Genomic DNA, 142,383 nt, shown 5'->3' on the forward strand with positions numbered 1-142,383 from the left:
TGGGTTGTCTCCCAGACAATTCTGATTTACTATAACGTTATGAGGCATCCAGACCCATGATATCATCCACAAAAGGTTTACTCGGCGTTGCCAGAATCGAGACCAAGCACAGTGAAGCAGCGTTCGGTTTCTATGCTCCCAGCCTGTGGAACAAGCTTCCTGAAGACCTGAGGTCTGCTAACACTGTCAGCTCATTTAAATCAGGGCTTAAAACGTTACTGTTTGCTGCAGCTTTTCAAGAGATTAAATCAGTTTAGTCATGCACTGTCACTACAGTGTAACTTCTTTTCAGTTAACTACTTGTTTGACTTTTTAAAATTATTTATTTATTTTGACTTTTAAATGTGGATTTTAATGTATTTTATTTAAATGTGTTCTTGTAACTTTGTAAAACGCTTTGAATCGCCTTGTGTCTGAATTGTGTTGTATAAATAAACTTGCCTTGCCTTCCTGCACCTACAGCCCCTGGGATAGGCTCCGGACCCCACTCTCCCTGCAACCCTGCATAGGACAAGTGGGCACAGAAAATGGATGGAAATACGTATTTACTGTGGATGTTTCAATTAGGACCACGGGTGCAGGAGAGAGCCAAATTAAATATTGGGGAGTACATGTCCCGCATGCTTTCCCCAGCGCTGATGAGGCCCAGAAATAATTATAGGATACATATCAAAACAGTTACTGCTAGGCTTATTGGAAGTGTTAATTCCATCAGAATGTAAAAAATAAAATGCTTGATCTGGTTAATTAATTCTTTTCATATGACAGAAAAATCCCATTTAACTTATTAACTCAACCATCCAGGAATTTAACTGTTCAGAACCGGAGAACTTAATGCAATATTTCATTAGCCAATTTATAAACATTATTTTAGATTTTAAATCATAGACACGAATGTGAAAAAAGAAACAAGTCTGTTTTTAAGCCCTTGTCGGAACAAACACCCTCTCACAAACAATTCAGAAACGTCAAGAGAGCCAGTTCCAGTTCACAATCATAGTTGAATGAGCAGCTCCGCCAAGTCAAATCAGGAAAAAGGTTTGTTAAACACAAAGGCCCGGTCCGTTAGGTTGTGGATCAGAGCCGGGCTGCGGGGGTGTGTGCCGCTCGCGGGGCAGGCACCCTGCCTATAAACACACGCGCGGCTCGGCCGGCTCTGATTGGCCTGCACCGGTACGAGAATCACGTGGTGCACAGACACAAACAGCGTTGTAAGGGGACAGCTCCGGAATAGCAAGCGGGGAGGCTGCCAGTGCATCGCTGCGAGATCGCCAGACGAATGCCATAAAAGCCCACGAGATTCGCCTTTTTCCACGAAACGATGCGCTTCGCTCTGTGGAAACATAATGCATATTAGAGTAAAGAAATAGGTGCGATCCCCCCAAGTTCAGAGGAGCGAAAGCCAGGAATCTACTCCCTTTATTGTAACATCACCTTTATTTTCGGCGCTGTCCTTTCTCTTGCGTTGGATGTGGCACTCTGCATCAGCCGTGCGTTTGTAAAAAATCCCGACAACACCAGCATGGGGTCCAGGCTCAGCAGACAGAGAAGTCTGGACAGCGGGGTGAAATTCCCCAAGCGGAGACGCCAGCGGCATGACAGCTCAGGGGATGCCGAGCGGAGTGGAAGTCGGGCTGCCGGAGACTTTCTGTTCACGTCGCTGATGCTGAGGTCGGACAGGCTGCCGGGGATGCTGCGGAAGACCAACCACAGCCCATACGTGCGGAGAGTGGCGTGGATCCGGGAGATACAGAAGCTGCTGCGCGACTACAAGGTTGAGCAGGCGGTGGACGTGCTCAAATTACTGAGGAAGGTGGGGATTCGCCGCCCGCATTACTCTCAAAGGCGCCGATCAGGCAATTTACGATATAAAAAAGCTGAAATGTGACATGAGCATGCAGAACTGCAAGTGTTTCGCTTCGAAAAACTGGCCTTTCATTTTGACCCTTAACTAGTTTTTGATGAGAGAAATGCCCTCCTGCGTTTGGAAGGGGAGACGTCTACCGCAAATCAGCGTGCATGAACCCAATAAAAATGTGAATCTCGGACAATGGCCACAGGTTGCTTAAACAGAATTAAGAATGGGTCAGAGCTGGGAATAAGTGGCTGAAAGTCTGTTAGATAAACTTAAATAAAGGACATAATCCAAATTTGTATAGTATATACAGTCATGTGTATACACACACACACACACACACACACACATATATATATATATATATATATATAGACACACACACACACACACGGACCTGCGGGCATGGCTTGGTCATCCAGAGCTGGCTGACTGATCACTGTGTTTACAAACAGCATATACACTTGCTGCGGGGAGCATGCAGGCAGGAAGGCTACTCAGAATCAGGGTTGTGCAGATCTGCTTGGATACTGAATAGATGCGCTCCCCCAGACGTACCCTGAAATGCCACCGAAATAACAGACTGAGAAACATAATTGTGGCACTGATTGTCATGCTGTTGTTCACACCAACACAGGAAGGATTCAGCTGTCAGGTTGGTTCCGCCTTCTGGGCTCCCGTGGGCCTCAGCATGGGTTTTGCGTGGAAGGCATGGGCTCTGTGAAGGTGACAGCTGGGCTCCAGATGCCTGTAGCGGTCTGGCTAGCAGGCTAAGCTAACTGAACCAAGCCCACTTCAGCCTAAATTCATCAACCAAAATTCACATGTTGTCTCTGAAATGTGTCTGGGGAACCCAGGTGCTGTTCGCTTTCTTCCTGGGTCCTCTGCCCCCCCCCCCTCCCCCATCCCACTTGGGATTTTACCCGGCCTTGCGGATACTGCCAAAGCACTTTTTTAACGTTAAGCCGATGAGAGTGCGTAGGTGGTTGAGTCCCAGCTCAGAGCTGCGCCGCTTGAAGGCTGAGAGAGAAAAAACACGGAGCAGAAGAAGAAGCCCCATCTGCTGTGTTCCCCCCCCCCCAGGTCCTCGCAGGGGTCCTCTTCTGTGGGCGGGACGACTGCCGGCTCCCAGTCGGGAGTCTCAATACGGCCCCATTTCACTTTTTTTCCTGAGAAACTTCTACTTCAGGGCCTCATGTTTTCATAGCCTGGGTGGTGGGGGTCTGTGTTCAGGTTGCTATGAGGTATTCTCTCTCCCCCCCCCACCCCCGCTAGAGCGCAGTACCAAAGCCCACTGTGCCCACTGCGGCTTTCATCACACCCCCCCCCCCCCCTTGCCACAGATTGGGGGTAAAATAATCAGCACCTTCTCAGAATTAATTTCAGTCTTTCAGTTGTTTTTTGGAATCTGCTCTCGGTTCTGTCTTGAGTCTTCCTCTACTCATCCACCTATGTACCCATCTTTCAGGGCGTCTCTCCTGTCCTCTGATTCTCTTGTTACTCTTTGCCGTCCGGGTTGACTCACGCAGTGCCCAATGGGCCTCGGTCCTGGCATGGCCTGGCTTCGCCTTGGCTGCCGTCCAGCCGACGGAGTGGGGCTTCCACAGCCTGGCAGGCGCTTATGACATCATCCTGGCACAGAGTGCACAAAGGGGCAAGCCCCTGCTTATCCTGACAGGCATCCGGCAGCCTGCCATCACACACTTCCTGCCATCTCAGGGATAACAGCGTGGGCTTCAGTCCCAGCCTTCCCCAAAATGCCCGAGTGTTTCACTGTGTGCTGCTGCAGGGAGGAAATGTACCCCTGCCGTTAGTGTTGTGTGGCGGTGGGTGAATGGATGTGGCTGTAGCCTCAGATGCAGGCCGATAGCGCACTCATTAGCATCTGCCTTGCACCTACGCGATGAACCAAGGATGTGGAAAACGCGACCACTGTGGACAGCATGAATCCAGTGTGCAAATCCAGTGACAGCTAAGGTTAGTCATGGCGGCCAGTGTGAGCCAAGCAAAGGACCCATAATGCTCTGCCATGAGTGAGACGCTCTGTCCGCTCCCTAACTGCGTGGCCCTTTGTACCTCATGCCCCCTTTGCTCAGCATCTGCAGACCTTTGCTTGCCATGGATTTAGAAAACTGAGAACCTTCAAAGAAGTTAACCAAACATAAATACAGTGGACATAAAAAGCGTGCACACCCCTGGTAAAATGCCAGGTTTTTGTGATGTAAAAAACGACACCATGATAAATCTTTTCAAAACTTTTCCCATCTTTAATGTGACCTATAACTTGTACAATTCAACTGAAAAACAAAGAAATTTGTAAAGGGGAAAAATATAAAGAATAAAAAGCGTAAGATACGCTGGCTGCATAAGTGTGCACACCCTTAAACAAATACTTTGTTGAAGCACCTTCTGATTTAATTACAGCATTCATTCTTTTTGGGTGGCAGTCTATCAGCATATGCCACATCTTGACTTGGCAATATTTGCCCACTCCTCCTTGCAAAAGCGCTCCAATCTGTCAGATTGTGAGGGCGTCTCCTGTGCACAGCTCTCTTCAGGTCAGCCCATGGATTTTCAGTTGGATTTAGGTCTGGGCTCTGGGTGCACTATTCCAAAGCTTTAATTTTCTTCAAGTGAAGCCATTCTTTTGTAGATTTGGATGTGTGCTTGGGGTCGTTGTCATTCTGAAAGGTGAAAGTCCTCTTCATCTTCACCTTTCTAGCAGACACCTGAAGGTTTTGGGCCAAAATTGGCTGGTATTTGGAACTCTTCTTAATTCCCTTTCATAATTCGCTTTGACTGAAGCTTTGAAGTTTTGAAATGATTTATCGTGGTCTCATTTTTTTAACATCACAATAACCTGCCATTTTAACAGGGAGGTGTACACTTTTTATATCCACTGTAACTGTTATGAAATAATATCCTAATCTTTCAGACACAAATCCTCTTCCAGCTGTACAAGCAGGTTATGGTGACGCAATCATTTTATTTAAAGTTCTCGTGATTGTGTGTGCAGTGAAGGTCAGCCTTAGGTAAGCGGCTGCCTAGGGCGCTGTCATGCTGTGAGGCTTGCCTAGCATTGCCACATGGGCTTCGACTGGGGTTGTGAGTGTGCCCTGCAATGGACTGGCATCCTGTCCAGGGTGTCCCTCTGCCCTGTGCCCTGCGATGGACTGGCATCCTGTCCAGGGTGTCCCTCTGCCCTGTGCCCTGTGATGGTCTGGCATCCTTTCCAGGGTGTCCCTCTGCCCTGTGCCCTGCGATGGACTGGCATCCTGTCCAGGGTGTCCCTCTGCCCTGTGCCCTGCGATGGACTGGCATCCTGTCCAGGGTGTCCCTCTGCCCTGTGCCCTGTGATGGACTGGCATCCTTTCCAGGGTGTCCCTCTGCCCTGTGCCCTGTGATGGACTGGCATCCTTTCCAGGGTGTCCCTCTGCCCTGTGCCCTGTGATGGTCTGGCATCCTGTCCAGGGTGTCCCTCTGCCCTGTGCCCTGTGATGGTCTGGCATCCTGTCCAGGGTGTCCCTCTGCCCTGTGCCCTGCGATGGACTGGCATCCTTTCCAGGGTGTCCCTCTGCCCTGTGCCCTGCGATGGACTGGCATCCTGTCCAGGGTGTCCCTCTGCCCTGTGCCCTGCGATGGACTGGCATCCTTTCCAGGGTGTCCCTCTGCCCTGTGCCCTGTGATGGTCTGGCATCCTGTCCAGGGTGTCCCTCTGCCCTGTGCCCTGTGATGGACTGGCATCCTGCCCAGGGTGTCCCTCTGCCCTGTGCCCTGTGATGGACTGGCATCCTGCCCAGGGTGTCCCTCTGCCCTGTGCCCTGCGATGGACTGGCATCCTGCCCTGGGTGTCCCTCTGCCCTGTGCCCTGCGATGGACTGGCATCCTGCCCAGGGTGTCCCCTGCCCTGTGCCCTGTGATGGACTGGCATCATGTCCAGAGTGTCCCCTGCCTTGTGCCCTGTGATGGACTGGTATCCAGGCCAGGGTGTCCCTCTGCCCTGTGCTCTATGATGGACTGGCATCCTGCCCAGGGTGTCCCTCTGCCCTGTGCCCTGCGATGGACTGGCATCCTGCCCTGGGTGTCCCTCTGCCCTGTGCCCTGCGATGGACTGGCATCCTGCCCTGGGTGTCCCTCTGCCCTGTGCCCTGCGATGGACTGGCATCCTGCCCAGGGTGTCCCTCTGCCCTGTGCCCTGCGATGGACTGGCATCCTGCCCAGGGTGTCCCTCTGCCCTGTGCCCTGCGATGGACTGGCATCCTTTCCAGGGTGTCCCTCTGCCCTGTGCCCTGCGATGGACTGGCATCCTGTCCAGGGTGTCCCTCTGCCCTGTGCCCTGCGATGGACTGGCATCCTGCCCTGGGTGTCCCTCTGCCCTGTGCCCTGCGATGGACTGGCATCCTGCCCAGGGTGTCCCTCTGCCCTGTGCCCTGCGATGGACTGGCATCCTGCCCTGGGTGTCCCTCTGCCCTGTGCCCTGCGATGGACTGGCATCCTGCCCTGGGTGTCCCTCTGCCCTGTGCCCTGCGATGGACTGGCATCCTTTCCAGGGTGTCCCTCTGCCCTGTGCCCTGCGATGGACTGGCATCCTGCCCAGGGTGTCCCTCTGCCCTGTGCCCTGCGATGGACTGGCATCCTGCCCAGGGTGTCCCTCTGCCCTGTGCCCTGCGATGGACTGGCATCCTTTCCAGGGTGTCCCTCTGCCCTGTGCCCTGCGATGGACTGGCATCTTGTCCAGGGTGTCCCTCTGCCCTGTGCCCTGCGATGGACTGGCATCCTGCCCTGGGTGTCCCTCTGCCCTGTGCCCTGCGATGGACTGGCATCCTGCCCAGGGTGTCCCTCTGCCCTGTGCCCTGCGATGGACTGGCATCCTGTCCAGGGTGTCCCTCTGCCCTGTGCCCTGTGATGGACTGGCATCCTGCCCAGGGTGTCCCTCTGCCCTGTGCCCCCGCTGGACTGGGATCCTGACCTGGGTATCTCTGTACTCCTTGGAAAAGGCTTCATGCTTTCTATAAATTTGGACTGTATACACAGTTAGTGAAGATGCTCATGGGTGACATGGTGACTCACACTTTGGGTTGTGGATTTGATTCCCGCTCTGTACACTGTGGAATGGTAAGGCATGTGTGTGCTGGCGGTAAGACGTAATGAGTATCTACTGACAGTGGCCTCAGGAGGAACGAAGCACAAGCAGGTGGCAGCCTATTGTGGCAGCCAAGTCTTTTCAATGCGTGACCCGAATGAAGGCCTTCCCATATGGTGTGGACCAGCAGAAGGGCGAGTTTAGCACAAACAGCTGATAATTATAATAATGATGGTTACGGGAGTAATGTGTCATGAGCCAGAGTGCATAAGGGGCCATGTAGCGGCTTGGCCAGTCAGAGTGATACTGAGTCCTGTCCTCTGTCAAAGGTGCCTACAGTGAGCATCGAGCTGGACCTTGGATTCATGCAAGAAGATTGCTGTGAAGAATCCTGTGTTCTGTTGCATCATGTCTTATTTAGAATTAGGTGATCAGTGGTTAATGTTGACACACCTCAGCACACAACAATGAAATGTGTCCTCTGCATTTAACCCAAATGTGACATAGCAGGGGGCAGCTAAGTCAGCACCCAGGAAGCAGTGCTTGGGGGCGGTATCTTGCTCAGGGTACCTCAGTGGTGCCTTGCTGGTCGGGGATTCAAACCAGCAATCTTTTAATTACAAGTGCGCTTCCCTAACCATTAAGCCACCACTGCCCACGTCTACCTGCGGAAGAAGTAGCAGCAGGGAGAAGACAAGCTGGAAGTGGGATTGTGAAGCTTTGGGCAATGTTCTACTGGGAAATTCTCGGTCCAGGCATTATGTGGATATTAATTCGGCATGTTCCTACCAAAATTTCGGTTCAGGCTGGGTACATCCCTTCATGGCAGTGGTACGGCTTTATGGAAGTAGCCTCTTTCAGCAAGATAATGTGCCCTGCGACATTGCAATTCTTCGAGAATAGTTTGAGGAACATGTTTCAAGGTTAGTGATGTTTCTCTGGCCTCCAAATTCCCCACATCAGAATCCAGTTGAGCATCTGTGGCAGGACCAATTTGCAGCAGCCCCACCTCACAGCTTACAGGACTTGAAGGATCTGCTGCTAACGTCTTGGTCCCAGATACCACAGGACACCTTCAGAGGTCTTGTGGAGTCCATGCCTCCATGGGTTAGAGCTGTTGTGGCCACAGCACATTACCCAGCTGGTCATACTGTATGTTCTAACTCATGTGTATGTTCAGCAGGTATAATCACACCGTTCAAGCCATAACATGTGCTTTAGCTACTTGAGTCATGTCATATCCATAAATCTACTAAAATGTCCATAAAATGTTTTTTTTTTTTGCTTGGCATGAGAGATATGCATCGGACTCCCTGAGATGCCTTCCTACCACACATCCGGCTCATGAGGCCATGGCGGGTGCTCTATGAGGAGGCCAATGGCAGGGCGCCAGGTCCCCCTTCCCATGGCTTGTCCAAAGGCTCCTCTCTTCTTTGGGTTGCAGGAGCTCTTTTGAGTTATAATGGGGGAGGCTTGACCCAGGGAGGGAGAAATGCTGCAGAAATTTACCCAGAGGGTCCCGATGACACTGCAGGCAGGCAGGTAGCAGGCCACCTCTATCGGAGTCCTTTATGTGAACTCGTTCGCATTTTAAATAACCAGTCAACAGGATCTAGTTATTTGGAATGACTTTACACATCTCCTTAATGCAGCCCTGCTCCCTGTGCCGCCTGTTAGCCTGCCTTGATCTACTCCCAGCCCCTGGCTGATAATAAGCTAATCATTTTACACATCTCCTTAATGCAGCCCTGCTCCCTGTGTTGCCTGTTAGCCTGCTTCACTCCACTCCCTGCCCCTGGCTGATAATAAGCTCATCGCTTTACACATCTCTCCATAATGCAGCCCTGCTCCCTGTGCCGCCTGTTAGCCTGCTTCACTCCACTCCCTGCCCCTGCCTGATAATAGGCTCATCACTTTACACATCTCCGTAATGCAGCCCTGCTCCCTGTGCCACCTGTTAGCCTGCTTCACTCCACTCCCAGCCCCTGGCTGATAATAAGCTCATCACTGTACACATCTCCGTAATGCAGCCCTGCTCCCTGTGCCACCTGTTAGCCTGCTTCACTCCATTCCCTGCCCCTGGCTGATAAGCTAATCACTTTACACATCTCTGTAATGCAGCCCTGCTCCTCGCCTTCACGTCCACTCCTCCCATCTGTGGCATTCTTGCCTTCACATCCGCTCCTCCCATCTGATTCGTCCTCGCCTTAATGTACACTCCTTCCATCTGTAGCATCCTTGCCGTCATCTCTGCTCCTCGTGCTTGCGTCGTCCTTGCCTTCATCCTTCACATCTGCTCTTGCCATCTGCGTCGTCACCGCCTTCATGTACACTTGTCCCAGCTGTACCATCCTCACCTTCACGTCTGCTTCTCCCATCTGATTCGTCCTCATGTCTGCTCCTCCTGCTTGTGTACACTCACTGAGTTGACCATGATGCTGCTCATTTTGACTCTTCTGTCCTGGTTTTGGGAGAGCAAATCGGCCCATGGAGGCTTGCTGACACCCCTAATGAATTAGAGAGCAGAGAGTAGGGGTGCAGCCAGGGCTTTGGGGGGGGGGGGTCACCACATGGATCACCCAGCCATGGTCCTCCTCACAGGGGCGTCACGCCTTTGTGCACTCGCCGGCTGACAGCCTCCCACAGGCACTGCTGCCCCCCCACCCCCCGGGAGGGTCCTCTTCTGTGGAAGAGATCGTGACCAGTCAGCTGGTCTGTGGTAACTGCGAGGACCCCTCTATATCCACTGGTCCAACACTCTTGCAGTGCCCTCCAGCTGATAATGTAGCTCTTTCTATCACCATTGTACTAGATATACTATATCAGTGTGATGGATTATGAACGAATAATAAGATGATTTTGCCTGCATATATTAAAAACCTGCCATACCTCCCCCTGTCTTATAGGATCTGGGCTTAGAAGGGACTTCCCTTAATGACATCCTGTACAAGAATGCTGCTTTCCTGAACCTGGTGGACCCCATCTCCCACGAACTGCTCCTTAGCCTGGCCAGAGACATGCAGTGCCCCAGGAAGGTGAGGGAACAAGTGTTGTATTGCTGGTCCAGTCTCTACGTCTATGGCTTAAACAGGTGTGACATTCAGGGCCCAAGAAGACGGCAGTCAAACCAGCCAGTTGCCTGCTCGTTCAAAAACACTATTAAATTTGGAATTTCTCTTTCAAAACTGGCAGCCTAACATTCTATGCTGGACTTTTTTTATTGTCTTAGCAACCATCTTGGGGATGGATTAATGAAAGAATTTGCAAATCCTGATATTACTGACCTTTTCTTTGTGTCACTGATTTTTTTTTCTGAATCCCAGTATCTAAGTGGCGTAATAGTTACAGTAAGCAAACCTTTTCTCAGAGCTGGAGGACAGATGTGAACTTACAGTTTAATGAGGAGGTTTCGATTGTGCAGCAAAATTAATTTTCAAAAGGTGGGGGATTTTTAGAAGCTTTTGTGATGGACACCCATGTCTGCAGCTCTGGATGGCTTGTCCAATTGGAAAGGAGAAAGGTCACATGACACACAAGCCACCTCAGCGTTATTGCAACAGGTGGTAAATAAAACAGTTTTGTTTTCCAGAACTGTACAATCCAAATCACCTCCAAAACTATGAGTAGGTATTAGGCTGAGGTAGTTTGTTTGTTGGTCAAACTACAAAGAAAGTTTGACCAGTGTTAGGATCATGTAGGATCATGTTCTTTGATTTCTCCAGCGCCTTTAATACTATAAGACCGGCAGTACTGGGGGAGAAACTAAGGATCATGCAAATTGACACTCACATGGTCTCCTGGGTAATGGGCTACCTGACCTGTCGTCCCCAGTATGTCCGGTTACACAGTGAGCTGCAGTACTGGTGCTCCTCAGGGGACTGTTCTGTCTCCATTTCTTTTCACCGTCTATACATCTGATTTTAAATATAATTCGGAATCATGCCACCTACAGAAGTTCTCTGACGACTCTGTGGTGGTGGGATGTATTAAGGACGGTGACATCTCCGAGTACCAGTCTGTGGTGGTGGGATGTATTAAGGACGGTGACATCTCCGAGTACCAGTCTGTGGTGGTGGGATGTATTAAGGACGGTGACATCTCCGAGTACCAGACTGTGGTGGTGGGATGTATTAAGGACGGTGACATCTCCGAGTACCAGTCTGTGGTGGTGGGATGTATTAAGGACGGTGACATCTCCGAGTACCAGTCTGTGGTGGTGGGATGTATTAAGGACGGTGACATCTCCGAGTACCAGTCTGTGGTGGTGGGATGTATTAAGGACGCTGACATCTCCGAGTACCAGTCTGTGGTGGTGGGATGTATTAAGGACGGTGACATCTCCGAGTACCAGACTGTGGTGGTGGGATGTATTAAGGACGGTGACATCTCCGAGTACCAGTCTGTGGTGGATGACTTTGTTTTCTGTTGTGAGCGTAACCATCTACAACTCAACGTCAAGAAAACGAAGGAGCTGGTGGTCGACTTTAGGAAAAGTGGTACCCCTGTGACTCCTATATCTGTCCAGGGTGAGACAGTGGATATGGTCTCTGAGTACAAATACCTGGGAGTGCATTTAGATAACAAACTGGACTGGTCAGTTAACACAATGGCACTCTACAAGAAAGGACAGAGCAGGTTGAGAAGGCTCAGGTCATTCAACATCTGTAAAACCATTCTTCGGATGTTTTACAAATCTGTCTGAGTGTCGTTTTTTTTGCTGTGGTCTGTTGGGGCTGTAACATGAAAGCAGCAGACAGAAACAGACTGGACAAGGTCATTAAAAGGGCCGGATCTTTACTGGGCTTGGATCTAGACTCTGTTGATGTCTTCTCTCCGTCCAGAGGAGCAATTTCAGCCAGAGACTGATTATGACCAGGTGTTCCACAGAGTGCCACAGGAGATCTTTTCTCCCAATGGCCATAAAATTATATAACTCTGCTCTGTAATGTTTTTACTACAGGACAGGAACTATGAGTAGTTCCTGTTCAATATTATTTTATAATACTACTGTTTCTAATTCGAGTTCCAAGTGCAATATCTGCTTACCATACATGTGGGTAATATTTCTTCTTATTTACACTGTATTTCTTGTGCATTATTATGTAACTTAATTGTGTGTCATATCTAATTTTATAATATTTTACTTTTACTGATTGTTATTTTCTTTTTAAATTTTTATTTTTTTATATATAATATAATGTACTTTCTTCTAATTAATTTTTTCTTCCCGGTAAATTAATTAATTTATTATTAATTAGTTAATTAGAGCAACTGTATAACCAGGACAAAGCAATTTCCCTCTGGGATTAATAAAGTTCTTTGAATCTTGAATCTTGAAAAAATATTCAGTTTTTACACGTTGCCATAGTCCCCCCTCCTACTATAATGCCGCTTTTCTACTGCCACCAAGAACCAAGCCGTACTGAGAACTGGCAGATTTCCATTGTAAAGTTTGCAAGCCAAACCCAAGTCATGCTGGAGTCATAACCATGCTGGCACGGCGCTGCTCACGAGCCGGGCGGAAAGCGTGACCAAACCAAGCTGGCTGCATCACCACCATCTAATTGGCTGAAATGCAGGGAGATACTGGTGCTCTGAGCATGGATTATCTGAAAGAAATGCGTATACTCTATATATTATTCATTATTAGTAATATCTCACATTAGGATGTATTTATGCATTCTCCCTAACTTGGAGCGTGAAAATTTCCAACCACCTACTTACTGTAAAAATGTACTATAGAACAGCTGAATGGAATAGACTCGTAATGCAAATTTATGCAAGCTAATGCTAATTCAGCTAGCGTTTGATGCTAACATAACATGGGGATTCTCACAGACGTGCTAGCAGAAAGTAGCACACAGTAAATCATGATGTACGTCGTGTGAAGAGTAAAGAAGCGTCTCTTCGGTTTTACGCACTGTCGCTCTCTAATCCCCAAACCAACCCTTCTGCAGTGGAAAACCGAAGTGACCTAGAACCAAGCTGGAACTAGTCTCTTTTCATGGTATGGCTCAGTTCCTGTATACCAGTGGAAAATCACCATATGATACTGGTCCAGACTGGTGCAAAGCATTGGCTGCAACCCTATACATCTATAAGCCTAATTTTGATGAATCATTACCTGTTCTGTAGGGGACAGTCACATGATCCCATGGTGGGGGAGGGGGCAGAGTGGGAAGCAGGGAGGTGGGCAGTTTGTGCTGATGACCGCTAATTTTTTGGGGTCGGGAACCAATTAATTGGTTTTCCATTATTTCTTATGGGTAAAATTCGATCAGAACTCGAACTTTTTAGGATTTGATCCGGAGTTCTGAATGGATTAAGTTTGAGTTCTGAGGTACCACTGTATTTGCCTTATTGCCTGCTGGAATCCAAAACATAAAAGGTTGCTTTGATCTATTCTTTTTTTTGTATTTTTTATTTGGAGTTCAAGTTGATACTCATTCCCAGCCCAAAACTGCATTCAGATTCTAATCCAGACTGATTACCAGCCTTAAGTAGTTTACGATTTGGATGTTTGGCTTCTTGGATGAATATGAAAGGCAGTGTGGTTGCAGGGATGGAGAGACATAGTCCATGTTAATGCTTTTCATCCTAATACCACAAAAAAAAAAAACAAAGACAACAAAGACAGATTTTTTTTTTTGCCAAATGTCTGGTGTTTCCTCCATCGTGTTGTTTTTTGTACGTTCCACCTACTTAGCTCTGGTTGGCACCAAAAACGATCAGAATCGTGTTTTTGTTTCAGGAGAAGCTGCAGGCAATGGTGCCCTGTAAGTAGGAATGGCAATACTCCAGATAATTTTAAAGCCTTTCTCCCGTTTGTAAAATATGGGGGTAGAAGTCAGGGGTCTTGATAAAGCAAATCATCTCAATTTCTTATGCAAAACAAAGATAGCTGCTCGCCCTGGAGCCAGGAAGCAGGCGTGGAAACGCATTCAGTGGAGTGGCTGCATGTTTACCAAGATGCCAGTGGAGTTGCTGTGAGTTACCAAGATGACATGCAGCACTTTCTCGAGCTCCCGTCTTCGTGAGCTGGGGAGGTGCCAGACCGCATAGGTGTAACTCAGTCTGGGGAGGTGCCAGACCGCATAGGTGCTGAGGGAGTGTTTTTGACATTCTGTACCTGAAGTGTGTTAAAAAGGAACCTCAGAAATCAACTGAATTCTCACCTAGGGCTCTCTCCCAGTGCCCGGGACAGCCTTCTTGTCTTGTTGGTGTACCGTTCCTGCCGGAGCCTGCGTGTCATTTGTCTGTCTGTGGATCCCCTTTGCAGGATGCCGACACCCTGAAGTCCTCTGATAAGATCTGCCGGCAGCTGATCTACCACCTGACCCCGCACTCCAAGTGGTTACGGCAGAGCATGCCCAGGAGGAAATCCCAAGCCTGGTGAGCCAGAGACACCAAATCTGCAGCTGGCCGCAGCCAAGTGCACTGAAATACCCATCAAATTGCAGGAAGAGTCTAACTGGCAATTATAGTTTAGGGATGGGATATGTGACTGTGAGGAGCCCTACATTAGTGTTTTTTATTACTTTAACCAGTGACCTTCTACAGGATGCTCTGCATAGTGCAAACCCAGAGTATGCAGTAAATCATATAAGCAGGTAGCGTATGGCATGGCAGGAAAGACAATCTATGTTAATTCTTCATCATTGGGGTTTTTCCCCTGTAGACAGCTGAAGGGAGGTTTCTCCTGCGACAATGTTCCCTGTAGCTCTGTCACATTCAGACACCAGGAGATCTCTGGGGATTAAAGAGGAACTTAGCCGTCCAGCTGGGTCGTCCGTCCAAACTCCAGCAGTCTCTCCTGAAGCAATGTCCAAAATCTGCTGTCTCCAAGGTCCGAATGGGAGGACCTATCGGACTCATGTGGTTTCATGTACCTGCACGGGACAGTCTAATCTTATGGGCTCAGGGTGGGGGGGTGGGGTGGTGCAGAGGTCTAATGTCCCCTGGCTGAGCTATTGGCAGCCCTGGACCAGAATGGCTGGCCTGTGAATCCCGTCAGAGCACCTGTGCCCCCCCCTTCTGCAGTGATTATAAATCTATGACAAATGAAAGGTCTGAAGAATGAATTCACTGCCTTCATGTAAACAATCCGACCAGGCAACTTGGGGAGGGGACTTCAATGCTGGGGTCGCTCCATGTGGCCCAGAGGTATAACTGACACCCAGTGATGGAGCCTCACGGGCAGCTTTGGTCGGTGGGGGGAGGGGGGGGGGAGTGGTTCATCTCACTCCCTGGACTTCTTATTGAGCCCTCCAGCAGCCTTTGACCTTCCTGGGACGCTGCCTTCTAAAAGAGAATATCATTCCCCATTTCTCTTGGTGTTGTATGAGGAGGTGGTGTTGCAGGGGGGTGGTGGGTGGGTTTAGGAGGAACACTCCGGCTACATCAGTGGTTCTCTTTGATTTGCTGCATCTGTTATTACTTGCCGATGTATGTGTACTTTGGTTGTTCTAGGTGTAAACATTACAAAGTTGTACGGAAGAAGGGCTAGTGGTGGATCTGAACAACAGAGATAACAGTTTAGTTTTTCTGAAGGCCGCTGCCTTATATCTGGTTGGCTGTAGAAAGGCCCATTAGTTCTGTAGGACTTGCTTTAGTGAGCAGGACTGCGTCGCTGAGCATCCCCCCACCCGATGTAATGTGCTCTTGTCTGTGTCACCCCCTGTCCTTCCTCACCCAGGGGGGCCTACTCCATGATGAATGGTGTGAGGCTGCCATTCTCCTGTGAGATAGCAGCAATCGCTAAAGTGCACGAAGCACAGCACGGGGAAATAATGCTGCATTAGCGGCACAGCCACGTGGATTTCCAGTTGCCACTTAGCTCAGAAACAGAGATTAGCTGTGCTAAAAACATGTACTGGCTTCGACGCCAGCGGCTGTGTTGAAGTAAGGCAGCCAGCTCAGGAAAACATTGATGAGAGCCAGACAGTCTCTGGGAGAAAAACGCGGGACAGGGAATGAGTATGTGGGGGCGACAGCATCTCACTGCACTGCTGCAGTCGATTTATCGTTCCCGTCCGTTCAGCCTGACCTCTGAGCAAGGAGATGCCTATCTGTGTTTACTGCTTAGTGAACAGATGCGTGGATGCTCACATCTTCTGGGTCTTTCAGGCACGAATGCAGACTGGCTTCAGCGGAAATCGGATAATCAGATATATATTTGCGCTGTGTGTACCATGTGTGATAGCCAAGCCGCATGCCTTACTAAGGTCTCCTTTGTACTGAGTCATGCGGCAGACCTACTGCTCAGCGGCAGTCTGACACCTTCAGAAGACAAGAGGTGCAGCTCAGATTAGTCACCATACCAGGGACTGCGGGCCCAGCAAACAAACACAGCCAGCTACTGCGCTAGTGCCACATCACTCAAGCGGTATACGGGTCCAACAGATTTACTGACAGGAACCGAAGAGCACATAGTCTTCCAAGCTGTGGCAGTTCTGTGGCCTTAGAGCAAAGGAGGGTTTTTATATCGGCTGATTTACTAAGTATCTCTGTTGCATGCACCTTGAACTGTACGCCACGTCTATTCCTGTTTACAGGAACACTACTGTACTTCCCATGCATTTTGACCCAACACAGCCTGATACTTCACAGAGGCTTCACAGCAAGAACTGATTTACTTGCAGTCATGTACCACTCCTGTAGAACCCACCTGCCTTCATAGTTCCAGATAACTTGTTCTTAACTAGTCTCTGTTGGAATTATATCAGTGTGTTATGGGGGTGTGGCTAGCTGGATTATGGTGCCTGCAGCACCCTCTCCCCAAGCGTGTACAGATGACCATCTCTAACAGCCTAAACCAGAGGCAGGTCGCATTTCCACTGAAGGTTCTGGTTTCTACTCCCACGTACTGTGCCTTTGGAGGCTGGGTAAATTTTTCCAGACCCAGCTCTTTGTCAGTGTATATCTCAGGTTGGACAGTCTGGCCAGGTCTTGCTGGCAAAGGCCTTCAGGAAACTCATGAGAAAACCGCTGTTTTTTTTATTTTTGAACCCGGGTGCTCCCTGGCTTACCCAGAAATCGGCACAGTTATAACAGGAGCTATAAATAGCAGCCGTTTTCCCCCTTTGAAGGTTCTGCCTGCCAGCACCCCGCACTGGGGGAGGGCTTGTTTGTCAGTCGATGTTGTTTAAACAGTCATATCCTTTAGCATCCAAGGCTAGAGAACATACATACTACCCAAAGAACCTACCGTCCACTGAGAACAGCAGAGATTATCCCCTGTAATAAGCAGGAATGCATGGGCGTAAATTATGGGGGGGGATAGGGGGGTTGTTGCCCCCCCCCCCAATAAATCAAAACCAGCTAATACAACCCCCCCAATAATCATGCTTCCCCCGTAATGGGTGGAGACCTCAACCCCCCCAATGTCCCAGCCAAAGTTACGCCCTAGCAGGAATGTGCTGTGGTGTTCAGGCCTGTGGATTCTGGTGCATTCAGGGTTGATCTTTCACACCATAGAGGCTGGATGTCTCTGGGAGGAGTGAGAAAGGTGCTGAGCCGCTTCAGTCACCTGTAGCCCGTCACTAATCATATGAGACAGTCCTCTGTTTGACAGATCAAACCGTGTCTTCAGCTATTATCTCGATTTTGCTCCCTTGCCCCCAGCCTCTTGCCTCTCTGGCTGCCGTACACCCTTGCTATAGCCAAAATGGATGTCCATTGTGGACATAAAACCTCAGAAGTTAAACTTCACAGCTAATTTCACACGAAACTACACCCCCACCCCAAAACAATGGAGGATGAACAAGTTGTTTTATTAGTTATTGGGGGGATCGATTGTGATCAAAATGGGACACAGCCTTTCATTTTTATTTTATTTATACAACCTGCGATGTGTTTATAATTCATTGTTATTGAAATAGATGTTCCATTCTCCACAGATAAAAAAGGATGTAACGTTATTCTGATAATAAGCGCTAACACGCATCAGCGATATCAGACATAAATATATTGGTTAACGATCTAATTTTCAACTGTTCGGCAAAGATTATTGCTATAAACCCAACCCAGTAGTTTGTGTTCTAATTAAAAGTATCTAGTCTGGAGGACTAAAAAAAAAAAGCTTCTGGAACTGCCTCGGATGAACTATAAACCGGTCGAGTTCCTGCGGTGAAAAAAGTTCTGGTGCCTGGAAAAAAGTTCCCGTGGTGGAGAAGCGCCTACAGTTTTCGTTTGGTTCCCCCATCCTCATGTAGCAGCGTCATCCTACACCTTCAGTTGCCTGGGCTCTGGCAGAAGCTTCTCTGGTCTCTCCGATCCCTCGAGCATAGCTTGGGTAAAAGATGGCAGTACGCAGCCTGAACAGCGCTAGTAGGCTTACTGTACCTCACCGCAAAACATGTGCCTCAGAATTTTGGCTTTGTTTCTAGGCAGCTCCAGCAATAATGATTCCAAAAATGTGTATGTAACTCTTCATGAGATCGACTTCATATGTATCCATGAGGAAAATGTAGGAAATTTTCATAAGCCGTGTATATGTCTTTTGAAGGGGGTTTCATCAACACTGATATTTCTTTCAGCACGCAATATAGTATATAGTATACAACAACATAGTAAAAATACTACTGCGCAGTATATTAGGTATATATTGACAACATAGTGTTCAGTACTTTATTGGATACTATGCTGTGTTCAGCACACCCCCTGCTGAATTATACCGTTCGGATACCTGGGGAGGCCTATGGTTCACTTCCCTGACCAGGAATTGACCCGTTGGCTTCATTTTAAACAAGGCCATCTTGCGCCATTGTGGGTGGAGAATGAAGATTCTATCAAATTCAAGAAAAAGAAATTGCATGGAAAATTAGAGCTGGACCATGGAGCAACAGGAAAAGGCGGCCTGTTCACGAGTAACATTGTCTGTTACGGTCGGTGGACGGTCGGGTGCATGTGCATCATTTACTTGGGGAAGAGATGGCAGCAGGATGCACTATGGGAAGGCGGCAAGCCGGCGGAGGCAGTTTGATGCTCTGGGAAATGTGCTGCAGGGAAGCCTTTTGTCCTGGCATTCATGTGGATGTTACTTTGACACGAACCACCTACCTAAACACTGCTGCAGACCTAGCACACTCCTTCATGGCAGTGGTATTCCCCGATGGCAGTGGCCTCTTTCAGCAGGATATTGTCCTCTGTCACACTGCAAAAATTGTTCAGGAATGGTTTGAAGAATGTGACAAAGAATTCAAGGTAAATTCAACTTACAGGACTTAAAGGTTAACTGCTAACCTGAACATGGACCGGGAGTCCAGGCCCCGAGTGGTCAGAGCTGTTTTGGTGGCACGAGGGGAACCCACACAATATAAAGCAGGTGGTTTTATTCTTATGGCTGATCAGTGTGTACTAGATAATCTTGAAAAGGAACCCTCAGTAAAACTGCAAAGCTTCCTAAGTTTTGTTGCCTAGGACAGAGTAAAGATGTTTTAGGGAAAATTATCATGAGGACCCCCCCCCACCAGCACCACTTGGCAAATTCTATCACCAAGTTGCTTTTGAAAATACCATGGTACAATGTCCAGATGGCATGACGGTATGAAGAATTAGATCCAGCTGTCTGTTGCAGTCCATGCAATGTGACAATTGCATGTATGTAACATAAAATGTCAATATTAACATTGTCGAACCTTGACATGTGTACGTTTGTATGCAGATCAGCTCCAGTGGTACATGAGGTACAAAATTACGAGTAAGCGGCGAGTATGAAATGGAGGTTGCACAAAACACACTTCAAAAATTAATTCCATACTTGATGAAAAACTGCATTTATCAGCATGATCTCCTTTATGTCCCAAGTTCCAGGTTAGAAAGGTTCTCGAAGCATGCAGTGTAATTCAGAATAATTTTTCACCCAGAAATTAACTGTGAGCATAAACGTCACAGGTACCTTGCAGATAATGCAACCCACCCCCCAGGATTTGACAGCCATGGCATGAGAAAGCAGCAGAGAGTTGTAACACCCCTGGAGGGGAGGAATCAGTTTTTAAACTCAAAATCATATTTATCTCCATAGTGCATGACTGATGAGAGGGCTGAGAAAATGGGGGTTTTCCTGAAAGACTTGTGCCATCACAATTCTGCAGTAGGACGGGGCCCAGCGTGGGGGTGGACCAGTGGAGTAGGACGGGGCCCAGCGTGGGGGTGGACCAGTGCGGTGGAGCAGATGGGTGGGATGGGGCCCAGCGTGGGGGTGGAGCAGATGGGTGGGATGGGATGGTGAAGGGGTAACCTTCCAGCTGTGACTCTGATCTCATAGGAGAGTGAAGGGGTAACCTTCCAGCTGTGACTCGATTCAGGCAGAAGTTGAAGGGAAACTGTGACTCAGATCTTGTAGGAAGGTGAAGGGAACCTTATACCTGTGATTGTGTGTGTGCATTCAGCATGTTGGGAAGATGCAGATGGCAAGGAAGGTAGTGCCATTGCTTGCAGAGCCTGAAGGATGGGGTAGTATCTGTGGGGTGTGCCTCTCCAATTGTCAATGCTATGCCCCCCCCCCTGTCTGTTCTGGGATTTCTGTGGGTCAGCTGGTCCTCTGGGACACACAGTCGTCCATGTTTTTGCATCCTCCAAGCTCCCTCCTAGACACTCCACATTTTTACTAGGGAGATGGGAGGGAGCAAAAATATGGACTGTCTGTGAGTCCCCGAGGACCGGACTAGGAAAGAGTGGTATAGATGAATAATGCAGGACCTGCTAAAACTTTCATGTCTTTGCAAAAGAACACAGCCTAGCAAAGCAAATGTCTAATCCCAGGAGACGTAGGGGAAACCTGCAAAAGCTCCAGAAAGAAATCAGAGGGTGGGGGGGGGTTCCATATAATTTATTTATGGCGGTCCACGGAGTAACTTAACTATTTACTTTAATAATTTGTAAACAATGTAGAAAATGATATGATGGTGAAAGGTACCGTTGTCATTGCACATCCCCAGGGCCCAAAGCCGTACCCACTTCCCATGGTTATGCTCTACCTTTTTGTATCCTGTAGTCCAGTTTCCTCCAGGTATAATACACTGAGATTGGCTTGACTATGCCCTGTAAACTGTATGGCAACAGAGAAATGTAAGTTCTAATAAAAAGAAGACTATGGACTGATTTGGATGTATAATAATAAACAAAATAAAAATATGGATGAACCAAACAAAAACTGAGCATTAGCCATGGTGATGATGAAATGTGAGCTGGAGTTCTGGTAGTGGCATGGGGAAGAGGTACAGACCCCTGCTCAAGGAACAGTGGGGATGGGACAGGGGGACGGGGTACAGACCCCTGCTCAAGGAACAGTGGGGATGGGACAGGGGGATGGGGTACAGACCCCTGCTCAAGGAACAGTGGGGATGGGACAGGGGGACGGGGTACAGACCCCTGCTCGAGAAGCAGCGGGGATGGGACAGGGGGACGGGGTTCAGACCCCTGCTCAAGGGACGGTGGGGATGGGATATGGGGTCGGGGTACAGACCCCTGCTCGCGAACCTACAAGGATGGGACATGTGGATGGGGTACAGACCCCTGCTCGAGAATCAGCGGGGATGGGACAGGTGGACGGGGTACAGACCCCTGCTCGAGAATCAGCGGGGATGAGACAGGTGGACGGGGTACAGACCCCTGCTCGAGAATCAGCGGGGATGGGACAGGTGGATGGGGTACAGACCCCTGCTCGAGAATCAGCGGGGATGGGACAGGTGGATGGGGTACAGACCCCTGCTCGAGGAACAGCGGGGATGGGACATGTGGATGAGGTACAGACCCCAGCTCGAGACACTGCAAGGATGGGACAGGTGGATGGGGTACAGACCCCTGCTCGAGGAACAGCGGGGATGGGACATGTGGATGAGGTACAGACCCCAGCTCGAGACACTGCAAGGATGGGATATGGGGATGGGGTACAGACCCCAGCTCGAGACACTGCAGGGATGGGATATGGGGACGGGGTACAGACCCCAGCTCGAGACAGTGCAGGGATGGGGTATGGGGATGGGGTACAGACCCTTTCTTAATGTGATAGAAACCTGAATAATGAAACTGTGTAAATGACAGATATCAAGTTCATGCCCTGGGAGGTGATACCACACTGTGCATCCTAAGCCACCTGTGAACGTGATCATTTTCAGTAGATGTCATTCCCATACCACGATGATGATGGTCAGCTACATAAAGGCCTAGATGGGGTAGAGTTTTCTGTTTCAGCCATGGTTTTATTAAAGCCATTCATTTTCTATTAAGGAGAAGTATTCTGATTTAAAAAGCCCTATTTCCCTCTTCTCCACTGCATCACAGACTGTATCAGCCAGACCCTGGCAATCAATACCAGAGTGTTAGCCAAGTAAGGATCTGGCTGCCAACCGAAACAGGTTGGGGAGTGCTGTCAGACTGCCTGCCCAGAGTGCCTGTTTCCACTCTCAATTTGTGGTGTGTGTGTGTTGTTTTTTTACGTGCAGACTGGAGGTGTTTGTGTGGGTCTGTTATGGACAAAGGCATGCCATCAGCTGTGCTTTCAGACATCAGCTGTGCTTTCAGCGATCCTCAACATTGCGCCCAAATCGGCCATTGTTTAATTTGCCAACCCAACTGCTTGGACTGGAAAAAACACATAGTGATCTGTAGACAGGGCAGTACTGAGCATCAGTGTTCAGACTCCTCCAAGCTGTCACGTGACCCACAAAAGTGGGTGAGTTTCAGCCAATCGCAGAGACCCAAACAGTGAGCCTCCTCGTGTCCCCACTGGGCCCAATAGGTGGCCTTCTCTCATTGTGGCATTTTCAGTCACATTCTCTGCCCTTCCAGCTGTCCTCCCAGGTCATTCCACCCCCGGAAGCCCTCAGGAAACACTCATGAGAAGTGTGGACCGCTGGTAGCATACTGGGCATTACGGGATTCAGAGCTGAATCCCAGCACAGGCCATTGCTTTGTGCAAAAACAACTGGGAAGGTACTATAAGAAATAGATAGTATGTTAACTAGCAGAGAGCCTTACTCATAGCCTGTTTTTCAGTCTCCCACCAGGGAGCCAGGAGCTCTTCGTCTCTGACAGGCAAGTTGCCAGTGACACTCCTGGAAGTCACGGTCATTCCCAGGCGGGGCACGGTTACCGGCCCACGGTCCACTGCCTGTCGCTGCGGAGACAGCGTCCTGGAAAACCAGGTGCTCTGTATGGTATCCAGGTGGTGTCGCAGATTTAGGAAGGTGTTGTGAAGCCAATGAGGGTAGGCGTTCGTGGTATGATAGAGCGAGGAATAAAAGTGAAAGAGAAAAGGGACATAGGAAGAAGCAGAGATCTGACTGCGATCCTCTAATATAAAAGGCCTCCCAGCACCTGGGACCAGCTATCTGTTATGGATCCGTGCAACTTTGGCACAATGACGAGGCATAGTGCAAGCAGGAACAAACGTGGACGACCCACTTGCAGCTCATGGGCAGACCAACGGGGATTTATTAACAAACAGAAACAAAACACTACAAATACTTATAAACCAAAAACAGACCATGATGGGTCAAAAACAAAAGGGGATAAACAAACTAATTACAAATGGGTAAGTGAGTGGGTGGGCGGGCGGGCGGGCAGGCAGGCAGGCAGGCCATATAGCAAACAGCAAAACTACAACCAGCATTACGTTACTGACATCCAACAAAACTCAACAAACCACTGGTGAGCTAAACAGAGGCAGGGACTTAAATACAGGAGAGTAACAAGACTAACAAGAGGCAGGTGAGATTAATCAACAAGGTTGGGAAAACAGGTCACAGGTGAAACTAATTAACTCAAAGGAACTAAACAGGGAAACTAAGAACTAACCCAGGAAACAGGGAAACAGACACTAACACTGGGGAATAACAGACAGGTAGAAACACAAGCATGGGCACAAAGAATTTAACCAAAACCAAATACAAATCAGAAGACACAGGAACTAGAAAAACTCATAGAATTAAACACTAGGGAACAAAACACAAAAATAGAAGAGGTGGGATTCAAACACGTGATGAAAGGGATTTGCATGTAGCTGCATGCTCAACATGTTGAGTCATGCGGCTGACAGGAAACAAGGGAAACACAAAGACTGGCAGGAGGGACAGGATGGCCAGCGATGCCTCTGCTGGCCAAACGGGGAAGGGATATAAAAGACTGAGAGAACAGGAGCTGACCCTGACACTATCAGCTTTACATTAGGGAGATAACAGAAGTACAGTTTAGCTCTTTGGCACTTCTGTCACCAGCTGCCTGCACCCTGTCTGTAAATAACAGATTTTCCCAGCTCCAAGCCGCAGCCTTGTGACTCCTGTTAGTGAGCCTGCGAGATCTGCCTCATGGGGAGAGCTTCATTACTTCAGCGAAACACGGACACCCTTGCTGCGTAACTAGCTTCCGGATTGTGACTGATCACACATCCCTCCCCAGGAAAGTGGGGCAAGTGTTGCTTCAGCAGAAATTCATAATGCCTCCATATGAACAGACCAGTTGGATATATGTAATTGTGTAGTATGGATAAATATAGTAACAATGTAATTTAATGGGAGTAATTTGACTGATCCTGGGAAACCCTTGAAGAGTCTGAGACAAAGAGTTGCATGGCCCTCAGTCTAGGCTAGTTTTTAGTCCAGTAACCAGGCTGACAAAAATGGCTGGGAAATATTCACTTTCCGCTGTAATGTAGTGCCAGACTGTTACTGGCACCTTATCTTGATGTTCGTACACCTGCATTACTGCCTGACTAACCCAGTGTCCTCATGGGGTAGCTGTTCTCAGGTCTAAGCAATATCCTTTTCAGGTTAGTCCAATCTGGAAGCAGAAGGGGGTGGCATATAGATCCATGGAATCTGAGAAGCAGATCACATAGGAAATGTGGGCTGCCACTCTGCTTCCTATGCCATGGATCTATAGGGTTAACTGCCACTTTGTTTGATCTCATAAATTATTCCTCTATAACACGTCTGCAGATGGCGGCGTCGGTGACTCTCTCAGTGTTTTTTTTCACCTCCATTTTGGGGAACGCACTGGTCCCCGTGTCCCCAGCTTCACTCACGCCTTCCACCCAGCTCCCCGAATGCGCCGGTGGGTTGTGCTGGCCTGTACCTCTGTCTGCATTGCTGCTTGTGTGCTGATGCACGGCCTGATTGCTTCTGTTGTGAGGCAGAGTCAGCCTCTGCTGCATCGCCCAAACCCTCCCCCCCGCACTGGAGCCGCGTATCAGGGCGAGCGGCATCCATGCTGTCAACGGCCTCTCCTTAATGCCTTCTCATCCCACTAATGCCTTCTGCCAGCGGTGTGTGATCTGTGCCTTCCCATAATTTCACTAGCAGGCAACAGGGTGCCTACAAAAACGTAGTCAGGAGTGCTTTCAGAAAGTTTTTTTTTTTTTTTTGCACCGTCATGGCCTCTTAGAATCGCTATGCGCTTAGTGACGGGTGGCAGAAAGATGCTGCTGTCAATCACCAGTTGCTAAGGCGACTGCAAGCGCAGCCCTCCCCGATTCTGCCAGTAGAGCCACCCTCTGGCTTTCATCACCTCCCGGCCAATCAGATCACTTCAAAGGACCAGAAAGGAAGACAGGTCAACTTGTTCCGTTAAACAAAATGCTGGTGCTGCCCCCCCATGTCTAATGCCCACAGAGAACAGGGCAAACACAAAGCAGTGAGGGGAAAATCATAGAGGAAATGCTCACTAGTCACTTGCAGTATACAAAAAAGTGTAATTTCACCCTTTACCATTCAGCAGAAACCATTATCCCAGATGACAGACAGTACGGCACGCTTTAATTATAATTAGCAGGCAATGCTGAGGGAAATCTCCAACGTGAATTTTTGTTCTAATATAACTTCAGCCATTAATCACAGTTCACGAAGCAGAATCTTCATTAAAGTGGCATCAGTTCGAGGTCACAGCAAGCTTAAGGGGGATAAAAATGACTGTGAAATAACTGAATCTGTGGGCTAGGAATGTGTGACTTATAGAAGAAAGTAAAGCCAATGAAATTAAATGACATGTGATCAGGAAGATATCTGGAAGGAAGGTTTGCAGCCTCATTTGAGCTCTTTCTCGCCCTTCTTAATTTCATATTGTGGTGCTCTAATCTCCATTTGTGATTAGACAGCTTCTACCTCCTGTGAGGCCGTCCCATTAGGCACCACACTTCTGTGATACTGACAGTCCTCCAGAAATCGGACTGCACCAGGTCAGTCAAGTAAAAGGCAAAAAAAATAAAAAAAATTTAACTGACAGGCAGCCAATGGTGAGCCGTCCTTGGTGTCATTAAAATCATATTCCAGCCTTCAGAAAAAAACCAGCTCTGGCAAAATATCAAAGCCCGATACCTTTCACACCCAACAGGAGTGCTCCAGCCTGAAGGACACTCCCCCACTCAGACACGATCAGCAGCTGTATGAGTCAGAGGAGGATTTCTCCTAAAAAGAAAAAGGCAGGACAGCTGACGTCTGCGAGGCCAAAGTACTGGAATGTCGTGGCCCTAAAGTGAGGTGGCCATCTTAATCCCTAAATCATGTAAATGGGATAAAAAGCACTGACCCTACAGCACATGAGGCACTATATTAATTTTCATTAGGTTTACATGACAGCGCCAGCCACGGTGTTCCGTACCAATTACCCATGTAGTAACAGCACATCTCACGTTCCCACACTGCAGATGTGACTGGGAAGTGAATTATGTATATAAGCTGGTAAGTCTGCTCCTGAAACTGGCATGACTCTGCATCCTGAAAGTGAATAGAACTGTCTTCAGCAGCCAGTAGTGACCCACCACTTCCATCCAAACATGTGAGCCGTCCACCCCCCAGCCTACGTCTGTGTCCCCGGCTGCAGATGTGCCAGACAGAGGTGGGTACTGGAGTGTGTGAGAGGAAACAAATCAGCTGCGAGAGACAGGTAGAGGAAGAGAAGGGGGCGGACGAGGAGAGGGATGGTGAGGGAATGAGGGAGGAGGAAGAGAAGGGGGCGAAGGAGGAGAGGGATGGTGAGAGAAAGAGAATGAGGGAGGAGGAAGAGAAGGGGGTTGGAGGAGGAGAAGGATGGTGAGAGAAATAGAGAGAATGGAGGAGGAGGAAGAAAGGGGCGGACGAGGAGAGGGATGGTGAGAGAATGAGGGAGGAGGAAGAGAAGGGGGTGGAGAAGGAGAAGGATGGTGAGAGAAAGATTGAGGGAGGAGGAAGAGAAGGGGGTTGGAGGAGGAGAAGGATGGTGAGAGAAAGATTGAGGGAGGAGGAAGAGAAGGGGGTGGAGAAGGAGAAGGATGGTGAGAAATTGAGAGAATGGAGGAGGAGGAAGAAAAGGGGGCGGACGAGGAGAGGGATGGTGAGAGAAATAGAGAGAATGAAGGAAGAGGAAGAGAAGGGGGTAGAGGAGGAGAGGGATAGTGAGAGAAAGAGAATGACGGAAGAAGGAAAAGGGGGTGGAGGAGTAGAGGGATGTAAGAGAAAGAAAATGAGGGATAAGGAAGAGAAGGAGATGGAGGAGGAGAGGGATGGTGAGAGAAATAGAGAGAATGAAGGAAGAGGAAGAGAAGGGGGTAGAGGAGGAGAGGGATAGTGAGAGAAAGAGAATGACGGAAGAAGGAAAAGGGGGTGGAGGAGTAGAGGGATGTAAGAGAAAGAAAATGAGGGATAAGGAAGAGAAGGAGATGGAGGAGGAGAGGGATGGTGAGAGAAATATAGAGAATGAAGGAGGAGGAAGAGAAGGAGGCGGAGGAGGAGAGGGATAGTGAGAGAAAGAGAATGAGGGAAGAAGGAAAAGGGGGTGGAGGAGTAAAGGGATGGTGAGAGAAAATGAGGGAGGAGGAAGAGAAGGGAGTGGAGGAGGAGAGGGATAGTGAGAGAAAGAGAAAATGAGGGAGGAGGGAAGGTCAGAAGGTACATTCTAGGGCTGCACCCTGAAAGTCCATGACTCAAATATTCAGTCAAAAACTTGGCTGAGTCATTCTTTTTTGTCTCACAGTGTGCATTACAATATTACAAATTACACAATAAAACAGAATGAAGCTAACAAAAGGGATGGCATTTCAAGGAAGGTTCAGGTTAGTGACAAAGTAGTGTTCCGACTACGATATAAATAACTAACACTATGTGCAGGTGGATTTGGGTTATAGGCTCTTTGAATTACGTGCAATAGGCGAGGCTCTGACTGCTAATCCACCTATGTGTCAGCAGGCACACTTTGGATCATTGGGTGCGAGTTAAATAAAGACTTACGGACTAAAGAAAAACCACTGTCAAGCAACTACTCTTTTACTCATTTACTGGAACCATTTAGAATGACGGTCATGTTTTGGCACTAAAGCCGTCTTCAGCGAATTCAGTGCTGGAATGCATCTGTAAATCCAAACAGCCTAAAAGAATTCATTCTTAATTTAGGACATGATTTTTGAGCGTTAATGGAGATAATGGGTCCTGGTGAATAGAAATATGTTTATTATACCTCTTATTCACCATCTGCTAATTCAACCACCAGGCCAGGAGGATATTCACGACCATAGAATCAGGTAGGTCATCACTGTGGTTTTACCAGTCCAGTCTGGTTTTATACCTAAGAAGTTTACCATTGACCGCATCCTGGCACTGAGGATTCTCATCGAGCACAAACAGGAATATTGGCAGAGGTTCTTTGCAGTCTTTGTCGATTTTCGTAAAGCGTTCCACTCAGTTGATCAAGTTGCCCTGTAGGACATCCTGATCCCTCCGAAGTTGCTGGATGTCATGGCTGGCCTGTACACTGGTACTGTGAGTGCTGTGCAGAGTAGATTATTCCCAGTTGATTCTGGGGCAGAGCAGCCCCTCTTCCAAAGTTCTTGTGTTCATTCTGTTTGCCTACATGTTGTTTTCTTTTTCTTGTGAACAAAGCGGTGATTCTTTTCTCTTTATGTCCCAGACATTGCTGACATGTTTTAAGCCCTGACTCACTGCACTACTCTGCTGTCATGCTGGCTGACTACCAGTTGCAAGCCTCATAACATGAAATGACATGAATAGCTTCCTGGGACAATCGGGACAAAAATAAATCCCTCAGTCCAGTCCTCTTCCCTACTCTCCCCCAGCTACATCACACATCCTCACACAGTCACACACAAACCTTCAAACTAGTGTGGAGAAAGAACTTCCATTTTCTGGCCATTTTGCTTCTTCGCTGCTAGTTTAGATGCACGGTAGTTTTAGGTAATATTGCTATTAGAAAAGACTTCCATGGCAGCTGTAGACAGATGAGCATTTCAGGATATGAGTTCAGTCCCTGAACCACTAATCTTTTAGATTCACATCTCCATACTACATGAATTCCTCAGTTCCTAAGGGAAGGAATTTTCCATGTGTTCCAGTGATTGATGATGACTGTGGACCAACCTCGGTTAACATGGGCTAATGGTGGCTAACTCTGGCTTGTGGTACATTCTTTAGGGGACAGCGAATGGGTGAATGCTACCTGTGTAACCGGCACAGAGTGCAAAGACATCACACTGCTCTATTTAGGACGATAGGTAGAAGCATTAGTCTGGGAAGGATGTGCATGATCAGCTCCAAAAAACAGCACCGTGTGTTAATATGAGCATACAAAGAATGCGCAGGCTGATGGGCGTCTTGAACAAACAAAATGAGCCATGAATGAAGTTGATAGGTAGAGAGGTAGAGAGACAGAAAGGAACAATGCCTCCCCAGACAAGGAGCTCATTCTGGTGTTCTACCAGTTCCTGTACACTCCAAAGAGCCATGATAAAAATTGCATGCCCTTTGGGAATTCTTCTAAATTATTCCATTTCTTCCCACAGCCTCAAAACAACACTTCAGAAGAAGCTATTCAATGATACAGTGGACCTGTCAGGAATCCCGCTGTCCACCAGGGACATCCACCGGGTGGCGTATTACCTTCAGAATAATGGCGATGCGGTGGCTTCAGTGGACCTGAGCTTTTCTGAGCTCCACGATGACAACCTGCGTCTCCTGCTGCCATACCTGGGTGCTATGCCCAAGCTGGCCACACTGGCACTCAATGGAAACCGACTCACCTTCGCCATTGTCAAGGACCTCTCAGAGGCCATGAAGGACCCTAAGAGGTTCTCCAGCCTAGCCTGGATCGACCTGGGTAACAACGTGGACATCTTCACTATGCCGCAGCCACTGCTGGTAGCACTGCGTAGGCGATGCAGCCTGAAGAGCAGCCTACCCACCATCTATGAGTACACGGAAGGGCAACCCTACAGCTACCACATGGAGACCTCTATCGAGGAGGCCAGCCACTGTGAAGAGGAAGAGGATGATGAGGAAGATGAGGGTGAGGAGGAGGAACTTGAGGACAAGCTAGAGCTGGAACCCTGGGGCATTGGCCAGAAGAAAGTGTCCCAGAACTTCTCACTGCACTATTGCGAGAGGTGATTCCCTAACTAGCAGTACCTCCCAGACGCTGGGCCTGACTTCAGTACCAAAGGCCTTCCCTTTGTTTCTGTTACCATGACAACAGGCCCCTCCTTTCCTCAAACTTCCACAAATTCCCACACCATGAGTCCAGTACTTATATTGGCAAGTGTGAGTCGTACATACAGAGGATGTCCCATCTTCGGGGTTCCACATTAGCTAGGTAACGCACCTCTGGAAATCCCAACTCTAAGAGTGTGCTGAGCCCTACGCTTGCCACTGACTTACTCTGGTGATTGATGGTGTTCCTGGTAACCAGCTGGGATTTCAATAGGAGCAGGGTGGGAAGAAATTCTGTGTGTTTCTTGAAAGAGCTCCCACCTTACTCGAAGAAGGATGGGTTGCAAGTGGATCCCGAGGTCCTCAACTAGAGCAACTTGGAGATGAGAAGACTGAGAGGCCCACATGGCATTGGCTGTACCTGCCACTGGTACTGAAGCCATAGACCGGACGGTGTTTTCGTCACACGTTTGCTTGTGAATTCCTGTGCATTGTTTGTGGTGAAGAGAATGATGGCACAGCCAAACGGAACTTTCATATTGTCTGGATTCAGTTTGTTGAACTGGGACAAACTGCAACTTCGGTGATTTAGTTAAATTGACTAACGTTGAAATATTTATCGTGTTTTTTGGTTGGTATTTTCAATATTTATCCGAATGTGTTGAACCTAATATTGAATGGCCTGGAAGCCGTAATTAAGGGCACATGTTTAAATAGTTTGTTAGATACTCGTATTCCATTGTGTATTTACAGGAAGGATGTTTGCATAATTAACAAAAATTAACTGATGATAACGTGGAAAGAGATCAAATTTGGCTGTTGATCACAATGGAAGCAAGTCACATATCCTCCTGTACAGGTCATAATACTATGGGCCTGAAGGAGAAAAAACTATCCTCTCTATTAAACAAAAAAATCTTTCAGAAAAATGACTTTGCAGTCTACACTGAACAAAGTCCACCAAAGGGATCACCTCCTGATTGGATGAGGGCATCCCATTAGAAGATCCATTAGCAGTGAGATCGCCAGGCTAGAGGTTGATTGCCTTCCAGTGATTGGGGCTTCAGCAGACATCGCAGAGAGGTTCTTAAAGAGAGAACTACTTCTGCACCACACTTCTTTTATGACAATGTGACTGAGGTCCTGAGAAGAAGAAAACTCAATAACCCCAGTGTCCAAGGCAGGGCCAGAAAGAGTATCGAAGATCCCCTGTCCAAGCCAGACCTCTGACCAAACTGGACTGCCACCCAAAACAGACCAAAACGTTGACAAAACCACTTGCTGGAAAGAGGGCTGCAGCAAAGGGTTTTCTGTTTCTTTGTTCAGCTGTGTAAATCTTAAAGAGACTTGGTTACCATCATTGTAGCTGATTACCAGGCCACCAAAACTCCTGCTTACTGTCACAACGTATGTAGCATCATACCAATATCTTGTACGAACAAAAGGATCAATGGATGTCAATCCTGGCTTCTAACTTCATCCTATTGGGTATAACCGTGTGCTGAAACGTGTCAGTGGCTAACCTGTCAGCTTAAAAGTATCTGCTTCTTTGTTCAGCAAAATAACACATCAGCAAAGTGACTTGACTGTTAAATATCCTCGAGTGGAACCATGTAGCCGACCTGGCTGGTGGAGTGAGGGGGCTGGAAGACGAGCAGTCGGACTGGCATCTTTAAAGCTCCCCGTGTACCGTTCCTAACACCTACCGTACATTTTTAGGAGCAAGTGTGCAAACAGCCCATGAAAGCTGTCCTGGTGCATATCTATCCTTTTAGCATCGTTAGTATTTTCATTTTCAATCAGATTATATTTACAAGTAAAAAAAATACAAATACATCTTACACTGCTGTCCTTATGTATGCTTTACTCACCCTTTGAAGCCACCAAAGTGAGTGTCTTAGATTGAAGAACTGCATCGGTTATGTGATTTTTGGAATCAGCAATGTAGGTGATTTCACTTGTATGATCTTGTATTACGGTCAAATCTTCAGTCATGTCATGTGGTGCTATGTCCTTTGTGTGCGTGTGTTTCTATCAGTCTTTGATCAGAGCTTCGATGGCACTTCGGTGTAAAATGGTGTGCAGCGTCCGGGATCAGATCTGCCATCTGTGTGCATCAGTAAAATCAGCCAAGCAGCTTGTTGTGATGCACGGCGCTGATGTGCTAGAACATTGTGTGATTTCGGTGTCTGGTCCGTTTGAGGTGTTACAAACTAAGCCTCACTTCTGCTGCTACAGTAAGCTAACTTTTTCCAACAAAACACAAACAAAATCTCAAAATATTACAACGTATTGCAAGGTATGTAGAAGACAAAGTTATAAATGCACATATCACAGATGTGAAACCCTTTGCTTACATTCTGATTAAATATTCTGTTACAGATTAGTTGGCTGTAAACTGAAGGTTGCTCTTTCCGGAAATAAATCAAGCTGCAGATGAAGATAAAGCAGCATAGTCTACCTGAACTGGGCCGACGGCCGGGGCGTTTTGGACGCATCTTACGCCCCTTAAATCTGCACATGAGCCAGGCGCTTCCACACACACCTGGTTCACTGCAATCGCAAACGGTGTTTCACAGGTTATTCAATAATAAAGAAAGTGAATCACTACCTTGGTGTTTCTGGTTTGCTTTGGCCATTATATTAAAAAAAAAAAGAATAGAAAAACAAATATGAGAGCTGAGAGTGTCTGCAGAGCGACCTGTAAATATGAGAGCAGCTTGCACTTCCTGCAGTACATTATGTTGTGGGGGTGGACAGTCAGGGAGTGACTGATGAGCCCCCAGTCCTCTGTGCAGGATGGAAAGAAGCCTAACTACCCCCCACACACACACCTTGGCGGTGAACTGGGTTGGGTAGCAAATAGCTGACATCAGTTCCAGGGAAAGCCATGATATTTCTGCATGAGACGTGATTGTATGCAGTAATGCGTTGCATATATGCATCGCTTTTACTTGCTTGCATGTATAGTTACAGCATGTGATACATGGTGTATATTTCTGCATCTAGGACTGAATTATTCTGCGAGGGAGACACATCTGAGGTGAAAACACTCCAAACAAACAAGGGCTCGCATTTCGAGGCATCTAGCTTGGATTCTTTATTCATTGGCATCTCAATGGCAGGAGGCGTCCATCAACAGCAGGGACGGAAGGACACCACTGAGCGCATGTGTGACTGGTATCACTGGGGAACCCGCCAACCAGCTCAGAGGAAACGAGAATACAAAGCTAATTCTGAAGAACACCAGTTGTGAGGATGTATGGTCCATCAAACTGAGGAATTCTCACCCTTCTACACAATGGTACAACTACACCTTTCACCAGATCCTTATATGTCAAGGTCTCTGATATCCATTCTGGGGCCACAGGGTAACACCACATTGACATCGATTAGCTCTGTTTAGCTCAGGTAACAGCTTTTCTGTAGCCCGTGAGCAGACCAGTAAAGTCCAGCTTTAGGTATCATAACTTGCTATATCTACTGCTCTTTCTATAGCCCAGCTTTCACAGACATACCAGTCCTTGTTCATGTATATGTGTGTGTTTGTCAGTCAGTCCATCCTTCCATCTGTGCAGTGTCTCTCCTTTGCTGCTGGATGGTCCGTTGGTGTCACTGCATTCCTGTCAGTCTTTGCCCACACTTCCCACAGTAATGCCTAGATCACTGTACTATATTGGGGGCATAGTGCAGTTCACCTATCCATCCCCTCGGCACCACCCCCCAACATTGCCACAGCCCTCAGGGTTCCCATGGGAAGAGATGGAAATGTGGCATTTCTGTCAGGTGCCAGAGAAAAGGCCACAGTATAATGTCAGCAGTGGCTGGGCTGCCAAACTCCACCCATCAAGCAGCAGGTGACTAGTGGGGGGGGGGGGGGGGGGGGGGGCACAGCAGAAGCCAGCTTTCATCCAGTTCACAGCACTATTCACCTGAAACACTAGTTAATGAGAATTGTACGTTTCGGCCTTGAAGTAAAACAAAACAAAAAAAGACCTCATGCAATACTTATGCTTATAACCAAGTGTCTCATCAGATTATCCAGACCGGTCAGTGGAAAACTGTCTCTATACAAATCAAAAGTCTAACCGCTGTTTATCTGTATTAGCGTCATGCTGCTTTTCCACAGGCATACAGCAGCCTGGGCCGACCGCAGGTGTACTGTGAAAAGAGGGCCATGTCAGCGCAGGAACGGCTTGTATAATTTACAACGGAAAAACATCTCTTCACGGTTTGAGTTGGGTATGGCTCAGTTCTTGGTGGCAATGGAGAAGCGCCATTGGAGCCCCCCAGGCATGACGGACAGGCCAGTGCTCCATTGAGCCTGCTAGCACAGTCATGCCTGAAGCATCCAGTTATGCTTCTCAAAATCCATGGGATCCAGGTTATCTTCCATAGCCACTGGCTCCTCTAGACAGTCAAAAGTCAAAGCCTCACACCACAAGCTTTCCTAAAGAGTAGAAATTGGGGCTTTTGTCCTCACCACCAGGTAAAAATGCAGAAAGTGCAGCCAGGCAGTAAACAGATGGTGGGAGGATTCTGGGCCCCACACTCTGCTGTACTTTATGGGGGAGCGGAGTGCACGGAGTGGGCTGCAGTCTGATAGAGGTGCAATGTTGCTCATCTATGAGATGAAATTGTAGTCTATTGATCCCAGAAGAAAATCAAGAACAGAAACAAAACCTGCAGTGCTAATGTCCGCAGATTCACTTTGCACTTCTAGAACAATTCTATTCCACTCATATTTCTTGGTAGCTCAGATGTGAGTTGAAGCTGCAAATACTGAAAAGAGCAGCAAATACATCACATATATAAACTACTCGGAAGCTGTCCTGTCAGGAATCTCTATTTCAACTACATTTCTGTCAATTTCCATATACTTATATTTTGTAGTTCCTTCATAGGCTTTCCCAGAAGGGGGTTCCATAGGCAACGGACTGGAATTCTCTATGTTAAAGAATTGCACCATCTAGTGGTTTTAGAGAAAAGTGAGAGCCTATGGAAATTGACCATTGTGTGTCCTCTTTGCTATATGTCGCAAAGTAATTATAAATACTTCCGCTTCACAAGATGAACAGAACCAGGATTGTCAAGTGAAAGAGCAGGCTCTGGTTGAAGACAGCTGCAGATTCACAGAGCTGGAACCAACCAACTACCTCACTCACTGAACCATCAAGGTATCCCCCTACGCAGATACATACAATGAAAGACAGCAACGTGTGACCACAAAACAACTGTGTAAAAGCTTAAGCATTCCAGGACTGACTGAAGAACAAAAACAACTGAAATCAACATGGGTTCCCTGCCCTCACTCCCCAGGGGCCCACAGTAAAGCAGTAGTATAGAGGATGCATGGGCGTAAATTACAGGGGGGATGGGGGGGATGTAGCCCCCCAATAAATCAAATCCAGCTAATACAACCCCCCCAATAATCATGTTTCCCCCGTAATGGGTGGAGACCTCAACCCCCCAATGTTCCAGCCAAAGTTATGCCTTGAGAGGATGGGTGGATGGATGGATAGGTGGATGAAAACCAAAATGCTTTTCAATTTTCTATGAAATGGGTAAAGAAGGCTTTTCTTTGCCTGTAGTGTGGGAGCAAATGTGATGAACTGGCATCCTGTGCCGAGAGTTCGCTGCCCTGTGCTGCCTGGGATAGGCTCTAGATCCCATCTATGACACTGGATAATCAGCTGTAAGATGGACAGATAGACCATCGGATTCTGTGAATCCAAATGCTTGAGATGGAAGTTGGTGTGATGTGTATGTGATGAAATACAATAACAACCAAAAATAGCAAGCAATTCTCACATCTTGGTGAACGAGGCATAACCGTGTTTGTAAAATGTGCTTTTTGGCCCCAATATGCTGCTATTTTCACAGACAGTCTGCAAAAACATTAAGCGGCAAGGCACCAGCAGTGTGTAGCTGTTAGAAGACCAACCTCCATCAATACCGCCTTACGTTTGGCAAAGCATGGATTTTGCAGGCCACAGCCCCCTTAAAATCTCTCGAAATGCATTGTGTGTTTATCTCAGCAACATCAAACAACCGAATAGTGCCACACAACTGTTGAAAACTCAGTAACTGGCATATGACACCAAATCATCATTTTTTCACAGCAGATAACATCAGTGTCTCCTGAAGCATAACTCACAGATTTTCCCATACCTCATAATACTGTCAACAAAGTTGTTGTTCCAGTCTAGCCTGCATTACTGTATTTGATGAATTAACATGAGATCAGTATGTAACCAAGACTTAATTTGTGGTTAATTAATAAATAAGTAATAGTATAATACTATATTATTTGTGTCAGTTCAAGTAAAGTGTTACAGAAATGATGTGGGATTCAAGAATAAAACAGGATATAGGCAACATATGATTTTTGCCCATAAATCACACACGTTATAAAAGTAAGTTTTTAACCGAAGTGTTATTCACAGCCTACGTATGACACATATTGTAAACCTTATGCCAACAAAAAGTACAACCAAGCTCCCATGAATCTTTATATATGAGTTTTCCAGACTCATTCAACGGTCTGGGTGTTTTTGATCCTGACATACCATCAACATTCTAGGCAAGTTGTCTTTGGTCTCGTCATTATACCCGTTCATCAAAGAACAAGCAGAAAATGCTTTGACCAGTGGAACCTTTTGTCATAGACCAGGGTGGTTTTGGGGGCGACGGCGTGGCAGGGTGCAGGCTGGGAAGGAGGTGGACGACCCACTTGCGGCTCACCAGACAAAACGGGGTTTATTAACTAAAACAGGAAACACTAGGAACACTACAGAAAACAAAAAGAACCACGGGGGGGCAAAAGCAAAAGGGGACAAACAAAGACTAATTAGAAATGGGTCCGGGCAACAGGGGGGCCAGGCAACATCATACATCATACAAGGAACCACTAAGGGACTGAACTCAGGCAGGGACTTAATTACTAAGGGGTAACAAGACTAGCACAGGGCAGGTGAGACTAATTAACAAGGGTTCGGAAAACAGGCCACAGATTAAACTAATAATTAAATTATCGGACAGGGAGGGGAAAACTAAGACACTGACAGAAACAAGGAAACAAAATCTAACACGGGGGAATAAGAAAGACAGGTAAAACACAACCAAAGCAACCAAAACAGAAAACAAACCACAAAATCACAGTAACTGGAAAACCTGATGAAACCAATGAAACATGAGGGAACAAAATACACAAAACTACAAGCGGTGGGATTCAAACACACAACAAAGGGATTTGGAGGCAACCGCATGCTCAACACATTGAGCCATGCGGCCAACAGGGAGCAGGGAGAAACACAAAGGGTGACAGGAGGGACAGGATGGCCAGCGACACCTACTGGCCAAACGGGGAAGGAACAGACTGGGAACAACAGGAGCTGACCCTGACACCTTCATGCAACCAGAAGTCGGTCGACTGATCTTACAATTACAAGAAACATTGCATACTTTTGTTTGGTCAACCCTGCAGCAGCAAAGAGAGTTATTGTCCCAGATATTAATTAGCGGTGCTTAAAAAATGTCCCTCTTAGAGCAATGATGAACTTTGTCACAAAGATAGTCATTGTGTATCTGAAATGTCGCAGCGCTACGCAAGTTCTGGAAAATGTAATCTTGCAGTTGTGAACAAAGCTTGAACCGGCAACAATATTTTAGAGATTCATTCTTTTAACAGGGGCTGTTGTCACCCGCAGGCGCAACTCATAAAGCTTGTTATACATGCTGCACCAAGCTGAGTTATGAGAGACAGAAAAGCCCGCCAAAATCTCCCTTACATAGCCAGACCTGAAAAATACCAATCATTTCAATGGGGATATTAACTTTATTACTTAACATGTCATTTGGTTGCAGTCTTCTGCACAAGTTCAGCCAATTTTCACAGAAGATCCAGATACCCCCTGACCCCCCCTATGAGGTCAAGGTCCCCCACATACTGCAAATCTCACATGCATGCAAAATAAGATTAAGGTGCCAATATCATGCACATTAGACAAACTCCTGGCCTGTTTTTATCATATCTCTAGTTTTTATGTATCCAATCTCATTATGGTGGCATCCATATCACACAAAGTATTTGGTACTATACCTAAAACAATTTTGAAATATAATATTTTGTAATGTTTGTAGTGAAACTATGTTGTGAGGCATGTATTTAACGGAAAAAACATGCTTTGTAAACTAATGCAGTGCATGATGGGTACTATGGAGGCTAGTTAAATTTCACTATCCGCAGCTGCTGCAACTTTCATTTTAAGTTTTATTTTGAAAACCACAAATTAGCAGCACTATACACTTTAAACATTAAAATAATAACAATGCCGCCAGCAAAATAAAACAATAAGCAAAGGTTTTTTTTTTAAAAACTTTTCACAATCATAATAAACACCGTGTATTCCAAAATCATTGACTCTGGTTTGTTCCTGCCTCTATATTTCAGTCCAGAAACTGGCTATTCTAATACAGTGGAAATCGCTTTTAGCGATCATGTCTGTCTGGGTGAATCTGGTCACTATAAGCGGATGATAATTATAACCGATTTCTTTATGTCTCAGGCAGATTTCCATCTAATTTGCATTTGCATATTTGTTACAAGAATCTAAGTATCGTGGACAGCATCAATATTTACCGAATTTTATTGACTATTTTAAAATACACTAGAGCTATTTAAAATGGTTTTTAAAATACGGCACTGTACAAATTAAATCACTGAATTATATAACTCATATACGCTATAATACAGTACTGTATATAAATGCAGCTTATTGTAGTCTCACTGCTTGTTTTTGTTAGTTTATCATAAGCTTTGATGAGTCTACATTTGTCATTGATCGTGTTTTCTGTGCAGGCAGCATTAGCCTCAGGTAGCCCAGCTAGCCAGTAGGGCAATCAAAGTAAAGTTAAAACAGAATTACCGTCGTTTAATTTTTCCATATGTTGCCATGTACAGAAAACCCCAAAATTAACACTGTAAGCAGACTACTTTACTACTATATGCAAATTAATTTAAACAGTATTCGTACAGGAACGATTCGGTCCCAAGCTTTTTGATCCATATAAGTGGTTGATCACTATAACCATGATCACTATGAGCGGCTTCCCCTCTGAAATAACACGTAGCCCAAAATTATGACTTTATTCTCCCTCAATGTGGCCCTAATACTCCGTCGTAGGAAAATCCATACAGATAAAGGAAATAAACTGGATTCAGTTTCCATTATTGACAAGCTATTACCAAGTTAGTCAGACACACCGTAACATTCTCCCCCATTCTGAAGTCCCTACATCATAAATTGAGCTAAAAGTTAACTTACCTTGCATATCAAATAGAGAGTGGTGGTCATGAAGATGACTTGTATGACTAGATGTGTTGCACCGCTTTGCAGATATTTTCTTTCTGCGTGTTTTGCAATCAGTTTACCTTCTGCAGTCCTATAAATGCCAAAACAGGACCACACCTCTGACCTTGTCCTCAGGATGGCTGAAAATTTTCCCAAGCGCTGTCACCGCCTTCCGCAATGTTTTCAACACAAAACAAAGCGATTAGTATACAGCTGCAGCTACCCTTCTCAGACCCCCGGTTGGGGTTAGACCAGGGGTGGCCAATCTTATCTGCAAAGAGCCGGTGTATATGCAGGTTTTTGGGATAACCTGTAGGTCAGCTGTTCAAACCCAGGTGTGAGGTCTCTTCAGCCAATCAGTCCTCTAATTAGTAATCTAATTAGGGAGTTGCAGCGAAAACCCGCATACACACTAGCCCTTTGCGGATAAGATTGGCCACCCCTGGGTTAGGGTATCAGATAACAGGGCCCTTGATATAAAGCTCTCCTTGGCTCCCGGCTGCAGCAATATATATGCTTACCTGAGAGCGGCGGAGCCTGAGACGGCTGGCTGCAGTCATATATTATTGAACTACGCACCTGCTTCTGGGAGACTTTTGCTAACTTTGGTTAATGCTATATAGTATTTAACGGGCGAGATGGCAGTGTCTATATGACAGATCACAGTAACAGTTCAGGAGGAGGGAAAATTGTAAATAGCCCCTGTTTGTGTTATTGTTAATACTGGTTGTGTTCTTGCGTGAACCCTGCCTGGTCCTCGTGTGTGTCTAGTTATAAACTAGTGATGGACAAACGAAGCTTCATGAACCATCTGCTGTATTTTCTGACCCCACTAGATGGTGCTCTTGGTTTACTTTGGGGTATGCTTTGAGCAATTTTATGAACAGAGAGCACCATCTAGTGGGGTCTGAAATTAAATCAAATGCTTCATTTGGCCATGACTAGTGTGAACTACCCACCATGTTTGTGCCATACAGTCTGGCGTCAGACCTCCCTGCATTTTCCCGTTATGCGTGTACGATGGTTGGTTGATATGTTAGTTCTTCTAAGAGTTTAATAAAATGGCGTATTTTTCTCTAAAAAACAAGTCTCCTATTTTCTTGCCTTGCGTTGCCTCGATCTGCCACACATTACACTAAGTTTTTCAAAGCACGATAATCAACCACAGTGTTAGCTGTGATTGGAATTTGAAACGGTGATACTAATGGTCAGATAAAACAGATTGACCTACAGAAGCACACAATCCATTCAGCAGCCAGAAGAGAACTAGACACTGGCTTCAGCATGCAGGTCACCACCACCAGCGTCGTCCTCCTTCACGTTTCTAATAAACGTTCTTTGCAGAGACAACACAAAACTCATACAAAAATGCCATTGTACAGACACTGCTGATTTTTATTATTTTAGCAGAATGGTCTATTTTGGACTCATAAGCCTGACCTCCAAAACAAACAAATGATCTTAACCACTCGAGTTTACTTTAAATACAAAAATACAGGCATATGGGCTCATCCCCCATTTAAAATGTCTTCCCTAACCCTTGATCAGAGAGCACTCTGTGTAATCCCGAAGGTGATGAGAGGACATATGGATAAAGCCTGCGGTGAAACGATCGTGCAGGAAAAGTGAGACACAGGCGTGCGGCTCTGCAGATGGATGGTGGCTGAAAGGAAGCACTTTCAGGGCGAGGTTTTGGATAGGCAGTCACAGCTGTGTCCACCTCCACGTCCAATGCAGAGCGTTGCTCACTCCATCGCTGCGCGGCCCCCATCAGAGACGTGTGACCGGCTGCGTCCCACCTCCCTGGAGCTCCTGGTCCAGCATGCGAAAGTGCATCGCACATTTGTTGCGCTGCGGGGTGTGGCCCAGCAAGTGATGCAGCCTGGCCTGCAGGTAGTACACTTCCCGCAGGCGCTCCCTGCAGCCCAACCGGGAGAAGTAAGTGGCCGTCTCGTCCAGCGTGTGGACTGCCAGCTCCAGTGCTGGGGAGGGAACAAAGTCACAGAGAGTAATGTGAGGGACACGCATGAACCCCCCACCCCAAGCTCACATCATATAGTGCAGCGTTAGACACCCCCACGTTTTTGCTGGGAGGGAGGGTCACTGAGGACCAGATTCAGAAACTCTGATGCCTGTAGAATCACACTACAGCTACTAAACAACACGGTGACTCACAAATAAAGATAATGTGCTTGGGAATGAGGAGCCAATATGTCAGAGACCGACCCCCAAAGTACAGAGAGCCAAATATTTGCAGGAAAGTTGGTTCCAAGCACAGAACTCAAACATGTGCCCCGAATAGCCCAATCTGCAGCGGCCCTTTGGGATTTTACCAGCGTGGCGGTCGCCCGCCCTGTCGGCCACCGCCATCTGGCACTTAGCCACCAGCAGCAAGGCGCGGCCCTTGTCCAGGAGGGAGCCGTGGGCCAGGACGGGCTCCATGGCCTCCTGCAGGATGTTGAGAGCCTGTTCCGGGACACCGAGCATCAGCTGCAGCCCACCCCGTGTCAGAAACCGGAGACAAACGAGAGAGGGAGAGAAACGTAAGAGGAAGCTTCATGCTCTTGGATTTTTGCCTTGAAACCAACTAATCACATTTGTGTGTACAGTTTTTTGGCCAAAGTGACATAAAAGTGAGGCAGAAGGGTTCTCACACGTTCTGGGAAACCTTAATTTTTTAAATGCACTTTCTAGTCATGGAAAAGTCTTAAAAAATGGAAAAAATGCCCAAGAAAATAAAAATTGTCCTGAGTTTTTACATGCATAATACAATTCTAAAATTCTGTAGCTGGTTGGAACTACTATATTTCTTTGAATAAATGGGGAGGAAATAATTTTTGGGAAGAAAAAAAACAAATTATGGAATTCATCGTTTACCTTAATCAAAACTAGGTAAACATATTAAAACATCTAAAATGTTATTATACAGACATATTCAAGATGCACACCATTGTTGAAAAGCCTGATAATGTCCTATTTTTTTCCTGTTCGCCATGCTTTGTAACAGTGTAAACTGAGTTACATTCTTTCCTGCTGCGCTTTATTCAGCAAGCAGCAACTACAGTATTTTAAAAGTTGTATGAATTGATGATTCGTGAAATTTTTGGAATATAGTGATTCCTCCATTTTAAGGTGACAATTTCAAGAAAAGCCCTGCCTTAGGACAAATACAGGATAATATCAAGTAAAACAATGTTCAACCTGATTAACCGAGGGTCAGAGTAGCCGTCTTGCAGGGGAGTATTAAGCAGCTGTATAGTGCTGGGTGCTGACTTTACATGCTGTATCTGGTCCCCAACAAATACTAACTTGCATGGCATTTAATTGCAACTTATTTAATACTGAACAATCTATGCCTGCATAGGCAGGTTGAATACAACATGTTTTTTTTTGTGTAAGGGTGCATTCTCACGGCACGTGACTAACGCGATTTCTCTGCTTCCCTCATCCATTTCACAATTCCTTACAGTCTTTTGTTGCTTGCCACTGACGAGTTTCAGCAAAATTTCGGATAGTGACTTCTTAAAATAGTGTTTCATTGATATTTCAGATGAAATTATGCTAACAATATTGGTAGAACAGAAATTGCAAAGTTAAATAACAGAACTATTGCTCCACTTGAACAATAGGAAGGAAAAACTACAGTAGAGCTATCAGATACAATCTATTGTCATTTTTATATGCAGAGCAAATATTTCCATTTCATGATCGCTCATCATTTTGTTTCTCAGTGTGTACTCTATACAACTGAATTGTATTCCTTATATTAATAAATCCACTGCATAGTTAGTACATGGAACACAGAAGTGAAGAATCTAAAAGTTTAACACGCCACTGGTGAGGAAGCATTCTATAGACAATGTGTAACTAAACTATTATAGCACTAAATACATGATTGATTGATGGATGGATGGATGGATGGATGACGACGACACTGAAAGCCATTTCAGTAGAGAACAAGGCTCTCAGCACCAGGTACCACCCGCTGAACATCTTGAAGCTGCAAGTCGACAGCCAGCGCAGTCTCGGTTTTCAACAAAAAAAGAGCCTTGAGTATATGGAACAACAACAACAACCTTTCCCTGAATGTCACCAAAATGAAGGAGACCAGACGCCTTGACTCTCCACTTTTCATCAAATAGAAGCTCTGTTAAGACAGTCAGCAGCTTCAGGTTCCTGGACGTCCAGATCAACTCCCTCTCATGATCTCCGAACACCAGCAGCCTCCCCAGGAAGGCTCAGAAGAGACTGTTCTCCCTAAGGAGGCTAAAGATCTTTGGGTTGAGAAGTAAAACTCAGATTAAGGACTGTTTCGGACGGCTTCAAAAGTCATCGGAACAGGTCTTCCACAGTTCAAGTCGATCTACCTTCTCCTGCTGCCAGAAGAGAGTGGAGTCCTTCATCAGGGATGCCATCCACAGTTCACACCCTTTTCTCACTCCCATCCTCGAGAAAGTCCTACTGGTGCATCCCCACAAACACCCCCCTCCCAACAGCTTCTATCCCAGAGTCTTCAGACTGCTACACCAATGACTGACATGTGTCAGTGTCTGGGGAATGTTTTCATTGTTAAAACTCCACCTGCACTTTATCCTTATTTACTCTTCCATACTGTGGTCCGTTTGCCATATTGCTCACACACAGGAGTCCAAGCACATGTGGAACAGTTCCATTCCAGCAAGGATGCCTCCCTGGTAACTCACTCCATAGATTCTTAACAGCAAAATTCCCACAGTTCTAGCGAGGTCATGACTCAGTCACTATGACCTGGCAAAGCACAGAATCGTCATTCAGAGAGAGGTCCCATTTTCTAAAAAAATCCATTTCACCCACAACGGACCTCAGGTGAGTCTTACTGGTTTGACGAGGGTGGGAGCTCACCTGGGAGAAGGCCAGGTGCAGGATGGTCTCAGAGGCCAGCGCCTGTAGGTGGTGCTGTCGCGCCAGAGCCAGCGCCCGCAACAGGAGGGGCAACGCGGTGGTGAAGCTGGAGGATTCCCAGTGCAGCTCGGCTGTGGTCAGCATCACCCTGCGGCACACGGCGGAAAGCGGGGAATGCGGGGGGGGGATACAGTGAGGGAAGTGGGGGCATGCAGGATAATCCACATTGAGTGCTTGCTTGTTTCTAGCTTAGCATGCTAATACTCTGTGGTCAGCGTGCAGCCATCTGGCCGTGCCTCACAGCCCTGCTCACCGGACGGCCATCTCGGTGCTCCGGCCGTCCTCGGAGAGCGCCTGCAGCCGCTGCAGCACGCCGTACGCCTCGCCACTCCGGTTCTGTGCCTTCAGCACCAGCGCCTTCCTGAGGAGCGCACATCAGCCATGAGCGTGCAAGGGGGTGTGACCCCAGGACCAAACTGAGCCCCATCTGTGAGTATAACCGTGACCAGTTTAAACCACACCCTACTGGTTACCTTACCGATCTCATTGGGTTAAACCGACCAGTGACTGACAGCGATTGTCCACTGTGGGCTGTGTAGCCTCAGGAGTCCCGCCTTAAAGAAACCCTCTTCACCTTTTAAAAGATGCTGGGTCTCACAGGGCTGTCCGAGCTGCGTTTAGCTGTGACGCACCATGACTCTGATCGCCGTGTGTGTTCCCTTATAGTCATGCCAGCGTATCACCCAGTTACAACGCCGGCTTCTGGGAGCCCCCACCTGTACAGCCCCTCCGTCTCACTGAGGGCGGCTATGGCGGTGACCTGGGCCTCTGCCTGGTGGTACTTCCCGTCGTTCATGGCTCGCTCAAACTGGATCTTCAGATCACACAGCATCCACAGCTGGGGGTGCATGTCGGGGGGGGGAGGCAGGGGGGTGAGTGGGGGCACACACTGTACACAGCCTCTTTCTTTAAATCACTTAATCAGTCTAACCTTTCAGCCGACGGCTGACGTTTAATAACCTGCACTCACTGTCGCCACGGAAATATTAAACTAGCAGAAACACAGACTGAACTTTTACCTTTTATTTATTATTCCTGACAGTACTGACACTTTACTGGCAGTCCCTCATAAATCAGTGCAGGACGTCTTTAAGTCACACAGTGCTTTTGAGGTGCCAGTCTCTACATAAAGGTAAAAGGGGGAAGAGAGGCCATGTGGAAAAGCTAGCGAGAGGCGCAGAGAGCAGCCCAAGCCCTTGGCTAGCACGCTAACATGCTAACGGGACTGCACCCGCACGCCAGTGGAGGCGGGCATGAGGACGACACTGGTGCCAGCCCACCTTGGCATGCTGCGTGTGGGGGGGAAACTGCTGCTTCAGGTGTGTCAGGATCTCAGACGCGGCGCCAAAGAGACCCTGAACAAGGGAGGGCTAGATTAAAGATGGGGAAGACAAAGAGACGCACCACATACAAAATAAAACTGCGCCGCTTTCATCCTAAGAATGAGGCTCTTCACACGTGACAGCTGCTAGGTAAGGGGGCGGCTGACCTGTTGGGCGTGCAGCTCGGCCAGGTGGCACAGCACCACGGCAAAGGGCTCCGTGTTGTTCTGCTGCACCCCATAGTTGACCTGCTCCAGGCTGTTCATGTTGAGGAGAAGCTGGGCCTGCTGCTGTGCCATGGTGCTGCAGGATGGGCCACCAGCAAGGGGCGCACAGGTTACTGAGCAACATACAGCTGGGAGGCACAGAGAACTCACCCTGTGCTTGAATAAGAACTATAGGGGTCGGCCGGGTAGGGAGGTGCTAACCTCTTGCCATACATCCTCCATAAGGATGTGGTCTGTGCCAGACTGATGTCGATTAGCTCTGATAGGCTGTGTTTCCAGTGCAAAATGTCTGTGTCCTTCAGAGCATCCATCAGCTTGTTGGCAGTCTTTCCCCCTGTTGCCCCCTGCTGGACGAGGGACTGAATGCCCAGGGAGGCCAAGTACTGAAAAAAGAGCAGGAGGCAGGAGGACCTTAGCATGCCGCAGCGAGTCATCAGGGAGGCGGCGCCCGGCTCTGGGCCTGACCCAGGCAGCATGTCGCTACACCATACCGGCAGACAGAAGTGGGCGGCCATTTTTACAGAGTCTTCCGTCAGCACCGAGCTGTCTGACCCCTTCATGTGCTCCAGCGTGTAGAGCCAGCTCTGGAACACAGAGGCATGCAGAGGAATCAGCCTAAGGCTGGGAGATATCAAGTCGATATTATATCACGCGTGTGCAATAATCACCAGGGCTTCAGATGACAGGCGCTGCATTTGGCCAAGCATCAGCTTATCAGTGCTAAACGGACATTTACGCCCACAATTTGTTAAGCAGCTTAGTAGTATGGGTAAAATATTCATGAGGCTTTGTATGACGTCCAAAAGTCATTATTAGTATAAATACGGCCTATCCTTATGTTTAATAAATGTGTCAGACTTTGATCTGCAAAAAGTTCCACCATACTGTCGACGTCTTTTTACGTTGTTTATCCACAAGATCTCCTCTTTTAAAAGATGTCGTGGCTGCTCTTCATCACCATGATTTCAGTGCATATTGCAGAGGCATACAAACCGTAGTATACCAAACCGTAGTATACCAAAACCATATTATGTGGGGTGCTCCGCTAATTGAATTTAAGAATAAGAAAAAATTGTTTATACAGATTACTAACTTTTGGGTACCACAAAACGCATCTCATTAATATTTAAGCCATACTACTAATCTTCTTACCACATTATGGGCGTAAATAAATAAATAAATAAATATCCGTATAGCACTGAAAAGCTGGCATCCGGCCAAATGCTTCGTCTGTCATCTGAATCCCTGGTGATTACTGTGCATGCGCGATATAATATTGACATGATATCGCCCAGCCCTAAATCAGCCCGAGGGTACAGAGCACCTCAGCCTGTATGGGCATGCACTTACCAGGCAGTGCTGCAGACACACGTGGTCGCTGGACTCCTGCGCGATGCGGATGGCCTCCTGCAGCGCCAGCTCCGCCTGCTGGCTGCAGGGAGAATGAGGCCTCAGTGACGGCGCTGCAGGGAATGCGCAACGCTTTCCTGCCGCACATATGATCACGCCAACCCCTGGACACTCACTAGTGCGCGAAGCGGCAGTGCAGCGCAGCCAGGTTGAGGGCGGCGTAGCGCAGGCTGCGGCCGTAACCCTCGTCCCCATTGCTCTTGCCGTCGCTGCCGGTGAGGATGAGCCGGTCGAAGTAGTGCAGCAGGCTGTGGGTGGAGGTGTAGATGTCCTGCACGCGCATGCTATTCAGGTAGGTGACATAGTGCTGCAGGGGACAGGGACACGCTGGGTTGAGGGTCGCGGGGGGCAGCCGGGCCCTTGGGGGCCGAGGGATTAGAGCAGAACCATCCCAATCCTTCATCCTCAGGAATAAGTCACTGAGCCACAGATCAATAAGTATCGTCTTTCAATCCAGAAACAAATTGGCATGAATAATATATGTGATTAAATGGATTTATTACCACTTAACAGCCAGGAGGTCAGAAGAGCAGGATGAAGCCGGTCACAAGCTGAGCACCCGGCTAACCCTAAAGCTTAACCCTAACCGTAACCCTTAACCCCCTGCTGTGTGAGTTGACGATTCATAATGGATGCAGCTACATGAAGAGCCTACAGAGCACACAGGAGGTCTCTGAGCTGCAGGGTAATGCGAGTTGCCAGATTCATGTTCCTTTATAGAAGCCAGACCACAGGGTCAGTGCTGCTGCTAATACAGTGGTACCTCAGTACTCAACCTCATTAGAAGTCAGATTTCTTAAAAGTTGAACCAACCAGTTCGAAAAAAAAAAAGACCTAGAACTCAATCTGAATCTCAGAAGTCGAACCGTGAACACCGACCTAAGATAACTTGTACGCGCGGGGAAATGAGTCATGCAGCACGTCTCTCAGCGGAAACAAAGGGTAACGCTTCAGTCTCAGCCTCACATTCGCTGTGATAGCATCGTGCATGTTTACACTAGCTGAATACATATATTTAGACAGTAAAAATACATTTAGACAATGATAGACAGTAACAGTAATTATTATTATATAATAAAATACATTTAAAAATAAAGATTTCTTATTAATTATTTTAATATCATTAATCATATCATTAATATCATTATTATCATTAATTATAATAATATTGTCGTGCCAAGCGGGGACGGAACAGAGACAAAGGCGCAGAAGTCAGGGTATCGGGGAATACAGGGTTTAATTACAGGTAAGGCAGGCAAAACGCAGATGGACAATACAATGACCGGACTGGGGAAACAAACTGAAACGTGGACTAAATACATAGGACAGCAACCAGAAACAGCTGATCACACGGGGATTCAACAGGGGGTTAACGAGGGGGCGTGACACACGGAAGGAGTGGACGATCGGGGCAGGACACATTGTTTGGATACATTTATTTTCTTACTTTACAAATTACTGTTTTGATAAATGTGCTTAGATGTGTTTAGTACAGTATATGCTCTTCTTGTTAATCCTGTTCATTTTGTGTTTAAATGCTTTAAAAAAAAAAAAAAAAAAAAAAAAAAAAACATATTTAGGTGTAATTTTTTGGGGCCGGGAACCAATTCATTGGATTTCCATTATTTCTTATGAGGAAAATTCGATCAGAGGTACCACTGTACTAATAAAAATTCATAAAATATACTAGATCACTTGTTAGAAAAGCTAACCTAAGAGACACAGCTTGCTAAAACTGCACTGCATTAACAGCTGGATGTTTTCAATGAGCCTTACATGACCTTGCTGTAGTGTTCATCTTCATTCATATTTAAGCTTTGCGACGCAAACGAAGCGGTGTGGTTCCTTACCGCTTCAGCAAAGTCTGGGTTGAACTTCAGCATGTTGTTGAGCTCCTCCTGCAGGGCGGCAGCCTTCAGGGCTTTGTTCTCGTCAGTCTTCAGGAGATACGCCTAGGGGGGACAGCGTTACTACAAGGGAACTCCCACAGGAACAAAGGGCTCTGTCAGACACTCACCTGCCGCACCAGGAAGTACTCGGCCTGCTTCTGGGACAGCGGGCACCTCCTCTGCGACTCATCACTGTGAAGAATCAATGGCAGGTGATAAGAGCGGAGCAGAATTCAATGGGCCACGTAGGAGCCGGCTGGCTGGGGGGCCTACATGAGCTCCGCCTCCTGCATTGGGCCTGTGTCCAGTTCCTCCTTCTCTGCCTTCGCCCCCGCGGTATCCTCAACGCCAGTCAGCTCCATCTCATTCAGGTCCATGTCAACATCAGCTGTGGACCTCCAGGTGCCCCCCCCGGTACCAGCCACATAGTAATGCTGCAGGGCGATGTAGAGCTTGTAAACTTGGCTGAAGGAGAGCTTGTTGTAGGCCAACAGCATGTGCCTCATGAATAGTCCTGGGAGGGGAGAAGCATCAGCCAGTGATCAGTGTGGGTCCACCATGCTGACACTGCCATGGGGAACGGGGAACGGGGGGTGGGCTTAGGGGCCAAACCAGGCCGGTGAGGGGCCCCAGAGCTCAAACCACTCCTATGTTGGAGCACTTATCTACAAACACATCGACTGAAACGGAGAAATAGTTCACCTTGAAGCAAACAGAGAACATTCCATAAAGCTATGAAAAAAGCTCATAAGGGGGGCATTGAGTGGCCAGGTTTGTGGGAAGACCACGCAGCATGACACCTGAAAACCAACATCTGTATCAGGAAAATAAAACCTATAAAGCCACAAGCAGCGAGCAGGTGCAGGCTCACCGACAACGCTGGTCTTGCTGGCCTCTGACTCCGACTCACTGAAGGGGTTCGGAAGGGTATCAAAGAAGGACTCCATGTCCCTGAGGTTCCCAGCAACCATGTCACGCAACCTTCAAGGAGATACGTGCGGATTACAAAGCATCACCAATCTGAAGCAGAATGAAGACACAACAGGGAAGAGCTGCCCCTCACAGGCAAACCAGTTTCACTTATTCTGGGTATCTATTTCATTTGGGTAATAGTTGATCATCTGTGGAATTCAACAAATGCAGGCAGGTAGGCAGGCAGATGGCCAAGCCCCCCCCCCCGCCTAAGACCTCACTGCCAACCACGCAAGTACAGGTTGAAGCAGAGCTGCAGATACAAAGCAGGTTTCTAGTGAGGCTGCCTTGCTGCTTCGACAGGTCAGAACTGGCCTTCTCAAGTGTAGAGAGATGTAGAGCAGAGGGTCCCAGGGCAACATATCCCAGAGCCCAAGGTGTCTGCGGTCTATAGCATGCTGGGGGGAGGGTTACTACTTGTTTTTGGAACACAAAAAAAGAATAAATTCTAAACTGCTGTCTTTTATTACACAAAACAAAGTATCATTTACAATAGATAAATCAAAACTGCTGATGAATTTCACAAAGGGCAGCACTCTGGGAGGCCATCACCAGCCTGGGACTAAAACGCGGGGGGAGCAAGGGGTTGTGCAGGGAACAGAGACCCAAAGACGACTTTAACAGTGAGCCTGACAGAGGGAGAGCAGCTGGAGGGTGGCATGAATACTTGATTTTGAGTGTGGCAGCCATCTTCGGGGCGCACTCCTCCACAGTCTTCAGCAGCTGGCTGAGCGTCAGGTCGGGACCCTGCCGACAGAAACACCACGGGTGTGAGAATCCCAACTCAGGCATTCTATGGCCAACAGCCTTTGCATGTGACTCGCTGCTGTGGCGACGGAGCATGGCAGGGGCTCTGCAGGCAAACAACCGTGACAGAAGCCTCATCCAATTGCACCTCGCGACATGCTGCCTATCCAATCACAGCTCATGATACTGTCAGGAGACGCCATTACATACATCCTAAATATCCTGTGTAAGCTGTAAATGTGAGGATGCAGGAGGCAGGGTATACTCCTCATGGGAGGAGAAGCCACCCAAACTCACAGATTCACACTAGCTGATTGTAGCACCTGACCAGGTAATGGAAAAAGGTTTCCTCGGTGCTCTAGGGGGCGCTACTGGGGCGCTCTTGTGTCAGCCGCTGTCGGACTGAAACACCTGTGCCTCCATCACTACCGCATCTTCCCCGTTCCCAGCCAAAAGAAGAGACACTGAACAACACTGAGCACTGACAACACTGCAATGCATTCATACGTCTGTGTAGCCTAATTATTTATTCGTCAGCCTTATCAGGTCAGGGATTTTCACATCTACACCTTCTGTACCTTTCTCTCTTCTGGCCCTGGTCGCTTTTCTTTCATCTCCTAATTGCACAAATGGATGTTTCGTGTTGCTGCGGTTTGCACCTTAATTTAACTGAGAAGAAACAGCCTAAAGTTTTGCATCAGCCCCGTGACGAAATACTGCAAACAACCAGACACTGAAACAGGCAGGCAGTATCGAGCACGCAGGTCTGAGACAAAAATCAAAATCCACATTTCTGGAGACACTGCACCTACATCTATAAAATATCCACACGGGCACCTCAATCTGCAGGAGTAGTGTACTATTAAGGGACATTTTAATGCATATCTGACGTAAGGGAGTAAGGCAGAGCCTAACCTGCTGCAGCGGGAGGATGAGTTTGTTGAGGCGCCTCCTCTCGATGAGGGCCATGCGCTTGGACTTGACCATCTCGACCAGTAGCACCAGCACAGAGATCTTGTAGGGGGTCACCCAGTCCTTTATGCCAAAAACGTTAGCGTGGACCACCCCGTTCGTCATCATCGGGTTGAAGTATAAGCTTTCGTGGACGCTCGCCATAGTAACAGAAAAATCCGAAACGCAGAACCTTAATGCAGCCCTAGTTACAATCGCGATAGAAATAACTCAACATTTAACACAATTATAGCTGCATCACACCGCTTTTATGCGGATTACCGCATCTCCCTTCACATCACGACAAAATACCAACGAATTGCAATACAATCCAAGTAGCAACAAACAAATTAGCGTTTTTAGTAACTAACCGGCTTGGAAATAAAACAACGCTGCCGTTTTTTAAAAGTGCGGCACACAGCCTCCATTACAGGAAACAGAAAGCAGCAAGTCCGTATCCCCGCCCCTGCGCCGGGTCACAGTGCGTGCTGCAGAGCTACGAGCAGCCGATTGAGAAGCGCGCAGTCCCGCTGCCCGTGGGTCCACCAAAGCAGTTCATTCTGCCAGAGAAGTCCACATTGATATCAAAGGGGAGAACATGTGCATTGAAAAACATTTACTGATGTGCGTTTGTTTCGAAGGTGCTGGTAGAAAATGGAGAGGGCAGCTCTGAGAAAGCCTGTATATGCAGGGTGTATATTTCCTCCTGACTGCTGAAACTGGCATCCTGCAGAAGCAAAGTTGCAAAGCTGTGGGGATGTGCTAACACAGTCTAAAACAGCACCATTGAACTGGAGGGCCATGATGCTCTGTCAGTAAAGTGGGGATTGGTGAGGGAACATCTGTCCTTAATGAAGAAGTTTACGTATCTTGAGATCATGTTCAGAGTGAAGGCAAAAAGCTAACATGAGATTGACTGGCTCGGTTCAGTGGCTGCAGCTTTGTGGGCACTGAAGAGGTCTGCAGTGGTGAAGACAGATTTAAGCTGAAGAGAAGACCCGCGGTTTACTGGTCAGTCTACATCCCTGTGCTCACTAGTTGTGGCTGATGAGCAAAGAACAAGGTACAAGCTGCTGAAATGAGGTTTCTTGGAAAGGGTGAGGACCTCAAAACAGAACTGCCACTCTTTCAGATGAAGTAGAGTCCGCCGATGTGGTAGTTTTGGTGTCTTAAAAGTAACGGAAAATCAAACAGCCCTCTGATTTCAGGAAATTTGTATATAGATTACTCAGACAAACAATGTGTTGAATATATCCAATTAAGTAAAATAATATATAGGAATTTATATTTTAAATACACACTTATAACGATCAGATACATATATTATTTGATGTTAGCGATAGAACGCTAAGCCACGTGTCAGTCCGTGTAATTCTGTCATTTTCCTGTTTTTACATCAGGTGATGCATACAAGTGCTTTTTAAAAACTATTACATCACATGCCTGTCGTGGGAGTGACGTAAGTGTTACAATACACGACAACATGACTAAACTAGATATCGTTTTCTGAAGGCATGACAGCACCAGCTTACTGTCACAAAGGTAGCTACTTATTTTTCAGTCTGCAATTACGCTGCTCGGTCATGAGTTTATTGCTTAAACAGCACCTACATTCAATGACAAAAAAATTACATGTCATCTGCACAATTATTTTCGTTTATTTACACACATACAGAGAACATGTGCTGTTAGGTTGGTTCCAAAAAGCCCATCAAACAGGCAAATAACCCCAGTCTACAATGATGAACTAATACTGTACTGATATTCCTAAGTCCCCTAAACACAAGTAGGCTTGCATGTCAACTGCTGGTCACATGGGTCACTGGTATAACCTGGACTGCTCCTAGATTAAATTTTAAATGATAAATGTCACATCTATGTATACGAACGATTTATCACGATCCTGATTATAAAGATAAGCGAATACCGACACCAGGCAAAAGACGCCAACCTCTGCGCCACGGTGTACAACTCTTCCTACGCATGGCCATGTGACACCGCGGGCGCCGACGCAAGCGCCCTCGCACTACCATTGGCTGCTATAGATAAGGATGTTCTCAGCCGTGCCCTGATTGGCGGAGCCCGCGTGCATGACGTCATGCCGGCCCTACCCAGAGCCCTTGCGGTGACGGAGGGTGAAGACGTAATGGAGTGAGCGGCTGTTCTCCAGTGATGGTCAGTCTGTCAGTGTGTCTGGCTGGACCGCGCAACCCCGAGCTGCTGCTATGAAGGTATGCCACTCTTACATACGCTCTTCCGATGCGCTTTGCGAGCCAGGCTTTAGCTGATGGGCTGGCGATGGCCGCGATGGTGCCCCCAGCAGCGCCTAGGTGCTGTAGCTACACGGCAGTCAGCATTACTGAACTGAAACGACTGACGAATATGCCAGAACTCTTGACTAACCCAGTCGCTGAATGAGTTTCTTGTGGATAAGGGCTGCTATTTAACCGATTTCGGGGTGACACTGCTATCCAGTGTGCCGGTGACTTCTACTCTGATAGCTGGGCGACCTGTCACCGTTGACAGCTTTATATTTAAACAGCTCCGCGTTTCCCCGCCCTGTAAGTAATAATAACAACGCGGCGTTCTGTAATGCTGATGATCACCATCTGCTAATCTGCCGGACGCCTTTTTTTCGGACAGGGCGGTAATGGCTGCCTTTCGCTTGCATCCATTTCAGCGTCTTCGTTATTAATTGCTTTTGCGAGCTGGGAAGCGGGCTAGCCCTCCCTTATTAGCTGGACCAGTTCCTCTCAGAGGAGATCACAGCTGATCGCTGCAGTCAATGAGCACGAAGCTATTTTTGCCCCCCCACCCCCCCTTTGCCTGACTTACAGCTCTACACCGCAGTGTACACGAACACAGGCGATTGTGATTATTAATAAAGACAGGTCATAAGCACTGCGAGAGGTCGTGACATTGCGCTTTGATGCATGACAAGTCGTGGCCATTATGTCGTGTGGTGATGGGATTCTGTGTGCTCATTTGCTATGCATATCGATATTAAACAAGTGTCCTTTTGTATTATTTGGTAATATACTAATGTTCATATGCAGGAGTGAGGTACTGGAAGATGCCAGGCCCTGGCCAGCTGTTGTCATGGTTAAATGCTAGTCAGCAGTGACCAGAAGTACTCTGGGACACTTTCAGTAGCATAACTTATTAATTATAGAGCTTAATTTTTAACTGACCTTTGTTTAAGAGACCGTAAGCTGTAGGAGCAGCTGCAGCAGGACATGCATGCATTTTGATGTCGGGCCTGACTCGGTGTGGTAGAAGGCAAAGCCAGGCCCTTTACCCTGATCTTGGTGGAGCTGGGGGTCAGGGCAGGGCATGTGCCGAGCTTAAGCACAGTAGGCTCTTTAGAAGACCTTGTTTGCCCCAATAATTATAATTCACAGGGGTCTGGCCCCGGACACGTGATATCAGCCAGAGTTACAGAAGCAGGTTGCTGCCTGAGCTTTCCACTGTGGACTTTGGACGTTGTAGCACAGAGCTGTGGCAAGCCAAAACCGTGTAAGACAACCATAAAACCACCAGCAGGCAAACAGGTCCTCTTCATGACCTCAGCCTGTCGTTATTTCAGTTGTCTAAGGTTCTTTGTCCCACTGAAGCTGGCCAGTATTGCAGAAGGTATCCAGGAAATTAGCCCTTTCCTTGAGCATCTCCTTAGTCTATCACCATTACGCCTCCACGCTGGTGCTCCGTAATGGCACAGATGCTGAATGGGATCCGCTTTCTGTTTTCTCGGGTCCAGCTGAGTGTGGAGGCAGCTTAAACAGTCACCTCATGAAAAGGGTTCATTGAAGATGGTAAAATATCCCAGTTCATGTTCCTTTTGAGGCATATGGATCCGTTATAGAAACATCCCTGTGATATATCTGTGGTGGAATGAAACACCCTTCCAGCTGATTCCGTGCAAGCGCTGCTGTGAAGGGGATATCAGGGGAGCGGATGTGGGCAGAGTGTAAACAGCGCTGCTGGATATGCCTCCTGTCAAAACAGTGTTTTTGTTACTCTAACAAACTGCCATGAATATGCTGTATGTCCTGTTGGAACTATATTAATCAGTTATGTTGATTTTTATGAAGAGGAATGCCGCCCCCCGCAGCTGCCTGTAGGACATGCGGGCCTTCGTCTTCCTGATTGGCCACTATGGAAGTGTGCTAATGCTACTTGACCATAGCACCAAAGCATGCAGCATTTGCTGTAAAATGCAGAGTTATGGGTGTGCACCCGTGGCTCTGTGACCTCCAGGTGTGCCCATGCCCTGGTACCTTGTTCTGCATATTAGTGGTGACCTAGTGGCCAAACGTCGCTTAGCGGGACGGCCGGTGATACACGGCTAGCAGCGTCTCCGCCAACAGGCTGGACTGGGGCATGCGGGTGGAGCCACGAGTGACACCGCAAGCCTCTCACTCTCACCACTGTGTGGGAAAGGCCCTTTCTGGCAACTTCCTTGTGGCTTGATGGTGCCATTTCCCACATACGCGTCACCATTAACAGGAACCAGTTAGTAAATGAAACAGTTCCCTGGTCATTTTTAATAAAGCTGTGTGTTAGAGTGGGGCTTGGAGATGGCCTGGGGTGACTGGGGGAAATGTGGTTATTGCTTATGGTGCAATATGGCTTTGTGGTTGTAACTGGATGCCTGATTGGGTGGGGGTTAGACACCTGTCATCCATCCTTCTGTCAGTTGTCTCAGGTGTTTATTACCTTGTTGTTTATTCTTTTGTCCGATTCCTTCGAACAAATTTGAATTTGTTTCTTCATTTTCTCATATGATCGCTTCTTGTTCGTTGCTTATCTGTTTGTCCACTGCTGCCTGTTCAGTAGCCCTTCCCACAATGGCTTCTGGGAAGGGGCAGGGGAATCCAAGCCCTGAGGAAAACTGCAGCCTCTAGCGGGAATGCGACTGTCCTCGGGTTCAAGCTCAGTCCTCAGCCATTCACATCCTAATGGCCCTGCTTGGCATCAGTCTTATGGATCAGTGCCTCCCCTATTGTTCAGTGAGGTCCATCCAATCAGGATCTGCTCCAGCTGTGCTGCACGAGGATGGCTACAGGTGTAGCGGTGTACAGGTGGCGCTAGATGGAGTGGTGCCACAGGTGGTCCGGCATGCGACGGCTGTGATAGCCAGGGTCACCTCTGTCGGGTGCATGCTGCTGAGTGTCGTTTTAGTCCGTGCTCACACTTGGCCCGGTTGCCTCATACCGTGCCCGAGCACGATTGCCCCCCTCCTCACTCCCCTGCTGGTCTCTGCTCATATTGCACTTAACCATCCTGGCCCAAGCAAGCTTTTGTCATCATTTTGGGATTTTTTTTATGCAGAAGAAAACAGGAAGGAAAGCACTATTGCACAGCAGAATGGAATTCATGGTTAATGTCCATTTTTGTTATTTTGGGAACAATGACACAGAGATTTATCAAGTATACAACACAGCAATTATTACTTATTCATGCTCCACCAATAAGAAGACAGTCCCACATTTTATCAAGCATCTCAGAGTTTGTGCAGACTTGCGTTGGCCAGGGTACCGGTTCCGAAGAGGTGCCGTGGTACCACATTTTAAAAAGCTGTTTGGTATTACAGTTCTTTAATACCGGTACTAATTACACTATTACAGGCATCACTAATGTTATATATCTCTAACCATCGAATCATAACCATGGACTCATTATGTCTGAACCACTGCTGAAACTCAGTTATTCCCTATGTCAGAATTGCATGCATCATGCTATATAGAATAATAAAATTCTCCCAAGCTTCAAGTTGGTGATTTATGTAAGGGATCTTATAATATAGCAAGACCTTATAATATAGCAAACAGGCTACATTACCATTATTAGACTAACATCTGTACCTACAGGTTATTATGCTGCGCTGTGTTTTAAACAGTTAGATAATCAAGCATAATGTGCATACTCAAACAATACCGCTTCAACACTAAATGCAGATAGTTTGCCATATTATCTGAAATGTATGGATACAAATCTATCATTTAATGCTTAGTATCTGATAAAGGGGAAAAAAATATCAGACTGGTATCGGTTTCGGCTGGCGGAGTGACTTTTGAGTGTGTGGCCTCCTCTTGTCCCTTGCCGCTGTCAGGACCTTTGAGGTTTTTACAATGTTCCACAAACCTCTGGGGAAATGGATCTCATTCTCCTGCAGAGTACACTGTGCTGTTTACTTATGATCTTCTCCAGCTTATCACACCAGGGACATGTTTTTTACCATGTTGATACATGCTTGTGTGGAAAGTGACATTCTTTCTGGTTCTGGTCCAGGTTGGTGTTAACCAGGGTGGTAAAGCTGCTATGAGTTTCTGCAGAGAAGGTAGCCTGTGCAATATGCAGCACAGCACACACTCTGATGCAGTCACAGACTGGGGTTTTGTACTATGTCTTGTCAAGTAGGGAATGCCATCATGTGATCACATGCCCTGTGTTGTAGTACACCACTGTCCCATCAGATGGTACAGCAGCTCCTACGCAGCCCTGCGTGGTAAAGCTTCACCTGTGTTAGATGGGCGCCGCCCCTGCTCACCAGCCACCACTCTGTGCCTCGCAGGCTGGGGCCTCCTCCATGTGGGCTTCCTGCTGCGGTCTGCTCCATGAGGTGATGGGCACGGGAGCAGTGCGCGGCCAGCAGCCGGCCTTCGGAGCCGCCGCCGGCCCCTTCCGCTTTGCCCCCAGCGCCGGCTACTCCAGCTATCCATCCAGCGGTTCGGCGAGCCCCAGTCTGGTGTGCAAGGCCTGCGGCCAGGCCTTCTCTGTCTTCAGGAGGAAGGCAAGTATTGCGTCGGCTCAAGCATGGTTCCCTGCTGGCCACCCATTGGGGTGTCTGCATGCCGTGCTGGGGGGGATGCCGGCACAGGCTGATTGGAAGGCTTCTCCTCCTCTTGCCTGCATGTCCCGCACCTCAGGCATGCTTTCCTCAGTCGCTTTCTTACCTCGGGCTTTGGGGGGAGTGGGGCCTCGGGCTTTGGGGGAGTGGGGCCTCGGGCTTTTGGGGAGTGGGGCCTCTGGCTTCTGGGGCCTCAGGCTTTGCGGGATTGGGGCCTCGGGCTTTGGGGGATTGGGGCCTCGGGCTTTGGGGGAGTGAGGCCTCGGGCTTTGGGGGGATTGGGGCCTCGGGCTTTGGGGGATTGGGGCCTCGGGCTTTGGGGGATTGGGGCCTCGGGCTTTGGGGGAGTGAGGCCTCGGGCTTTGGGGGGATTGGGGCCTCGGGCTTTGGGGGAGTGAGGCCTCGGGCTTTGGGAGGATTGGGGCCTCGGGCTTTGGGGGAGAGGCGTCTCAGACTTCTGGGGCCTCGGGCTTTGGGGGCCTCAGACTTCTGGGGCCTCGGGCTTTGGGGGCCTCAGACTTCTGGGGCCTCGGGCTTTGGGGGCCTCAGACTTCTGGGGCCTCGGGCTTTGGGGGAGAGGGGTCTCAGACTTCTGGGGCCTCGGGCTTTGGGGGAGAGGGGTCTCAGACTTCTGGGGCCTCGGGTTTTGGGGGAGAGGGGTCTCAGACTTCTGGGGCCTCGGGCTTTGGGGGAGAGGGGTCTCAGACTTCTGGGGCCTCGGGCTTTGGGGGCCTCAGACTTCTGGGGCCTCGGGCTTTGGCATTGGGGGAGCAGCACTCTCATGCCTCTGTAATCTCTTCCTCACCTGCAGCACATCTGCTGCGACTGCAAGAAGAGCTTCTGCGCCCTGTGCTCAGTGCCACAGGACAGCCTGCGTCGCTGCACCACCTGCCAGCTGTTGCGGGGCACAGCCTTTCAGCGGCCACAATTGATGCGCCTGCGTGTCAAGGACCTGAGGCAGTACCTGATTCTGCGCAACGTTCCCACAGACACTTGCCGTGAGAAGGAAGACCTGGTGGACCTGGTGCTGTGCCACCGGGGAGTGCCTCACAGCCAGGAGGGAGAGAATGAAGGGGAGGAAGAGGAGGGGAACTCAGGTGGGATGCGCTCACGCCCATGTTCCTTATATAGCCCGGCAACCACCACAAACTCCACCTCTCAGGGAGAATTGCTCAGCCAGACTGAATGCTCAGGCACCGCCCACCAGGCAGGGACCGCCCACCCGGCAGGGACCGCCCACACGGCAGGGACCGCCCACCAGTCCGGGACCACCTGCCCAACTGGGACGGCCCACCAGTCAGGGACCACCCGTCCAACTGGGACGGCCAACCAGTCAGGGACCACCCGTCCAACTGGGACGGCCCCCCAGACCGGAACCACCCGCCCAACTGGGACGGCCCACCAGACTGGGACCACCCAGCCAACTGTGACAGCCCACCAGGGTGGGACCACCCACCCAACTGGGAATGCCCACCAGAGCGGGACGACCCGCCCAACTGGGAATGCCCACCAGCCAGCGACAGCTCACCAAGTATGGATGGCCCACCAAACAGGGACGGACCACCAGGCGGGAAACACCCACTCAATAGGGACGACCCATCAGGCAGGAACAGCCTACCCTACAGGAAATGCCCAACCAACAGATACAGTGCATCAGGCATGGATGTCCCACCCAACAATCAACTCCCACCAGGCAAGGACAGCCCACCCACCAGGGAACACTCATCAGACAAGGACAGCCCACCCAACAGGGAACGCCCACCAGACAGGGACAGCCTGCTCACCAGGGAACACAAACCAGACAAGGACATCCCACCCAACAGGGAACGCCCACCAGACAGGGACAGCCTGCTCACCAGGGAACACAAACCAGACAAGGACATCCCACCCAACAGGGAACACCCACCAGACAAGGACAGCCCACCCAACAGGGAACGCCCACCAGACAAGGACAGCCCACCCAACAGGGAACACTCATCAGACAAGGACAGCCCACCCAACAGGGAATGCCCACCAGACAGGGACAGCCTGCTCACCAGGGAACACTCACCAGACAAGGACAGCCCACCCAACAGGGAACGCCCACCAGACAAGGACAGCCCACCCAACAGGGAACGCCCACCAGAGAAAGACGTCCCACCCAACAGGGAACGCTCACCAGACAAAGTCGTCCCACCAGTCAGATACGTCCCACCAGGCAGGGAATACTCACCAGGCAGGCAATGCTCACCAGGCAGGAATAGGCCACCAGGCAGGGACAGCTTATTCAACTGGAAAAGCCCACCCAACAGAGACAGCCTGCCAGGCAGTGAATTCCCACATGACAACAAACTCAACAGGAAATGCCCAGCTAATAGGGATGACAAACCCGATAGGGAATGCCCACCAGGAAGGAAACAACCAACAAGCAGGAACAAGTCACCACATAGGAACCTCCCACCAAGTAGGAAGTGACCACCACACAGTGACCACCCACCAGGAAGGAAACGCCAATCAGGTATGGACTTCAGCACCAGGTACATCTCTGTCCTCCTGTAGCAATAGCCTTTCTCCTAGGCAATATCAGGCATTTTGCGCTTTTCTGAAGCCATTAGTAGTGACTTATTTTTATATATCGGCATATGCTATGGGTATAAAGATGCATCATAATGAATTGATTATCAAGGTGGTGATTTAATGCATCAGTCTGGAAAGTCAGAATCAATTTTTGGGGGTAAAATAAAGATACTCCTGCTTTGTGACTGTGCGCTCTCGCTTTCACGTGCTGCACATTGACCCACGGAGTAGCAGTGCTGCTTCTTGGATTTCTGAAACATAGGGTGGCGGTATAAGGCTCTGTCATATTCATAAGAGAAGCACCACTTGATGATCTTTGCACTACGATGCTTTTGGGAAATGCCTAATTTGCAGCACTTAAGTCATTCTTTTTGCAAGCTATGGCAGTAATGGTCACCCTGAGGTAGCTACCGTGTCCTCTACAGGTATTGACAGCCCTTTTAAAGGTACATGCTATAGGAGACTGAATGCTCTTTTATTGGCACAGGGAGGTTATACAAAAAAATGTACAAAATGACACATCTCTCTAGTTCTTTTTGGCATAATATACTGACTTTGCTGCAGCATAATAGTGGCAGCTGTTAGAGACATGTACAGTCATCTCACTGTAACGAAACCCATAAACACGTACTCAGACACAAGTGCAGGCGTTATGCAGAACTTTTACTAAACACAGAGGAAAAAAAACCATCCCATTTTGGGCTGATAGAGATCGCTCACAAGCAGTCCTTATGAACCCAATGTAGTGACAAGAAATATCAGTGGTATCAGGTTGATTCGAAATGTTGTGAAACTAAGTGGTACAGATCGGGCATTGTTGTAAAATTTGCAGCGCAGGGTAATGGTGCACGTGAGCATGCGCAGACATGCTAGGAACGGATCGCTTCAGAAGCACAACAAAATAATGTCATTAAACAAGTGCCAGTCGAACATTACACAGTAGAAAACGAAGTGGAAATAGTAATAGAAATATGACGGTTCTGTGTCATTCACCAAATTTTATATAGATGAATGGAGACGATTCTTGCAATTATGCAAAAAATAATTGCAGTGAGCTTAAACAATCAGGATCAGGCGATTATGTCATAATTGTGACAGGCGTATTTGTAATCAAATCAAATTCCCTTGGGGCCAATGATTTACAGCCCTAGGGTATACTGTACAAATAAACCGAGTAATTTAATGTTTCTCTTTAAATGTTCAGTTTCTTTTGGCCCGTGGGGACTATTAGTGCATCTCATGTTCGTGTGGAGAGGCACTTGACTTTGCACCTTTCAAAGCGTGTTATTTCATTTTGCAGTGGTGCCAGTGCTGCCTTTTTACAGCATGAAAGTTATGCTGGACCCCATAGCAGCACTGGAGAAATGGAGGATTCTGGGAAATGGGAAGTGGGAATGACTGTCCCTGTGATTCGTAGGGAATCCATTTTAACCTGGGTGCCCTCTAAGAGGTCTTGTGTACTAAGGAGCAGGCAGTTCAGTTAAAGATGACATCCCCCATCCTTAAGCACTTTTGTGTGTGCTTTGGCTTTCACAGAGCCTAATTCCTTCCCTGTTGTCCTAGTGAAGGCTTGGGCATAACCATGATTCATGCTTTTTTTTTTTTTTCTTGTCCTTGGTTTGTGTTGCTCAAAAAGGATCTAGAAGATGTGGCTTCTCTGTCCCTCTTGAACTTGGAATCCAGTGAAGACGCACAGGTGAGCCCTACACACTGACACATTGTGTCTCACTCTGCTGAACTTCTGATTGGTTTTCCAACTTGAAGTGAGATTATACTACACTACCATTCAAAAGTTTCAGGTCATTTGGAAATGTCCTTGTTTCTGAAAGCAAAACTATTTTTGGTCCATTAAAATAACATCAAGTTAATCCAAAATACAGTGTAAACGTTGTTAATGCTGTTAATGACTACTGTAGCTGGAAACAACTTTTAGTGTAATATTTTCATTGGCCTATTATCAGCAACCATCGGTCCTGTGTTCCAATGGCATGTTGTGTTTGCTAATCCAAGTTTATCATTTTATAAAAGGCAAATTTGATCATTAGAAATTCCTTTTGAAATCATGTTAGCACAGCTGAACCCTGTTGCATTGATTTAAAGAAGCAATAAAACTGGCATTCTTTAAACTAGTTGAGTATTTGGAGCATCAGCAATTGTGGGTTCGATTGAAGACTCAAAATGGCCAGAAACAAAGAACCTTTTTTGACACTTTTCTGTCTATTCTTCTATTCCAAACCTTTAGGAGAATTTTTACTGAGTTCTATGAAATATCCACTCGGGCTTGTCAGTGCCATTACAAGTGGCTTAGGGATGCTGTTTGGCCGTGCTGTGTGTTTTTGAGCTGGGTAGAAACCAGAGTACCTGGAAAAACGCAACATGGGTAGAACCTGTAAGCTGTACCTGCAGGGCTGGGGGAGGGATTTGAACCCACACCCCTGGAGGTGTGAGGCTATGGTCCCACGCTCCAGACTAGAGCCCTGCATTGGGAGTGGGATCCTGCGGGTCCCGCGGGACCCAACGCAAATCTCACGGGATTGGGCGGGTTTTAGATTGTCGTGGGCGGGAGTGGCCGGGAGCAACAGAGATAGCGGGCGGGATAAAAATAGACAGCGGGTCCCAAAATTGTTAGCTTAGCAGGATGGAGGATGCAGCTGATGTTGTTAATAAAATTGCAAAGGGAGAATATAAAACAAAACTAAAATTGGGGAAATCAGAGATATGGAAAAACTTTAAAATTGTAACAAACAAAGAGGGTAAAGAGCTGAACTTTGTGTGTTGTGTGAAGTGCGGCAAAGCGATAGTGTACAACGGGCACAAATCTGGCACTTCAGGATTGAGGCGACACACCTGCCCCGTTGCTGTACTCCCAGGTAGAGCCCTGCAATTGGGAGCGGGATCCCGCGGGACCCAACGCAAATCTCACGGGATTGGGCGGGTTTTAGATTGTCGTGGGCGGGAGCGGGCGGGAGTGACAGAGACAGCGGGCGGGATTGGGCGGGAATCGTCAGAAATTCAGTGGGAGTGGGCGGTAATGGTCAGAAATTCAGCGGGAGTGGGCGGGAGCGGGATTAAAAAAATAGTCCCGCGCAGGGCTCTACTCCAGACCATGATGCACTGTGTGTATTTGTGTGTGCTCTGTTCATTAATGCTCACTCCCCTCACGGAAGGCCAGCCCCACGGCGCAGAAGCGTGCTCGTGCATCGCTCTCTGACCTCTCCAGCCTTGATGAGGTGGAGGGCCTGTCTGTGCGGCAGCTCAAGGAGATACTGGCCCGCAACTTCGTCAGCTACTCCGGCTGCTGTGAAAAGTGGGAGCTGGTGGAGCGTGTGGGTCGCCTGTACCGTGAGAACGAGCAGAATCGCAAGTCCCGTAAGCCGCCCCCACCCCATCACGCTAATGCAGCATTTACTGCGTGTGCCCATACACACTTAGCTGCCAGCGCTAATGCTACATAGATATGTGTGCATGCTAAGCAGTGTTAATTTTGATAGCAAATTTTTATTTAGTTTTAGTCATAGTCTTTTGACTAAAATTTTATTTAGTTTGTCATAATTTTGTCATCTAAATTATTTTAGTTTTAGTCTAGTTTTAGTTGACTAAATGTCATAAGATTACAGATTACTGCAAACTGAGTACTGTAAAATCAGTAGTGCCATTAGTGCAAAAATAAAATCACTTCAAAGTGCATAGGCTATAATGCCACTAGGCCTGCTGTCTCTGAATGTTAAAATAGAAATATTAAAATAAATATTTGTAGACGGAGTTTATTGGTGATTTCATGTTCGTTGAAGTTTCCGCTTTTTAACAACTGTATAAAGTAATGTTATTTGTTATATAAATCAACTCAGGTGGAACAATAAAATGTACGTTTTCAGGGTTGCCAAATCTCAAGCATTTGGCATGACACTAACGGTTTCAGACTCACGCAGGAAATCTTACGGCAAATCTATATCATACCATTATAAACGTATAATATACGTCCAAAGTGTATTTACACGGTTAAATAGAGAAGCAGGCTATTTACAAGGTAAGAACTGTTACATTTGTGAGCAGACATCTCCAGCCAGCTGGCCGAAGTTGGCAACTCCGCGTTTTATTTGAAATTTAAAAAAAATGCGCTGTTTTCGCCCGAAACGGCTTGTCATTCCGTTTGCGTTGTTACTCCGACAAATATAAAACGAATATGAGAAAAACACGTCACATTTTATATCTTTTCGAAATAATAAGACCGTCCATATCCTACTCTAGCAGCGATTAAAGTGATATATGTATGTATTTATATTAAAACGATACTTTAATTTTATTACGAATTTCGTCAAAATTAACACTGATGCTAAGGCTATATTTACTAGGATCAGGGTTAGGCCTGTGGTAATACTAGAGAGCTGCGTATGCTTTTTGTGAATGGCTGAAAGTATGTCTACAAGCTAAGGCTGTACTTGTTAGGGTTAGACCTATGCTAATGCATCGTATACTCATTAGCCACTTTATTAGGTACACCTTGCTGGTACTGGGTTGGACCCCCTTTTGCCTTCAGAACTGCCTTAATTCTTCATGGCAAAAATTCAGCAAAGTACTTCAAACATTCCTCAGAGACTTTGGTCCATGTTGACATGGCTGCAACATGCAGTTGCTGCAGATTTGTCGGCTGCATCTTCATGATGTGAATCTCTCGTTCCACCACATCTCATAGGTGTTCTTTTGGATTGAGATATGGTGACTGTGGATGCCATTTGAGTACAGTGAATTCATTGGCACTTCAAAGAAACCAGTCTGAGATTATATGAGCTTTGTGGCATGGTGTGTTATCCTGTTGGAAGCAGCCATTAGAACAGGGGTGCCCAACTCCAGTCCTGGAGGGCCGGAGCCCTGTGTAACTTAGTTCTTTCCCTATTCCACCATAAATGATTCAGCTCAAGAGCTGTGTGGTAATTAGCACAAGGAGTTGAATCAGGTGTGTTAAATGAGGGGAAACCCAAAAATGTACAGGGCTCTGGCCGTCCAGGACTGGAATTGGGCACCGCTGCATTAGAAGCTGGGTACACTGTGGTCATAAAGGGATGGACCTGATCAGTAGTATCAGGATCGGTTCCTGCCTTGTGCTCTTGTATCTGTTCTTCTCCCATTGGGCCAGCAGGTGTTGCTCTCATTCATTCCTTAGTGTTTTGACACCTTTCTTGGTCCGTAAGTGGACGGCTGGTAACGCAGTTTCCTACCGGCCACAACTTGTTGGATGTTTTGTGTTTTGTACCCCTAGATTCTGTTTTTCAATAACATTGTTGATTATGTTCTCTTGTGTTTCTATACAGATCCTTGTTTTTGTACCTTTATGTGACTTTTGGTATAAACATTTACCCACCAGTGTAGTAGATAGTCTTCTGGGATTTACTTGCCAAATGTAAAATCTACCTGCGTTTGCATATCGGGTGTTAATTTCAGACCCCGGATGCTCTTGTGCATTCCTTGGTTGTAACAAGTGGTTTTAAGGGTTACTGTTGCATTTCTATCAGTTTGAACCAGTCTGACCATTCTTTTCTGACCTCTGCCATCAACAAGGTGTTTTCACCCAGAGAACCGGATGTTTTTTCTTTTTTGGCCAATTCTCTGTAAACCCTAGAGATAGTTTGTGTGAAAATCCCAGTAGATCAGCAGTTTCTCAAACACTCATACCACCCCATCTGGCACCAACAACCGATGCTGCATTCCAAGTCACTTAAATCACCTTTCTTACCCATTCTGGTGGTGAACATTAAATGAAGCTCCTGACTTGCATCTGCATGATTTTATACAGTGTGCTGCTGACATATAATTGGCGGATTAGATATTTATTTGCATCAATGAGCAGTTAAACAGGTGTACCTAATAAAGTGGCCAGTGTGTATGGATGTGTGTGCTAACTGTGATTAGTTGACACAGTGTATTTGTTATGGTTAGGCCTTTGTTTATGCTGCATAGGTGGATGTGCTAACTGTGATTAGCTTACACATAGTATATTTGTTAGGGTTCGGCCTATGCTAATGCTACATAGGTGCATGTGTTAACTGTGATTAGCTTACACGTTGTATATTTGTTGGGGTTCGGCCTATGCTAATGTTACATAGGTGCATGTGTTCATTGTGATTAGCTGACACTATTTGTTAGGGGTAGACCTATACTGATGCTACATAGGTGCATGTGCTAACTGTGATTAGCTCACGCACAGTGTATTTGTTATAATTAGACTTATGCTAATGCAAGAACCGTAACCCCAACTTTCTCCAGAGGGACTGTCCCTGAATTTAGAAAAATGTCGCTCTGGATAAGAGCGTCTGCTAAATGCTGTAACTGTGATTAGACAACAGTATGCTTGCATGCTTAAGCTATATTTGTTAGGGTTGCCATCTTCTAAATGTAGAACTAACTGATCTGTCTGATTTCCCTTGCAGTAGAAAATGTTAACAGCAGTCTAACTGCAGGTAAGAGGCTGGAGATCGGCGCTTGCTCATATCTCTGCACACCTGCTCGGGCTAAACAGAAAGGCACGTTGGGAGTCATTCAGGCCAGCTGTCTAATAAACACATTTTACCCTCCTCCTCCTCACTCCCCCACAAAAGTGGTTGCGTACCCCCAGCCTGTCTGCAATGGTGGAATCGGAGGTAATTTTTCTTTTGGTCTGTTGTCTTCCTTCCTGGGCCCGACTGATACTCACTCTGTGCTGTGTGAGGCACCATTCAACTTCTTCGCACCGGCTTGCCACTGAGCAAAAGCATGCCACTTCCTGTTTGACCGCCTGGACAGGAAGTACTCATACGTCACTGCTCAGCCCAGCCACCTGTATGTTGGTTCACTCTGTCACCAGACTTGCCGCCATTTCTTTAGTATATGCATATTCAGTGTCTCATGTAGGGGGAGCAATTAATTTGGTTAGTATGTTTTTACAGATACTAATCTAAGCTGAGTATGTAAGCAAACATAACATGTGCGATTCATTAGCAGCACGTTCCAGCGGCTGTTATTTGCTTTCAGTTCCAAAGCTCACACGGAACAGTTTTGTAGTAATAAACTCATGATTGGTTCTAGACATTGTGGTAAAATACCATGATCTCATGATAATATTTGGTCAGCCAAAGGCGGTTTGATGTACAGAGTATTACACAGTAAAAATTGATGCGTAATTAGATATAAAGTTAAATGGATACCCGTAACTCATTGCTCAATGAATGGGTACAGCAAATAAGCAATGTTCTGTTTTGCTGGACTAGCCATAACTAGTATTAAAACAGCCACCACGCAGTACAGATGTCAGGTATCGGCATGTGTGTCTAGTTTTAAAATGAATAAAAATAATATTTAAATCTACTGATGTATGCAACAAGGGGTTGAATTGTGAAGACATCAGGCTGGTTAATTGATCACAGAGCTCTGGGTTGGGATTGTCTGATACTTCCTGCTCCAAGTGTGCATGACCATGGTGTCAGGGTACTGCATGCTGGCTGTGACTGTCCCCATCACTTTTGTCATTAGCCTCAACATCATTTAAAGCCCCCATTCCCATTACTCATGTAAGGGGCTTCAAAAATGACCTCGATAGGGTTCCACGTTTGGCCTTCATTCTCATCAATATCATCATCATCATCATTACCACAGCTGGGTTTATTAATGAAGACCCCTTTGAAAGAATATTACTGTATAAGTTTTCAGACTTCTCTTTACTGCCTTATCACCAACTCCTTTATGTCGATGGTTCCCGCACCCTGCCTCCTTGCTTTACATTGACGGTTCCCGCACCCTGCCTCCTTGCTTTACATTGAAGGTTCCTGGAGCCTGCCTCCTTGCTGTATGTTGACGGTCCCTGAAGCCTGCCTCCTTGCTGTATGGTGACGGTTCCCGGAGCCTGTCTCCTTGCTGTACGCCGACAGTTCCCGGAGCCTACTTCCTTGCTGTATGCTGATGGTTCCCGGAGCCTGCCTCCTTGCTATATGTCGACAGATCCCGGAGCCTATCTCTTTGCTCCACATTGACGGTTCCTGGAGCCTGCGTCCTTGCTGTATGTCGACGGTTCCCGGAGCCTGCCTCCTTGCTTTACATCGACGGTTCCCGGAGCCTGCCTCCTTGCTTTACGTCGACGGTTCTCGGAGCTAGGGATGTTAACCGATGACCGTTTGACCGGTGGTTGACCGTATCAACGTTAACCGGTCAAAGTTGTCGGTAGTCGGTTAAAAAAAAAAGTGATATCTAAATTAGGCTATTATAGACAGTGGACTATACGCTACTACAGTTAGCCATCTCATTCCTCATCTTTTTGTGTTAAGTGAACAAATTATCCCTCACACTCAATTTTTCATAACTCGCCTGTTTGTACTTAATAAACCAATAAAAACATTTGGCGCGAGGTCACAGCGTTTGGGTTCGCGCGCTCACAAGGTTTGCGAAAAGTAAAGGCAACAGGCTAAAACACTCGAGGTTAGAGCCAGGGCAGACGACAGGATGAAGCGTGCAAAGAAAAGTAGTGTGTGGGACCATTTCACCAAAAAGAATGAGACAGATGTAAGTTGCAACTTGTGTGATACAGTGCTTAAATATAGTAGCAGCACATCATCTATGATGTATCACCTGAAAACGCGACACCCGCAAGCCTCTTCGGGTGAGAAAGGTAGCCAAAGCCAACCTACCGTGACATTCCGCATAAGATGGGCTTAGATTTGGAAATACATTACATCTACATTTCAGTGGTAACCGATAAGGTGATGATGATCATCATCTTTCTTTATTATGGTTAGCACTACCTCAACTAAAGCGGCGTCTCTTCGGAGCTGTCATTTTCTTAAATGAGCCGTGGCAATGTTTCAAATGAGCTTCTAACCTAGACAAACGCCTTTATTTTCAAAGCGATCACCTTTTACCCAAACCATTTGAAACTAAGGAGCCATTTGTCCTACGATTACATACAACAAGCTCTTCGGCGCCGCGTTTGCGGGACTCATGTTTCGCGCTGTAGGGGATTTTAAAAAAGTGACGTGAGTGGCAGTGTGTGTGTGTGTGTGCGGGAGGCAGAGCGGCAGAGAGATGCGACAGAGTTGCGAAATTGCAGGCGCGGCTCGAAATGGCTGTTATTTCAAATAGCGTACCATATTTTAAACTAATCGGTTAACCGGTTTCAACCGGCTACTGAGGCTCGGTGGTCGGTCAAGAAATTTTTTAGTTTTCGCCATCCCTACTCGGAGCCTGCCTCCTTGCTGTACGTTGACGGTTCCCGGAGCCTGCCTCCTTGCTCTACGTCGATGGTTCCCAGAGCCTGCCTCCTTGCCATTCGCCGACGGTTCCCGGAGCCTGCCTCCTTGCCGTTCGCCGACGGTTCCCGGAGCCTGCCTCCTTGCTCTACATCGACGGTTCCCGGAGCCTGCCTCCTTGCTCTACATCGACGGTTTCCGGAGCCTGCCTCCTTGCTCTACATCGACGGTTCCCGGAGCCTGCCTCCTTGCCGTTCGCCGACGGTTCCCGGAGCCTGTCTCCTTGCCGTACGCCGATGGTTCCCGGAGCCTGTCTCCTTGCCGTACGCCGATGGTTCCCGGAGCCTGTCTCCTTGCCGTACGCCGATGGTTCCCGGAGCCTGCCTCCTTGCCGTACGCCGATGGTTCCCGGAGCCTGTCTCCTTGCCGTACGCCGATGGTTCCCGGAGCCTGTCTCCTTGCCGTACGCCGATGGTTCCTGGAGCCTGCCTCTTTGCTGTACGCCGATGGTTCCTGGAGCCTGCCTCCTTACTCTACGTCGACGGTTCCCAGGGCCTGCCTCTTAGCTTGTGAGCACTTAAGAAGCAACTTTTCTTGCATTTTCCACTTTTTGGAAGAAGCACTCTCCCTGGTTGCATTGGCACGAAGCAGATCTCTGAGACTGTAAGGTTTCGATGTCAGATAGATAGATAGATGGATAGATAGCATGCTTTGTGCCAATGCAGCCAGGGAGAGTGCTTCTTTCAAAAAGTGGAAAATGCAAGAAAAGTTGCCTTTTAATTAAAAGGAGTATTCTTCTAGGGTGGAAAACTGTGGAAGAAGGTGCTCCTTTGGCAGGCTGTGCAGTAACGGGGATGTCGTCATACGTCTGTGTTTGAGGCCCTTTATGGGCCACCCTCAGCCGCGTCACCAAAAGGAAGTTTTCCCAGGTTGATGAGCTCCTAAAATTTAAGGAGACTATTAGCACGTGTGCAGTAAGTTTATGGTTTGTGGTACTTCTTCAGTAGAAAGTGTCCAAGGCAGAGGTGACCATCTTCCCTCATCCCCCTGTATTGCGACGCTTCTGTCAGTATCTGTCTCCTCCCACAGCCGTGCTGGTTTCCTACTGATGATGCTCTGCATGTTCCATGGCTGCTTATCTCTGTGTAAAATGTCTGTCTGCTGTTTGGCAGAAGTGTAGAGCTGGCTTTTCCCTCAGCTCTTGGGCTCTTTCTCTTGCCTTTTGACAGTGTGAGCCTCAGGACAGTATTGCTGTTATTGATCTGTGCATTCTTGGTCACGTTATTGCACTACCCCCTGATCCCACTTCCCTGCCCACAGGCGCAGAGCAGCAGCAGCTAGCCGCCCAGGACGACAGCCTGTGCAGGATCTGCATGGATGCCGTGATCGACTGTGTGCTGCTGGAGTGTGGTCACATGGTCACCTGCACCAAGTGTGGCAAGCGCATGAGCGAGTGTCCCATCTGTCGGCAGTATGTGGTGCGGGCTGTGCACGTCTTCCGGTCCTAGTGGTGCCGCAATCGCCACCATCCTGGCGGTGTGACACAGACGGCCACGGGCCACATTGTGAAGCCACGCCCCCATCCCACCCCCCATCTCACCACCCACCTCACCCAGGCCTGGATGATTTCTCAGCCGTGCCGTGATGCCACCAGGCCTTTCCTTCCTTCTGGTGTCCTTTCCATTTGGCTTGTTGGAGGTGGCTTCTTGAAGATGGTGATGCTATTACCTTCACTGTTCCTCTCGTGAACTTCTCTGACCTTTTGGGTGAACTGATGTATGATTAAAAGATGGAAGCTGCAAAGCAGAAGCTCAGAGCCTCAGTACTTTTTATCCCCCATGTCCCTCCTGTCCCACACGTCCCCCCTGTTCCTCCTGTCCCTTGTTCCACATGTCCACCCTGTCTCACACAATCCTCCGTATCCCTCCAATTGTTCCAGTCTTACCTTGTTTATCGATCCATTTATCTATCTGACATCAAAACCCTACAGTTTTTATGAATGTTCTGGCAACGCTGTCTTTGTTGGACTATAAAAGTCCTCAAAACCCACAGGAAGCTGTATCGCTCAGCAGGTTAGGACCCTATGCCTGTGATCAGGCCATCGTTGGTTCAAATCTCAGGGTCAGCAGAGTGATGCCGCCACTGGGGCCCTGAGTGATGCCCTTAACCCCCAAATGCTGCAGGGATGACTGACCCTGCTCTCCCACATGTACAGCAGTGGCATGGCCGTGGGGTACCAGCATCAGGAGGTGCCAAACATGGTGTGTGTGACAGTGTGAGGTTAGTGCCCTCCGTCAGTGCTGCTGGTAATCAGTGTCGCAGCCCGTTCTGGCCCTGTGGGCAGAGCTACGCTGCTTTGCACGTTACAGGAGTCTCAGTAAACACTGTCCCAAATGATAAAAAAACAAAACATGGACCCGGTTATTATAAATGCAATTGTCCATGCAGCAATATTTCACATTTTACCTCTATGTTTTTCTCCATTGTCATGTTCTGCATCAAATTAAAAATATAATAATAAAAAAAACAAAAACAGGTGCTATATGAATCTATCCCGCATCTCCTCTTTAATATGTCTATCTTTGGGAATGTGTAGCTGGTTTGTCACTGATCAGCATTTCGGTTTAACTTTCTGACATTTGTCTGCAAATCATCACTCACGCTGAGCTGCACCCAGGAGCACTGAATTGCTGTACAGATGCATATAATATATCACTAACATGTACATATCTATATATATTTTTCCATTTGCTTTGAATGTTTAATATCTGATTTTTGACGATGTCCTTCAGATAGACTGACACTAAGTAAAGTTGTACTATTCCCTGCTTAACACTGGTTTCCTTTGTTCATTTCCTGCGTCCGTCCCCCGAGCCCTGGTCGGGCCTCCCCCGTCCTATCACGCAGATGCTGGGCTGGCCTGAGGGCTCAGTGTGACCTGTTAGAGGTGTTCTTTGTACTTCAGGATCTTCCCCTTTTTATGCTCATAAGGCTTTAATATAACACAGAAACTCACTGATATGCTCCTGCTCTCTCGCTCCCTCTCCCACTTCAGTCTCCACCCCCACAGGCTTGCTACCTCTCTACCCCATTCTCTTTAGGTGAAAGTAACCCCCCATCCACCATTTTACAAATTGTACCAGCCTGTGGGGTCATTAGTGACCCAAGCACACCTCTCCATTGTAGGACTTGCATTTCAGCAAATTCGGTCATTGCTTGGCCATGAGATGCTACCCGCAGCGATGCCACCATACTCAGATGTTCTGGTTATATGTGTACATATTAATAAATGACCGCTCTCCTTGTTAACTGTGGCAGCGTCAAAGGGACTGCTGTCTCCCGGGGTGAGGATGGGGTCTGGGAGGCAGACACATACATAGGATCATCCCTATCTCTCCTGAGATTTAGGGGTGGGCAATGCAGCAGCACTGGGCCAGAGAGCATCGTGCTTCCCACAGGGGTGGAGCATGACCCTCACAGCAGGATGCTGCTGTTATACCTCTGAATTCAGTGCTTGACCCAAAATCATGAAGCGGTGAAAACATACAGTTAAGCACATATGAACAGATCCAGCTGTTAAATTGTAAGCAGCTTTGTAGAGAGTGCATGATACATATAGCAAATAAATCAAAATGCCATTACGAAGAGCATCTCGCATCTCTTTGTGAACCTAAAAAGGTAATGCTGTGTGCCTATCAATGTTGGTTTTCTGTGTCCTTTTAATAATGTGGCAACAAGACCATCACTGAAACCTGCATATAATTATTTGGTTCGCCTTGGAAAAAAATATCTATATTTATTCAAGTCAAACAGTGCAAATAAGTTTCTTTCTAGATGTATAAACATAACGAAACAGAATATTTGGTCATAATAAAAAGGAGTGTCCCTGTTCTGGCAGTTTGAAAACAGAAACGACAGCACAGCTTAAATTATTATATCGACACCTTCACCTGGACAGGATGATATGGGCAGATTTCTGCAGTGGGGGGTGTAAATCAGCTGGAGGAAACAGCAGAGCAGACATGGAGAGATCCAAACACTTTCTCATACAAAAATATGTATTTCTGTGAGATGCATGAGGTTTTCATCGTAAAAAGAAAAAAAAACATCAATAAACTGCATAAAAAAGAAAGTACATCAACTGCAGTCTTTTGCATCTAAACACAAATTTTTACAACTTGACAACTTAAAATGTCGACGTAATGTCACCAGTACAAAACAGAGAAGCATGCTTCTTGTTTTACACACCTCAAAGCCGCCCTTTTCCTAACAGGACCCCCCTTCTTGAACCCCATTGACCTGCCCCCAGAGCATTCAACCCGTCTGAGTGTGTGGGGGACGCTGGGTGGCTCACAGACACCCCTGCACCCCCGCGCCTCACCATGTAGTTTCCGGCCTGGTACCGCATCACCCTGTCCCAATCCCCTTCTCGCTCTTTCACATATATATGCCCCCACGCTTAGTCTCTGTCCCTGATGTTGCCCCAGCACCCGCTAGCTCAGTTTCTGCAGCAGCTTGTCCTCCAGAAGGCTGAACTGCACACTGACGGACATCTCTGCGGCGAAGCGCTGGCAGCCCTCCGGCGTCACCTGCTTGCAGAAGCGCAGGTCGATGTGGCAGATACTCCCACAGCGCTTGAAGAAGCTCAGCGACTGGTCTGTGACCCTGTTACAGACTGAGGAGGGCAGGAGGGCAGAGGCGGGATGGGGAGGGAGGGAGAGACGTGAAACGGGAAGCCCAGCAAAAAGGGGGAAGAAGCAATGAAGGAAACACTCTGACTGCCGCTTGTATCCTATTAGGAGGCAGAGTGATGCCGAGCATCTCAGAGGTACCGGGGGCGAGCCTTGTTACATGGCAGAGCTCAGCTCACCAAGAAGAGCCCCACCCACCCCTTCCCCAAACACAAATAACAAGCAAACAAGACAGGCAAAACCTTTATTCACTAAGAGAGTCAAAAGAGAAAAAATTAGAATTTATGAGGCCACGTATACAGTCACAATTATTTCATCACAAGTTGTTTTCACTGTCTCTCCTCGGGAGCGGCACGAATGTGACCTGAGAAACCCGGCGACATGGGTGGCAATGCCAGGGACTCCACGGGGCGGTGCTAGCAAGCACACTCTGGTGCGGCGTCCATGTCCACAAGTGCCGTAACCAAAAGGGCGCTCGTGGCGTGATGATGTCACAGAGAGTCACGCAGTGTCTATGCAGCGAGCCACACGCCCTCTGCCCTACCTGACAGGTTAATCTGAGTGAGGGAGTCCCGCGTGGTCGAGCCCACTGCCGTCAGGATGTTCACCGACTGGTCCGTGATGTGGTTGCAGTAGCTGAGGTCCAGCCGGGCCAGCAGCGGCATGTGGCGCATGATGAGGCGTAGCGAGGCATCCGTGATGTCCAGGCCCGCCAGCCGCAGGTCTGTCACGTTCCTCAGCTTGCTGCGGCCATCCAGCTGCCCTGCGGGAGGGGGCACAGAGGGGATCAGACTCTGCTCCCAGAGGCTGGATCTGCAGCGTCTGCATTACGGCCGTTACAGTGTTTTGATAACAAAACAGTGAACCTTAGAAAACTGAAGTGTGTCAGCACAGGGACGAAGCAGATCTCAGGATCACATTCCAGCCAGGTCTTTATTCCTGATGGTTATTGTGCAGGTACTGAACTTATCAATATAATTATAATATATTCTGATTAAACAAAGCAGGTGGCCTGCCAGCTTTCATCCAAGTGACTTCAGGTTAAAAAAAAATTGTAATCATTGTATGCAAGTGCTTACTGGTTCTTCTATTAGAATATCAAGGCAATCCATTACAAATGTAGCCGTACCAGTGTCCACCAGAGGTCACTATAGTACCATTTTCTTTCCTAGCATAAAGATCATTGTTCATTGCCTTGCTGTTCCTCATACAAAAAGTAGCAGCTTTGAGAGACTGAACTGTTTTGAATGAATAGGTTTTACATTTTGCATTTTCAATTTGCATTTTCAATGGAACAGTAGATGAGCTGCCTGACATCATGCCATCACAGCACTGGCATGTAGTACCTGGCCTGTTGTCAGTAGGGGGTGATAGCAGGTCTCTCATCTGGGTGTCCTTCAGTCCCTCCACCCACTGCACATCCAGAGTGCGCAGAAGGGGGCAGCTGGAGGTGCAGAGGGCAGAAACAGCTACCCAGGAGCAACCTGACAGAAGCAAGACCCGGAGACCTAGAAGAGGACAGAAGGAGGACAGTAGTGAGCCAGAGTGAAGCACACAGTTAATAATGTGGCTCAACTCTAGTCAAGTTTAGTCAAAAGAAGGTGTTATGGTGCCGTGTTCATGCACTGAGTAGATGAACATCACTGCTGTCAGCAGAGCAACCCAGGGAAGCCAACAGGCTCTGCAATGCAGGAGCACACAGCAAATGGTCAGTGTTCAGAGGTGGGGAAAGAGCAGAAGGGCTGATATGTTTGCCTCTATGCCCCAGGTGGGAAAACGTGATGAGGCCGCACAGAGAGACTGCACCCTCCAATCTAGGGTGACCAGATAATCCATGTCATCCCGGACACTTTGAGCTAGGACAGGATTTGTAACCTACCATTTCAATTAGACGGACCTGGATTTCACTTAAGTACCGAGTTCTTGCTGTGTGCTGATTGGTCAGTCTCCTATAATCATGCACGTGTCACTAATGTTAATGTGAAACAGCTGGATGAGTCTTTCAGTCAAAGAAACAAACCTGTCAAAGCACAAGAAGAACTGAACTATTTAACCAAGCACAGGAGCCTTTCGGTTTTAAGGTAGTTTGTAAAACCTGAAGTAGCTCAAGGTGTCCGGGATGACATGGATTATCTGGTCACCCTCCAATCCCCAGATGTTTCAAAAACAAAATAAAAAACCAGTGCGTAGAGTCAGAAAAGTGGCTAGCTAGTATAGCACAGGAAAAGTGGCTGGCTGGTCTAGGACAGGAATAGTGGCTAGCTAGGTTAGCACAGAAAAAGTGGCTAGCTTGGTTAGCACAGGAAAAGTGGCTAGCTATGTTAGCCCAGGAAAAGTGGCTAGCTATGTTAGCCCAGGAAAAGTGGTTAGCTATGTTTTCACAGGAATAGTGGCTAGCTAGGTTAGCCCAGGAAAAGTGGCTAGCTATGTTAGCCCAGGAAAAGTGGCTAGCTATGTTTTCACAGGAATAGTGGTTAGCTAGGTTAGCATAGGAAAAGTGTCTAGCTAGCAGAACATTTTGCTCTTGCTGTGCTGCTAAAGCCAACCAGGGGTGGCTTTAGCAGCATGGAAAAAATTATTCCATTTTTTCCATTCCATTTTCTTCCGCTTGTCTGGGGTTGGGTCGGAGGGGCAGTAGTCTAAGCAGGGATGCCCAGACCTCCCTCTCGCCAGCCACCTACTCCAGCTCCTCCCAGGGAATACCAAGGCATTCTCAGGCCAGCCAAGAGATATCTCTCCAGTGTGTCCTGGGTCTGCCCCGGGGCCTCCACCTGGTTGGACATGTCCAGGAGGCATCCTACATAGATGTCCGAACCACCTCAACTGGCTCCTTTCGATGCAGAGGAGCAGCGGCTCTACTTTGAGCTCCTCCTGAATGTACGGATGAAACTCATTTCTGCTGCTTCTATCCGTGATCTCATTCTTTCAGTCATTACCCATAGCTCATGACAATAGGTGAGGGTACGAACTTAGATCAACCGGTAAATCGAGAGCATGGCCTTCCAGCTCATCTCCTTCTTCATCATGACAGAACAGTATAGCGTCTGCATTACTGTTGACCCTGCACCAATCCATCTGTCGATTGCCCGCTCCTTTCTTCCCTCAATCATGAACAAGACCCCAAGATACTTAAACTTCTCCACTTGGGCAGCAACTCATCTCCCACCAGGAGAGGGCAATCCACCTTTTTTCGGTCGAGGACCATGGCCTCGGACTTGGAGATACTGATCTGTACCCTGGTCACCTCACATTCAGCTGCAAGTGATCCGACACAGGGCAAGAAAATGATAAAAACAGGCTGATAAAGTCTGACCATTTGACACTTGTATTCTCAGAGTCACTTCCTCATAAACGGCACCTTGCAACTGGTCTCAGCATGCATACAGGAAGTGCACAAATATAACATGCTGACGTGGGCAATTCTGGTGGGGTAACGAGCACCAAACTGCAAGCCGCTCACTGCTCAATGTGCGTGCTGATGCACCCACGTGTTTTAGCCCGAACATCCCAAACACACAGTTGTTATCTCTGCATCTGTATAATCTCTCTTCTCCTACCACACCAGATGGAGGACCATCGATGTGAGAAACCTCTGAATGTTGGCGGGGGCGGGCTACTCACCGGGGAGCCTGTTGATGAGCCAGCTCAGCTGCTTCTTTGAGATGTTGGTCCAGCTCAGGTCAAGAGAGATAGGCTGCCTGCGGATGATTCCGCTCAGCATCAGCGGGGTGATGGACTTGCTGCGCTTCAGATCGATCTGGGTCCACAGACGCTTGTCACAGCACCTGGGTAGGGAGTGTGGATTAACAGCTCATCACCTGTGACAGAACCTCACAAAACCATTAGTGTAAACACTAACCCCCCCCCCCCGCCGACCACTCACCAGCGGTTCCAGGTTTTGCAGATGCGCATGCACACGCATAGCTGCTGGTGGCTCAGGTGGCTGAAGATGGCCATCCAGAGCTCACGGCGTAGAATGTGGGCGTGTCCGTCTGCCAGTGGCAGCCGGTCTGGGGGGGGGCTAATGGGGGGTGGCCGGATGACGTGCCGTTCCATCTGCACCCCTAAGGGGCGCCGGCCTGCCCCTGCTGTGGGCTGCATGGGGGGCTCCCGTAGGGGGGCACCGTTGGTCTCACGCTCACAAGGCCGGAGCCAGTCTCCAGCCATTTCCATGGCAGCCATGCTAACCACCCGCTTGGGCTCGTCGGTCTCGCTGTCAGGCTCTGCCTTGACTGGCTGTCGGCTCTCATTGGCCAGGCAGTCCTCCGTCTTCTGGATCTCCTGATTGAGCTCCTTGCTGAGCTCCCTGCTCAGCTCCCTGCAGGGCAGCCGCACTGGCCTCCTGGCTCGTGCTCGCACCCGTGCCTTGTCCTGGAGCTCCAGGCCACCCTCACCACTGGGCCCTGCCCTCGGGGAGGAGTTGCAGCGTGATAGATCACTTTCGCATGAGGGCGTCCGGAACACTCCGCCTCTCTCCTCCTCCTCCTGGGCTTCCTCCGTGTGGCGTGCTCCTTGCCTTGCCTCCTGTTCTTCCTCCTCGGCTTTCTCCGTGTGGCGTGTCCCTTCCTGTGCCTCTTGTTCCCTCTCCTCCTCCTCCTCCTCCTCCTCCTCCCCGTAGTTCCACTGGTACCCCAACTCCCTGCTCCCTCCTTCCTCGTCCTGCTCTCTCTTGATGATGCTGGTGAGCAGCTGGTCAGGCTTTGGCGACTTCCTCTGTGGCCATGAGACAAGCGAGATGCCCACATGAGCTCACAGGTTAATAACTGCAGGTACCCTTAGCAGCCAGTGGTGTCATTATTGAAAGAGGCTCAGGGCAGCATTGTGGCACATGTGAAGCAAAACAATGTTACATTTAATCTTAGTACTGATCTGTGTTTGACAGAGTACTTCTGCTTTTGTGTTAAGTAGTAAACATATGCGGTAGAATGCTACGGGAATTTTCTTTTGCACTACATAAACTAAAGAACAAATATCCAAAACTCCAGTCCATTTTTTGTCATTTTTGAGATGAGACTGCCAGTGCCCTAAAGTCAGGCTCCCTCGTCATATGTCACAGTGTTGGGAACCAAAACTCAGTCCACATGAAATCTAACAAATAACTTTTGTTAAATTTCCAAAATTTCCTCAATTGTAGATAATGCATCCTGTGGAGTTTTGGAAATTTGCTCTTCAGTTGTCTTCAGAGGTAGAAAGTTCAGATTAGGAAAGTACAAATTGACACCAAAATTTTGTTTCAACCAACCAGTTGAATATAAAGAGTCACATTCACAGAGTAAACAACTGGTTAGCTGAAACAAAATCTTGATCTGAATTTTTACTTTCTATACCTGAACATTCTACCTGTGGTTGTCTCTAACACTGTAATGTCTGTCCTGTCATGAGCGTCACACCATGGCTTCAGTTTTGGTTCCTAGTGCTGTAACATATGATGAGGTGGCCTGACTTTAGTTCAGTCACATCTCAAAAATAACAGAAAATAGCCCGAGTGAGTTCTGAGTCGCTGTTCATGACAGTCATGCTGTATTTGACTTCACACTTTACCCACCAATTTAGACACCAACCCTTCTTTGACAGCTCATTTAGTTTAGTTCCTTCTCACATGTTACAGTTGTATCACATCTTCAGTTCATTTTTAATGACACTAGCTTTTTTAAAGATGCATGGTTGTGATGTCTCTGTATGCCCTCAGTGCCCCATCTGCAGTAAAGCCCTTCATCAGCCAATCCTAACAAATCATCGCCAGTTCTTCCATGTCCGGGGCTGCACTTCTGCATCACTCAGGCCTTTCAGCAGGACTTCACTTTTAACTTTATTTTTAATGTACCGCATTTGCCGTTTTATTATGTTCCTGTTTCTGTCACCCATACCCCCCCCCCCCCACCTTGACATCTGTGGCCAGATCACCCACCCATGACCCCAACCCCTCCAGGTTTCGCTCAGGGACAGTCGCTGGTTCATCACAGTTGAGGATGGGAACAGCAGTTAGTATGTTTACTGACTTTCCTGCTGTATCCTACAGCCACCATCCTCGAAGTTCATTCACTCACACTTGGAAACATTCTCAATTCACAGTTTACAGTAAAAGGAAAAGTCAGCAAATACAAAACCCTGAGTTTCATCAAACACCGAACTGACCTCATCAATGGCTTCACTGGTGCCATAAGACCAGCTGATATTCAACTCATTTGAAATCTTACCAATCAAGACATTGGGAGCAGACCACTGATCATTCCAAGATGAGATCACTACTTTCAGAGACTCATCACTCCAAGCTTGGATCACTAATTATACAGACTGACCACTCTGTGCTGGGGTCACTAATTACAGTAATTGATCACACTAAGCTGTCATCACTGCTTACAGTGACTGATCAGTCCAGGCTGGGATTACTGCTTTAAGCCTTGAACTCAAGCTGACATTCAGTTTAGGTTAAATGGATGAGGACCTCGTCCTCCAAGTCAATCTGTTAATTTATTGCAGAGCAACAAAGCATCATATTTAACTACCTATGTTATGTTTACTGTGTAGGTACTTATAGCCACATTTTTCAACTAGGATGAAGCCCGATTTCTGGGAGCCCTTTGGAGTCCGATTCCCAACCCTGTGGAGGAGTATGCAATGGCGTTTGGCTTCGGGTTGGGGCTCCTACCTTATTCCCACCGTTGGGGTCAGGGGTGTCGTCGTCGTCAGTCAGCTTGCGCTTCTTCTGCAATGCGTCATCCTCTGGTCTGGGCCACGCCTGGCCGTCTGCAGGGGGCACCGCGGGCCGCTTCTTCGCAACTTGCTCCTCGAGCCTGTGCCTGGGCGTCTCCTCGAGCTGCCTCCTAGCGACAGTTGCCACGGTGACAGCAGGGGTGGCCAGGTCTCCCTCCTCCCTGGGGTCCCTGCCCGGCCGCTGCTCCTTTAGCAGGGAGCCCGGCAGGTTGGACGCGTACTTGAACCCTGGTCCTCTTTTTTGCTTGCAAGCCAAAAGGTGGGAAAGAAGAAGAGGAGTACTTTACAGCCCACGCAGAGCCGTGTGGCAGCTCCGCCCTCACTTTCTGAGAGAGAAGGGGCACCAGGCCATGTGACAAGCCTTAAACGGGAAGTGAAAACCGCAGCAGAAAAACAGCATATTTATCTGCAGCCAGAGGCAGGAGGCCCCTCCAGGACAGATCACTCCTTCAGAGTTCTGGCTGCTCTCTGCTGCACCTGCATTTTACTGCAAAAACGGCCTGCAACAAAACCTGATGCTAAAGGTTTTTTTTTTTTTAAAAAGTGTTGTGTAAAGGCTTAGACAAGACAGTCAGAGATACCCCAGCCGTCAGAAACACCCCTGCAGTCAGACACCCCCACAATCAGTCCTACAAAGGACATGTGCAATTTGTCTGCATTGCACACACCAGCCACAGTGTCACAGCAACTCCCAGAACCACTGGACCTCATTATTATTTTGTCTGCTTTGCTGAAGTTATGATCCTCACCTTACATTTTTTCTCTCTTATTCAGCTAATCCCAGGAAGCACAGAGTATGAAGCAAGGGGCACCCTGGATGGAACAATCTGGATGGGACCCCCTAGATCAGATGCTCTGCACAGCACACTCTGGATGGAACACCCTAGATCAGATGCTCTGCACAGCACACTCTGGATGGAACACCCTAGATCAGATGCTCTGGAAAGCACACTCTGGATGGGACACCCTAGACGGGATGCCCTGGATGGGACACTTTAGTTAGGATGACCTGAGGGGACACTCAGGACAGGACACCCTGAGTAGGACACTCTGAATGGGATGCCCTGGACAGAGCACTCTGTATGGGAAGCCCTGGATGCGACACTTTGGAAGGGATCCCCCTATACAAGACACCATTCCATCCCCACTGACAGTTGTATTATTCCACTAGATCCATTCAGGCAAATAATTTAACGGGCCCATCCTGGATCTGCAGCCACAAGGTCAGCACAGTCCAATCAGAAGGTCAGCATGGTCCAGTTAGAAGGTCAGCACAGTCCAATCACACTGTCAGTATGTTCCGAGCAAAAAGTTAGCACAGTCCAATCACAAGGTCAGCAAGTCCAGTCACAAGGTCACCTACTGCCCTGATCCCCGACCACGGAGCTCCACTCTGAGCTGCTGTAGATACTCACTTTCCCAGTCTTCCCGGCATGACTGCACTTGGGACACTCCCAGCAGTTGGGAAGCTCATCATTGACCACACCGCCGGCATCTTTGACCTGTGGGGGACGGGAGTGTGAGTCCAGAAAAGGGGAAGATGGGGAGTTCAGTGCTGCTTGGGGTGAGAAATCCTATTGGACCCCATCTGCGTTGTGAAGCACACTGGGCTCATGTGAGGCTCATGTGCTTCAAAGTCAAGCCAAGCTTAAAATAAATGAACTGCAGGGTCCTGACGGCATCTTGCTATAGTTTTAAATGAGAAAAGACATATTATTTGCCAACCTTTATCTGCTGGTGTGGTACCTTCTGACTGGAAGCATACTAATATAATGCCCATCTTCAAAAAAGTGGATAGAAGTAATCCATCAAACTAAAGGCCAATTAGCTTAACCTAAATAAATGTAAAAGTAATGGAAGCTATAATCCAAGCCAAAATAGTAGATTACTTGGATTCAAATAATATTCTGGGGGATAGCCAACATGGATTTAGGAGAGGTAGATCCTGTTTAACTAATCTATTTGAGTTCTTTGAGGGAGCTACAAGAGAAATTGATGTCAAAAATGCCTACGATGTGATCTACTTAGATTTCCAGAAGGTCTTTGATGTTGTCCCCCACAAATAGCTCCTGCTTACGATCAAAGCAGCAGTGATTTTAGGAGCTATAACAGCTTGGATTAAAAACTGGTAATCAGACAGGAAGCAGCGTGTAGTTATTAGAGGCACAATGTCACAGTGGGCCTGCCTTCATAGTGGGGTACCGCAGGGTTCAATTTTAGGACCACTATTATTCTTCATTTACATAAACAATATTGACGCCAGTATATCAGTAAACTGGTTAAATTTGCAGACAACACCAAGGTGGGTGGTGTAGCAGATACTGAACTAGCAGCACAGAGGCTACAACGGGATCAGATGAAATTTAACATAGATAAATGTAAGGTAATCCATGCACGGAACAGAAATATAAAATGCAGATATTTTATGGGTTCCATTGAAATGAAGAAAGCTGATTTTGAGAAAGACTTTGTGTGTATGTATGGGGAAGCACTTAAAAGGCAAATAGGATGTTGGGTTACATCTCTAGGTGTGTGGAGTTTAAGTCAAGGGTGGTGATGCTAAGATTATATAATTCCTTGGTAAGACCCCACCTAGAGTATTGTGTGCAGGTTTGGTCACCATACCTCAAAAAGGATATTGTTGCCTTAGAACAGGTTCAACATAGGGCTACAAGAATGATTTCTGGTCTTAGAGAAATGTGTAGAAAATGAGGAGAGGGTAGCTCAAATACAAGATTTTCTGGCCAAAGGTGGGAATTAGCAGGAGAACATCTTAAACTGGATTTAAGACAGCATTTCTGTACACAGCATTTAGTTACAGTATGGAATAGTCTTCCTGTTAGTGTAGTGCAAGCTAAAACCTTGGGTTCCTTTTCACAACTTTTCATAAAAGCTATTAGTTGAATCCTCCCCAAGTGAGCTAGATGGGCCGAATGGCCTCTTCTTGTTTACAAACTTCTTACATGCTTAATAACCTGAAGTGTGGTTGACCTGGTTCCGGGGCTGGTAATCCATAAGAACAGGCACTACCTGAAACCCTGGTCACATGACCCCAGCTATCTGCGTCATCTAAGGATATGAGGACAGCCTCCTTGGGCAAAGTCAAGGCCACTGCTGAAGCATCATCGCAGGAATCCTGACTCTTACAGAACCCGTCCCCGCCGGCCCCCCCAGCAGACCTTACCTCTAGGCAGGCGGGGTGCACAATCTCATTGCAGATAGAGCACTCCATGAGCATCACATTGAACTTGTCCTCTTCTTCATCTAGCGTGTCCTCTTTGCCAGCCTCCCCGCAAACCAGACACACAGCAGTGTGGGGTAGCACGGGCTGCAGTGAGGAGTGGGGACAGCATTAAGCCCCCGGGGGGTAGAGGCGCCTCCTGCTAGAGCAGGTCACATTTATCAGTGCTTGTCAGCAGGGTCCCTGTAGAAACCACTGCCTTCACTGCCTCAGAATGAATTACAAGTCTTTCAAAAACATTTCCCCTGAACTGTTGTGTACAAACCAGAAACTCTTCACAGGAAGTCTTTAAAAGCCTGTTGAATTGTTCATGTAATACAGAGCTTACTCTGGCTACTCACTAGTCTGCATACAGGATGTCTTTCCTCAGTATGTCACACATTACACATTTCTGCATTTTATATCTTTTTGTGATATTTCACACTGGTGCTGCTGATAGCTTGTAGCAGAAAGAAAAATAACAGTCTTCACTTCCTGAAAAATAGCTTAAAAAAGCATCAATAAAAGCTTGTACAGCTATTTATATAGACCAGGCCTGTTTAAATTCAAGCTAATATACAGACACTGACACAACCACAGACACACACACACGTGTTTTTTTCACATTGTGAAGACACTTGTTCCCCACAATATAATATATATATATATATATATATATATATATATATATATATATATATATATATATATACACACACACACACACATACATACACACATACATACAGTGCCCTCCAATAATTTTGTAAATTATTGTAAAGATTTGTAAAAAGGGTTAGAAACAATCCACCTTTTGGTGAAGTAGTTTCATATCACACTGGGAAAATGAGAAAAATCCAACCTTTCCTTAAAATACATTTATTGAGAGAAAAGCAAATCCTTCATTAAGAAATAATTTTCAACAAAAACACATGTGCCATGATTATTGCCACCACCGCTTTTAATACTTTTAATACTTTGTACAACCTCCCTTTGCCAGTATAACAACACTGTTTTCTCCTATAATATTTTATAAGGTTGGAGAATATCAAGCAGGGCATCTGAGACCATTCCTCTTTACAGAATCTCTCCAGATCATCTAGGGTCCTAAGCCATCTCCTGTGCACTCTCCTCTTCAGCTCAACTCACAGGTTTTCAATGGGGTTCCGGTCAGGGGACTGAGATAGCCATGGCAGAAGCTTGATTCTGCGGTCAGCTAACCATTTTTATGTTGATTTTGACATATTCTTAGGATCATTGTCCGGCTTGAGGATCCAATGTAGGCCCAGTTTTTCTTTCCTGGCAGAGGCAGCCAAATTTTTATTTAAAATGTCCTAGTATTTCATGGAGTCCATAATGCCATGTACCCTAACGAGGTTTCCGGGGCCTTTGGAGGAAAAACAGCCCCACAGCATCACAGAACCTCCACCATATTTTGCATTTGGGATAAGGTTAATTTCATTATATCCATCCTTCTTTTAATGCCAAACCCGCCTTGTGTTTATTGCCAAAAAGCTCTATTTTTGCTTCATCAGATCATTGAATTTGGTTCCAGTCAAAGTTGTAGTAGTGTTTCGCAAACTCCAGGTGCTTACATTTGTGGTTAACGGACAAAAAAAAAACTTTTTCTGGCATACCTTCCAAATAATCTGTTAGCGTGAAGGGGGCATCTGAGTTTCAGAGATGTGGTAACCCCACTTATTTGGTCTTGTAATTCACCAACAGTCATCCTTGGGGATTTTTTGCCTTATGATCCTCCTCACTGTATGTGAGGGGAAAAATACACTTGGGTCCTCTTCTAGGCAGATTTGTAACGGTTCCAGTTATTGTCCACTTTTTTACTATTACTACTAGAAATGGGCATTTTAAGGCGAGTACCCATTCCCTGACTTATGAAGGTCAACACACTTCTCCCTCATTTGGTTTGTATGTTCTCTTATTTTTCCCATGTTGATGGGTGACTAAGGGAATTTGGGCTTGTTTGTATCCCTATTAACCAGGAAGTCATGGATTACAGCTTGAAGGTTCCTATCCACTCCACTGAACTCAAAGATGTTACAGGGGAAACATGCTTCAGTTACATTGTGTACACTAAAATTTCCAGGGGTGCCAATAATTGTAGCACATATGTTTTTGTTAAAGATAATTATTTCTTGATTATCTAAAGGTGGATTTTTTCTAAACCTTTTTACAAATCTTTACAAGGGGTGCCAATAATTGTGGTACACACACACACACACACACACACACACACCGGCGGCTTAACTTTTATGCTTTTTCATGTTGCCTCTATGCAGACACTTCAGAACTCTTATGTACTTTACTGTATTTGAGACAATTGAAATTTATGGTGATTACCGAGGAAAAAGAGCATTAAGCTGCAATGTGAAACATCAAAGCACGGTTTACTGCTGAATGCTGCTGCTGACAAAATGAGGAGCAGCCCGCCAATGATCTCACGGTTTACCTTGCAGGTACTGGTAGTGGTCAGTAGCCACTAACGCATGGCTGAAGAAATGCTTTACTGGAAGGAATCATACACTGTGCCCACACTCATCCAATCAGCTTCCAGGAGGGAGCCCCACCCGCCCACTCACTGCAATGCACTGCCTCATGATGCAGGACTGCTTCATGCGGCCCGGGCCACCAAACTTCTTCATGTCCTTGCAGAAGTGGCACTCGCCGCATTCGGTGCGCAGACAGGCCTCGCAGCGGCGGCACCGAGTCCTGCGCCGCCGCGCCCCCGCCGGCCCCCGACTTGCCGCCAGCTTGACCGTGCCTGCCACGCCCACTTTGGGTGGCTTGGGCCGATTGGCTGGCCTCTGCTGCTATGGCACAAGGAGAATGAGAGAGAGAGAGACCAAAAGAGAGGGAAAGACAAAAAGAAATGACAATGGGTTACAGAGGGACAGATGGACAGAAAGAGAGGAGGAGAGAGAGATAATCATTAGCACTTTCACAGAGAGCCCAGCTGTTCTGCCCCACAACACCCATACAAGCACCACGAGGAGCAGCCCCCACACAACACACAACACTTCCTCCGTCCCATCACGTACCACGAGGAGCAGCCCCCACACAACACACGACCCCTCCTCCCTCCCATCACGTACCACGAGGAGCAGCCCCCACACAACACACGACCCCTCCTCCCTCCCATCACATACCATGAGGAGCAGCCCCCACACAACACAGGACCCCTCCTCCCTCCCATCACGTACCACAGAGGAGCAGCACTGAGGCTCATCTTTCCCTTATATGTTGAGATCCTGGCCTAGGTCATCGTGGGGAAGCCTTGCAGAAACATCATGACAGCAGGGTGGAGTTCCTTACATACTCCTGTCCCAGCTGGCCGATACAACATACCATGACACATCATGCTAAGTAAGTGGTGACATCAGCACGTTTCTAATGCATATTGGGTCACTTTCACAGGCCAGCCAATATGTCAGTTCAGTCAGTATTAGACTGACCCCTGGTGGCAAAGAAGACTGATAAGATGCTTTAATGGTGTTCAGCCTCTAATAGTAAAGCCAGTAATGCATCTGGCTGCAACAAGCCCCTGAAGAAATCTTAGGATGCAGCATAGGGTTATTTGTCCTCTCTAGACACAGCCAGAAAGTGGTGCAGTGGTGAAGGCCTTGTCACCACAAGGCTGTAAGTTCATATGCATAGGGATCCAGCTACAGTCAGGCTGAATAGTTTCCATGAGAAACTTCCACGTAAATTATATTTCAATCCAAAACCCCATAAATCACTTTAAAACAAAATACATACATTGCAGAAGAGTACTCAAAACATAACCAATGTTTTAACAAAGTTAATTGGTTAGTAAGATTTAAGTTTATCAACAGCAGAACACCTCTTAGGTACAATCCTGATCACCTTGTTTACTCAAATTTACAGTAAAGGAGCAGAGTGATTGTGAAATGTGAATGAGCTGCTGGGAACCTCCAAAGCGCAAGGGCTAACTGAGAATGCTTCACGGGAACCCCCAAAATGCAGGGGCTAGCTGAGCATGGTTCACGGGAACCCCCAAAGCACAGGAGCTCACTGAGTATGCTCCACTGGAACCCCCAAAGCACAGGGGCTCGCTGAGCATGCTCCACCGGAACCCCCAAAGCACAGAGGCTTGCTGAGCATACTCCACTGGAACCCCCAAAGTACAGGGGCTCGCTGAGCATGCTCCACTGGAACTCCCAAAGCACAGGGACTTGCTGAGCATGCTCCACTGGAACCCCCAAAGCACAGAGGCTTGCTGAGCATACTCCACTGGAACCCCCAAAGTACAGGGGCTCGCTGAGCATACTCCACTGGAACCCCCAAAGCACAGGGGCTCGCTGAGCATGCTCCACTGGAACCCCCAAAGCACAGGGGCTCGCTAAGCATGCTCCACCGGAACCCCCAAAGCACAGAGGCTTGCTGAGCATACTCCACTGGAACCCCCAAAGTACAGGGGCTCGCTGAGCATGCTCCACTGGAACTCCCAAAGCACAGGGACTTGCTGAGCATGCTCCACTGGAACCCCCAAAGCACAGAGGCTCGCTGAGCATACTCCACTGGAACCCCCAAAGTACAGGGGCTCGCTGAGCATACTCCACTGGAACCCCCAAAGCACAGGGGCTCGCTGAGCATGCTCCACTGGAACCCCCAAAGCACAGAGGCTCGCTGAGCATACTCCACTGGAACCCCCAAAGCACAGGGGCTCGCTGAGCATGCTCCACTGGAACCCCCAAAGCACAGGGGCTCGCTGAGCATGCTCCACCGGAACCCCCAAAGTACAGGGGCTTGCTGAGCATGCTCCACTGGAACCCCCAAAGTACAGGGGCTTGCTGAGCATGCTCCACCAGAACCCACAAAGTGCAGGGGCTTGCTGAGCATGCTCCACTGGAACTCCCAAAGCACAGGGACTTGCTGAGCATGCTCCACTGGAACCCCCAAAGCACAGGGGCTTGCTGAGCATGCTCCACTGGAACCCCCAAAGCACAGGGACTTGCTGAGCATGCTCCACAGACTCCCGTGCAGAACAGAAACAGCAGGGAGCATATGTGAACCAGCATGGGAGTCACATTACACTAATGTCACGTTCGCCAATCGCACCAGAACTTATTAGCCATTTTTATTGGAAGCTTGTGTATCAGCAGAAATGGGTGTAGTAAAGTGACCAAAACATAAGGGATGGAGCACCACCGGGAAGATGGCAGTGGCCTATCCCATGCCAGTGTGTCAAGATCTCGTCCAGGTACAGGATTCATCTTGTCTGAAGAAACCAAAGGGACGCAACCCCACTACAAAGAGGTGCTATACATGGAGTACTCACCTCACACAGAAGCCTAGTTCATACTTCACTTTTCTGCATGTGCTTTCATGAGCTTTCCAGTTTCCAGCATACTACATTTGACTGCGGATGTGGATGTTCTCGGTCGGTGCATTTGTACAGCAGTAATATTCCACCACACCAGGAGAGGGTAGATGTACAAATATACCCAGTGTAGTGAAACGGGTAAACTTTTATGAACAATTTTAAAGTTATTAGTCAAGGCTTGAGCAGTATTACAATATTAAGGCATTCCACAGTATTACGAAATCCTTACAACATAATTGGACCCCCTCCCCCCACTTGGTGAATTTTATTGCCAATATTTCAAAATGTCAGAATATCGCTGCTTTTTAAAATACTGCATACCTCAGTAATGACTGGACAGTATGAAAAATTAGATATTTGGGTACCTCTGACCCTCCTCATATAGCTGCTCACCATAACTACTAGAACAACAACAGCTATTATTCCTCTGCTCTTTCATTGTTGACTGCTGATCTGTGAAACTTCACACTGCCACCTGCTGGAAACACCTAATCAGTTATCTTGCACATGTGTGGTCGATGCGCACGGTTTCCATTAGACATAAAAATCTGGGCTATATGCACACTGACTGCAGCCATCTGCTGCCAACCCCTGATGATGAAATTTACATCACGTCCCCTCGCCTGCAACCGAAAATGCAGATGAAATATAAATTGGCCTTAGTACTATCAAAACTTTACAATGTCACACTTATACTTGTTGATGCAGTCAGATGTTTTCCATCTAAACCAAATGCTTTGATCAGAAGTACCTGGACCAGGCGAGCACTGGGTTTAAACACCAGGAAGCCGAATCTGGAGCAGGTCTTACTCTGGAGCAGGTCCGAACAGACTGAATGTTAACTACAGCTTGTGCACAGCTCTCACTGCGTAGGGCCAAAAAAATCCTTGGAAGGGTTTCCTGGGCAAAAAAACAGCATCTTAAGCATCTGCATAAGACGTATGTTTCATTTACAGATATTAAAGGACAAGCTTGAGATAAGAGACTGTCCCAGGTTAACAAATAAAAGTAATGCTACTAACATTCATCTGCCTTCCAAGTACATATCCAGTATCGGGTCATTGAGGCCTATTGCCCCAGAAAGCTGCACTTCACTGGAGAAATGGCAAATGATAAATCCTTTATTTGCTATTTGCACAAGGGAATTCTTCTCTTTGCCTGCCCCATCTCGCTCTCCATAGCTTGGAGGGTCACTGCACAGGTCACTGTATAACATGCAGGACCCCTGCAGCTGGGGGTGAAGGCCGTTGCTCAAGGGCCCATAAACAGTGGGCAGTGGTGACTTAATGGTTAGGGAAGTGCACTCATAATTGAAAGAGCGCAGGTTCGATTCCCCAACCAGCAAGACACCACTGAGGTACCCTGAGCAAGGTACCACCCCCAAGCACTGCTCCCTGGGTGCTGAATTAGCTGCCCCCTGCTATGTCATGATGTCACATATGGGTTAAATGCAGAGGACGCATTTCGTTGTTGTACACTGTGTGCTGTGGCGTGTCAACAATGACAGTTAATCACTAAATTCTAAAATTTGACATGTACCGGACACATGCTACACGTCCTGCAGCATATTAAAGGGAAGGAGGTGGGAGTTGCTGTGAGCCCAGCGCACAATCAAACAAGAAGTTTCTTTAAGTAAATAAGTAAACTTTCAAAATATTAAGGGCATGGGTCCTGGAAGCTGTTCCAGTGATCCATCTGCTCCCCGGTCCTATTGAGGGCCAAAACTTCCTTGAGTAGCTAAAACAGGTCAGACAGAGCCATAGAGATGACCTGTCCAAAATGGCCAAGGATACGCCAGTGACCGCCTCTCCTTAACACACGAGGGTGCCAGCGATAGGCACAGTGACACGTCTGTGTGCCACGGCAACAACACTTGATGCGTTTGCAGCACATGCCACTTGCCCTGCTGCCTTATCGGCCGACTTCAAGCCAAAGTATCTGCGCTGTGGACTCTTTAGGAGAGCCTTCCTCAGTCCCTCAAAAATGACAGAAGGAAGTGAAATTTACCAGGTTCGAAGAGGTCCAATCGTATTTTTTTTTTCCAAAAGTGAGAAATGTTCTGGCCGAGGCTTTTGGGGAAGCCCTCCCCCCACCTTTGCGAGGTCAGAGCAGGGGGACATTAGAGCATCATGGTCACATTGGACACTACAGGTTCCTACATGACTGCATTGGACACCATGAGGTACTATATAGCCACACTGGACACCACAGGGCACTACATGACCTGACTGGACAACACAGAAGACTACATGACTGCACTGGACACCACCAGGCATTACATAACTGCATTTGACACTATGGGGTACTACATAACCACACTGGGCTCCACGGGGCACTACATGACCTTACTGGACAAGACAGGAGGTTATATGACCACACTAGATACCACGAGGTATTTCATGACTGCGTTGGACAGCATGGGATGCTACATGACCACACTGGACAGCATAGGATGCTACATTACCGCACTGGACACCATGGTCTGTTACATGACCTCACTGGACACCGTGAGACACTACAAGATCGCACTGGACACTGTGGGGCACTACATGACCACATTGGACACCACAAGGCACTACATGACCACACTGGACACCACAGGGCATTATTTGACAACACTGAGTGCTACATGACTGCACTGGACAGCACGTGGCAGTGAACGACCCCAGTGGACACTGAGGGACACCACAACATCCCATGGGATACCACGGAACATTTGGGTTCCGATGGCCCTCCTTGCCCAGCACTGGCACAGCACCCAAACCCACTCTACACCCAGACCTCTCGGGATTACGACGCGTTTCAAATGGCACCGTTCTGCCTGAGCTGAAAGCAGAGAGACATTTAAAAAGACAAAGGTAAAAAAAAGTATTTACCCCCGAGTTTTTCCTGTCACGGTAAGAGTGCAGCCTAGTTATTGGCTGTCCTGCCGAAACTATTGGAGCCAGTAAGTGCCAACAGGCCGCAGCGGCAGCGGGAGGAAGTCTCTCCGGCGGCAGCCCTGCTCATTGTTCCTGTGTTTCTGCTCCAGCACAGCCCCTCCCCCCCACTCCCGCCTGATGAGATCGGCTAGCTGGCCCTCTTAAAGGCACAGCACACTGGGACAGGGACATGCCGGAGGGCTCCAAAGAAAATGGGAAAACAAGCAGGTCATTACCAGCTGGAAGATGGCAAATTAATCTGTCAGGGGAATGCGCCAGAGCAACCCAGTAAGTTGACTCACTCTCAGCGAGTCAAAGAGCTGTCTGACTCACTAAAACTAACAAAGAGCCCACAAAAAACAACTCCAGTTATTATTACTATCATTCTGGCCAAGCCAGTGAGCAAGGAGCATGAGCAGTACAGTGCTGGTAGGCAGGGTGCAGACATGCGGCCGAATCACTGTGTGATAGAACAGGAGTGAATTGGAAGGAGTCACGGGCACCAGTGGCAGAGCAGTGGAATCGACATGACCATGAAGCTCTAAACAGACTCAGGCACCCAGTCTCTTTGAGTTTTGGGAGCTGGGGGGAGTTCAAGGGTCAACTCACAATGGGGGGGGGGTCTATGTCATAAAAACAGCGGAGAGAGGTTTGACAGGAGGAGGGGAAGGGGGGGGGGATGCAGTCTCACTGTTTGAGGCAGTTTACCGGCAACAAGTACAGCTATTACTAGTAGTGAACCAGTCACAACACAGGTCACACAAGAGAAGCAGGGCGGGACCAGAGTGGAAGGGAACAGGAAGAGGTGAAGAGAAACAAATGGAATCAGTTAGAGGGAGAGAGAGAAGGGAGTGAGGGAAAGGGGGAGGGAGAGGGGGAGGGGGGCAAAGAGAGAGGAAGAGGGAAAAAAAAGAGAGGTAGAGGGGGAGAGAGATGGTGGGAGAGTGAGAGAGGGAAAGATAGCTCTAGGGACAGAGAGAGAGAGGGACAAAGTGGGCAACATGGCCTGAGGAGCAGTGAGCACACACACACACGTGCAGACACACACACACACGCGCGCAGACACAAACACACACGCACAGACATGCGCGCACACGCACGCAGACACACGCGCTCAGACACATGCGCTCAGACACACGCGCGGAGACACACGCGCGGAGACACAAACGCACGTGGCGCGGCCCAGAGTGCCACTGTCTCTCTTCTTTGTGGGACAGCCCCGCTGTTGCCCCCCCCCCCCATCCCCAGCCATGCTTGCCGTTTGAGGCATGGACAAGCCCTGCTCACATAACCCCAACCCCCCCTCCTCCCCCCCATTTCACAGTCGCACGCTGTTTTTCACTCAGCTCACAAAAAAAGAACAGGAGAGACAGAAGGAAGCAGGAAGGGGGGAGAGAGGAGAGGTATGCCCTGCCAGACACACTCAGCCGGGGGGGTCACAAAGAAAGCGGCAGAGCGACACAGAGACGGACGCCCGACCCCTCCTCCCCCCACCTTCCCTTCCCCCCTCACCTGCTCAGCCTCAGAGTCGTACTCGTCATCGTCGGCGCTCAGTGACAAGGCCATAGTCCCGTGTCGACCGGCCGGCGTGCCACACTGACAGGCCGCCACCTCCACCACTGCCTGCTGGCCCTGCCCCCCCCCCCCCCACTCCAGTATGGGCAGTTCATGCATATGAAGGGGCGGGACCCATGGGGGGCAACCAATGAGCAAACATTACAGGGCAGTCCTAATGGTGGCCTCTCGTCAGCCGGGCTGAGCCACTGGCTGCTGGGGCCTTTGTCAGGTGCTATTAGGGAGGAGTGTGAGACAACGCTGTGTCAAACACCTCAAAACGGCCCAGAGCAAATTCTGAGTAAAGAAATGCTAATACAAAATACAGTGTGTTTTCGGAAGTAGCCAGCTGCCTTCCTGGTCACGTGACCCAGCATGCGATCGGCTGCTTGGTGCTCGCTTGCTCCGGCCTGGACGCCCACAGCTGTGCTGTGCTTTTGTTTTGTGGGTAAGGCTGAACGCTGCTGTTTTCAGCATGAATCGCGTTTGCATGACAATGAGCACGAGTGTCAAGCGTCCTCTGGTGTGGTCTGGTCACTGGGCTGTGACGTCTCAGCACTAAGAAGAGCATGCAGGTCACAGACCAAATGCATGTGAGCGACACCAATTGAAACATTAAGCATGCAGATCCCTGAGCTGCACATTCCAGCTGTCCTTCTAGCATTCATTTATATTTGCACTGAGATGCAAATGTTCATAAAGATGCCTATTACACACAGCACAGCCAGGTTCCCATCTGAGAGTGCTGAGTTTTGTTAAAGGTGATTTTAAAGGTGTCCAGGCTACAGTCTAAGGAATACGGAATGTCACCGAACAAACCGCCACTTTTTGGGACACCCTGCCCTCCATGTTCCATCTGCCTGGACTCAAGATCTCTGAGCTGACCTGACCATGTGCTCCAGGATGGTCACACATTAATCAGAGCCAATTGCCAGGGAATCATTGGGGAGTAACTGAGCTACAATTATGACAGAGCATCTCTTTCTCTGCAGCCCATACAGGAAATAACTCTCTAATCTCTACCCCAACCCCAGTCCTGACTCTCCAATCTCTCCCCACACATGTTCAGTTAACAATGGCTCCTACCCTAACATCTGCTGTAATGTAGATCGTAACATTGATCAATCCATCCCTCTATCTTCCTTACCCACTTGCCAGGTATTGCAAGCACAGGACACGCAAACACACACACACAGACCAGCAGCTGGATTCGAAGCTAGACTCTAGAGGTGTTTTGCTGTATATCTATCCACACTGTGCCCTAACACATATATCCAAATAGTTACACTTGTGACTTTTCCTTCCATATTCTGACTAATAAGACTTTTCTCCAAGGCCTCTTCTAAAACTCTACAAGTGCTCACTGAGGCACTCCGGAGCATCAGGCACAGTAGGACATGGGGTTTCAGCCCACGACCCCCAGAATGACACGCCAGTGACTTGCAACCCAGACTTGTTAGTGTACTGACCTGCCTGAATAAGGAAACTTAAGAGACACTCATCTGCACACTAAAAATAAATGTGTGTAAAATAAATAAAAAATCAAAAATAATGATGTAATGCATAATGATAATGAACTAAACCCATTGTTTTCTGCCAAGGAGCACATATCTGCAGCAAAAAAACACCCCTATACCTTTATTCCTATACTGCTGTCATTTTATTCACTGAGGGCACTTCCCCATCTCACCAGGTACCGTACTTATGGTACCTCAAGAAAGCTGGTTTTCCACTGGTACTGGTGCCCAAAGACATCACAACCGAGGCAGGGTATTTGGTACTGAATTCCAAATATTGGCTGTAGTATATTACAGGGATGATGGATGATGCACGACATTAATACTAACATCACATGTTGTGCACATGCAAATATTACATCGTACAGACATTATAGCTCAGGGGGTTAAAGTTCTGCTAAAATATTTCTACTCTTACTCTGTCATAGGAAATTTTTTAACAAGCTTTACAATTTTAATTATTATTCCTTTTATATATTATTTAATATATGTTTAAAAATCAACTTAAAGTTTGCCTCCGCTGCTTTTGCATGAGTGCTGCATGCGTTCTCTGAGACGATCATATTCATTTTCATCCTTGCTGTTTAAATTACTTGTAGATGGGTTTCCAAAACTACTATGCCAAAAGTACAGTGCAGTGCCCCCTGCTGGCACTGTGAGAATCTCTGGGGATTATTCCAGGAAGCACATCATCTCTGCCCCTCTTTCCACTCGGGAGTCTGGGTAGGCAGCTGCTCCAGATTGGACGCTCTTACCTTGAGTGGCTTGCCGGGCCAACCCATGGGGGGGATGCCGGCGTGGGCCAAGGTAGAGCCATCATCCACATGCTCCTTCAGCACCATCTGCGCGGGGGGATATGTGAGTGAGCTCTCTGAGGTGAGGGGCACAGCGTGGGGGTTATTAGAGTGAGCCCCCCCCCGGCAGTCAGGCGTGTGGGGGTGTGGTGGACAGCATACGGGGGAGTATGAGAGTGAGCCCCCCCCAGCAGTCAGGTCTGTGGGGGTGTGGTGGACAGCATAAGTTTCCTTGATGAAGGACCTCAGAAAATGACAATAACTGATATTACTTCCAAAAGCACTTCTTCTCACAGAATTTCCAGGTGCAGAAATGGCCTTCATGTAGCTACTCATGCATGATCAGAGCAGCTGTTCCACATCCAGCAAAGCTTTCTGTTAATTTTCCTTGCATTTTTGTTCCTATTCCTTGCTTTAGCAGGACACTTTCCCACTTCAGCTATTGTTCTGCTTGTCAGTATTTCTCTAAAGTGCTCTCCTAAACATACACACTGCACATCTTGCAGCAGACACACAAACAACCTGGGATACATAATTTGTGTTGCACCATGTCACCCTACACATGCACTTCTGTGTTTGCTGGGTTGAGGTTCAGAGGTGACTCATGCAGTGGGTAGTTGCGCAGACACCCTCACCGTCATGCCTTCCAGCAGGGCCTGCGGGTCCTCGGGGCCTGGGGCAAGGTGTCTCCCCCCATCTGGAAGGGACTCCAGCTTCTCCACCAAGGCCTTCAGACCCTTCAGCTCGAACTCTGTGAGGTGTGTCCAGCGAGTGGGGGGCTCCATTGCCGGAGATCCCGATGGTGTCTGGGGAAGCTCCGGCAGGCAGGCCACGGGGCGGTCACCCTGCTCCTGCAGGAGGGTGCTGCTGGAGGCGGGAGGAAACGGCTCATCTCTGCCCTGGGGGCCTTCGCCATAAGTCCCATACAAGGCCCCGTCCATGTCCAATCTCTGGCTACTCAGCTCCTGCTCTGTGACAGAAAGGATAGAACCAGGAGAAGAAACATCAAGCAGCCAGCAGCTTGGACACTCAACAGTGCAGACAGTTCAGGGGCAAATCGGTGATCTGAGTCCATTCACATGGTTCAGGCAAAAAAATCAGACTGCAGAACACAGCACTGCATAAAACCACTATGCAACAGGACACCATGACACACTATGACACAGGTCTACTTTGGTTCACATTTTAAATTGCACATAAGTTGCATGATTATCAACAAAACCTTCCTGACTACAGAGAAAAACAATACAGGTGCAAATAAAATGAGAACAGAAACATCTGTGAGAAAACCAAGTGAAACATGGCTGCTTGAAAAACACATTATGGGAACGAGAAACTATAGAGAAAAGTGCGGTCAGATGTGTCAACTGTAGGGCTGGGCATCGTTCATAATTTTTCAATACCAGTACCAGAGTGATACCTTGATTTCGATGCTGGTTCCTGAACAATACTTTTTTCAATACCAATATGTTTTTAAATCAGTTTCAACACCAACAACAAAAATACATTAAACATTACAGAACAAATCTTTTATTTGAACAAGTTGTTTTGTTAGTTATTGGTTAGTTGCTGGGGGAGCGATTGCGATCATAACGGTACGCAGCCTTTTATTTATATTTTACGTATACTGTATGACCTGTGACATGTTTATAAGTCATAAATAAGTCTGGCCAGCAGATCAATCTGTCATTTTCCACAGATTAAAAAAACCATGTAACATTCCACTAATAAGTACCGCCGCGTTTCACTGCTGGCACCGGAAATATTTGGAGATGCATGCAAAAAGGTGTTCAATCTTATAGAGGTACAAAATTAATTCAATTTATTCCATCATACACACCAATTATCACTCTCTCCAGGTGTTTCATGTGATATACGATATGTGGTCAGCCACTATATGGGGGGCATATTTGCAAGTCACACTACGCAACAGTAGTTACACTACGCGACAAACAAAAACAACACCCACGCAAACCAGTTCACAAGTTTGTCTCTGGTCATACGTTTTTCCTCTATGATGTGTTTGTGTGATGTTATATTAGACAGCCAATCACCAGCGTCTTTAGATCTTTACATAAGTATGCTGCATGCTTATTAGCTCACAGACGCTGAGATTTACTGTTTGGGTATCGGAATTCGGCACTGAAACATAATTCATTTTTCAGTCCTTTATAGTATCGCAGCATTTCTGTCAGTACCACAAAAGTATGGAAGTTCAGTACCCAGCCCTTGTCATCTGTCACTTTATGAAGTAATGAGTGACTTCCCACTTATAAAATAAAACAAGGACACTAAATAGCTACAGTGTGGATTGGGCAGCCGTCGAAGGCAGGGGCCTTGGCAGACCGGTCCCCGACTACTGAAACTGGCTTTAGAGACATGGAATAAGATACTAAGCTAGAATATGTTGGAATATAATAAGCTAGTGCAGGAGGTAGAGAGATGCCATCTTGATAACTTTTAAGGACAGAATTTATAGACACAGCCAATGGGTTGAGGGGTCCAGTTCTGTGAGCTCAGGATCGTGTCTTTGCTTTTTGCAGATGATATGATCCTGTTGGTGTCGTCGGGCTGTGACCTGCAGCATGCATTGGGGCTGTTTGCAGGCGAGGGTGAAGCGGCCGGGGTGAGGATCAGCACCTCCAAGTAGGGGGCCATGCTTGTCCAGAAATGGTTGGACTGCCCCCTGCTGGTTGGGGATGAGTTACTGTCTGAAGTGGAGGAGTTGTCAGGATCTTGTTCACAACTGAGGGAGAAATAGAGCGGGACATTGATAGGCAGATCAGTGCAGTGTTGGCAGCCCCGTGGACAATGTACTGGTCTGTAATGGTGAAGAGAGAGTTGAGTGAGAAGGTGAAGCTCTTGATTTACAGGTCAATCTACATTCCTACTGTCACCTATAGTCACGAGTTTTAGGTAGTGACCAAAGCATGAGATTGCAAATACTAGAGGCAGAAATTAGTTTCTTTGCAGGGTGTCTGGGCTCAGCCTTAGAGAGGGTGAGGGGCTCTGACATTCAGGAGGGGCTCAAAGTAATGCCGCTGCTCCTCCACATGAAAAGGAGCCAGGTGAGGTGGTTTGGGCATCAGTCTAGGATGCCTGCTGGATGCCTCCCAGGGGAGGTGCTCCAGGCATGTCCAATGGGAGAAGACCCTGGGGCAGGCCTAGGACATGCTGGAGAGATTATATCTCTGGGCTGGCCTGGGAACGCCTTGGTATTCCCCCGGAGGAGCTGGAGGAGGTGGCTGGAGAGAGGGAGGTCTAGGCATAGGTGGTCTAGAGGGAGGTGGCGGAAAATGGAAGATGGATGGATGGATGAGACTGATAAGGGAAACTCCCTCTCCTGCTCCATAACCTACAAATATAACTAGACAAACATTACCCATAGTTCCCAAGGGCAACAGGTAAACACTGACCTGAATGAGAATTGCTTACCAATCAGCATGGACGCCGTGTGGTGTTTAGTGACACTTTGATGGAGAGCTTTTGTCAGGCAGCAGAGAGCTCTTCCTGGGACATAGCAGCACATCCCATCACAGAATCAAGGGAGGATCCATCAGGAACCTGGAACAGACAGTTTCTGGGTTAATTTACACCTGAACTTTACATCAATAATCACATTTCCTTTTCAATAAGAGTGGCTAACAAAACAGGTTCAGGCCAGACATGTCTTCAAAATAAATAAACAGTGAAAATAATATACATATACTAATTGAAAAAAGCATGCAGGTGTGGGGGGATCCTGCCAAAGACTTGTACACAGTCTTCATTAAATGACATGGATACAGCATCCCCTGCTGGGCAATGTGCACTGCTACAGTCAGCAGCAGGCTTCATTAAATATTATTATGTCCTGTTGAAAAGTATAAGGAATAACTGGCAAAAGGGTTCTACTCAGTGTTTGTTTGGGACTCGCTGGTGCTAAAAATAGACTTTGGAAGTTACTTAAAATAAAATATCCATGCCAATGGAGGAGGACTGCATACAGTCGGTGGGGGAGGTCATGGCAGGAGTCATAGCAATAGTCACTGTTAGAGTCATTCCGGGAGTCACTGCGGGCGTCACAGCAGAAGTCACAACAGGAATCATTGCAGGAGTCACTGGAGAGTCCAGGCAGGCTTTGTGGCTGCTTCTGTCTATGGGCGCTTTTCCACCGCACCAAGTACGGTACATTTGGTGCGGTACTTTCGGTACTTTGCCTTTTCCATTGACTTCCAGTCGAGTACCAGTACCAAAAGTTCCAGTACCGAAAGTGCCAAATCAGCTGGGGTACTTCTTTGGTACTTCTGTACTTTGGGGTGGGACTTGAAATGCTTTCTTTGTCAATTGGTTAATGAAATATCCTGCCGCTGAAACACAATACAAACGGCACCTTGAAAACAGTTTCAAAATCAGAAAATAATGATAAGATAAGTTTATAAAATGCGATTTGGTTGTAAAAACATATACAACAAAAAGATCCGGATGGCATAACAAGAAAAAAAAGGATGAGAAAAAGTATTTTGCTGAATATACTGTATTAATAGCGATGTGATTTTGCTATAAATATAACAATGTGATTTTGTTGTAATAAATATCTTTTAAAATCTTCAAAAGTAGATTTTTAAAATCTTTGAGTGATTTAAATGGCAAGGATTAAAGTGATTACGGATTGTCTTGAAGAATGCATGCAGCGCTCATGCAAAAGCAGTGGAGGTAAACTTTAAACTGATTTTTAAACATGTAAGAATCTATAAAAGGAATAATAAAACTACAGAGCTTGCTAAGTTTTTTTCCTATGACAGACTAACAGAGTAAAAATATTTTAGTGAAACTTTAACCCCCTGAGCTATAATGTCCATACAGAATTTAAAGTAAGAAAAAGCCTGGTCTTAATCTTTCTGACTAGCGATGTAATAATTGGATGTGCATAACATGTGATGTTGGTATTAATATCGCACGTCATCCAGTCCTATAATACCCTATAGCCATTTTTCGAATTCAGTACAAAATACCCTGCCTCATGTTGTGATGTCATTCAACGCCGGTACCAGTATTCCAGTGGAAAACCAACACATTGAAATACTGTACTTTTGCCACCAAAAGTATGGTACCTGGTGCGGTGGAAAAACGCCCTCTGTGACATGGTCGCAGCAATATCTGCATCTTTTCTCAGAGTCCACCCCCATCCCTGTGGAGGTGGCCCAGTGTGTCTGCTCTCACATCGCAACCCACAAAACCCACCTGACTAGAGGCGCAGAAACAGGTACTAAGGAAAAGGGCACACACTGTTCCGGGCCCACTCACTGACTCTCATCATGCGAAAAAGCACCACTATGCCGTTTAATTAGTGCCAAAACTCGCGCACATAAAAACCACGTGCGTATGTGCTTGCGAGAACAAAACCCATCCTCTCTACGCGCTCGCGTTTGCACAGCACTCACTTGCTTGCTCGGTCGGCGTTAAATTAGTGCCAAAAGTGAAAACCTATCCTTTCTACACGCTCGCGTTCGCTGGACCCTGTCTGCGCGCACTTGACCTGACAAAGAACATGGAAACACGGAGCATGTTAGGTACTAAGGATGCAGGGCGCATGCTGTGCCAGGCCTGCTCACTAACACTCACCATGTGAAAGAGCATCGGTCTCTCACTCGACCTGACGAAGAACATGGAAACTGTCACGGCGGGGGTTGTGGAAAATAAGGAGGACGCTATAGTGGATCAGTCCAGGAAAAAGATTTATTATTTTTGCAGTAAACACCAAAAATCGAGGTAGATAAAACAGGCAGTGGTCGGGCGATCAGCGTCAGGATCCAGGGGAACAGGCAGGGCTCAGAATCCGGGGACAGGCAGGTGGTCAGGCAATCAGCGTCGGGATTCATGGGAACAGGAAGGGCTCGGAATCTGGGAACAGGCAGGTGGTCAAGCGATCGGCGTCGGCAGTGAGAGGGCTAGGCTGAACTCGAAGGTCAGAAGAGGCAGAACAGAGGTCAGGGGAACAGGCAGGCTGAGGTGCAGACAGGCAGGGAAATAACGATCAAACTTAGCACAGAAGGCTGAAGATCTCGCGTCTGGCAAGAATAAAAAGGCTCTCCAATTACCCCGACAGGCACCAGCTGGTAGAGGAGGGCATATGGTAACCGGTCCTGCCGGTTCTCAGGACCGGTGTAGTAGAAGCACTCCAGCCGCTGCTTGACTCCCTCCTAGGGAAACCCCAGGAGCATGGCAGGGGGGCCCCGCGTGACATCATAGGGGCTTCCCCTGGGAGATCCATGACAGTACCCCTCCCCCCACGACCGACACCCAGTGGTCAAACGTGCTTCCTGGCACGGCATTCAAATTCGGAGATCAGACACTGATCCAGCACGTGTCGAGCTGGAGCCCAGGACCGTTCTTCAGGGCCATATCCCTGCCAGTCAACTAGATACTGAAGGCCACGACCCGGCCAGACGTCCAGCAAGCAACGGACGATGTACACCTCACCTCCGTCGACCAACCTGGGAGGAGAAGGAGGCAACTCAGAAGAAGCCAGGGGACTGACCATATGGGGTTTCGGTAGGGAAACATTCCTTAGTGCCCTCCTCTCCAAAAAGTCACAACAGGGCATCAGGTTTGCAGTTCTTGGAGCCCGGTCTGAAGGAGATAATAAACTTGAAATGATTAAAAAATAGTGACCACCTAGCCTGGCGTGCATTGACTCGCTTTGCTGACTGTAGATATTCCAGATTCTTGTGGTCCATGAGGATCAGGAATGGGTCCTTAGTTCCCTTGAGCCACTGCCGCCACTCCTCCAAGGCCAGACGGACTGCCAGCAGTTCTCAATTGCCAATGTCGTAGTTCCTTTCGGCTGGGGTTAACTTATGGGGAAAAAAAAGCACAAGGACGCAATTTATTGTCTGTCATGTGTCGCTGGGATAGAATAGCCCCTACACCAGTGCTGGAAGGGTCCACCTCCACCACAAACTGTCGAGAGGGATTGGGGATCTGAAGAATAGGGGCTGAGGTGAAGCTTCTGCAAAGGGCCACGAATGCCTGCTCAGCCGCTGCGCACGTGATGGTGGCCATCCAGCGCATGGACCACCAGCTGCATCTGGACTGGCGTGGTGTCGGACTGGCGGACCAGCGTGGTGTTGATAAAATTGTCATCTGCTCCTGAGTCCCGGGCTAAGGGCTGCTGGATCTCTCCATAGGAGAGCAGTACTGGTAAAAAGGTGCATCAAATGGACGAGGGAAATATTGGAGCTACACCCACCAGGGCCCTCCTCTTCACTGGTGGGTGCGTCCTTTTACTGGGCATTTAGAAATATAATGTCCCACCTGCCCACAGTACAGACAGGCATTGGCAGTCCGTTGCCATTGTCGTTCTGCAGGGGACAAACGGGTTAGGTCCACCTGCATAGCTTTGGCAGGGGGCTCGGAAGAGCTCACACAAGTTGCTTCATGGACACTCTGAACATCAAACTGTCTGTGACATTCTCTGCGGCGCTGACGGAAAGCGGTTGCCCACTCGAATAGCGAGGTTCACTAATTCCCTGAAGGTTCCTGGCATTTATCTGTAGGTTAATTCATCCTTAATTTCTTCCACCAGCCCGTTATAAAACGCGTCAAACTGAGCCTGCGTATCCCATCCCGTGGACAGCACAAGGGTCTGAAAAGCGATGGTGAAATAACACACCGAGTGTTCGCCTTGACGGAGCTGTAGCAATTTGCGTGCTGCCTCTCTGTCATAAGTTAAGCGATCAAAAACCCGCTTCATTTCTGCAGTAAACCCTGGATGGGTAGTACAAAAAGTCCCCCTGGCTTCTCACGCGGCAGTCGCCCACTTGCGAGCGGGTCCGGTCAACAGAGTAATTATGTAAGCGACCCGGACACCATGTGAAAGAGCACCGGTCTCTCACTCGACCTGACGATGAACATGGAAGTACGGAGCATGTTAGGTACTAAGGAGCAGGGCACATGCTGTGCCAGGCCTGCTCACCATATGAAATAGCAACGGTCCGTCACTTGACCTAATGAGGGACACGGGAGATGACGCTGGGAGCTGTACTGGGTGCTGCCCCATAATAGAGACATTGTTCTAATAATTATTTATATTTTATAAAGGAACTAGAATGAATACTTTTATATCATACAAACATTAATTTATATGAAGCCTCACAAAGCTTGGAAAGGTCTAGGTAACAGAATGATTTTATCAAGATGGAAATATTTAAGCAGCAGAGAGTAAATTGACCCAAAGGCACCCTGACATCATAACAAATTAGATTAATGTTTTGACTATTTGGGCCCCCACTTCCATAATGAACAATAGCAGTAACACACCAGGGCCCACGGAATGCACCAGATGGCTATAAACACAAACAGGGCTGGTGCAGTCGGCCTCTCTCTCATGGGTCACAGGTGCAACAGAGTGTTCCTTGAGGAGCACATTTCAAAATGGTCCGATTGAAGGCCATGGAAACCAACTGGAAACCGTACAATTTCTGTGCATCAACGGCAGGCGAACAGCAAACGACACATCCAAAACAAACAAACAAACAAACAAACAGACTTACCTACAGGCTTCCAGTTTCGTGCCCTGTCTTTCAAAAATAGTTCCGGACCCATCCCCGGTAATCTGAGAAGCAAAAGCTCGGCTAGAACAAGCAGGCAATGAACCCTCGTATTAATCTAGGTGTCGTCTGTAAATCAGCAGGTATCTGTCCACCCCCCACCCATGACTGCCAGATCCTCAAGCTCGCCAGAATGCAAATCTTTATACTTTCAGCAGATCCCCCCTCTCCTTCTCCCTTTCTCTCTCTGTAATAATCCCCAGCAAATTAAAGCAACAAAAACCTCCATAGTGTCTTCCCCTACGGCCCTTCTGCACACCTAATAGCAAAGGAGACATAAATATTACAACCAGATCTTTATTAAAGATGCACCAAGCCGACAGGACTCCACCCCCCTCATCATGTAGCATGTAGCCTGAATTCACCACACTCCGTTACCAAGCAACGCCTGGATTCAGGGAGTAGGCTAGCTTGATAACCGAGCAGTTAAAGGTTCCAAACCCAGGCAGAACCACAGAGGGCGCACTTCATCGAAATCCCTTTATGCAAAATATTCAATACTGTCAGGTACCTTAGTGAGCAAGTTTTCCTTTTTAGTTATTTACAGTTTATTTAGATAGATGTTTTCATGGTGTACCCCCATGCCACCTGGAAAAAAGCTCCAGCTTGCCCCCCACCCCCATGCAACCTTGCACAGAATGAGCAGGTAGGGATGCAGGATCTCTTGCACCAATGCCTTGATTAGATGATTAAGTTAATTCCATCATCCACCATTTAACCGCTTATCCTGGTCAGGTTGCGGGGGCCTGAAATCTATCTCAGGCAGCACAGGGTCCCAACTTTATATTCCTATGCTAATATAAATAAGATGGCATTTTTGTCCAAATCACTTGACCTTTATGGATTTACACAGAAAGGTCATCCCAGATGCCCACTCTGGCACTGTAATGCAGAGCCAGACATTGAAATGTTACAGCTGTGCAGAAGGGGATGTGTGGCTCAATGTGTGGACCCTTAAGTGGGACCCTTAACTCCCAGCTCCAGGGGCACTTCATGTTGGCTGACCCTGTGCTATGACCCCCCAACCTGGATGTATGTCTGTGTGTCTCACAGAGCAAGATGGGATCAAAGAGCAAAGACACCCTACATAAGTGCCCTGTGTACGTTTCCTGAGTGTGAAGCATTTGCCTGTAGCAGCTAGTCGCCCCGGCTTCAGCATCACAGATTCTCAGGGGCTTTGTGGGCTGGCGATTGATGCATATGAGTGATTAACTGCCCTAGAGGAAGGGAAAGAGAGAGAAAGGGAGGAGAAGAGGAAGGGAGAGTGGGGGAGGGAGAGAGGGGGAGAGAGAGAGGTGGAAGGAGTAAAGAGGAGGCTGAAGGCACATGCAGGTCTAACCCTAATCCTAACCCTAATCCTAATCCTAACCCTAACCCTTTTACCTGTCCAGGGTTTGTGGCTCTCTCCTGTGCTATCGTTTGCATGTCAAGCCTTATCGCTGGACATGTGATCAAGTCAGCTTCCGTAAGGATGTCTGGAGTCCTGTGAAAGGTGATCACACTTTATGGCCTTCAGACTGAAGAGGAATGCCACCCTCCTCTGTGGATAACTGTCACACAGGAACGTGGAAACAAAGCCACTGTTCCAGGGCAAGAGCTGAGCAGCTGCTAGGCCGCTTCTCAGGATTAATGGTGAAACTAGAGAAAACCCCCATAGCACGTTAGCCTAAACACAGGTACTACCTGTGTGCTTCTCTGGCCTCACAGATGCGAGATGTGCTCCTAGAAGCTGAGGTCTCCACAGAACAAGGCCTCCAATCAGGGGAATGTCTGAGAGATCCTGGACACCACAGACTTGGGTGAGAGCACAACACCAGCTCAGGACGCATTGGAATGTCTGAGAGAGCCTGGGCGACATAGACCCAGGCAGGAACATGACAACAGATGTGGAGGCAGGAGAACATTTCAGATTGCCTAGGTGGTACAGACCCGGACGAGAACACAACACCAGCTCAGGACGCGGGAGAATGTCTGAGAGAGCCTGAGCGACATGGACCCGGGCAGGAAGACAACAACAGGTGAGGAGGAAGGAGAACATCTCAGATTGCCTGGGCCACACAGACCCAGGCGAGAACACACCAGCTAAGGACGTGGGAGAATGTCTGAGAGAGCCTGGGTGACATGGACCCGGGCAGGAACACAACAACAGGTGAGGAGGCAGGAGAACACGACGCCAGCTCAAGATGCAGAAGAATGTGTGAGAGAGCCTGGGTGGTACAGACGCGGACGAGAACACAACACCAGCTCAGGATGCGAGGGAACGTCTGAGAGAGCCTGGGCAACATGGACCCAGATGGGAAGACAATCCCAGCTCAGGACTAGGGGAATATCTAAGAGAACTTGGGTAACATGGACCCAGACGACAACAAGACGCCAGGTTAGGAGGCAGAAGAACATCTCAGAGATCCTGGGTAGCACAGCCTCATAGCACTCCTACAGTGGAGGAGGCATGGCTCTGCTTCATTACCAGTCCCACTGCAGAGAGGGTGTGGTCATGCTTCATTACCAGCCCCACAGCGAAGAGGGCATGTCCCTGCTTCATTACCAGCCCCACTGCGGAGAGGGCATGGCCCTGCTTCATTACGAGCCCCACAGCGGAGAGGGCATAGCCCTGCTTCATTACCAGCCCCACAGCAGAGAGGGCGTGGCCCTGTTTCATTACCAGCCCCACAGTGGAGAGGGCGTGGCCCTGCTTCATTACCAGCCCCACAGCGGAGATGATGTGGCCCTGCTTCATTACTAGCCCCACTGCAGAGATGGTGTGGCCCTGCTTTATTACCAGTCCCATAGTGGAGAGAGTGTGGCCCTGCTTTATCTATAGTGGAGGAGAAATAGGAATATAGACATAAGAAAATAGGAAATTTACAAACTAGAGGGGGCCATTCGGCCCATCAAGCTCGTTTGGGGAGAACTTAACTAATAGCTCAGAGTTGTTAAAATCTTATCTAGCTCTGATTTAAAGGAACTCAGGATTTTAGCTTCTCCTACACTAGCAGGAAGACTATTCCATACTCTAACTACACGCTGTGTAAAGACCTGCTTAATTAGCACCCGTATAGTGGTGGGGGCGTGGCCCTGCTTCATTAGCACCCCTATATTGGTGGGGGTGTGGCCCTGCTTCATTAGCACCCCTATAGTGGAGGGGGCAAGGCCCTGCTTCATTAGCACCCCTATATTGGTGGGGGTGTGGCCCTGCTTCATTAGCACCCCTATAGTGGAGGAGGCATAGACCTGCTTAATTAGCACCCCTATAGTGGTGGGGGCATGGCCCTGCTCCATTAGCACCCCTATAGTGGCGGGGGCATGGCCCTGCTTCATTAGCACCCCTATAGTGGAGGAGACAAGGTCTTGCTTCTTTAGCACCCTTTTAGTGGAGAGGGTGAGGCCCTGCTTTATTAGCACCCCTATAGTGGTGGGGGCATGGCCCTGCTTCATTAGCACCCCTATAGTGGAGGGGGCAAGGTCCTGCTCCATTAGTACCCCTATACTGGTGGGGGCGTGACCCTGCTTCATTAGCACCCCTATAGTGGAAGGGGCAAGGTCCTGCTCCATTAGCACCCCTATACTGGTGGGGGTATGACCCTGCTTCATTACTAACACCACTGGCTGCCTGAGGAAACAGAAGGGGGGAGAGAGAGAGAGAGAGAGCAACTTCACAAACACCCTGCACTGCTCAAAGTTAATTAAAACCCGGATAGGTAGTTGTCACTGAGGGATTTTACTGTCATTTCATCTTCAAGGAAGTATGTGATCTCACTGTCAAGCCAGGGACCAGTCCTGAAGAACATTCAGCCTGCTGTCATCCATAATTGCTGCTACTGTCATTTTCGTCTGTCAGCCCTGAATGCACAGCTAAAATGTCAGTCTGCCACTTCAATGACTAAAAAGTGAGAAATTCTGCTCTAAAACTCTGGAAGGTTCCACTAAGCTTACCTAACTCACTCCACCCAAGGTGCCACCTGTCTCCTACCCTGCCTTTAAGGGAACAGTTATGGAAGATGGAGGGATATTTACTGGAATCATTCTTAGCAAATCCACAGGACATCACTGCTGCACTTTCGCTATGTCAGGGTGGCACCCATTCTCGCAGATATCAGCACATACTGTATAGATAGGTTCACTCAGCCCACCAGCATCATGCTCTAAGCCAGGGGTAACCAATCTTATCCCCAGAAGGCCAGTGTGTATGCAGGTTTTTAGGATAACCTTTAGGTCAGATGTTCAAACCCAGGTGTGAGGATTCTTCAGCCAATCAGTCCTCTAATTTGTAACCTAATTAGAGAGTTGCAACGAAAACCTGCTTTCACAGCATCCATTTGCGGATAAGATTGCCCACCCCTGCTCTAATCCCACTGTGAGTGATATTCTAGCATCCAATAACAGCCCTCGTGTAACCTGCGGCTGGTCAGCAGTGAGGCCAGTGACATGGAGACAAGGAGAGGAAGAGGAGAGGAAGAAGAGGAGAAGGAGATGAGAGGAAGAGGAGAGGAAGACATGGAAAGGAAAGGGAGATGAAATCAAAAAGATGAAGGCGGGGAAGGAATGAAGAGAAGGCCAGATGAGGAAGACAAGGTGAGGAAGATGAAGGAAGACAGGAAGAAGAAGAGGAGAAGACAATGAAGGAAGATAATGAGAGGAAGACAAGAAGAGGAAGATGAGGAGAGAAAGAGGATGGGATTTCTGGATGCAGGTGACATTGAATTTGGTTACTCAGAGGAAACCAGCAACCTCAAATGGCCAACTTCACAGACAAGATGAAATAACCCTCCACAGGTAGTCCTTTTCTATAGAATAACCAGAAATGCCTTTAAAAGCAATAGGATCTGAAAATAATATTTTAGGCAAATAAGATAAAAAAAAGACGTCTGGTCTGTGTCATGCCCTGCTCGTCCATCCCAGATCCCTTAGACCTTGCTCCCGTGCTCCCAGCTACCATGGCCCCAGACCCTGTCCCCGGGGAGGTCCCTGACTCCCAGACCACTGCTCCACCCTCCATAGTGGAGTTGGAGGAGGAGCTTAAGTGGGACCCCTCGGGGATTTCCCTGACTGCCCCTGTGCACCCCTCGGGTGGGTTACCCCAACCACCACCACAGCGTGGCAGATCCCTGCCAGGACCCCGGCTCTCAGTGTCTCGAAGAGGGAGAGGACATCTGCGCAGGGGTCGGGTCCCGTCTGCCCTGCCCCCTGGTTCACCCTCAGTCCCCCTGGCTGCGGCTCGGCAGTCACCTGCCGGTCCTCCGGCTGTACCTTCGCCTGCTGCGGCTTCAGTTCCCTCTTCCCCTCCGCCTGTGTCCCCTTCATCTTCCTCCTCGCCCCCTTTGTTGGTCCCTCTGCCTTCCTCCTCACCCCCTTCGACGTTCCCTCCCTTGCGTTTGCCTGCTGCCCCTGCAGCTTCCGCCCCTCGCCTGTTGGGGTTCCCTACAGCTCTCCATTTCCCCCTGCCCTTTGCCTCCTTACCCTCCCCTGTATCTGCTCCTCATCCTCCTGTTTCACCTTTGTTCACTCCTGGCCCCTTTGTTCCTCCCGTTGGTGTCCCCCCTGTGTCTACATTTTTGTTGCCCCTGTGCCTGTTTGCTTTCCCAGTTATTTGTCAGTTGTTGTCTGGGCTAATGCCTTTGTGTCTGTTCTGCGTGTCTGTCTTTTTTCCAGTACCCCGTTTATGTTTTGCTTTTGTTTCCAGGTCCCGTGTCCCCGGTACTGTTCCTTGCTCCCCTTAGGCGCGCCCGGAGTTCGCGCCTTTTGGGGGGGGTGGGTTCTGTCATGCCCCACTCATGTGATCCTCCTGTGTGCCACACCCGCCCCATTAACCCCATGTGGATTCCCCATGTGCACCAGCAGTTTTCTGTTGCTGTCATTAGTTCAATGTATTTCCCCAATCTGGTCATTAACACTACATGTGTTTTGGAGTGTGTTACCCCGTGAATAAATCCCTTTTGTTCATATCCACAGCTTCCTTCGCCTGCTTCCCTGTGCCGATCGTGACAGTCTGGCAAGCTACCCCCGCAGCCCCCAGGGGTGTGGAGGAGAGGTGACTCATGGGGTCCTTTTGGAAAGATCAGTAACCCACGCCATGGTGATTCATCATGCCTGGGGCTTTAAGAAGCCGAGCCAAAGCCACAGCACAGCACATGAATACAGTGTCACTGAAACACTCCTTCACTGTGGCAGCATGCGGTTTGACCTTCAGAGACTCTGCCACTGGTGACAGATAAACCTGCCCGGCACCAGCTGCCTACATGACACCCAGGCACCTGTCCTGCAGGTAGTCGCCGCTCCTCCGTGTCGCCACAGCGGGTGCTTCTAAAAGCATGAGGTGGCTTCATGCTGGTGGGGGATTTCTGAACACACAGGAACACAGGTTTTGTGACTGGGCCCCTGTGCCATGAGGGAGCAGTGCAACAAAAGGACTCTGTCAGTCAGCACACCTGGCAGGACACAGACCAAGGGATCAGTCTGCTCACAGGTTCAGATTAATGCCCGTTATAAGCCCAGCACACTGCGTATAAAAGTGCGTAAAAGCCCAACACACTGCGCTAAGTGTATAAGCCCTTCGCACTGTGTGTAAAAGCCTAGCCCACTGTGTGTATAAGCCTAGCACACTGCATGTAAAAGCCTAGCAAACTGCATGTAATAGTGTATTAAAGCCCGGCGCATTGTGCTGTGTGTATAACCCCAGCACACTGCATCACCCTGAATACCAGCATGTTACTCCTGAACACTAACTGAATTTTCAGGAAAGGATTTTAATTTGTGACTTCATGGCTACCAAGAGTAGCACCAGGCAGAATCTCAGGACAATGAAACGAGTGGCTGAGTGCTGAGCGTGAAGCACCTCATTTGACATGTGAGAGGGTTTAATTCCAAACTGTTAATCGGTGTTATTACAGTATGATGGCACTATATAGCATCATACAGTCCCAGGCAGAAGGACGTCCCCGGATCCAGTATCCTGATTCCAGCCTCACATCTCCAGCTGCAGGGACCCACCCTGTGTGGATGGTCTATGTGTCCAGCAGCAACTCAACACGGACCACTGCGAGCTTAAAAGAAGGTCCAGTTATCCAATATCCAAAAGTGTTCAGACCATTAGTCAGATTTAATAACACACAGCTGTGATCCTCCTTTCTTCTGTTATGGTGTTTGTGGCACTGCACAAAGTTCAGGGTGCTCTAAGATTCAGGGTGCTCTAAGATTCAGGGTGCTCTAGCATTCAGGGTGCTCTAGCATTCAGGGTGCTCTAAGACTCAAGGTGCTCTAAGATTCAGGGTGCTCTAGCATTCAGGGTGCTCTAAGATTCAGTGTGCTCTAGCATTCAGTGTGCTCTAAGATTCAGTGTGCTCTAAGATTCAGGGTGCTCTAGCATTCAGGGTACTCTAAGATTCAGGGTGCTCTAGCATTCAGGGTACTCTAAGATTCAGGGTGCTCTAGCATTCAGGGTGCTCTAAGATTCAGTGTGCTCTAGCATTCAGGGTGCTCTAAGATTCAGGGTGCTCTAGCATTCAGGGTGCTCTAGTGCTCAGTGTGCTCTAGCATTCAGTGTTGCACCTGCTCTTGTTTGATAAGGTAAATGAAAAGTGAAGTTGGGTGTACAGCAAATCCTTTTCAGTTAATTGTTATTTGTACCTCGTTCCAGTCACAGAGCACTTTATTTGGTGACTTGTTTAAGTGAGAGAAGATCCCGCAGCTTAGTGCAATTTGGTGGAAATTGTAAAGTTTAACAATTTCTTTTACTTTGAAAATAGAAGTTTTCATTGATGAGAAGTTGATTTTTATTTGCATATGCTTATACAATTATATAGTTCTTAGACAGAAAATCAGACTTGGACAAGAAAACTGCAATAGGTAAGTACTCTAGAATTCTGGATGCTGTAACATTTAGTGTGCTGTAATATTCAGGTTTCTGTAATGATCAGGGTGTTGTAACATTCAGGGTGTTCAAGCTTACACATGGGGAGGGGGAGTGTATGAAAAATGTGTAAGTAATTCAAAGCAGAGAGCTGAGTGCTAAAAACTATAAAGAGTCAGGATATGGAAGCTATTTGGAGAAAATGTCTTTTATTTATTTTACACAACAGATACTGAAGCAGTTTGAAAGTAGCATCCCATTGCACCCAGGTACTGTCCAGCAGCACCCCTAGGGGGGAGGGGGGCCTTTCTCGCTTTCAAATATAAAGCGAAATTAAAATTTGATGAAACAGTCAGACCGTAACTCAGCTTGCTCTAAACCTGGCGGGGGCCCCGCCCTCGCAGGAAGTTTCCTGCAACCACAGTACAACTGGCTAACATGGGGGGAGGGCCGTTTTTCATGACAGTTCAGCCAAGAGCCAGTCCAGGTGGGTTTAACGTGACGAATCCTGACCAAACACCCGCACGTGAGGTGCGTTCAGACTGAGCCCAGCCTCACCACCTCGTCAGGTCAAACAGCCTTCAGTCTCCAGCGGGCAGCTGTGCATGGACACGACTCTGATACTGCTCCTTAGCTAAGATGCCCCTCAGATCCCCCCCCCATGTGGCATGCAGGGGGGACACACAGTAAAGTGCAGAGTGAGACTGTACTCAAATCCACAGTGTGCCCCCCCCTACCCCTAACATCCCACATGAGGAAAAGGAACTGGGGCCATGCTGGTGGCCTAGATGGATCTCTGGACCAATGAGAAGTCGTCACCCACAACGTGACCTTGACCAGTGTGAAGATGGAGTTGATTTCCTTACACTTAAGGGACAAGTCGACAGATATAGCAAGCTTGATCACAGCCCCCCTCTGCTGAGCTCCACCCCCCACCGTCCACTCCCCATTCCACACACACATACACACAGAGAAATTCATACAGACTTCTTGCAGCATGGCTTAGGGGGTGTGCTACAGCGGCTGGGGCTCATTAGTGCACTGGGCAAACAGTGGCATTTACACCATTCCCCCCCACCCTCCTGCCCCCCCCCCGGGGAGAGACCCACCTGCTGGCTTCCCCTCCAGCGCTGAGGGGCCCCGGCGCTCTGGCCCATACTCCGATGCAGGATGGGAGAATGGACGCTCCTGTTTGTTCTGCTTCCTTTTCCTTTCTTGGGAGAGCGAGGGACAGTGCAGCTTCGCCCGGCCGCTGTGAGCACTCATCTGGAGTCCTGATAGGCTGAGCAGGTCCCAGCAAGCAGCTGCTCCAGCCAATGAGGTGACAAGTTCCAGCATGGAAGAGCCCGCTGCCTAGCAACCAGCAGAGGGGAAGGAGGAGTAGCAACAGGGGGAGACGGCAGCAGCAATCTTGCATTGGAGCGTCCAGCACCGCACAAGCCTTGGGGGGGGGGGGTGCAGGGAGGAGGGGATGCTGCAGGGAGAAACAGCTGCTCCATCACAAAGCACCTTTCAGGAAGCAAGTTTGATATCAAGTGAAAAAACTGTAAAATACGGATGGGGTCACATGTCCTAGTTGTGCACATTATTCTCAGAATCCCTGTACCAAGAAACTGACTTAAGGAATGAAAATTCTTTCATTTTGCACACTTTATATCAATTAAGAAATATTAAGCTTTACCTGTCTTCTGTCGTGGCCCTGTATATAATTGATGTTCTGAGTAGAACATTTGACACAGGGTTATGATGAGATTATTAATACTGATGATCCTGTGTGCTTGGTTCACCGCCCCATTGGTGGTGCCTGCAGGAGACTGAAGCAGCAGATATGTCTGTCTGTGCCATTGATGTGCAGCCTGTGTCGCTAATGTGCAGTCTGTGCAGTGGATTTGCAGTCAGTGAGGTGGATGCACGGTCTGTCACCAATATGTGGTCTCCAGCACAGATGTGCAGTCTGTGCCATGGATTTGGAGTCTATGAGGTGGCTGTTGGTCTATGCATGTGGTCTGTGTCACTGATGTGCGATCTTTGAGGTGGATGTGCGGTTTGTGAGGTGAATGTGCAATATGTGTCACAGATGTGCGGTTTCATGTACTGCCTATGAGGTGAATACGCAGCCTGTCACCATTTTGTGGCCTGTGTTGCTGACATATTTTCGGTGTTGTGGATGTGCTGTCTGTGTTGCTCATGTGTGGTCTGTGTGACACATGTGCAGCCTGTGACGTGAATATGTGGTCTGTGTCATGGATGTGCGATTTGTGTTGGCAATGTGTGGTCTGTGTTGTTGATGTGCCGTCTGTGAGGCAGATGCATGGTATGTGAGGTGGCTGTGTATTGAATGTGCGGTCTGTGTCATTGCTGTGTGGTCTGTGTTGCTGGGATACGGACTGTGCCATTTATGTGCAATCTGTAAGCCGAAAGTGTGGTCTATGTGGCAAATGTGCAGTCTAAGCCATGGACATGCAGTCTGTGAGGTGGATGTGTGCTCTGTGTCACTGATGTTCAATGTTCAAGGTAATTTATTGTCATCAGCAGCGGTTTACACATACATAGTGAGATAAGACAACGTTTCTCCCTAGACTGTGATGCTACATAAAACAACATATAAAAGATACAATACAATGTGCACAAGAACAAAAACACTAAATAGTGCAAAAATATACGATGCAGAGCTTTCTGTACACGTATTTTAAATATAACCAGCTTAACGAAGAGCATGTTGAACATCAATTACTGATGATGATTTTGGTGGTCTTAAGGCATGTTGGGACAACTGCCTGACTCAGGGAGGTGCTGAATACATCATTGAGGACATCAGCCAGCTGATCTGCACCCTCTTTAAGTATCCGGTCAAGTATGCTGACAGGACCCGAAACTAAAGGGTTAATTCTGGGTAGTGTTCTCACTGCAGCTCTAAACAGACAGGTTATCTGCTCATCAGGGGGAAGGGTGGACTTCCTTGGAGCCTCACTGTTGAGTGCATCAAAACGTGCATGAATGACAAAAGTCATTTAGAATGTCAAGGACAGAAGAGTCTTTGTCACAGACAGGGACTGCTGGTTTGTAGTCTGTGATGGTCTGGATGCCCTTCGTGCATCCCTGAAGTCCTAAAAGTACCATTGGATATTCAGGGCATATGCACGTTTTGCTCTTCTGATTGTCCTCGACAGGTTGGCTTGCACAGTTCTGGGGATGGCTTTATCTCCAGATCTGAAGGCCACGTCTCTGGCTTTTGATATTTGCCAGACCTCTGTAGACATGCAGGGGTTTTGGTTGGCTATTGTGGTTACTTCCACAGTAATTTCCTCAGCGAATTTGCTGATATAGCCTGTTACAGCAGCTGTGTACTCCTCCACGTCAACACAGCCCTCCTGCCCTGGCTGCCTCCTTAAATACTGACCAGTCTGTGCACTCGAAACAGTCCTGGAGATTGCTCCCACAGGCCACACTCTGATGTGTACTGGTTTAGGATGTTTTACAGAGATGTGATCAGAGATGCATCAGAGGGGGCAGGCCATCACTTTATAAGCATCTATAAGGTTGGTGTAAAGCTAGTCCAAGCAGTTCTCACCCCTCGTAGCAAACTTCACATGCTGGTGGAATCTAGGTAGAACTGATTTAAGGTTAACATGATTAAAGCAGCCAGCGATGATGAAGACCCCTTCAGGATGAGCAGTCTGCAAGCAGTCTCCTTATCTTGGTCATATAGTTCCACTAGCGCCAGATTAGCATTAGTGCTAAGTGGTAGGTACTTAGCAAACACAACAACCGAACTGAACTCCCTTGGGAGATAGAAGGGTCAACATTTCACTGCTATAAACTCCATCATCATGGTGCAATGACATGAAATTACCTTTGCGTTCTTGCACCATTCATTGTTGATATAAATGCAGTTCATCGGCCCTTTTCATACTGCACTTTGCCTTGTCCCTGTCCGCACGGAACAATGAGCAGCCAGTGAGCTGCACCGCTGAGTCCGGAAGGATGTCATGCAACCATATTTTGGTGAAAATTAAAACACAGCAGTCCTTCACCTCCTTTTGTGTAGTTTGCAGGAGCTTTAGGTGATCCATCTTGCTCTCCAGTGAGTGGACGTTTGGCAGTAGAAGGGATGGAACAGCGGGTCTACTTGCGTTAGCTTTTAGCCGAGCGCGAGTCCCTGCCCACTTGCTGCGCTTCTGGGTTTGGTCAGACTGCTTAAGGGTACACTGCTCCATACTGCCCATACCTCCTGGTCTGGTCCGCGTAGTAAACGGAGCTCTTGCAGGCTCTCAAGCACCTCCATGTCCAGTGTGTTTTTGCACCATTTGCGATAATGGAGAAGCAATTTTTGGTCATATACACAGATGTGCATGTTACTGGCACATCCAGACAATGATACTGTCGAGGAACACTGATGATGACATAAGACATTTAGCACCAAATTGGAACATGGAAAGGCTGCTATGCACATGTCTGCTTGCACCGCCATTTTGCTTTCTGGGAATCTTGCCTGCCATGTTTCATCAAAGCCATGGACAAGCGGTCTGTAAGGTGGATGTGCAGTTGATGTAAAGCCTGCGACGTGCATATGCAGTCTGCAAAGCAAATGTGCTGTCTGTCTTACTGATGGGTGGTCAGTGAGGTGGGTGTGTGTTCTATGCGACATGATGTACAGTCTGAGTCATGGACGTGCAGTCTGTGAGGTCGATGTGTGGTCTGTAAGATGTGTAGCCTATGAGGCAGACATGCAGTCTGTGTCATTGATGTGAGGTTCGTGATGCAGATGTGCAGTCTCTGAAGTGGATGTGGGGTCTGTGAGGCGGATTTACAGTATGCGTGACTGATGTGCAATGTGTGCCTCCATTGCTCTCTGAAAACCATTAGCGGCCCCTTTCTTAAGCAGCATCATTTCTGCTCCTTACCAGGGCTGCAGGCTGTCATTTCCTTACACTCCTTCTCCTTCATACAATTACTCCGGCATGATAAAAATAGCCCTCCCCATTTTCTTCATCTCCAGTTTCACTTTTGAAATCTGAATCTAATTTTAATCTTAAAGTCATTAGCAGGCCTGGCACACTGCCAGTGTGCAAAGCTTTTGCTGCTGCTTTTTTCCAGCTGACTGACATATTGTCATATATCCATTTTTAAGATTAATATGCACAGACATCTCTTTGCTGTTATGTCCTGTCTATTTGCCCACTCCCATTTACCCCTAGTGTGGCTCAAATGAGCCACGCCTGTTATGCATTAATCTTACCATTTTCCTGCCCTTGTGTAGTGCACTCCAGCTACCTCTCGTTCTGCCCCCTTGTTAGCCTCTGTATAAAGGTACTTTCCAGTCCTGTGTTCCCCAATTCTGACATTAATGTTGTTGCTCCCATCTGCTTTGGTTTCTGGTTGCCCTCACTTTTGTTTGATTGCCCCATGATCCAGTTTGTTTCTGTTCCGTTCTCAGTAAATAAACCCTGTTGTGTTTCGTTCAACTCCTGTGCTGGGTCGTTCATCCTGCTCTACACAACAGTATGTACATACAACTGTTGTTGACATCAATCATTTTCTTAACATGATTAGACTGATTAACTTTAACTGATTAGAGTTTCAAATTTTTAATTGTGTTATATAAAACATGCAATTGTTTTGTTTGTGTTTCTTAACTGAATCTAGTTAGCCTATATGGCCCCAGTTTGGCTTGAAAAACTATGCATGCATTTTAGGTTTTAACACACTTGCTGGTAACTTCCCATAATAATAATCAATCCATCCATCCATCCATCCATCCATCCCTCCCTCCTCTCATCCTGCTCAGGGTTACATCCTGAAAGCTAGAGTAATCCAGTGATGTACCTGACATAAAGAAGCTGCGGTTACTGCCATGGCATCTTCCTACAAACATACATGTGCAAGAATGGAAGCTGTTCTGAAAGTGTCATATTTTCTGCTTTTTGCTTTTAATGCATATTTATCATTATTTTGACAAACATGTCCAGGAAATCAGGAAGAAATTGTGCTGTCAATGGCTGCTCAAACAATAATGGAAAACTCCAAACTTGATCAAAAGGGGAGTGCAAAACACACAAGCCTCTATCACATAGATAGTGATTTATCCATTCGCTAACAGGGCTGGGCGGTATATTGAACTTTTATGGTATATCGATATATTGTCAAAACGAAATATGTGGTGACAGAATACCCTTTAATTTAATAGACTCTTAATTTAAAATTAAGAGTCTATTAAAGATTTTTAATAGAAACCAATAGTATTCCTTCCTGGTTGTAAACAGCTTGAGAGCTTCGGTCGTGATATTACGAGTCCAAGAATTCACAGCCACTTCAACATTATGTTAGTTGTTAATGGACTGTGAGTATCAGGGGCCGGTTGCACAAAACACCTTAAGTGTCATGACCTGCTCGTTCGATCCTCTCGTGTGCCACGCCCCCTCATTAAACTCGTGTGAATTCCTGATTGTTATCAGCTGTCTCCTGTTATTTTGAGTTGTCCTGTGTATTTAAGTCCACGTCAGAGTCTGTATCTCCAGTTCCGTCATTAACATCGCAATCGTATTGTGCTCTGTCTGCCTGTTTGCTTTAATAAACCCCGTTCCCTGTACTTCCGTGTTTGGAATTTCCTTTAAGTCCGAGTTAAGGTCTCCTTAAAATAAAGTCGGTTGCACAAAACACCTTTAAGTCTCCTCCTTAAGGTTTCCTTAATTTTTTTTTCTTAAGTATTTTTTCTCCTTATCTTGGTCTTATAAGGAATCCCTTAACGGTTGCACAAAAGACCTTAGCAACCAAACTAAGTAAAAAAGAATAAAGTACCTCTAACCGTACCTTAACTACAACATGGCCGAGTTTATGATAATAAATAAGGAAAATGAACGCATCCCAAAAAGAGTGTTCCGCGACCGGGAGAACCCCTTAGATACGCTTAATGGTGAGCAATTGATTTCGCTTTATAAATTTGATCGGCAGTCAGTGTATGATTTGTCCGACCGGCTACAGTTGGATCACTCCACAATCCGAAGCTGTGCTCTCCCAGCTGCGTTGCAACTTATTATTGCTCTGCGGTTTTAAGCTAGGGGCTCGTTCCAGGTTGTAATAGCTAGGCGACGTATTTACGTTGTTACCCACCGTTACAGTCTACTTTGTATCTATACCTTAAATATCTTAATGTGTAATAATAACTTGTTGAAAGAAGATGAGCAACTTATGTACAGAGATCTATTTCACTGGCAACAACATAGACTAACGTTAACAGTTCCCTTAAGTCATGTTAGTCATTTAACCTATCTGAAGTTAACGTCAGCTGGTAAGAGTTCTTACCAGTTTTGTCGCATTTTCTCCTGTAATTAGTGATCTCTTTTTTGGCCAGAACAGATAAATTCTCGTATTTTTGTTGGACCTCTTGGATGGACCTTTTCACCAGACTCCTTGAATTAATTTTCATTGCAATTTCCTCCCACATTCGTTGTTTTCCGCTTGCTGTTATTTGTGGATCAAATTTACTTTTTAGTATGTTCTTTCTTTTATTGTATTCCTCCAAAAGTATAATCTTTTTCTCCTCTGACCAATTTGGCTTTCTTGTCTTCTTTTCTCACATTTCTTTTTTTACTTTGTGAGTAACTTTGTGAGGCGATAATGGGTATCACAAGCAAGCATATGAACGAGTGCAAGCATATGAACGGTCTCCATGGAAACGGGACAATTTTACTGCTGTAAAACGTCTTTCAATGTTGTAAATCTCATAATGTTTTTCCTTAACTAAGGAAACCTTTTAAGCGGTCCTGTGCAACACCCTTAAAAATCATTTAGCTAAGGAAAAATTAAACCTTAAGTGTCATACTTAAGAGGAAAACTTAAGGTGTTTTGTGTAACCGGCCCCTTGTCCTTTTAGAATAATATGCCAATAGTTGGCATTTTGTTGTTTATCATGGGCCAGATTATTAATGAAATAATCTTGAATACCTATAAAAACATAAAATCATATTTTTATTTTTTAGTGATGTAACTGGTCTGTAACGGTTAAATGCAACTCGCATACAGTTAATTCCAGGACAGTATGTGGCAGGTGGTAAAGTGCTTTGTTTTCTCCATTTCTGGCTATTGTCATGTCCAATGTCTAACTAATATGTGGAATTTGAATAACATGAAGATCGGCATCCATGTATGGTAGCTTGATCAGTAACTGGGGGCCACTGTCTAATGTTATTATTCCATCTATTCATGTTGCGGTCACTGTCAGCCGCTTTCAGCAGGCTACAAAGCGCCACCGTAGTAATGACAGCACTCAAAGATGGCAGCACCCACAAATCCCTCCTCAGATTAGTCTATAGCGGTGATTCCCAGTCAAGTCCCCGGGAACCCCCAGCCAGTCCACATTTTTACTCACTCCCAGCTCCCAACATGCCTGTATCAGGTACTCTGTGTTCTTGATTGGCTGGGAGTTGGGAGAAAGCAAAAATGTGGACTGGCTGGGGGTCCCCAAGGACTGGGTTGGAAAACACTACTCTATAAAAATGATACTATTAGCCTATGTAATTAAGTACTCCTATAACACCTTATTTGCATTCCTGAAAAACCTTGCGTTTATTTGCACTATAGAAACAACAGATATGATAAAAATGGTTTTGGAGCAGACACACACCTAGAAAAAATACAGGAAGCTGAAAAAAAATGATAGCATAGTGTTATACATAATAAACCAAAAATAAATTAATAAATCCTACAAAAAAATATGGCAGTTTACTTTTTAAAATGACCTGATGTTTGCTGGTTGAAGGGGGTGTCGGAAGGACCAAAACACTTAGTCGTATTTTGGGGCTTTGAGTGAGTGTTTTTGATTATAAAAGTTAACAAATGCAATATGGAGAAGAATTAGGGCAGTCAGAACCAAGAAATTTTAGATGATGATTAATTGTCATACAAATAATTGCGATTAGGCTAACTGATTAATTGTAGTTTTCTGTTCATTTTATATCACTATCAGTCTCATAAGTTTTATATTGCATATGAAGAACTGAATACTGAATATTGAAACATATTTTTTTTAAAAGAAATACTAACAGGATCAGGCTGAGTCATGAAAGTGTTGTGAAACTAAGTCGTACAAATCAGGCACCATCGTAAAATTTGCCATGAAGTGTAATGCTGCGCACGCGCAGACGTGTGAGGTACAAATACGGCGGGTGGTACGCATCGGATCAGAAGCGCAAGGAGATGATATCATTAAACGAGTGCCAGTTAAATATTTCACGGTAGAAAACTATGTGGAAACAGAAATGACGGTTATGTGTCTAGGTATATTGAAAATATCACCAGAGCCTACCCTACACACTCTCCTCACCTCTCCAAAAATCTTCAAAAGCTCAACTTTGTGTGACTTCTCAATGTAATGAATTTCACCAGACCTGCATGTGTTATTTCATGTGCTACCAGTAACTAGGACTCGCACTAAGCTACACAAATAAATTCCCACATGATCATTTTTTACCAAACTCCTCTTGATAAATTTCGCCTTCCAGACTACTACCTATGAAGCTTGCTGAGCATGGGAGCTGGAAACAAGCTAATATATAAACTTTATTTTAGAATATTCAGAAAATCATCTCATGCCCGTTTGAGAACCACTAACCTGTGCAATGTTCCTGTGAAGTTTGAAAGAGACGCACAGAATATATTCACCTGGAAGATGACTGTTTTCACAAGATAGTGATTGTATCCTCCCTTTCTGTCCTCTGCTGCCACCAAGTGCTGCTGCTTCATTTTTGAGGCAAATTGTCTCTAAATTAAATTAGTTATAGATCATCCTCAAAAAGAGTTTCTCTTGCCACTGTCGCCTCTGGCTTGCTCACTGGGGGCTTTGGACAGGGACAGTGTAAAGTGCTTCAACACAGTGTAATGTTGTGAAAAATGTGATATACAAATAAAACTGGATAGAATAATGTTTTTTGTGAAGCAGTAATAAGATCCATCAAATACTTTTTGACTTATCACATTCACAAGGCCAAATGTCCTGCTTTCACCCTACCCTTTGCTGCCACTAAGCGCCGTTTCTTCAATTTTGGGCAAACCCGTCTGCAAAGTTATAAAAGATCCTTAAAATACATTTGCGTTATTGCACTATAACAGGATAAAGTGTCAAAAACACCATTTTTGCCATCACTATTCAGCGCTGCTTCGGTTTCGGTGTGATCGGTTTCAAAATTTCAAGATAGTCATCCATATAAATTAATGTCTGTAAAGTTTTAATAACCATCCATCAAAAGCTTTTCGAGATATGCTAACGGGATCAAATGTCTGAAACTGCCGCTTTCTTTGCCATCACTAAGAGGCCCTGTTTCAGCTTAGGCAAATATCTGTCCCAAATGTTGATTAGTTCCAGTTCATGACCCGGACAATGTGTCTGCAAAGTAGGGGTCGCAAAGACAAGTCGCTTGCTCTGCCATGACGCTTTAGGTTTGACGTTTACAATAACTGCTCACGTGATTATGACACAAACAACATGAACACCTCAGGGAAATTCGGGGAAAACCGATGGAAGTAATGGCGCAATTATAGATGAATCATTTTGTATCTCAGTTACATACAAAGCATTAATGGATACTCTTTTCTTTTGCGTGCATTTTTATATTTCTACATCGGAAAATTCGATCGATAACCAATATATTTTTGTATAATATTGCCGGTGCAGGTGGTGAAACTTGCTAGAAAAATCGATCTGCTGGCCAGATTTCATAATGAATTATAAGCATGTCGCGGGTCGTATAAATATAATACAAATAAATGACTATCGTTTTAATCGCGATCGATCCCCCCAGTAACTATAATAAATAATAAACAAAACGACTCGTTTATCTTCCATTGTTTTGGGATGGCGGTGTAGTTTCGTAGGAAATTACGTGTTTATGTAGCATAAAAGTCCCAGTAACTGTTGTGCGGTGTGAAAGCGACACACGAAACATAGCAAACGGATATCGATCCGCATACGTTTTGGAGGTAGCAATACCTTCGGTTCGGACACGCAAAGCGGGTTCCGTTCTGAATCTAATTCCACATCGTTCTAAAGCGAGATCGTTGAAGGATTACGGATCCACGCCGTACTACTTGTTATGTATTACTACATAACACGGCTGAAGTTGGCTATTTATTCGCTGCTCCTTATTCGGATTTTCCGGTCCAACTTAAATGCTTCGCAGCCCAATGCAATGACGCGATTGTGCCAGTAGAGGGATCGTTTTAATACATTACGTTTCTCTATGCCAGGCAAATATCAACTTCTCAGTACAGATCAGGTACCCAACTACACACAGAGAAAAAATATTTGATTTGAAATAAATCTTAATAAACCTAGACACTTAAACTGTCTTCATAATTAAAGCTTATACATTTCATTAATTTCTGATTTATGAAGACAGCTTGTTTCACAAGTGTCTAGGTTTATTTAGAATTATTTGAATCAACTTGTTAACTTTAATGCTTGAACAATTTAAATTTTGTGAATCTTAATATGCATATTAAATTATTAATATTATTTGTATTTATACAATTTAGTTTGATGGAAACATTTCTTATAATGGACACACCATTTACATTTATTGCATTTTACAGACACTCATATCTAGAGCAACTTTCATTTTCAACATGGGATTAAGGGTCTTGCTCAGGGAGCCAATGCTAGTATAGGTGAGACTCAAACCCACAACCTCTTGGTTCAGAGGCAAGCATCCTAACCACCAACCCACCCTCTTTTTTATTCACCTACCACTGGGAAAGTATTTTGTTGGAAGTAGTCCCATTCCCAGTTGCATAAAAAGTAAATACTTTACCAGTATTGAGATGCATCAAAAATCATTGTGCAGTTCAATTGTTGACAGACCAATTGAATTAAAACAACAAACCACCCTTCCTTAAAGATTCCATTAAAATCATTTTATTGGTCCTATTACAATTTATTTGATGCAGTGAGCAACTACGGAAAAACAATGTTAACTGCCTATTGGCCCTAGAAATGCAGCTAGTAGTTCATTTTAATGTTGCATACGTGTTTAATAATGCATTTAAATAATGTAATGTGCTCTGTCTCTGTCCAAATCGCACACTCATTACATCTAGAAAACATTTCTTTTTCCATAAGCACAAGTGCACATTTGCCATACCTTTGCCAGAAGTGGGCCAGAGCCGCAAGCCATATAATTATTTTTTAATAAAGTATTTAACATGTGGCCCATATCTGTTTTGTGACATTCGGGCCACATTTGTCTAATCACAATTGGGCCACTTTTGGCATACATCCATTTTCCAGTGCTGGAACCGAGCCAGCAGTGCCACACATTTGCCATAAGTGACGCACATCCACATGCTATATGGGGTGTTACTTTGCATAAATTGATGCTTCTGAGTTGCAACCTGTTGTTTCTACTTGTTTCTGTTCCACGTAAAAGATATATGTATGAGCTGTCTGTCGTCAGCATATACAGTAAGGTCTGCAACTACAGATGGTTTCTTGTTGTTAAGCATTCAGAATTTTCCTGTGGGTTTATTAATGACATAATCAGCAATTAGTCAACGCCAATGCAAGTTTCTTGAAATAACTGTAAACTTCATGCAACCCCTATGGAAAAATTGGAAAAGATCCATATTATACTTTTGGAGTTACAGCGCTAGACAAAAATCTGAAGAATAACAGGACAGAGGAGACACAACAGGGTGCGCTATAACCCACAATAAGGTTTCGGGATCACAAACAGATCATTTCTGTTGGACAGTCAGCAGTAAGCTTGGCATTCTAAGTAACTCCATATCAGAAGGAAGCCAGTGTCTTTTAGTAACTGCAATCCAAAGTTAGAACAGTTAGGGGTTCACTATAAAACAAGTATAATTGTTCCACCCTTGCCCAAGCTCTCAACCATTGATCATAATATAACATATCATAAATACAACAATATCAATTGCCTCAGTGTAATTTAATAAGTCTAACCCTAAGTGCATATCAGCACTTTGCTAGCGTGTTTGCCTGTGCAGAACAACAACATGAGCCATGAAAAGTACAGGTATGTAAAGGCCAGATGGCAGCATGTTTCATGGCTGCAGACAGTGGTAGTTCTGAGGTTGAAACGGTCTAGAACCGTCACTACACAGAGACTTGTGTTCATTTCGGGCATTCTCTCATGAATAGTACCTGTCCTTCCCTGCCACTGAGCTCCGGTTTTTCTCTGCAGAGGGAGGATTAAGTAACCAGCCCAGGCCATAGTGAATAAGTAGGAGTTTTACTGTGTGTGTGTGTGTGTGTGTGTGTGTGTGTGTGTGTGTGTGGATAAGATATGCATTACATTGTTGGGAACAAATGGTGATCTGTTGGGTGGGCACCGCCCACCCTCTGCCCACTGGTAGCCACACTCTGAATGAATATAAACACTATTGTTGCCAATAGTGCTTTAACATGCTTGTGCATTGTGTACATTTAACTGAACACCTGTCTGTGCATTTGTGTAAGTGGAAAGCACGAGAGGCTGGGAGGGTAAAAGTGCAACCGTGTGTGTGATGGCTGTTGTGGGAGGGGCATTAAATGAGGACACCCACAGAGCAGTCATTTGAACATATGACCTTTAAATCACTTAGTGTCAATCTTCTATAGTGCTTTAATTACTTCTAACAACACTCCCAAGATCCATTGTAATGACAGGTTTGTCAGCAGAAATTCTGGGATTTCCAGTTGCACCACGTTGCTGTTCTGGGACTATGATGCTCCAGGTATGGAGTGAACACCTTTTGGATGCACTGAGATAATGTTCCTTTTCGGTGTGTGTAGAGATGCTGGTAAGCCTTCCATGAGAAGACCCTGCTGCCTCATCAGTATGCTAGTGACCAGCAAAGCCCCTGGCTAATGTACTGTGTAAGTACATCAGTCAGAGGAGCTACTGTCTGCGCTGCTGAATTTGCCATTAAAATGTTCAGAGATGAATGCAGTTATAGTTTGACTGAGCAAATATCAGCATCTCAGAAGTTCCCGTTATGCACATGGACAGCCGTCCTGTCCAGGGCATCCTCCAGGGACAAGTCTAGGGTTCGTATAAAATGTGTATGAAAATATAGGACAGAATCGCTAAATGGATTTTGAAAAATACTGTAAGTATTAAAGATGCAGAACAATCTACTGGCACCAGTGCCCAGACACTCTCACAGAGCCAGTCCACCCTAAGGGCGATATAGGCGATAGCCCAGGGCACCATTTGATTAGAGGGTGCAAAACAGTGAACGAAAAAAAGCAGAACTAATACGTACCTGTACCGGTTCTGTGATACTACAGTTATTTACAATAGTTTTACTGTTTCATTATCATTCGAGTGAAACCGACACACGCTAGCCAGTTAGCAACCAGATACCTTCTGCTACTGAAATGTTTTAATATCTTATAAATAAATTGCTGTCCGGGGGGCGGGTATAGCGAACAGCAGAATTTCACCTAGGGCACCAGAGCACCCACAGCCGGCCCTGCCGATTCGACAAGCTGCACTGCGGTACCCTGCATGCCGATTATCGGATTATTGAGGTCACATTGTTGTTTTTGTTTTTAATTTAATGCTCTCTTGTTTCTCTTTCAGCTCAGAAAATAGCTCAAGCGGCGCACTTCTGAGAACACCTACAAGGTAGCGGTTCCAAGTTATTTAAGTTTATTTGAGAGCCTTGGGCTAGTTAAATCGGCAACACCTGAGTGTCCATACTGATGTCAGCCTGGTGCCCCCGTATTCGTTTTTTAATTTTATTTATTTATCCTTTATTTTACCAGGAAGGTTCCATTGCGATATATCTCTTCTTCCAGTAAGTCCTGGCCAAGATGGTAGCAAATAAGAAAAATAAGACAAAAGTTTAATATACATATACAGAGATTATTAATATAAACATAAACTAAAACACATACAAGTACTCAAAATCTCCAAAAATACATAGAATAAAATTTATTTATATGAAACAATGACACTGTTCTTTAAGCTCAGAGTTTAAGAGATTTTTAAACACATTCAGAGAAGCACTAGAAATGCCGTAAGTATTGATGAGGGAGACAATAACTTGTGCAGTAATATACAGAGCCGGTGTTCCGGGCAATTCGGTTTCCCTATGTTTCCCCTGTCGCGCGCTGATTTGTACACGGTTTCGCTGTTGTTTTCATGTCTTTTTACAAAGCTCTTGAGGTAAACAAGCCATATATTTTAAAACATCACATGTTTTTTGTTTTTACAGATAATAAATGAAAGTATTTAATTTGCTGGATAGAGATATTTCTTGATGAAAACGGTATAGTATTGCTTATAAGACTATATATTATGCGTGACGATCTACTGTATTCACATGTAGTAATGTACCTGAGTGATTTTCAGACATCTCACATACATATTTGCCTAAATATTAGGAGAAACATTATTTCCTGACATCCAGGATATTTGGTTCCCCCCTGTTAAAACAGGTATACAGCAACTCTGGGCCTCGGAACTAATAACAATACAGTATTCACATGTAATAATGTACTTGAGTGATTTTCAGACATTTCACATACCTCTTTGCTTTAATATTAGGGGAAACATTATTTCCTGATAGACAGGGGAAACATAGGGAAACCGAATTGCCCGGAACACCCGGTCAGTCCTATAAGCAGTCGTCTCGGGCGCCAACTTCTGGGAGGGCACCGACTTGCCAAGCAAGCAAGTGTTTACCAGTGTTCTGGTAATATATATTAAATATAATTTCCACGGACGCCCATATTAAACAAATGAATACCTAGTCTGTCTTCATTTGAGCAAATGGTACACTTCTTTAAAAGAAAATGTACTAAATATAACAGATTTAAAATGTTAGAACTTTAGCGAGAGTCATCGCCGTGGCCGTTCCTCAGGCGCGCTCCCGAACCCGCGCAGGCGGGGTGCGCGCCGCGGAGCACAGACCGCACTGCCTTCTGGGTAAAATGGGTTTTGGTCAGACGCGCCGTGATAGTGTGAAGAAATCGTTCGGAGTTCAGCTGCTCGACTCGCCTTTACGCCAAGGCGCGCCAAGGAAGCTCGAAGTTCGCCCAAGTCCCATGAGCAGCCCTGATATTCCCCTCCCCGCCGGACAAGAGCCGCGGATCCAAGCCGGTCGCTCGGCATGAGCCTCAACGAGCACTCCCTGCAGGCACTGTCCTGGAGGAAGCTCTACCTCAGCCGGGCCAAGCTCAAGGCGTCAAGCCGCACGTCGGCGTTGCTTTCCGGCTTCGCCATGGTGAGCAAAGTGTCGCGAAGCGATTTTCAGTTACTTAAAAGTGCGGGATTCATATACCGCGGAGAAGAGTGGGTAAACTTTGGTAATGTCGCCTTTATTGTGTAGCGGGAGTGTCCCGAAATGCAGTGCTTTCCTGGAGAATAACATGCTACACCGTCCCTCTGGAAAAATAACTCACTATATCGTTCCTTTGGACGAATAACTCGCTATAACGTCTCTCTAGTAGAATACCGCCGTTTACTTCCCCCTTGGCGGCTCTGCCTCGCTCAACACCCGACCCTGTTCCCTGCGCCCCTTCGGTAGCTTTAAGGACGGCTTGCCTCGGCACATTCCCACACACACAGACCCTTTGGGAAATAAAAGTGGATATGATCCTCTGTCGCTCTAGCCTCGGCTGTTTGAGCTCCTGTGACAGTGTTTATTAATATTTACCGCGGTCTTATGAGTGCAGTGCCTGGAATGCACCGACTCAGAAACCCGAGGACTGCCTGCAAAACTCGCAGCTTTTTAAAGACAACTTCACTGGGCTGGTGGGGGCGCGAGCAACCTGACGCTGGCAAAGAGGCCGCGTGCTCGCGATGTGCCGCGCATGCAGATGTTACAGATGTTACAGATGCCGGAAGTGCCACCCCAGGCAAACGTGCCCAGAAATAGTGAGTACAGCTAAATGAAAATACAGTGGTACCTCGGTTCTCGAACTTAATCCGTTCCGGACTCCAGATCGAATCCTAAAAAGTTCGAGTTCTGATCGAATTTTTCCCATAAGAAATAATGGAAAACCAATTAATTGGTTCCCGGCCCCTCAAAATTACACCTAAATGTTTTTTTTAGCATTTAAACACAAAATGAACAGGATAAAACAAGAAGAGCATTTTTTTCTTAATGGCTTCCAAAACGATGAAGATCTTATCCCAACATTACCCCTGTCCTGCCCCTATCGTCCGCTCCTTCCGTGTGCCACGCCCCCTCGTTAACCTCGTGTGGGATCCCCATGTGATCAGCTGTTTCTGGTTATTGTCATTAGTCCTCCGTATTAAGTGCGCGTTTCAGTTTGTTTCCGCAGTCTGGTCATTGGGTGCGTTCGACTTGCTTACAGCGCTGGCTTAAAGCAACGCATTCTGATCCTGACGCAATGCATTGCGGTTAGATGCATTGCGACCTCTCACCCGGCTGCACAAACTGGAACCGCCTCCATGACGACACACCTTTGCCCTACGACTTTCAAGAAATTCGAGTTCTAGTGAGTTCAAGAACCGAGGTACCATTGTATCTGTTAAATCTGTCACTTTATATACCCAAAATGTTGAAAAATGGGACATTAAAGGTCTTAATCTAAGTCTGTCTGTTCTGATTGAAGCTCCATGGTAGGAGGATTTCTCATAATTGAGGTATCCATGCCTTGATCGTAACATTTGGTTTATTATTCACACATCAGTTGTTGGACCTTTTTTAAAAAAAAAAAAAAAAAAAAAACAAACAAAAAAAAACATTGAATGAAAAGTCCGTTGCGTCACTGAAGTGTAAATGCATAGGTATTGATTATGCTAAAGCATATTTCTGCTTGCAGTTTGGTCTTAAATTCGGCTTGAAGTGGTATTGAAAAGGTCTTAGAACATCTTAAGTTTCACATCAGGATTTCTGCAGACACACTGAGCATTTGTAAGGGGAGGAAGTTCCCATGGGGCAGGATGTGCAGGATGAGGGGCGTGGCAGTGGCAGGATGAGCAGCGACCGGGCTCATGGTGTGCTCCCTCGGGCTTTTCTTCAGGTGGCTATGGTGGAGGTCCAGCTGGAGAGCACGGACAGCTACCCAGCCGGGCTGCTCATCGCCTTCAGCGCCTGCACCACTGTGCTGGTGGCTGTGCACCTTTTCGCGCTGATGATCAGCACCTGCATCCTGCCCAACATCGAGGCTGTCAGCAACGTGCACAACCTCAACTCGGTGAAGGAGTCACCACATGAGCGCATGCACCGCTACATCGAGCTGGCCTGGGCCTTCTCCACCGTCATCGGCACGCTGCTGTTCCTGGCCGAGGTCGTGCTGCTCTGTTGGGTCAAGTTCCTGCCCATCAAGCCTCCGTCGGGTGAGGCCAATGGCACCGTCAGCTCTGGGAAGGCAGCTGCGATCGCCTCCACCATCATCATGGTGCCCTTTGCCCTGATCTTCATCGTCTTCGCCGTGCATTTCTACCGCTCACTCGTCAGCCACAAGACGGACCGGCAGTTCCAGGAGCTGGAGGAGCTGTCTAACATCACACGACTACAGAACGAGCTGGACCACAGAGGGGAGGCGGCCAGTGTCTCGCACTTCCCATAGCAGCTTGCAGGGGGGAGCCAGCTCTGAAGACACCTGCAGCCGTGAATGTTTGCGCTGCACAAATACGTATCAGCTGTGTTCTGCTCTTATTCTGTATACTAACCCTTATTTCCATTTGGTTTCTGTTTGGTTTCTGTTGCGTCTGCAAAATAGCCAGCCCATAAAGAATGCTCCCCCTGATTTATTTATGGTGAAATGCCATGATTTCTGATGTGGTGTTTGGTTTTCACAAAGCAGTAATTTTATTCCAGTGGCCAACATATATCTCTGTGTGTTACAGCTTTTAATTTCTTTTTCTTTTTATTATTAGTTGTTGAAGCAGGTGTTGCGCACAAAGGCATGCCTTGTTAAGATGTCATGTGGTCATTACAGTTTTCTGCCACTACTGGGCCATATATGATCACAGATATTGCATTAGGTTATGCATTGAATGATAGTGACCACTGGTGGCACATTTCAATACGCAGGGGATAATTGTGTTTTCTTGACTGTTTTTCTTTCCTCCATCACTGATAGATGAGGGTCAGAGAAAAAATCCTGGGGATCATGGAAAAATGCTTTCTAGATGTCCGTCAGGCGTCTAAACAGCCTTGGCTCGTCCACACACACACATCTGTAGCAGTCAGGTGTTCCAATCGCTACGTCTGTTATGATCGTTATTGATATTCATGTCACTCCTTGTATGTGTTCATTAGTCCTGTCACTGGCACTGACGGTGAGACTGTTTTCTACATCTACATAAATCTGGGTTTTTCCCCTGTGTGACTGTCGAACAGAAATGCAGCTCTCTGCCTCTTCTTTCTCTGGAAGCACTGAGAGCAGCTTTCCAGCATTTTTTAGTGCATTCTGCGATCGGTGCAGCTAACTGCCCCGCCTACCTACTGTTTTTATTTTTATTACCACTGTTGTGAGTAGACGAACTGCAAAGAGCCTTGAAATATGTCAATAGCTTAGCTGCTAACAAATCTTCATTCAAATGTAAATGTGTTTATAAGTAGGGCGGCCTGGCCTGGAAATCTGGGCCAGCTTATACTTTGCTAGTGCTGTGACCCTCTAGTGACATCTGGTGGTAAATTTGTGGCAATCTGCAACATGCCTTTTTAAGTAGGATCAGGGTTGTGTCGGATCTGCGATATTTACAGATGAAACTAAGATCTGAGCCAAAACTGATGATATTGCTTGTTGTGCCATGAAATATGATCAGCATCTCCAAATGCGAGTTTTGCCAAAATATCAATGCCGAATGATTTCAGAGTAAATTTATAATGTTTATGATGTGCTCATTTTTATTGTCACTGCTTAGGCTACTGAAAGTGATTAACATGCAAATCTGAAAGACTTGTGCACTATTTTAAAAATAGAAACATGCCCTTTGTAATCGCTCTGGTTAATGATTGTCTTCACTTGCCATGTTTCGTCATTGCGAAGGTGAGCAGTGCCTCAGTCTGCAAAGCACCAGCATCTGTTTCATTGTCACTCTGTGTTGGGTAACAGATGAAACTGAAACATTGTAAATCAATAATTTACACAAGTAAATTATAGCAAAAGTGTGTTCAGACTTAAACAGGTGAATATATCGATAAGTGTAAATAAATCTTAAATACACTTCATTGTTTGGCTTTTATTTTAGAAAACTCCAGAACAGTCCAAGTTAAGCAAATTCTACGTCAGCAGACATAGCCTGATGATGAACATGATCTTGTGATTTGGCAATGAGTAAAAACTCTCATTGGCTACAGAATTTGGCATGATATCAGAAGGGTCCTAAATGGTGTCACCCTGTCCTATTGTCTCCTGAAGGGTTGGTTCTCTTCTACTCCAAACAGATTGCTGCCTGTCTCCAGCAAAACTGAGTGTGCGTCCATCAGGTGCACCTTGAACACACAAACCTTAGTTTAGCATAGTTACAGAAAATGACCACGTGACTCTTTAGACCAGGGGTCTCAAACTCAAGTCCTGGGGGGCCGGAGCCCTGAGTAGCTTAGTTCTTTCCCACTTCCACCACAAATGATACCAAAAACTGTGTAGGGCACCGGCCCTCTCAGACTGGAATTTGAGACCCTTGCGTAAGACTTTGTATTGATTTCTATATAAAATTACAGGTGCCACATTTAGTCTATTGTGTAGAACAGGTTTTCTGTTCTTGTGCAGTATATAATTTACATCTCAAGACCAGAGAATTCCCCCTGAGTTACAGCACAGTGTTGCACCTCTTCCCTTTTACTGATGTCACTTCCTGCATGTATTTAGTGTGTTTTTGTCCCCTCTTGTCCTTTGCCTATCAAATCAAATCAAAAAACTTTATTTGTCCCTGAGGGGCAATTATATCTCCTCCCCTACAGCCCCAGTAATCAGACTTCATACTTGCTGATGACTTGTGTTCTCTGTTTGTTTTGTTGTTTGTGAGGCACTTAACTCTACTGACGTGTGAAAATGTTGCAATTGCCTATGGCTGGTTGAGCCTTAGGCATGTCGTTAAAGCGCTGCAGACCTGTAGCCCAACATAACGGCCGCGCTTTGATCCCTCCCTCACCTCTGGGATGGGGTATGGAGGGGCAGCGGGGGCCTCCTCTCTCCCAAAGTCCGTCACTGTTCCACATTTGGCAATGCCGTGCTCCCAGAGGCCTTCGTAGAGTTGACCTTTGTCCAGGAAGAAGAACTTGCCTGCACCATGCTTCTCACCCTGCTCCCAGGTGCCCTCGTACCTGTTCTGATTGGCTGCGGGAGTTTTCATGCTATAATGTGAGGGCAGCTTTTAGTATTGCCCAGCTCTCATTTCTGTGGTACCTTTTAAAATCGTGAGCTTCCACAAGAAAATCTTACACTGAACCCATTTTGTAATTCCAATGATATCAGTACTATATGCCATAATATACACTCCATGATGGAGGGTGAGAGAGCAGACCCCAGCCTTATCATGCCCCCACCCACAGTTAGCATCTCCTAGAGGGGGTCTTTCAGTTCAGTCGCTGCTATGGACGTGGGGGGCCTTACCAAGGCACAGCAAGCCCTGCCCATGCGGCTTATCGCTCAGCCACTCGCCGTCGTACACGTCTCCGTTCTCGTAATACATCCTGCCCCAGCCGCTCCTCTCATTCCCAGCCCACTCGCCCTCGTAGTGGGCAGAGCCGCTGTAGAAGCAGGACCCGTATCCCTGAGAAGTAACCATGCGCATCTAGTAAACCGTATAATGTTACATACAAAGCAAACTTTAACACTGGGGTTGTAAATGTAGTAAGAACAAAATTTTAAAAGTCCAGGCCAGATCTGCCTTTTGTAGTGGCCCTAGTCCCCCCCACCCCAACCCCCCGGGCACACTGCTGATCATTTCACTTCCTCCACAACACAAGCAGTTCTCGGGCCCTGAATAGTCAGCCCTATTCTGCTTTTTACTGCAGCCAGTCCTGCCTTTACCCCTGTCTCAAGCTGCTCTGATGTTATAATCACTTACATTCCTTTTGTCATTTTTCCATTCGCCTGAATAAAGCTTCGCATACTCTTTAGACACTGGGTTCAACTTGCTTAGCGTCCCCAAACCGTGGCGCTGTCCGTATTTCCACTCTCCATCATAAAGGACTCCGGTCTTCTTCCAGATGTTGGTGCCTTTTCCTGGTTGGAAAAATAAACTGCCCTGATATAGTGCCAATTAAGTGGCACACTGTATTAATCATCATTAATATTTTAAAAGCTAACTAAAACACACGTACACGCAAAATCATGCAAATGGAGGTTTTCTGTATAGTTGCAAAGACAAGTTCACTTGTGAAAGTCATTTTTGAAAAACAAAAATTCCAACTGCCAGACCAACATAAACCCAATTCCAAATTCAGGACTGGCAGAAAAGCCAGCATTAAAATGTTCCTGTTGCTTTTGTGGTCACAGGTAATGTATATTTCTGCATCTAAACAGTGTATCTTTCTATAGCCCGACTACAGAGTGATCAGCGACATTTACCGTGTTTCTTGTTATTTAGCCACTCGCCAGTGTACTCTTCCCCGTTGACGGAGTAGACTGTGTGCCGCAGCCCGCATTTCTGCGCCTTCTTGTCCCAAAGTTTGCTCAGCTGTTCCTTTCTAGCTTTTTTCAGGAACGGCATGCTTGGCCTCAAGATAAATGCACATCACCCAAGCTATAAATGCAAAATAAAGGGTGGCGCACTGGCTATTAATTAAACAGCGGCTAGTTATATCATTCAACGAGCTTATCTATGTCGTGTGGTGCACACAGACCTCGGAACTAAGACTTAATGCATGACGTTTACATTAGCAAAAACCGTGAAGTTTAAGAGAAGCAGTAACCAAACTCCGGTTTCCCTGGCACGACATCGCGTCGTCTGTAACCATGACAGCGCGACGCCTTTTCCGCACATTACCACGTGCTTCAGAAACTTACGGTTCATGTACACAATGCGATGATGCAAATGATATTTCACTATGTAAGTAGCATCCCTGTCTGCATATATTAGAGTCATGGTATTCACAGTATCAAAAAGCATATCATGTTACAGGATATCCATAAATATATCAACATAATTCAAGCAAGGAACAGTTAATGTGTGTTTTTTCGTTTTAAGTTAATCATGAAATGTATAAAACTGATAAATTGATGGATGGATGGATGGATGTATTTACTACCCAGCAACTGACTAGCCGAGGACTGCACCGAAGCATATTAACTATATGTTAATGGTAATTCCGATGTCCTGAATTTGCTTGGTTGCGTCATTTAAATTTCTTTGGCAAAGATTGTTTTTCATATTAATTACTTACCACTAGCACCAGCCAGTCAGGCCCACAATACAACTATGTTGCAAGAAATACTTTGCTACTTTTAGTAGAACACTTCATAGCTACATTTCTTCGTATTATGAAGCCTCATTCTTACATAATACTGTAAGTAATGCATTAGCTACATTAATAATACATAATTCTGAAGTCCTGCTTTTATGTAGTCAGTTGCAGCTTACTTACATTTTATATGTTTATTTATTGTATCTCACACAATAGGCAACCATTAAAAATGACACCAATACGTCTACTTCAAATATGACACGCTCAAATTAATCTTAAAAGCAATTGCAGACACATTCGGAAAACAACCTCAAACTTATATGTTATGAATTTCACTAAGACACAGTATTTAATATACAGCCAGGTGTGATGTGAATTGGTAAAACGTCTGAAATTAGTGACCCGGCCACAAAACACATGGTAGGAAAAATACAGTTTTTCGTAGCCTGATACCATATTGCTAATAAATGAATCCAAGGTGAATATCCAAAGCAAAATTAATCAAAAAGTAAACATAAACAACGATACAGAAAATTGAATTTACTTTATATTGAAATTGCCAAACCATTAAAATTTAAAGTTGCAGAAAGGATCTCTTAAGTATTTCGAAACTTTGTGGCATGCAAAGGATTTTCTTTTCTGTTGCATACAACATGTACAACTACGCCTGCCTGACTGTGCATATCTCTATTTGCTCTTTCTTTTACTCCGCGACACGCGATCAGAAGACCCTGTGCGGTCCCCTATTGGCGTTTCCACATCTCAAAACACACGTGAACTCCGATTGGCTCTTGTTTTGTCATTGGGCGGTACTTTCATGCCTGCGCCACCGTTACCCGAGAGCCAGCGTCGCGAGCAGCGGCGGAGCTAGTGCAGGTTTAAGGGGGTCATTGAGCAGACAGGAGCAGTTTTGGGGGCTGGATCCCCGAAAGAACCTCCGTGCATGGGAGGGGAAGCGAGGGACAGAGTCGGGGAGAAAGAAGATCGAGCGAAAGGACGGCAAATGAGCAGGAGAGGAAGCAAAGAGAGCCTGTTATAAAAATGTCACTGCAGAAGTGCCTAGAGGAGTGGGAGGAGATTGACAGGGAATTTCAGCAGCTGCAGGTATGGATATGAACCGGGCATGATGCTGGGAGGCGGCCGGCCTTCGAGAGACCCCGACGGATGCCCCGGTGGGGGTCGGAGCCCGGAGGAGCTCCCGTAGCCAGCCGCACGCTATGCCGCCCTTTGTTTGCTTCCACTTGGGGGCCCCTGAGCTGACAAACCGGCGTGAGCAGTGCGACCGGCAGTGGCAATGACAGTCAGCTGCCCTGAATATTTTCCGTACTCTAACACGACAAATGGATACATGCTGGATTGGTATAATTAATGATTGATCATGGTTCACCTCGGCATGTTTACTCGGACGAACTGTGGTGTGCCATGGCAGTGTCAACAACTGCTTATAGTCATAATAGTATACCTTGTGTATAATTTGACAAATGTTTGCTAAAAACTTCCTAGTAGTGTGTTTATTCTGTCCAGACCCGGTCCACAGCCAATTTCTATTATATAAAACGTATATCTTAATGGAGAATTTAGCCAATATTTTTGTTTCCCGATGAAGGAAAGCCACAGTTATTATTTTTTTATTTTGTTTGAACTGCATTTGCGACTGTAAATATTTACTTTTACATTTTATGCACTGTGGTTTAATTAGGAGTTGATAAGTAATATATAATTTTGGTGAGGGAGATGTGTATATGTGTGTGGGGGTGCACAGGCAGAGGTCCTGAGTGAAAGCTGCAGCTACATTCCACATCTATCTCAGGAGGTTCCAGAATATGGCAGTTCTACAGGGAACACTGTCATGGGCGGGTGGCCCATTCCCGGGACCCAGCAAAGGCATAATCAGATTATATTATGATATTTAAATGCACATGTTTTTCAGTGGTTCACAGGACAGTTGTTATTCGTAACTTTGCAGACAGTGCCTCAGGAGTCGCTACATACATTTACGTGTTTTTCTTGCATCTCGTAGGAAGCTCATAAAGTTTACCGGCAGAAACTTGGCCAGCTGAGCAGCCTGCAGAGCGCATGCAGCACCTCCATCCGCAGGCAGAAGCGGAGCCTGTCTGAGCTGCGCTCCAGCCTGCACCGGTATGTCGTCCTGCCTCGCTCCGTTCAGCTGCACGACCGCGCAGGCTGCTCTCTTGCTGCCCCCTGCTGACCGTTCGCGGCATGGCTGCTGCCACTGTGACCGTGATATGATTTCCCAGGTGTGCGAAATCCAGCAGCCCCAAGGAACGGGAGGAGATACGCGAGATACAGGCGCAGATCAGGGACAGGCAGAATGTCTTCTTCGATATGGAAGCATATTTGCCAAAGAAAAATGGGTGAGTTCATCAGTGGGCAGTCATCCAAAGTGGGTAAAGAGTGATTATAGCCAAGCTAAGCGTCACACTTATAATGTAATTTGTGCATTTAATGCAGGTAGAATTCAAATACTGGAGAATGTTTTTCAATGTTTCATGGCATCTCTTTCAGGCTGTACTTAAATCTGGTTCTTGGAAATGTAAACGTGACTCTGCTCAGCAACCAAGCGAAGTAAGTCTGCTAACACTCCGGCCGGATGGACGGCCGGGGAGTGAGATGGCACACGTCATCCGGACAGACTGCTGGGGAGTGAGACGGCACACGATCATCCGACCATCCGACTTTGCTCTGATGCTCTTTGTTCCCCATGAACAGATTTGCCTACAAAGATGAATATGAGAAGTTCAAATTATACCTGACTATCATTCTGATGCTGGGGGCCATAACCTGCCGTTTTATAGTTATTTATCGGTAAGAAGTAGTTTTTGTTACTGTTGCTGTTTTAGTTTAACTTCAAAGATGGCTTGTATCCTATTCATTTAGTCATGCTCTATAAATCAAATGTTTTTCTCATTCATGATATAGTCAGTGTCCTGAGTCAGTGTCAGGTGTGTGTGTTTCTGTTCAGGGTCACAGATGAAATCTTTAACTTCCTGCTGGTGTGGTATTACTGCACGCTAACCATACGCGAAAGCATCCTCATAAGTAACGGCTCCAGGTAAGACTGCCGCAAGAACTGCCCCCTCAGATTGGGAGCAATGCATGGACTTTGGTTTTCTGTTTTTTAAGAGTAACAAACTGTGCTAGTCACGTTTGCCTTTTCAGAACATGATCAATAGCAAATGTGAATAAAGTAAACTGTGTGTTGTCTTTTTTTAAGGATTAAAGGCTGGCGGGTATCACACCACTACGTCTCCACGTTCCTCTCTGGCGTGATGCTGACCTGGTGAGTTATTCCTCTGGTCACAGGAGCGGAGTCTCACGCCGGCTTGCTGCGTCTGTCCTGAAGAACGTCATCCCCGCGTAGTGTGTTTCTCATGTTTGATTTCCCTCTCTGAAAAGGCCAGATGGGATGATGTATCAGATGTTCCGGAATCAGTTCCTGGGATTCTCCATCTACCAGAGTAGGTGTCTGGCTGGGCTGAGAGGCGCACTGTGCCCTGGCTTCCTGTAGGTGTCACAGTCATTGAGGTGCCATCAAGGTCCTTCACAGGTCTGGCTATAGCATCCAGTCTGAGAAAAGGGTGATTTAATTTATCTAGTAAACCTGATTCCATGTGGGGTCTCCATTCTGCCCCCATGTCCGTCGAGGGTGTGTGACTGTCTGTCCTGCTACAGCTGCATAGCGGACGGCGTTTGCAATATCCGGCCTTCTTGGCCAACATCTTACACAACACTGAGTTGCTAAACGCTGCATGAGGGCATCCAATGTCCTGCAGGGCAGGAGGTGTCTGGAGATTAATCTCTGATAATACTGAGCTTGTATTGACTGGAGGTTTGATTCGGAGAACGGAGTGCCGATGTCTGAGTTTTAGTACTTGCATCAAGGTGCTGCTTGTAACCTGGGCATCGGGGATTGGGTGTCTGGAACATTCTGCTTGTTGGTATTGCAGGTTTTGTACAGTTCCTGCAGTATTACTACCAGCGCGGCTGCTTGTATAGGCTCCGGACCCTTGGCGAGAGGGACCAGCTGGATCTGACTGTGGGTGAGACATTGAGGCCCAAACCATGTCTGGTGCAGAACTGTACATGAAGTTCCCGCCCTGCAGGTTTTAAACTCTTGAACCGTAATCGAAACTGGTATTTTCAATTACAAAATATAGACTGTTAAAATGTATCTTTAGTAGGTATTAGTAAATAGTTTGATTCAGTGTGATTTCCTTGTAATTAATGCTGAGTTTTGCTCTTTATTTAACTGAATTGCTCTCAAAGAAATTTCCCTGCAATACCATTTTGAGTTATATGGGACGACACTATGGCTGCAGATTTAAAACTGCAGTCTTGTAGTTAATCTCCCTGAGCAGTAGGGGGCCCTGTGGGCTACATTTTATTGGTGCATTTGTTGCCTGTTCTCCAGAAGGATTTCAGTCCTGGATGTGGGGAGGGCTCACCTTCCTCCTGCCCTTTCTCTTCTTCTGTCATGTAAGTGTGACTGTGTGGGGGGGGGGGCATCACCCTGATCTGGTGATGAGGTTGAGGCATAGGGGTGGCATGCATTGCAGGCCCAGGGGACTGGCTATTTCAGGAGGGTTTGGGGGTCCCCCGTCTCTCTGCTCCATCTGCAGTTCATCTCAAAGCATCTCCCAAAGCCTTCAGCTCTGCAAGGTCAGGCAGCATCTGCATGCCTGCACTGCTGTCTCTCTCAGCCTGCCCGCCTACTGAAGCCGCCGTTCTGCTCCCACATTAAAGCTGAACGTCGTCCTCCTCTTTCCCATCTAGTTCTGGCAGCTGTACAATGCAGTGACCTTATTTGGCTCGTCCAGGCATGAAGACTGCAGAGAGTGGCAGGTGACTCAGTACACACCTTTCTGCTTCCTCTTTTTCACCTGGATTCTTCAGGGCCTGATTTTGCTCTATGCTGAGATAAGTCTTGATCCTGAACCTGGATCAAATGGGACTGTTCATAACTGCTCCCAGCCGGTCCAAGTTCTCAATCACAAAATGTTAATTGTTAACTTCAGCATGTTGAACCCTTTTGGCTGTTGGTCTGA

General features: G+C 47.1%; 7 protein-coding genes across 16 annotated transcripts in view; 4 read left to right on the forward strand and 3 right to left on the reverse strand.

Annotated features, from left to right (window-relative positions):
* Positions 1-1,193: 1,193 nt before the first annotated feature.
* LOC111839291 (leucine-rich repeat-containing protein 75B-like) lies at positions 1,194-32,956 on the forward strand. Its single transcript, XM_023803056.2, has 4 exons — positions 1,194-1,813; positions 9,845-9,973; positions 14,218-14,330; positions 29,704-32,956. Exons 1-4 carry the CDS (start codon positions 1,523-1,525, stop codon positions 30,305-30,307), a joined length of 1,137 nt encoding a protein of 378 aa, XP_023658824.1. The 5' UTR covers positions 1,194-1,522; the 3' UTR covers positions 30,308-32,956.
* An 8,112-nt stretch (positions 32,957-41,068) lies between these two features.
* anapc5 (anaphase promoting complex subunit 5) lies at positions 41,069-52,675 on the reverse strand. The gene is made up of 17 exons (XM_023803014.2): positions 52,123-52,675; positions 51,128-51,207; positions 50,360-50,469; positions 49,762-50,002; positions 49,617-49,680; positions 49,450-49,551; positions 47,716-47,906; positions 47,540-47,621; positions 46,681-46,773; positions 46,391-46,572; positions 46,130-46,265; positions 45,921-45,995; positions 45,357-45,478; positions 44,894-45,001; positions 44,581-44,728; positions 42,033-42,189; positions 41,069-41,681 (listed from the first exon to the last, which is right to left on the reverse strand). Exons 1-17 carry the CDS (start codon positions 52,321-52,323, stop codon positions 41,470-41,472), a joined length of 2,304 nt encoding a protein of 767 aa, XP_023658782.1. The 5' UTR covers positions 52,324-52,675; the 3' UTR covers positions 41,069-41,469.
* A 1,556-nt stretch (positions 52,676-54,231) lies between these two features.
* rnf34a (ring finger protein 34a) lies at positions 54,232-73,606 on the forward strand. 2 transcript variants are annotated; one of them, XM_023803012.2, is made up of 8 exons: positions 54,232-54,389; positions 58,733-58,951; positions 59,820-61,505; positions 63,201-63,260; positions 64,732-64,933; positions 67,990-68,019; positions 68,158-68,199; positions 72,094-73,606. In XM_023803012.2, the coding sequence occupies exons 1-8, from the start codon at positions 54,384-54,386 to the stop codon at positions 72,279-72,281; spliced, it is 2,433 nt and encodes an 810-aa protein (XP_023658780.2). In that variant the 5' UTR covers positions 54,232-54,383; the 3' UTR covers positions 72,282-73,606. The 2 variants fall into 2 exon arrangements, with proteins under 2 accessions (XP_023658780.2, XP_023658781.2); XM_023803013.2 differs by lacking the exon at positions 68,158-68,199.
* A 943-nt stretch (positions 73,607-74,549) lies between these two features.
* Positions 74,550-118,940, reverse strand: LOC111839265 (lysine-specific demethylase 2B). Of its 7 annotated transcripts, XM_072707997.1 has the most exons (14): positions 115,093-118,939; positions 100,982-101,110; positions 100,187-100,292; positions 98,182-98,516; positions 97,508-97,594; positions 87,996-88,226; positions 85,363-85,506; positions 83,593-83,680; positions 82,114-82,430; positions 79,348-80,177; positions 79,086-79,249; positions 76,811-76,972; positions 76,009-76,227; positions 74,550-75,448 (listed from the first exon to the last, which is right to left on the reverse strand). In XM_072707997.1, the coding sequence occupies exons 4-14, from the start codon at positions 98,485-98,487 to the stop codon at positions 75,267-75,269; spliced, it is 2,730 nt and encodes a 909-aa protein (XP_072564098.1). In that variant the 5' UTR covers positions 98,488-98,516; positions 100,187-100,292; positions 100,982-101,110; positions 115,093-118,939; the 3' UTR covers positions 74,550-75,266. The 7 variants fall into 7 exon arrangements, with proteins under 7 accessions (XP_072564098.1, XP_072564097.1, XP_072564095.1 ...); XM_072707996.1 differs by lacking the exon at positions 100,187-100,292 and having other exon boundaries at positions 82,114-82,422; positions 83,594-83,680; positions 87,996-88,223; positions 115,093-118,940; XM_072707994.1 differs by lacking the exon at positions 100,187-100,292 and having other exon boundaries at positions 87,996-88,223; positions 115,093-118,940.
* A 10,938-nt stretch (positions 118,941-129,878) lies between these two features.
* orai1a (ORAI calcium release-activated calcium modulator 1a) lies at positions 129,879-134,132 on the forward strand. Of its 2 annotated transcripts, none has more exons than XM_023803135.2 (2): positions 129,879-130,210; positions 131,979-134,132. In XM_023803135.2, exons 1-2 carry the CDS (start codon positions 130,097-130,099, stop codon positions 132,525-132,527), a joined length of 663 nt encoding a protein of 220 aa, XP_023658903.1. In that variant the 5' UTR covers positions 129,879-130,096; the 3' UTR covers positions 132,528-134,132. The 2 variants fall into 2 exon arrangements, with proteins under 2 accessions (XP_023658903.1, XP_023658904.1); XM_023803136.2 differs by lacking the exon at positions 129,879-130,210 and adding an exon at positions 130,221-130,863.
* Positions 134,133-134,159: 27 nt separating this feature from the next.
* Positions 134,160-136,844, reverse strand: morn3 (MORN repeat containing 3). Its single transcript, XM_023803133.2, has 5 exons — positions 136,482-136,844; positions 135,979-136,136; positions 135,522-135,681; positions 135,061-135,245; positions 134,160-134,401 (listed from the first exon to the last, which is right to left on the reverse strand). Exons 1-5 carry the CDS (start codon positions 136,621-136,623, stop codon positions 134,312-134,314), a joined length of 735 nt encoding a protein of 244 aa, XP_023658901.1. The 5' UTR covers positions 136,624-136,844; the 3' UTR covers positions 134,160-134,311.
* Positions 136,845-138,135: 1,291 nt separating this feature from the next.
* Positions 138,136-142,383, forward strand: part of LOC111839172 (transmembrane protein 120B-like) — a 6,169-nt gene continuing 1,921 nt past the window's right edge. Inside the window, exons 1-11 of one of the 2 annotated variants that reach the window (XM_023802830.2) lie at positions 138,136-138,421; positions 139,338-139,456; positions 139,576-139,692; positions 139,844-139,903; positions 140,048-140,143; positions 140,301-140,390; positions 140,553-140,618; positions 140,735-140,796; positions 141,286-141,378; positions 141,750-141,814; positions 142,112-142,180. In XM_023802830.2, the coding sequence (XP_023658598.1) occupies positions 138,359-138,421; positions 139,338-139,456; positions 139,576-139,692; positions 139,844-139,903; positions 140,048-140,143; positions 140,301-140,390; positions 140,553-140,618; positions 140,735-140,796; positions 141,286-141,378; positions 141,750-141,814; positions 142,112-142,180 (900 nt within the window). In that variant the 5' untranslated portion in view covers positions 138,136-138,358. The remainder of the gene's footprint in view (positions 138,422-139,337; positions 139,457-139,575; positions 139,693-139,843; positions 139,904-140,047; positions 140,144-140,300; positions 140,391-140,552; positions 140,619-140,734; positions 140,797-141,285; positions 141,379-141,749; positions 141,815-142,111; positions 142,181-142,383) is intronic. The other variant, XM_023802831.2, reaches the window with a different exon arrangement.

Source organism: Paramormyrops kingsleyae, chromosome 2 (genome assembly GCF_048594095.1).
Source record: "Paramormyrops kingsleyae isolate MSU_618 chromosome 2, PKINGS_0.4, whole genome shotgun sequence".
Taxonomy (NCBI): Eukaryota; Metazoa; Chordata; class Actinopteri; order Osteoglossiformes; family Mormyridae; genus Paramormyrops; species Paramormyrops kingsleyae.

Bases quoted from the DNA above. Each gene is read 5' to 3' on its own strand.
- anapc5 (XM_023803014.2), bottom strand. From the start codon at position 52,323: ATGGCGAGCGTCCACGAAAGCTTATACTTCAACCCGATGATGACGAAC. The intron at 51,208-52,122 runs GTTAGGCTCTGC...TTCTGTCGGCAG, and splicing joins TCATCCTCCCGCTGCAGCAG to GGTCCCGACCTGACGCTCAG. The intron at 45,996-46,129 runs GTCAGCCGCCCC...TCCCTTGTTCAG, and splicing joins CCGAGCTGCACGCCCAACAG to GGTCTCTTTGGCGCCGCGTC.
- orai1a (XM_023803135.2), top strand. From the start codon at position 130,097: ATGAGCCTCAACGAGCACTCCCTGCAGGCACTGTCCTGGAGGAAGCTC. The intron at 130,211-131,978 runs GTGAGCAAAGTG...GCTTTTCTTCAG, and splicing joins TGCTTTCCGGCTTCGCCATG to GTGGCTATGGTGGAGGTCCA.
- morn3 (XM_023803133.2), bottom strand. From the start codon at position 136,623: ATGCCGTTCCTGAAAAAAGCTAGAAAGGAACAGCTGAGCAAACTTTGG. The intron at 135,682-135,978 runs GTAAGTGATTAT...GTTACTTCTCAG, and splicing joins GGAAAAATGACAAAAGGAAT to GGATACGGGTCCTGCTTCTA. The intron at 134,402-135,060 runs GTGAGGGAGGGA...TGTGTGTTCAAG, and splicing joins CTCCATACCCCATCCCAGAG to GTGCACCTGATGGACGCACA.
- rnf34a (XM_023803012.2), top strand. The intron at 61,506-63,200 runs GTATGGACTTCA...TTGCTCAAAAAG, and splicing joins AGGAAGGAAACGCCAATCAG to GATCTAGAAGATGTGGCTTC. The intron at 63,261-64,731 runs GTGAGCCCTACA...CCCTCACGGAAG, and splicing joins AATCCAGTGAAGACGCACAG to GCCAGCCCCACGGCGCAGAA.
- LOC111839265 (XM_072707993.1), bottom strand. From the start codon at position 101,075: ATGTGCTGCTATGTCCCAGGAAGAGCTCTCTGCTGCCTGACAAAAGCT. The intron at 85,507-87,995 runs GTGAGTGGGCGG...TCCTCACTGCAG, and splicing joins TCATGAGGCAGTGCATTGCA to CCCGTGCTACCCCACACTGC. The intron at 80,178-82,113 runs GTAGGAGCCCCA...TCATGGCCACAG, and splicing joins ACCCCAACGGTGGGAATAAG to AGGAAGTCGCCAAAGCCTGA.
- LOC111839291 (XM_023803056.2), top strand. From the start codon at position 1,523: ATGGGGTCCAGGCTCAGCAGACAGAGAAGTCTGGACAGCGGGGTGAAA. The intron at 1,814-9,844 runs GTGGGGATTCGC...CCTGTCTTATAG, and splicing joins TGCTCAAATTACTGAGGAAG to GATCTGGGCTTAGAAGGGAC. The intron at 14,331-29,703 runs GTGAGCCAGAGA...TTCTTCCCACAG, and splicing joins AGGAGGAAATCCCAAGCCTG to CCTCAAAACAACACTTCAGA.